Source organism: Amblyomma americanum, chromosome 4 (genome assembly GCF_052857255.1).
Source record: "Amblyomma americanum isolate KBUSLIRL-KWMA chromosome 4, ASM5285725v1, whole genome shotgun sequence".
NCBI lineage: Eukaryota > Metazoa > Arthropoda > Arachnida > Ixodida > Ixodidae > Amblyomma > Amblyomma americanum.
Window position 1 is genome coordinate 116,945,657 of NC_135500.1, and position 121,896 is coordinate 117,067,552.

The window sequence follows — 121,896 nt, forward strand, 5'->3', positions numbered from 1 at the left end:
GAGTCAGCTCACTCAAGGACCCCTCATCTCCAACAATTGGTTGGCAGCAGCTGGGACGGACCGTGCGACATCGTGCTTTCTCAGCCGGTAAGCGTTTCAGCATTTTGCTGTAGGATTCGCCAGGCTTCAGATTTTGAGAGAATTATCTAGATTCACTGGGAAGTGTATGTCAATTGAGAAAGTGTAATCTCACGACATTTTGCAGATAGCATTGTCAAAGCGGAGAAAGCGTTGTCATAAACCTTATGAAATTGTCAAAGTCGGACTTGCTGTTGTTATGCGAGGAACTGTCAACAGAAGTACAGGGCAAAATTACAAAACCTGAAATATGGAAGACAACTCAAAAACACATAGAGGACGATCAGCTGGTAGATACATGGAATTTGGTACAGGAGGAAAAAAGAAAAAAAGGAAGCGGAATGGGAAAAAGAGAAAGAACGGCAAAAGCGGGAAGCTGAAAAAGAAGAAAGAAATCTAAAGCGATTGCAGCTTGAAGGCGAAAATCGAAAAAAAGGCGACAGTACGACAGCCGCGTCTCCTGAAAGAGCAAGCGATGTACAATCATATTGAATGAACAGTTTCATGCCGCCCTATGAAAGTTGAAGGGACATAGGATTGTGCCTGGGAAACTTTGAGAGAACTTGCGAAAGGGAGAACTTTGCTCGCAGTACATGACCGCAACGGCTTCTGACACTCTTGCCATGTGAAGTAGCTGAAGTCATAGCGAGACTTAGCACACAAGACGCAGCTGACTATTAAAAAGTCAAAGCCATCCTCTTAAAAAGGTACCGGCTGTCAGTCAAAGCTTTCCGACAGCGCTTCAGGCACACAATGAAAAACGATAGCGAGGGCTATCCGGGTTTCGCGTATGGCCTAAAGACGAATCTGCTAGAGTGTCTAAAAAGAGCCGAGGTTTATGAAAGCCGAGACAAAATCAACGAGTGTTTTTGCCTTGAGCAATTTTACCGAAGCATTCCCCAAGTGGTGAAACTGTGGGTTCAAGACAGGGAAAAAGTCGACACAGTTGAAAGGGCCGCTGAGCTAGCAGAGGAGTACGTTTCGCGCAGAAGGTTCATCACTGAAGAGGGTGCGTCACACGCTCGAAGCGCGATGCGAGATAAAAGGCCTAGCAGAAAGACGCGAAGAGCTAGAAGTTCGGAGCAATCGGAAGCAACGAAGGTATCGCCAGAAAAGCGTGAAGAACAGGCAAAGAGACAGGGAGCAGACAAAGCCGCAAAAAAAGTTTGTGGCTAATAGGTCATTTCGTTGCTAGCTGCATTGGTGTCGGGCACTTTGCAGCCAAGTCTACAAAGCAACTTTTGGTGTTCTCGTGCGTCGAGGATAACGCCGAGAATCTAGAGCTCCTTAAGCCATACCTTCACGAGCTGCACGTTAACGGGAAACCGTGCAGGGTGCTTCGTGGTAGCGCCGCGACGAAGGACGTTGTCCATCCGTCTTACGTTTCCGCGGACGATTTTACGGGAGAAGTCTCGTGGATAAAACAGGCAGTAGAAGAACACAGTGTATGCCTTCCGATAGCTAGAGTGAAAATTTGTGGACCGTTTGGAGAGCTAATCACTGAGACCGCAGTTTCGAAGGTCGTGTCGCTTCAATATCCTTACCTCTTCTCGAATCGATCAGACCAATTGCTACGCAAGAGAAGCCAGAAGCTCGGAAGCGGGGGGATACAAGCTTTGACAAGGTCGAAAACTAGTCAGCTCGCATCTCAAATAAGTCAGATTCCCGAACCTCAGGTAGCCAGAGACACACCAGCCAGCATATCGTTGCAAAAAAATGAGGAGGGAAGGGAACCAACGAGAAATAAAAGCCAGACAGCTGACCGAGCAGATGAGGGACCAGGGACTTCAACCACTAAGTCGGTAGAGGAGGCAGAAAACGCTCAAGGATCCTTTCTATCTCCAACATCGCGTAGTTTTGATCGCCTTCTGCAGGTGAACAGGGAGTCCCTAACAAAAGAACAGAAGCAGGATCCCACTTTGGAAAGGCTGCACCTTACAGCTAAAGAGGGCATCGCGAGACGCAACATAACGATGCGTGAGAAGGGAGGCTTACTATACCGACACTACCAGGACAGAAAAGGCAAAACATTTGATCAGCTTGTCGTGCCCGAAAAATACAGAGCGGACATTCTGAGTCTCTGCCACGGAAATGGCTGGACAGGACATCTGGGAATCAATAAATCAAAGGAACGGCTATTAATGAAATATTATTGGCTGCGTTGTTTCAAAGATGCAGAACGCTACGTAAAATCATGCGATGCGTGCCAGCGCGTGGGTGAGCCGGGAAAGACATGGCAGGCTCCACTGAAAATTGTTCCATTGATCTCGGAACCCTTCCGCCGGCTTGTTATAGACGCAGTAGGCCCTTTGCCTAAAACTAAATCAGGCTAAAAGTACTTGCTTATTATGCTATGCCCGCCACAAAATTTCCCGAAGCAATTCTGTTGAAGGACTTGAGCTCCACAGAAATAGTTGACGCCCTTTTGTCAGTGTTCGCGAGAATAGGATTTCCGGCCAAAATCCAAGCCGATCAGGCGCCGGTGTTTACAAGTGCCTCGACGACCACATTCTTAGAAACATGCGGAATAAAACTGTTACACAGCTCGGTGTATCATCCGCAGTCCAACAGTGTAGAGAAATGGCATTCGGTGCTGAAGCGGGTGCTACGCGCTCTTTGTTATGAGCATAAAGCAGACTGGGAGGATTGTCTGCCGGCCACACTTTTCGCTTTACGAACAGTCCCCCACGAAGCTACGGGGTTTACACCAGCAGAACCGTATACGGAAGAGGCCTCCGCTTTCCCCTCCGAATGCTGAGAGAAATGTGAGAAGGGACAACAGAGAACCAGAGAGTGGTTGAGTACGTACTTCAGCTACTGGACCGCCTTAAAAACACGAGGGAATTGGTAAACTGAAATATGAAAGCTGCCCAGGAGGCCGCCAAGGTCTATTATGACAAAAACGCGCGCCTTCAAGGTTTCACCGCGGGCGATCGCGTGATGATCCTTCGGCCATCGAGAAAAAACAAGCTGGAAGTTCACTGGGAGGACCCAGTGGAAGTGTTGCAAAAACTTTCGGAGACGAATTACGCGCTAAGGGTTCCAGGCAGGGGAAAGCAGGTGAGAATCTATCATTGCAATCTGATGAAGCCGTTCGTGGAACGCAGCGGGATCGTCAATCTGACTCTAAATGAACCAGAAGAGCTGGACAGTGAGATTCCGGGTTGGATGGGAGGTGCGGACGCTAGTGACCACGTGGAGAACATTCTGGCTCTCTCCGTGAATGCAGATTTCCTAAGCGGGACCCAGAACGACACGCTAAAGCAGTTGTTGAGCGAATTCGCTGACCTATTTAGCTGTCGCCCGTAAAAGACACACCTCCTGACACACGAAATCGAGCTCACCTCTGATGAGCCGGTACGGTCGAAACCCTACAGGGTATCACCGCGGCAGAAAGAAATAATGGACGCGGATATTCAGCGCATGTTGGAGTTAGGGGTTGTGCAGCCAGCGGAAAGTGACTATACCTCACCGCTAATTCTTGTTGAGGCCCCAGGGAAAGATCCTCGTCTCTGCGTGGATTATAGAAAGCTTAATGCAATTACCAGGAATCAGCTATACCCGATTCCCAACATAGAGGAAAGGATAGAAAGGGTGTGCGGCGCGAAATTCATTTCCACCCTCGATCTCGTACGGGGATATTGGCAAGTTCCACTCTCAGAAAGCGCGAGCAGGTATGGAGCTTTCATCTCCCCAGCGGGCACCTTTCCACCTTTAATGCTTAGTTTTGGGTTGAAGAGTGCCCCCTACAGCTTCTCGAAACTCATGAACATCGTACTGAAGGACATGCAGTGCTTTGCACTCCCTTATTTACACGATGTGGCTATTTTTCGGAAACCTGGCAAGAGCATCTAGAACCCCTAAAGACCGTGTTTTCCAGTTTACGACAGGCTGGACTGACACTGAAGGCAGAAAAGTGTAGATTTGGTTGCGCTCAGGTGACGTACTTGGGCCACGTTGTAGGGCAGGAAACTAGGAGCCCATCCGAGTTAAAGATTGCCCCGATCGCAGCATTTCCGCAACCACGGACGAAAACGGACATTCACAACTTTTTGGGATTAGTTCGGTGCTACCAGCGATATATTCCTAGCTACTCACAGCGGCCTAGTCCCTTAACTCACGCCTTGCGAAAGGGACCACCTACTAACGTAAGTTGGGATAACCAAAAAGAAAACGCCTTCAAAAGCCTGAAGGAAGCACTCGTGTCCCGACCCTTGCTCAGGACCCCTTACTATGGGAAAGAGTTTATAGTCCAGTGTGATGCCAGCGATAGAGGGCTAGGTGCTGCCTTAAGCCAAGTTGGCTACGACCATGAAGAACACCCAGTTCTGCACATCAGCCGCAAACTGACCAGTAGAGAGGAAGTGTACAGCGCTTCCGAAAAAGAGTGCGCGTGTTTAGTTTCGGCAGCGCAGAAGTTGTCGTGTTACCTGTATGGAGCAAAGTTTGTATTTGAGACTGACCATTGTCCTTTATAGTGGCTGCCACAGACGTCCCCCAAAAATGGTCGCTTGCTCAGATGGAGTCTGGCTCTCCAACAGTACAATTTCTCGGTGCGTTATAAGAAGGGGAAACTACACGGAAATGCTGATGGCTTGAGCAGACTGATGTAAGCGGGAGACCTTAGAGGAATCTCCTCCTGTGTGAGTGTTTTTATTTACTTTGTTCCGAGTAATCCGGCTGTGGTAGTTTCAAAAGGGGATGTTTCGCGCTCAGTCGGCACAAAATTAGCCCAAATTTAAAAACAATTTTTTAAAAGTGTATTGTGATTCTTTGACGAATTCCGAGCGCTTGCGGGTGGGGCAGTGCTTTGCTGTTTGGAACGTCCCACCTGCGCTTTCCTTTGTTGGCGGTGCTTTGGGTTCTGCCTTGGGGGCGCTGATATTTCAATCCAGGGGACCAACACAGACGTGATCTCATCTCTTCCTGCCCAGCGGTCGTCAACGCTGGACATTCGAGATTTTTTGGGCCGCGGAGGAGCTGTAAGGATTCTGGCGACAGCCCGTCTGGTTCAGCTGCGTAGTCGGCCCGGGACACCTCCAGCCGGGGTCCCTGCACGGCGATAGGCATCTCAGTTCCCACGGCCTCTCCCCGCTTGGGTTATTGGATTCGAGACGGACGACTCTGCCGCCGTTTGTAAACAACATTGCTACGGAGGCAGTTAGCGACCGCCAAACCGAGCAGGAGTGACTCACCCCTTCAACTGTGCCGGCTCGCCGGCACCTCGCCCATTCGGACTTCCCGAAGACGTGTTCGGCTTGACAGCGTGAGAACTGTCGTCCGGACGCGAGGACAACGCTCTCTCTTGTGGGGGCGGTTGTCCAGCGGCACCCTCTCTCTCCGGCGAGGCATGTAACGGGGGCGTGTCCTTATGTGTGTGTGTACGACAGCGCAAGTTAGGCCACGCCCAACCTGGCGAAGACCTCCTCGAACCTGGGGGATCCTAGGGACCGGACCCTTTTAAAACCGGACGACGAGTGCCATGAGGAGGAATCCTCGACCATCCTCAGATCTTCTCAGATCCTTCGACCTTCCCCCATCACCCTCCAATGGGTTTCTAGATCTTGTAAATAATGTAAAATAAACTCCCTGTAGAGTTTCCTTCATAACCAAGTCCGACAACATCATTCGTAGAAGGGACCTGCGGCGCTAAAAAAGTGAGCTCACTCAAGGACCCCTCATCTCCAACAAGGGGAAGCAGTGTGCACACGGTGGTCGTACAACGAAGGCGATGCGTAACCACTGAAACCCAGAATCGCTGGCAAGGCATTGGTCTCCTGCAGCGACTTGGCCCACACCTGGAGCTTGTGCAAGCGAAGACAGCTTTTGAGCTCCCCCACTTTAGTGAACAGGCCTCTGCAGTTCCACTGTGGCGCACCAGAAAATCCGGAACGCACCATCTTGCGTTAGTGGTACGAGCGTTGCAAGAGAACAGGTGTCAGGTTGGATAACTGCATGGTTCATCATGAAGCGCAGCAGGGATGTTGTAGCGTTATCTGGCAATGCAGCAGATACTCTGGAAGGAGCGGTGAACGAAGCTGGTGGGCAGTTCATGGTCGGTGCTGATTCGTCATTTCTAGTGGCGGTGCCAGATCCCGCTCATGTCTACGGCGGGCAAGCAGTTCACGGTGTTGTCGGAGCCTTGAGACCTCTGCCAAAAGGCTCTCGATTTGGTCGTCAACGGTTATCATGTCGTCATTGGAAGGTTCCGAAATTCTACACTGTTTTGCAGCCCGCTGATGTCGGCGATCTTTACGCGCTTTAATGCTATAAGTCTGCTGGGTAGTAGTTTCATACGTGTGCGCCACTGGTAGTTCCCGCCGCTCGTCGTCATCCGACTGGAGAGCTGCAAACCGGTTGAAGGTATGCACAGGGGATGTGTTCACATTCTCAGGCATTTGCTTAGAGTACACACGACGAATATTTTCTGTTGCCTTCTGCTTTGTTGGGCAAGTGGGAGATGTGATGTTGTGGTTGTCAGTCTTGCAGAGGCCACATTTGTAAGCCGCTACGCCTCCAGGCGCCGGTTCCACTTGAGTTGTGAATGGGCAGGGTCTACGCATATGGCCAGGTCTGAACCAACTGTAGCAGTAGACGGTGGTTAGTTTGTATGACTGAGGCCGTAAAATGCACCCATAGCAGTACAAGCAGGCTGGCGGTGTTGGTGGGCCTTGCGGGGTGATGATGCAAGAGCGCCCTTTCGCATATAACGTGCTTGAATCCCTCGGTCGGTGGGACAGTAAAGCTCACGCTTAAGGGCCGCCTTGTCCTCGTTAACATCGACATTGTAAACAACGTCGCTCGACCTAAAATAACCGCTCACGACCAATCAATAATTTAAGAGCCACTTACCATGGTGCGTAGTTTGCTCACAATCTGGTCAGCAGATTGTGATGACGCCACAAAGTTGCGTGACCTATGTGACACACCTACCGCTAGGCTGCTTCCCTTGAAAGTTTTCGCGGATTTTCCTCTCACAATCAACTACGTCGACACCGACGACGACACCGGATTTTCTGTGACACGAGCTACTTAACGCTATTACGTTACAATAAGAAACGCGCACAGATTTCTGTGTAGAAAAAAGTGGTAGGAAAAGAGCTACATGGGTCGCACATTCCCTACCGGTGGCTGTGATAGAAACGGGCACTTGCCTGCCAGTGCAATGGCGTGTCACCTAACCGCCGCGCCTCTGCGCTGGTGGTGGTATGAGGACTCGCCACAATCTATGAATGTTAAGGAGAGAATGCCCAATTCTGTATGGGCGTTAATGCCACTAAAGCTATCGCATAATAGCCTTAAATCGTAGCATAAGTGTACCCTCCAATTGAGGAATGAACGCATGCTTTCGCACGTCTACTCGATGTAACTACGTTGAACCCCTTCTCATATTTTACCGTAGTCCCATACCTCCACAATGCAGGCGCCCTTGCGAACTGTCGAGACAGAATGATGCAGGTACCACGCCTTTCCTTTATTTATAACCTCCTGCTCATTCTTCGCCTTTGGTGGTTGGCGCGGCAATTGCTTCATAGTGCAGCGTGCGTAGCCTATGCTGCCCGCATTAAGTTTCATTTTTGCCTTCCGTGACGATATCAGGAAGATTTGGACGCACGCGTATTGATTAAGGCGTGTTGCTTGCTAACTATAATGATATATAAGACGCGCTGACAGAACCGTACGAATGAAGACCACAGACTACCTCTTGTCTGCTACTCTCATTACGCCATCTCTTTCTGAGCGCCTTATGTCAGACATGGTTTACTAACATCACCAGACCAATGCCTACTGCTTAATCTTATTTCTGCGGTTCTTTGTAAATTACCTGTGGTTCCATCTACGGCTTCTGAACTGGTGTGAATCAAAAGATTACCAAAAAAAGAATGGAAGAAAGGCAATAATCCGGAAAAGACTGCGCCAAGACGCTAATTGGGAAGAGAAAAAATCTTAAAATATGCTGTGAAAGTGCTGCGCATTCAAATGTTCCCAGCATGATAATAATCATTTGGCAATCTGTCAGACATAGTTGAAATTAATCGCAATAGCATGACAGAATGACGACCCTTCGGTCCATGACGAAGTTGTTCAAGCACACGAGGGGCGTTAATGAGAGTTCTAATCTTAGTTGAGAAGTAAGAACTGTAAAGCGTGGAATAAATTTTTGTATTCTTCAACTTGTCCGCTCTGAATTTCAGCGATCTTGGAGAATCGGTTTCCAATTCGTGATATTCCTGAAGCAAGGAAACTCGCGCCCTTGAAAAAAATGGTCACCCATTGCCTTAAGGTTATCATATTATCGAGGAACAGAAATACGCTTCAGATATCAGAATACAATTAAAGAAGCCACAGCAGGGAATGCGTGAAGAATGGATTGGGTGTTGGAGACTTGAAACCCGCAATATGTGTAGCACCTTGTGCAATGTAGTACGGGAGCATTGTTGCATTGTCAGGAAGCGGGAATATGATAATGTTCAAATTCGTCAGCGCTATTACTTCATGGCTTAAGCATGGCTTTTGCCGCTTGCAGTTATTCGCTAATGTCATTGCGGAGTATTCTTTGAGCGTTTCATTTCCAGTATCCATATCTCATCTGAAATATGTGGGCGGCGACCAGTACACTGCTGGCGCCTCTCACTGGCGTCAGGCATTCATCACATCGAATAGTCCAGCATTCTGTTTTTAATATTACGCAAGAAATAGCGCATAACGCAGACTCTTAGCAAAAAGAGTAGAATAAGGTAGTAAGTGGAGCAATTACTAACTCTTCCTACATTTTACTGTTTTTCTGCTATATATTAGCCCCACTCTTCAAGCTTGTTATTAAATGTCAGCCATTCCTGCCTTTTCACTACCTATAGGTATTAGTTAGTACCTGATTACCAACCTTTCCTTCAGCTATAAATAAAGTCGCTGAAGATAATTCATGACTGTTGTATGAATAATATGGTTTTCTGATTAAGGAGTTGGCGGAAAATCTTCAAGCGCCGACGAACCTTCCGTCGAACCCTGGATTTAATTAAGGAGTTCTGCCGCATCGCGTGATTAGGTAGGACACACCTGTTTCTAGAATCGCAACTTTATAATTAAGGCTGGTATCTTAGCTCAACAGACCAGAGTCACTAGCCCGTAACCAAGAGCGTGATTTACGGAGTATATAAGACTGAGAAATATTCAGCCCTGCAACGCGCAGTGCGCGTGTCACGCTTTTGTGAGCCTTCCTTATATGCGCTTTTCTTGCATTCTTAACCTTTGGGTGTGCCCGGCAGGGTTGTTTGATGCCGCCGGTCAGCTTGATTTGTACTCATAATGCCGCGTATGTCTTAGTCAGAGTGTGTGCTTTACGACCAGCACACACTCTCAGCTATCACTAGTGTTGGACACTGGTCGCATTGAACGTATAGCTTTTTTTATTTTTCTAGTGTCTGGAAAAATTTGACAAATCAAGCCAGCATCACCATACTAAAATCAAACAAGTAAAGCGAAAACGGTAAGAGTTACTGCCTTTTTGTTCGTGACTCTAGTGCCCTTTACTAGCTTCTTAAGGCAGCGGCATTCGCAAGCTCACTTTTACTGCTTCCAGATGCTACAAATGTGTGTGTAACAAGTATTTGGTTAGTAGTTACTTTATGAATTCTCTGACGTTTTTCTTAAGAGTGCATAAACACTCTTATATAGGCACCTTGGAAAGGACTTGTCAAACAGCTGGTCGATTTTTCTCATTAAGCGCCGCAACCTTTATTTTCAATAACATGGTTGTTCTAGTCACTTGGTTTTGCCTAAAAAGTTATTGCCGGTCGATACCCGACAAATCAGGCAAAAGGATTTTTTAACACGAAACCTATGATGAACGCAGTTTTTTCATATATTGTAAGATTTCACTGTAACAATCAATATAGCCGCATATCACCCAACGGCAGTCTTGAATTCTTTTTTATTAACGTTCTTGCTATTGTGAAAAACGTTCCTTATTCGTTTTCTTTGGGAGTCCGAACTGTTAGATGCGATCGACGGAAACACTATAAAGGAAAGATTTTGGTATATATCAAAGGAATGGACCAATGCATTCAATATATTCGTAAAAGTATTTTACAATTTCCTAATTTGAAAATTTTTTATCCGAAATATCCGGACATGTAAGCAAAAACAGGTGCTTAAGCTTTCCTGATGAGGTTAGATAAGGGCATTAGATTTTTTAACTTAATCACACTTACTTGCATGCTACTTCCTGCCTACAGTTACTCCGAACCTAGCCACATATGATACAAGCTGTTAGTAGGTAGAGAGAAGCAGGAATTTGGGATTCTTCACAAGACTAAATAAACTAAACAAGGGAGGAAAGAGCCTCACTTTTAACTTTGTGTTCTCTTGTCAAGCTGTTTATTGGCATGCCTTTGCAATTACCAAGACCTTTTTTTAGGACAGTACAATAGAAACAAACATGAGGCTTCACATTTATTCAAAGGAAATAAAGGTAAAATCAACCAGACGAGCAAAAATGTGTATCAAATATCCACGAAACATTACGATGTTATCTTTTCTAACGCCAACACTTATGACAAAGCTCTCAGCGCCCGACTCAATATCGCTCCCGGCGGTGATAATGTACAAGCCTTGGAATTTACGTAAAGTAGAGAGCTTCTTTCGAACGTCAGTTCTCCTCAGTCATGTTGCTAATGTGTGTACTATATGCACAAACTCAGATTGGAAATTGCTTGCCGCCTTTCACGGGATTCCGTTTAGGGTGAGGGCAATGCGGTCTTGGGATAAAGAAGCTTCGTGGCGTGGAAGAAGGCTATACATCTCAATACAGATCGACTAGTCGCAAGAAAACTCCCACAGCAAAATCCCCTGCTTGCGCCCTATCGTCAGGCGTCCAGCCCTGGTGATAAGGGCCCCCCACTAGTTGACACGGCTGGAAGGCGCAGGATGCGAAGAGCCGGGTGCTGCAGAAACGTCGGTCGCTTGAATCCTCCTACCCGTCGCTTCCTTTCGTGTGTACGAACTGCAGTTTCAGCAGGAGCCTATCCTTGTTTTGGGGTTTCTGTGTTCCCTCGTGGGCATTAGAGGGCATTTGCTAGAGTTAAATCTCCGCTTCCCAATATGACTTAATAGAGTTCTGTGTGGGCGAGCTGAAATCACAGCGAAAAGGTAGCGCGAGCTATCTATGGTTGTTCGCAACAGCCCAAAGGCCAAGGACCCGCCACGGGGACTCAGTAATTGTGGAGTGCGTACGCTGAGTCCTTGCTCGTGGGAGCGAATTCCGGCCACGGCGGGTGAATTGTGATAGTGTTTAAATGCAAAAACACGCATGTCTTGCGTTATGTGCTGTGTATGTTGACTTTGCACATTCAGAACACCGACGTGGTTCAAATTAATCTGGAGCCTTCCGCTATGGCATTTCTAGCAGCGCACTTGCAGCTTTGTGACGTTAAACGCCAGACAAAATTGCCAACAGCGCCGAAGAGCACGTGTTCTGACTCTTCTTATAAGAAGGTTCAAGGTCTGCAGTTAACATAAGTCTAGTAATTACACTTGCTGCTAAAATCATTAGCGCGATGTTTACCCCGGAGCTCTAATTAATAAGAGCCATTTAGCAATCGCGAAAGAACAAATTGTTTTTACCTGCCCTTTCTGCCTTCTTTTCCGAAAGCTTGGCATTCGAGAAAAATGGTTATGAAAAGAATATTGCAGACCGATTTGCGCTAATTATATCATAGCGTTTATACAAGCTCTTTATACAATTTAGTAAATACCTGCTGGATGGAAGGAAATTATAGTTCCAGGAAAGAATGACTAAAACTTCAAAATTTGCAGTTTTCTGAGATAGATGTTGAAAAAAATTTGTGAGTAGCTTCAACCAAATAATTAATTTCCCGCACACAACGTTTATTTAAGTGCTTTAGGAGGCTGCAAAAAGTTTCTCACTCGAGCTCGGTTTTATGTTGTAAAGAATGGGATTTACCGAAGAGCCAAAATTGAATTTAAGGTCTTTCCCGCCTGGGATATCAGATATTTGGTAGGAGAAATATCTAGAAGAGAAAACAGAGGCCATATAAAATGGCTCTTCTAAACTTTTGGAGTACGGCATATTGGTCGTCATTGGTTGGTAGGCAAGCATATTTCCTAACAGAACTGACTTGAAAGGACAACAGCACTTGCAACAATTTTCATGATGGAGATGACTCTTGCGTGTTACATTACGTACAACGCCCCGTGCGTCTGCTTTCACCTAAAAAACGGGTCCATCGCCGATAGCGGTCCTCGCAGGGGCACTCTGCATGCCGTGTTGACATTAAGAGCCCACCGACATCACTGTCGAAACGGGCCGCCAAGAAAAATCGATCGTTCCCTTTTCAAGTGTGGGGTCACCTATTCATCGCTTATCGCATCACAAGAGAAAAAGGGTGTTGCCGTTGCTTTTAAAATTGCATAAACGTGCCTATGAACATGCACTAAGAAAGCACTAACCCGAAATGCACATACTACATCAAAAATGAGGCGGGTTTTGTATACACGGAATTTTTTTGTATAACCGGAAGAAGACACATATAGCCTAGGGGAAAAGGCACATGAAAGCCCTGTCGGCTCAAGTCCATGTATACAATTCTGTTGGCCTGACCTTTGTTATTTCGTACAAAAGAATCGACTATCACAGAAGTTCACATTGCTAATTGAGCGATCTAAGTCTGCTACTTAAATCCCCTTCACTCAAGCTCACTGCGCGTGAAAATGTTTAACTTCATACTACTTACCTTTAGAGACGGTGCAAAACGGAAAAAAAAGATGCTCCGCACTTTCTCCCTATATCTAAGCTCTATAACTGAGTCAAGGTGCTGTTAGCTCAATAAATGTTTTTGGTTATTACGTACCCCGCCGCGGTGGCTCAGTGGTTAGGGCACTCGACTACTGATCCGGAGTTCCCGGGTTCGAACCCGACCGCGGCGGCTGCGTTTTTATGGAGGAAAAACGCTAAGGCGCCCGTCTGCTGTGCGATGTCAGTGCACGTTAAAGATCCCCAGGTGGTCGAAATTATTCCGGAGCCCTCCATTACGGCACCTCTTCTTCCTTTCTTCTTTCACTCCCTCCTTTATCTCTTCCCTTCCGGCGCGGGTCAGGTGTCCAACGATATATGAGACAGATACTGCGCCATTTCCTTTCCCCCCAAAACCAATTATTATTATTATTATTAAGTACCGCATCGCTCGTTCTTTCCAACTCAGATTCCAAGTTGCAACTTTTCGCTGACGAAAAGAAGTCAGCGAAACGAACAAAGCCAAGAAGAATGTTTCTGTTGTTTTCATTATTTGTGGTATTTATCAATAGATAATCAATAGTGAACTAGTATGCAGGATGAAGCTTAATTGATCAGGAAGTAGAAGAAAGAAATAACCACACGACACTGGCGGCAACCGAACCCATTACCTCCGAATTTCGTTTACAGTGCCCTGCCATCTGCGCTATGGCGGCGGATGTCGAATCTTATACATTTTGCGAGTATTAATGTTAAATGTAATTACGTGTAACCTGACCCCGATAGTATTCACCAACGCCACCCACATCCATAGCGGTAAACGCAGTAACACCTGCACTACCGCGAATGCGACGCGTAAGGTAATTAAACGGGGAAGATGGAAGCTTTGCGAAAACCCTCCCATGCTACTAGGGCCACAACCGAGGCCCTCGTTAAGCTACAAAGCAGAGAAGGTTAGGGAAATCAGAGGTTGTTGGATTAAAGAGGACTTGCTTAGAACTTTTAGGCCAAAAGTGTTTCCTATTTCCTTTGTTTGTGAAAACATACATAAAAAGATAAAATGGCATGCAGTGTAAGCAATATTCATGGTGTACTTGACCGGAAAGTTTACTATTAATTCAGTTTGACGCAAATTGAACAACCAGAGAAAATTAGCAGTGGTTTAACGACTGTTAAATTTGGGTACAGAGAAAAAGCTGTGGTGTATCGGGCAAGTAGACGTGGCTTGGCGCCAGTAACGCTTAGTGTGTTGACTGACAACTTCGCTACTCGTTGAATTGGAACATCTGTAGCTTACACGCTCAAACTTATACGCATGAAAGCCTCAGTACGGAATTCCAAGACGCGTTTCTAAGACATCTGTGCATTCCTTAGACACGCGCCATCTGCTGAACAATCGCCGTACATTGCGTGTTCGGGGATCAGTGGTTGCAGCATGATGACGCTACGATTGCACGCCATGCACGAAGGAAATTGATCGAAAACGTACTTCGCTAATTGCTTAATTGCGATATCTGAAATTTACTTGCTCATAGTTAAGCTAGTCAAGCAATCCTCAGTACATATTTCGAAGATACGTTTCTTAGACATCTTTGCACTCATTAGAAGCGCCTTCATTCATTTACAAAAGTCGAAAAGTCGTGGCGGTCTTAAAACAATGGCAAGAAAAGACAAGACATCAATAACGGGAACCAGTCCGGTTGATAGTCTCTGTCGTCGTAAATGTGTTTTAGCTGGTCCACCATCTGGCCGCAATGTGTTCTGTGGGAGATGGCAGGCTGAGCATTTCTCTGAATTATGCGCGTTTTCAACTGGCTATGCAGTCCCAGCAGGAAAGTCATGTCAAAGGATGCGTGAACATGTTGGGTGGCCATTATGTAAAGCACATTGTGAGAGTTCAAAAGAAAGTCTTTCTTTAGTGCCGTTTGTAGAATGTCCCAATATAATATCGCGTCTTTGCAGCCAATAAAGCAGTGTTTGGTTGTTTCAGGTGCATAACATAGGGGAAAATTAAAAGATGAAACAAGAATTTTTTTTTGTGAAGTCACATTCTAACAGGTATAACTTCGGCGTGAAGTTTAAAGAAAAGCGTTTTAGCACAAGGCGAAATAAGCATTTTATGTTCTTGTCTAAGCACATCATGACCAATATGATTAGAGTAGAGAGAACGGTACAATGGAGGCGGCAATAGCATATATATCAATCCTATGTAATAAGACGTGTGTTTTAATTGTGCGGTGTTGTTTCCTTCAACTTGCTCGGCTACTGGATGACTACTTTGTAAATAATGTATATAGCTCTTTCCTTCGCATAAGCGTGTGTAATAAATACCACGCTGAAAAAAAAAAAACTCGCAACCCGGCGGCCCGTTTCCGATTCACAATTTTGTTATATTTTTTATGAATTGAGACCGCTTCAAGGTCATATTTGCGCCGTAACATGACCTTCAAGATTTGCATGCGAGAAGTGGTGCATTCTTCCAAAATATCGCTGCAATTACGTTTCCCAATTACTGTGTTTAACCAACGGAGCTGTACTGTGGTTCATGCATGAAATTCTGCGCTGCGAATGAGTGAGAACTTATTACACATTATTTCCGATAATTGCCGCTGGTCTTCTTCCTGTGTGCCCAGTACAGCGGGATCCTGCCGGTGCCTGAGCTGCTTGTTTCAGCGCTTCTTTTGTCGCTACGTCGACATGCAACCTCTTGTTGCGCGTAGTGCACCGTTCCACATACCCCTCGCGGTGCTGCCGTCGGCCAGTCGCTGGAGGCGCCGGCACCGTAGCACTTACCCACCGCACTGTGCTAACGTAGCTTCTGCGTCACACTTTGGCTGAGAGCGCTCCAACAGTTGCAGGCTGCTGACGACGTCGCAGAGCGGGTAACAGAGTACCGCGGTCACAGGACTAGTGGTGACAACAACAAAAGACGGCGCTCCTTCTGCGACGGGCCATTAGCAGCTGCAATGAGAGAAGCCCAGGGCTGATAAGAAAGCTTTGATAAATAAGAGTGCTCAGAAAACCAGAATCTGACTGAGTGCTCTGTGACACAGTGAACGCTAGCTGCTAGACTTTTTTCCCCATATGTTACAGGTATACCGTACGAAATTTTGCCTCAACGTCGCTGTACGGAACTAAGTCCTCAGGCTGCAGAGAAGAGCACCCAAATTTCGGGCACTGAAGCAAGCAAATTCTCTCTGAAAAAAGAAAAACCGTCATCCCGTCTCACCCAACTACCTAAACACAAGTCCAAACACAACCCTAATTGAACTACTACCACGGATTGCTCGCTGCATGGCTGTAAGTATTCATAATGACAAAACAAAAAACATAAAACAACCTCTCCTCCGTTGTTCAATGGGATATTGTGTGAGTCCTCGGTTCTGTATTTTTGTTAGAGCCAACTTGAAAGCATATTTTGCTTTCTAGAGCTTTAGAATATGGAATGCCATGGCGTTTTCAGCAAGCTCTCGACTGAACTTTCGCTTTGTATTGTTTTGTGCGCTCCAAAATAACACTTCACATACTGCAGTTGTTGAGATCATATAGGCACATATTTTGCATTATATCAAGCTTATATTATGAAAATTAGGCAGATGTTATTGAGGTACAAAGTTGTCTAAGCTTGGTGGATGAAAAATGTTCAGCAAATCTTGAACACCGTCAACACTGATTCAATGCGGCTCTTCGGAGAGCAGTTTCTCCACTAGATGCTGTTGACAAAAACAAAAACGAAAACAACCTCTCCTCCGTTGTTCAATGGGATATCTTGTGTATCCTCGGCTCTGTTTTTTGTTAGAGTTTAGTTTAGTTTTCTTGAGTTTGAAAATATGGAATGCCATGGCGTCTTCAGCAAGCTCTCTACCGAAGTTTAGCTTTGTGTTGTTTTATGCGCTCCAGAATAGCACTTCGTATTCTGCAGTTGTTGAGCTTAGATAAGCACATATTTTGTACCCGCCGTTTCTCTGATTCAGGCCGTCATGCGGGTGGAACTCGCTAACCAGAACCTCCCTCCGGCAGTGTGCGCCATCAGAAGCCCGGACACCCCCAGCCCCCTCCCTCTGGTTTTCGTTGCACCTCTTATTCTCCGCCGCGTTACCGCAATCCCAATGAGTGGCGCACGGCAGACGACCGCCCCATCTGCTTCCGGTGCTCTCGCATTGGCCACATCGCACGACATTGCCGCAGTCCTTGGTCTTCATCACCCCGCAACGTCTTCCTCTCCTTCTACAGTCCCGCCTCGTACCGCAACTTCTCGCCCCGAGCCCCGTCCCAACCATCTAAAGCAGCCGTTCTCCCTCCACGCCGATTCTCCCGCTCTCCGTCGCCACACGGTCGCCGCTCTCGCTCTCCACAGTCGCCTTCCACCAGCCGCTCCCATTTTGAAAACTAAATGATGCAGCTCCCGGAGGTGACGCTGCATCAACGACCCGGACCACAAATCCTCTCTCGAACACTAGACCGAAACTCCTGGACGTCACTATCGACCGTGTTCCTATGGGCGCCCTGACTGACACCGGTGCTCATGTATCAGTGATGAGTGCTGCCCTCCGCCGTCGCCTCCCCAAAGTCCTCACTCCTGCCATGTCCCGTGTGCGTGTCGCGGATGATGGCACGCCTGCTGTCGACGGTATGTTTACCGCGCGCGTTACTATTGCCGGCAAGAGTATACCGGTTCAGTTCACCGGGCTGACCACCTGTGCCCATGACCTTATGCTCGGCTTGGATTTTTTGACTTAACATTCCGCTCTCATTGACTGCTCGGAGGGTGTCCTACACCTCGAACTTCCACTGCTGGATCCAGAACCAGTCGGTGTATCACTGCGACTGTTCAGTACCGAATATGCTCGCCTGACATCCCGAACCGCCTCTTTCGTTCCACTGCCCCCATCTCGCCCATTTCCCGATGGCGACTATCTCGTTACGCCCAATCTTCACCTCCTGCTGACCCGTAACGTTGCTCTACCTCATACCATACCATCGCCACCGTCCAAGCCAACGTCCTCTCTCTGCCTTTCCTCAAGTTCGGCGTCTCTTCTGAAGTGCTCCCATCCGGCATCTGCGTGGCTACGCTATCCCCTCTCGCTCCTTGTCACGTCGCTAAGTTGGCCGCCACACGCTGGCAGTCTCCACTGTCGACAGACGCCTTCACGACCATGACGGCCGCCGACCTCCGTCCCGAAAAAACTTTCCAGCTACGAGCCCCTATCGAATCTTTTTCGGATATTTTTGATGTGAACAACACCGAGCTGGGTGAAACTCGCCGTAAGGCACCGCATTGAAACCGGCGAAGCCCCTCCCATCCGCCGCCGCCCCTACCGGGTCTCTCACGCCGAGCGTCAGGTTATCAATGCAGTATTTACTAAAATGCTAGCAAAAATATTATCGAACCCTCACACAGACCCTGGGCGTCACCCGTCGTACATGTCAAGAAAAATGGTGGCTCCTGGCGTTTTTGCATTGATTGAATAAAATCACTAAAAAGACGACTACCCCCTGCTGCGTATCGATGATGCACATGACCTCTCCATGGTGCTAAATTCTTCTCATCCATAGATCTTCGCTCCGGCTACTGGCAAATTGCTGTAGATGACCAGGATCGTGAGAAGACCGCCTTTGTGCCCCTTGATGGCCTTTATCAGCATAAAGTTATGCCTTCGGATTATGAACGCGCCAGCAACATTCTAAAGCATGATGGATGCCCTTTTGCAAGGCTTTAAGTGGTCCACCTGCCTGTGCTATCTCGATAACGTCATTGTCTTTTGGCCCACGTTTTCCTCCCACCTCGCGGAACTTTCCCAGCTCCTTTCCTTCTTTCGTCATGCCGGCCTGCAGCTCAACTCGTCTATGTGCCGTTTCGTGCGCCGTCAGCTCACCATTTTGGGTCATGTTGTCGACAACAAAGGGGTGCACCCTGACCGTGATAAGATCCGAGCTGTCAAAGACTTTCCCCGGCCACGCTCTTGTAACAACGTCCGGAACTTCATAGGGCTGTGCTCCTACTTTGGTCGATGTGTTGAAGGCTTCGCCGACATCATCCGCCCCCTCATCGACCTCTTGAAAAAAGACGCCACCTTCATCTGGGGACACGACCAAGCACAAGTGTTTTCCAACCTGATATTAAAGCTTACTACCACACCAGTTCAGGCCCACTTCGATGTGACCGCTCCCACTGAAGTCCGCACTGACGCCAGTGGCTACGGCATCGGCGCTAGCCTCTCTCAGAGGCAATCCGGACAGCACCGTGTCATCGCCTACGCCAGCCGCCTCCTCTCTGCCCTCTAGCGTAATTACTCAATTACCGAACGTGAGGGCTTAGCCCATGTCTGGGGTGTTGGAAAATTCCGCCCATATTTATACGGCCGCCCTTTTACAGTTGTCAACTGACCACCATGCGTTGTGCTGGCTCTCTTCCTTGAAATACCCCACAGGACGGCTTGGTCGTTGGGCGTTGAGCCTGCGGCAGTACCATTACTCTGGACTCTACAAGTCTGGTCGCTTGCACGTCGATGCCGACTGCCTTTCCCGTTACCCTGTTCGCCCGTGTACAATCCTGGCACTGACAGCGAGGACGCCCTGTGCTCTCTCTCTGCCTTCGCTAACATGGCCGAAGAACAGCGCCACGATGCCGAGCAGCGCTCAATTATCGACCGCCTCCATACCGTCCCATTCGACCCTCCAATGCACCGCTTTGTGCTCCGTGATGGAGTTTTATACCGCAGGAGCCTTAACCAAGCTGGCCGAGATGTCCTCCTCATTGTGCCCAAGCACCTTCGCACTGCTGTCCTCCAAGAGCTGCATGATCTCCCCGCTGCTGGTCACTTGGGTGTCTCCGGTACTCACGACCGCGTGAGTCGTCGATTATTTTGGCCCCGCCTCTACCTCTGTGTATGCCGCTATGTTGCTGCCTGCGAGCAGTGCCAGCGCCGGAATCGCCCTACCCCTCTGCCAGCCGGTCTACTTGAGCCCTTTGACGTCCCTCCCGTACCATTCCATCGCGTCGCCTTAGACCTTTTGGAACCGTTTCTAGAATCCCCCTCGGGAAACAGATGGGTAGCTGTTACCACAGACTACGCTACTCGTTTCGCGATCACGTGGGCACTCCACATCAGTACAGCTACTGATATTGCAGATTTTCTTTTGACTGACCTCATCCTGCATAATGGCGCTCCTCGTCAACTTCTTACTGACCGCGGCAGATTTTTTTCTCTCCAGAGTTGTCGCTGACATTCTTCGGTCTGCTCTACAAAACATAAGCTTGCAACTGCCTACCACCCGCAGACAAACGGCCTCACAGAACGCCTCAACCTCACTCTCACAATATGCTGTCTATGTACGTTTCTCCGGACCATCGCGACTGGGATATCGCTCTCCCCTATGTGACCGTCGCCTACAACTCCTCCGCCATGACACTGCCGATTACTCCCCTTTTTATCATTTGTACGGTCGCGTGCCCCTGCTGCCTCTGGACACGCTGCTTCCCACTTCTAGCGCTCCGCCATCTGCATACGTCCATGACGCCATTGCTCACGCTGACCACGCCTGCCAACTTGCACGCTCCCGGCTACTGGCCTCTCACACCTCTCAGCAGGAATTCTACAACCGCCGCCACCGTATGGTCTCCTTCTCTCCTGGCTCCCTCGTCCAGCTTTGGTCGCCATCTCGCCGCGTGGGGCTCTCTGAAGAACTTCTGTCCCGCTATATCGGCCCGTACCGTGTCCTGCGCCAAGCCACCGCAGTCACCTATCAGATCACTCCGGCCTTCCCCGGTACCACGTCCTCTCACATCAGACTGATGTTGTGCACGTTTCTCGAGTCAAACCTTACGTATCGCAGTTCCCTGAACTGCCCTGATGTACACCGAGAGGGTGTCTTTTCGACCGGGGGGCCGTGCAACGGATACTCTCCGTAAAGACGACGTGGAGGAAGTGTCCGGTGTGTGCGCGCTATCCGCTCGGTGTTCGTTGTGATCTGTGCCCCGTGGTCCGGTCGTCCTTGTGCCTGCCCAGACTACTGGCTACGTAACAATAACAAGCTTATTAGGCGTATTAGGCAGACATTATTGAGGTACAAAGCAATCTAAGCTTGGTGGATGAAAAATATTCAGCAAAACATGAACCCCATCAAAACTGATTCAATGCGGCTCTTCGTAGAGCGATTTCTTCACCACATGCTGTTGAGTGGCGAAAGTTCATTCTTTACCTCTTTCGTGAAAACTACGAATTTCACCGAGTTGACTTACTATACGAACATTTGGATTGCCATAAATGTTATGTAGTACTGCTAGATGGTGGCAACGTTTTGACTTGAAATTAGTTCAATACCCACAACATTCCATTCACAGCGGAATCTATGATTTACGTAGGACTTTAGTTTAAAAAATATTGCAAAGCACGTGCAAATTTCCAATTTTTAAAAGTATTTAGATCTTTGGGAAGTGAACTTGCATATTCAGAAGTGTATCTCTATCATCATCATCATCATTAGCTTAGCTGCCTCCACTGCCCGCAAATGTGTCCTACAGTGACCTCCGAAGCCGAACTTGAAACTAGGCTATTGCACAGTCATGGAAAAAAGTTTGCGAGTGTTTGCGACAATGGCGATCAGCATATATATTATCCTTTTATCGCAGTACCAAAGAGACGATAACTTTAGGGCACGAATTATGAACCGTCTAACGGTCTTTGACAAAATTCCTGTAAGCCTCAGAGTCTCAAACAGATACCAGAGGCAGAGCCGATATGCGTACTACAAAAAGAATGAATTATTCGGCTGAAAACTTTTCCCGGGCGCAGCACTGTCCTTCGTGAATACTAGATACTTGATGCCTTCTTGGGCTCTTGATGAAAACTGAAGCAAGCAGTGTGTTCATTGCTTTATTTCTCACTTTATTAACTATTACAATACTTACAAAGTACACATATTTTTGTCTTCTTGGAATGCTCCTCTCATTGTGATCAGAAGCTCACTCTTTAAATAGGCTCGGCCTCCTCTTCTTTGCACCCATTCAATGTTCCTGTTTTGATGCTTTCTGATTTGAATCATACTGTGAACTGCGTGCTGTTGCAGCGCTGTGTTTTGCATTCCGTTCTTGTGCAATTCCTTCCCTCTGTAGAAAAGGGCTGCCGCCACCACTGTAAAGCAGCACAGTATTCTTGTGAGTTCATCTCAGTAAGAAATAATTTCGTGTGACTTACAAAAAAACAGAAAGCTTAATCTTTGCCTTAGTTATTTGGTTTGGTTTGGTTGTATGCGGCTTAACGTCCCAAAGCGACTCAGGCTATGAGGGAGCCTATGAGTTATTTATCATTTTTTCTGTCTTCACTTTTTGAAAGGGCGCAGTGGCCTTCAAAACACTCTGTCCGAAAAAACTGGTATTATAACGATGATTAATTATATTTTGATGACTTGGCGAAAAGGCGCCAAGATACAGTGAAAAAATAAGATCAGCGATGAATTTTATCATGCTATGCATCGCAAAGGGCTAGCTAATGACACAACTACATACACTTGCCTTCATCCGCAATCTGTCAACATGAGCAGCACTGGCTAATCTTAGCCTATAAAAGGCGTGAAAATCTCAGGTTTAACTACATATTAAATAAAAAACAAGCCGGTCACTTCAGTTGTACTTATCAAATCTACTTCATTTATTTCGTTTTTAAATATGCCGCTCACTTCATGCCACGAAGCAGTAACAGCATTTATTTGAAAAGCAATACCATCAGACTGGGCAAATCTTGCATCAGTTTTCCATCTCTTCTGTCATTTATGTTTGTCAGCGCTGTTTTTCTTTTCATTAAAAACTTCGTCCCACACAATCCACTTTATTCCAAGTCCGAAAGCACTTGAAGCCTGCCACGTACTGAAGCGCGTACGCTCGAAAAGTAGAGGGGAGTAAAACCGAAGATGAATATTGCGGATTTCCTTTTGTCTTTTTGTTACTCCTCGAAAGCACCTGCTGTAACAAATGAAACGCCAATCAAACAGCCACAAATTCATAGTTTTTTGTTAGCACGCTCCACTTCCCGATCAGTATTTGCAGGTCATCAGCATCATCATCAGCCTGACTACACCCACGGTAGGGCAAATGTCTCTCCCAAGTCTCTCAAATTAACACTATCCTTTGCCAGCTGCGCCCACCCTATGCCAGCAAACTTCTTAATCTCTTTCGCCCACCTAACTTTCTGCCCGCTCCTGCTATGCTTGCCTTCTCTTAGAATCCACTCTGTTACCGTTAAAGGGCAAATGCACCACTTTTTGAGAATTACGCGATATTCAGATTCAAGATATTCAATGATGCATTGTTTTCGCGCTAGCATTTAAAATAGTAATGCAATCGACGATTGAATGTTAGGTTTCTGCTCAAAGCCCAAGCAAAGTGCGGGAAAGTTTGATGTGACGTCACGGAAGGTAACATTTCAAATGATCGCTGCCGTCAACTAAACTTAGCCATGCCTCGTTTGATGCTGCCAAATAAGTCTCGGAGCGCTTTGCCTTCAACTGCGTTGGATTTTTTTCTTCAAAGCAAGCGTTTAGGCGTTTGAAATGTACAAGTACCTTCGATAACGTCATCACGTGCCGCCCACTTTGCACTGCGCTCTGCGGAAAAGCTTGACTAATAATAATAATAATAATAACAATAATAATAATTGGTTTTTTGTGAAAAGGAAATGGCGCAGTATCTGTCTCATATATCGTTGGACACCTGAACCGCGCCGTAAGGGAAGGGATAAAGGAGGGAGCGAAAGAAAAAGGAAGAGAGAGGTGCCGTTGTGGAGGGCTCCGGATTAATTTCGACCACCTGAGGATCTTTAACGTGCACTGACATCGCAGAGCACACGGGCGCATTAGCGTTTTTCCTACATAAAAATGCAGTCGCCGCGGTCGGGTTTGAACACGGGAAATCCAAAAGTGATTTTAATCGGCGACTGCATCACCATTTCAAATGCCAGCCCAAAAGGACTGCGCATGCTATTCGTGCAAGTCTTCCAGTATTTTCACAGCGGTGTTTCTTTTTTTTTCACGTGACGCCCGCTTATCAAACTTCTAGACCTTTTAAACTGGTCTGACACTTTGTTCCAGATTTACGTGAGCTTACAGAACCAATATGATGTCTTAGAGAGTTGGCAGGTGAATGCAGTCGCGGAATAGCAGAGACCGAGACACATTGAAATATTCCCCGTTCCCGAGAGCAGCGGGCTTGCTAGGGTCATATCTATACTTTTGTTATTTCTTGGTTGCCCTCTTATGCAATTTCTCTAGGTATGTTTTTGGAGGCTTGAGAAGTGCCCATTTCACACCAAAGATTACCAAGGTGAATAAGTGCAACGGCAAACGAAAATACCGGGATGAAGAAAACCAGCTTTACGTTCTTTTGTGATCTCGTTCGAGGCACGAGTATAGCTTCCGGTTGTTTCTAACAGCATTTAAAAGCAGAAGAAATATATCACTGTTAGTAAACACTGTAAGCTGTGAAGAAGGAAACCTAGAATCTTGACCTCGTAACCAAGGCACGTCCATATTATAGCAATTATTTTTTCTTTTTTCTCAATTATGAAAACATCAAAATCAAAGTACTAGTACCCACATGCAATAGCCAATATCATATTTTTATTACTGCATTTAAATGTTAAAATTTTAGAAGCTGCTAAGCCGGAAATTATCTATAATTAGTATTTTCTATACTGCTTGCAGCTAGACCCAGTATATTTAAATTATGTTCGATAATGTGCCGCCAGTCGAAAGCTAATATCAAAAATTTGTGTTATAGATGGCAAAATTTCAAATCAGTATGTCGCGCATTAGCTCTAAGCGTTTGTTCGATTTCGTGCAGCTAGTCGCAGTTGTGCTCAAGGCGACATTGAAGGTCTCGAACCAACTCGAGGCCCTGAGACAGGACAAATAGTGTTGTCTAGAAAATATGATTGCTATTTTCTCCGCAAATGTTGTCCGAAAATAATATGTGAGCAACTGCTGAGCGCATGCAGGAAGTCGCAATTTCATGCTGCCGTTTTCTACAAGCAGCATGGTCACAGTGACGCCAAATATTTTGCTCATATCGAAGTAGAACGCGTTGAACATGTTTACATCCAAGTTTGTATGCAAAATCTATGTAGTAATGTTTGCAGCGCCTTTAAAAGGCATGCTCTGAATTTACCGCAGTTGGAATTGAAGGTCAAATTATGTTCGCATAGAAATTGAAAGAAGCGCATTTGAATGTTATTTCTAAATCACGAGCAATTAATTGCAGTTGCTTTCATTTTCGGTGCATTTGTACATTTTCTTTTTAATTGTATTACCGCCCTGTTGAAATTCCTACGTGGGATTGCAATATAAATGGATAAAATAGAAGCGTGCGGTCCTATACCCTTGAAGAGGACAGTAAAGTAAGAATATTTATCGGGAGTAGTAAACAATGGCAGTGCAGCGATTAAGGATGTTGGAATGATAGGCGTGATATTAGGAGCAGCAAGAAAGCAGCCTGGAGTGGAGACAAAAAGAATAAAAAGAATACAGCAGGTCTTCGATCCCCTGAAGACTGCTGATGCAAAAATGACAGGTGATGACATCTTGAGTACGGCTGAATCCTTCTTTGATAAACGCTGCGCCTCGCGCGAAAGCTCCAGGAAAACAAACGGCAATTTCGCTCACCGCACCAAGCACCCTGACACATTATACAATATTTTTTGCATAGTTTATTGAAGTTTTGGCCCATTATTATGTTCTCTCTTCTAAGTGTGAACTATGATAAAAAAGAAAATGAGAGAATATGGCTCCTAAATTTTTACCTCGCCTAATGACGTTCACTTCTAATGCATCGGCATCCGTGCTGAGTGTTATGTTATTTGCGCCTGCGGTCAGCGCGTACTTAAAAATGGGCCCTGGCTGGAATGCCTCAAATAGCCGAGTTCTTTTCTCCACCTGCACAGTGGTTGTCCACTATTAATTGTCCACTGCAAACACAACCAACCGTTATAATTTTCTCCACAAAGAAAAATAACAAAAAATTCAATCGTTGTGAGCAATGCTGAAAAAGTTGTTATGCTGTGAGCTAGCAACCGACATGCAAACGTCTTTTTTAGCTGCATATTATTGCGTGATTTTTTTTCGAACGCAACGACAGCGTGCATGATTTTCACAGGCGCAAGAGAAAAAATATCAGCCTCTCGATGCGTTCATTTTCAACTCCTTCGCTCGGTTATGGGGCTTTAGCCTCCGAGCCGGGCGCATAGTTCATAAAAGGAGAAATCTGCTGCTTCTGTAATGGTCAATTTCATTCCCCAAGGTACGTTCAGGACCTCCGCAATTTTTCTCCCGAGGACTGCGGAATTTTCTCAATATCCGGATATTAGTGCCCTGGATGCTGTTAGGAGCCGTGGATGGTTTTACTACGCGTCGATTCTTGCGAAGCAGGAGCTGCGGCACGGATCCCTTATGCAGAAGGCCATCGTGTTTGGATTCATTGTGCTGAGTAAAATGCGAACGCACTCGGCTCCATCTTCAACGTTAATAAAAATCTATATAAAAACTTCGACACTATGGCCATTGGTACGGAGACAACGACGGCCAGGGTGAACGAAAATTGAGAATTGGTTGTTGGTGAAAGGAAATGGCGCAGTATCTGTCTCACATCACGGCGGACACGTGAACTGCGCCGTAAGGGTAAAGATAAGGGAGGGAGCGACAGGAGAAAGGAAGAAAGAGCTGCCGTGGTGGAGGGCTACGGAATAATTTAGGCCATCTGGGGATCTTTAACGTGCACTAACATCGCACACCAAAGTTCTTATTTTGTACTTAACACAACATACGTTGGCTTCAATTTGTTTTTCTTTTTAGGTAATGGACTGCAGGACTAATTAGACCTGAATCGTCAGCGGCTTATTTTATCTTGTTTATTTACAACTCGTGTTTTGCACTATGAGGTCTTGGTACCCACTGAGCATGTGTGCAGGACAAGACAGCAGGACAAGATAGGGCATTGGCAGGCGGAAACATCCCAGAGACACGTAAAAGCAAGGTAAAGCGAAAAGAACAACGAAAAGCACGCTACTGTGTAATGAACTGTCATCACAGCTTTATGGCACTTCGCTTTGTCTTTATTAAATCAGCAGCCATGTTTTCGAAGCTATTGAAAGCTTGTTTGCTTTCGCCGTCGCATAATCCTGTTTCGCCTTTTTTCTTGCACAGAGTGAAACGACGACATAACTAAATACGCACCGCCGTGCAGTTCTCACCACATGCTCACTATAGATCTCGTTCAACGTTGTCAACACGGCCTGCCGCTGACAGGCGGCATAATTAGAGAACTGTGAGAAACGTCACACTCAGCTTGTGGTGGCAACACGACGCACCGCTACCTGTTTACAGTCTTTGGCTGTTTGCGGAGTGTTTGGATAAATAAGAAGCTCTTGTGGGACTTTAGGGTGAGGTACAATACTTGCATTGTTTTTGCTAGGTCGCAGGCTGCTCGTAACTAGCGTGAAAACCAAGGAGAGTGTTATTTTCATTATTATTAATGTTTTTGGATTATCGTGAGGTGGTCCTGGAGAGTTCTTGGCTGATAAATAATCTATATTAATTTCCAATGACGCGGCTTGCGATGGAGGTGCTTCGGCAAAGAGAACACTTTTTGTTACCTTGCGGAATGAAAAATCTTGCTACAGCGACGTTATACGAAAAATATACTTCGTAGCCGAGAAAAAAAATTTGCACCATTGCCGAGTTTCCAACTGCTCATCATGCTTGGCATGCAAAATGTCGCGTTAGTTTGCTGTTCGTGTGCCTCTGTTTGTGAATCGTTATGTGAAAAAGAGTAACAACATTTGATATTTGATTCTTATTACCGGTATTTATATCGTGCTAGAGATCACTGTCACTCTCGAGGCAGTTTTACCTTTTAAACAATTTATAAATATAATTGGAACTTTCAGGAGAGAGCGGCTAAATTAATGATTCTTTGTTTTGTGGAGCGCTCTGTCTGAATCGCTTGATGGCCGCAGGTTTTCATTTCTCTCTATGAATTCCGCGACATTCATTTTTATCTTTGTTTTGCGAGCCCCTTTCCTACAGAAAGAATTGCATGACGATGAAATCCATACTTATAGACTATATTTAAGAGTGTACACGTACAATCTAAGTTCCAAGGTGCAAGTTAGGCGTGGTATATTTCTTTCTGATGTAAACATTGAAGCAAAACACTGAAAGCAAAATTTAATCGGTGTGTCTACTTCAACTAATTGGTTTCCCGCGTGGAACTGAGAAAAGCCTGTAATAAGTGTCAAGTCGTCGATGTTACTTAAAGAGATGAGGTCATTCGTGCCGTTCTCAAATCTAGTGAGCTGTTGCGAGCGTTGTTTTATTTTTGCTAGGAATTTTTTACATGCAGACGCGAACACATTTTTTTTATTCCAACAATTTAATTATGTAAAGTTGCATTACCTGCAAGAGGTAACGGCTTTGGGTTCTGCCTAAAACTGTCAACAGCATAGTGTTCATAAAGCGGTGGTCAGAGCATGCAATTTTGCGAGAAATTTGCAACGCATAAGCAGGCAAAGGTCCCTGCTTTGATAAGTTCGTGCAGGTTACTCAAACGTAAGCAGTTGTTATTTAGCCCAAAAATTCAATGCCCTGCGCCGCCGTTTAGCACTGTGAAAGAACTTGGCGATTTTCTTAGTGCCACGTCTTGTTAAGGCGATGTTCTGAACGCACACGCCGCGGCACGTTTATCTTGTTCATGCACTAAATCACACGCATGCACGTACTCACAAAATGACGCGCCATTGTGCGTCGTTCATTCGCAGTCCAGAATGTCCAATCATATAGGTGGCGCGGAAAAATGACTCGACTGCAAATTAGGACAATTTTTCATCGTGAGAACCATATCGGCCTCTTCTAAGTATAGCGTTGATGTTAGTGGGGCAAACCTCCTTTAGGCCGAGGCTCTTTCGTGCTTTTTTTGGTTTAGCTCTAAGGACTAAAGTCGATGTTTTTAACGCTTAGAGACGGTCTCAGCAAACTGCCTGGGTTTCTTGATTCTGGATCTACAAGGGCCTAAGGAAACCCTTATCACAAGGTTAGGTGCAGTGCCAATAAGCTTAGAGGAATTGAAGCCTGTGCGGTTGTTTTGCTTTCCGCAAAATTCTGCTAGCACACTCCGTTTAGTGCGACATAGTACATAGTATATTGAGGCATTAGACAACGTCAGCAGATCATTGAGAGCTGCCTGAGTTCGTTCAGTAAATGGCGTTCTCAAGATATCTTTAAATACAAGCAAACGCTGTTCTTTAAACTTTCAACCTCCAAAGCACATAAGCATCGATTTCTGAAGAAGAGGTACAATCAATCTCGAAACGTAGGTACTTCTACAGCAAGCACTTGTTACACAGTTGTTGCGCCGAATCGATAACTCTAGTCAGTCACTCCTCAAAGCGACGCAGAAAAAGGAAAACCTAATTAGCGAGAGGGATTCGAACTACAGCTGGCGCAAATAGACGAGCTTAGAGCAGCTACTTCCGCACCCGCTCTCACCGTCCAAATTACAAGAAATCTGTGCGTCAGTGCAGCAGAAGAGCAAAGAGAAAGATTGACAGCGCGTTCATTTTGAAGTGTTAAGTTCATTTCGTCTAATTATTATGTTCTTACAAAAATAGAAAACGAACACCGCATGCGTAGAAATTGTTCGTTTTTAAACTGAAGTTGGTCAGTCACCAGGTGCACTTAAGTAATAGATCGCGAAACTATCTGGAGTTTACTAAACCTTGCCCGGGCATAATACGAGAACGCTGACAAGATAAAGCCATGCGCGTAGTGTGCCGGGAATGTGATAGATTCTCTGGGCAACCGAACGCCAACAAGAAAATCTTGCTAAGTTACTCGAGTCAAGACACAAGCTCAACCGTCACAGTTTTTTCTTAGATATTTATATTACCGCTTTTCCTGCCCTTCACACGTACAGCAATACATTCGAGTATGATAAACCAAGTGTGAACAGAAAGGTTTATCCCATTTTATAAACGCTTCATAAATGTCTAAAACCAGATTTATGCTCGATTTCGAAACATGAGTTGTGATAAAAACAGAAAAAAACGACGGCTCTCATGTATATCGTCACCCAAGTTTTATTTTGATTAATCTAGAAGGAGATTAAGTGCAATACAAGTATTTATTCTAGATCCCAGTGTTACTATTAGGTGTACTGAGTTTGTCACACGGATTGAGCAAAATATACAGTGTCGCGTCGACACTGCTAATCATGTAAGAAAATAACGTAAGTTTGGAGAAATGGGCTTTCCAGGACCAGTTTGGCCAAGGTGTCATCAAAACTTCGAAAGCGTCCCTTCCTGAGAATGGTTGTTACAAGGGACATGAGCCCTGCCCAAAAATGCTGAAGCATTAATGCCCAGAACTTTGCAAACACAAACTGAGGACGGTAAAATACATGAGTGGTAGGGCGTGCCCGCAGAGGAGTCGTGCGAAACCGTTTTTCTTTTAATTCATTTACAAGGGCATACTTCCAGAGGCTATGCCTGAAAGCAGGCCCTATTTGGAATGAGCTTCCACATAATAATCAACCTTCAGGATAAGCTGGAAAGGTTTTCTCAAAGGGTATTTCATCTATGACTTTAAACAATATTAAAATGTTGGCTTTTTGAGCTGTAAGAGCGCTTTTTCGACGTAGCATTGCCAACGCTGCAGTACATCAGTATACAGCTAAGCTGTGCTAACTAGCAAGCTAATTAACTAATAAGAATAGTTAACTTTTTAACGAATATTGTTAGGCTCCTTAATTATTCAGAGGCGTGTAGCCCACCTTAAGCAATATCCATCCCAGTTTTTAGAATTTCGAAAACGCTCTTACCCCCTCCGCGCTGTGGCACAACAACTTTTGGCTATTTCGACGAGTTACTTGCACTGGAGAGGTTGTTTTGCGTGCAAGCTTCTCCAAGGTACATGCATTTTAGCACGATGTAGCCAAAATGTTTTGGGCCACAGCGCCCAATGTAATGACGCTTTAGAAATTCTAAAAACTGACATGGATATTACTTACGGTAGGCTACACGCTTCGCAATAATTAAGAGGCTTGACAATAGTAGTTACCAAGCATACTATTCAGTACTAGTTAACCAGAAAGCTAGTTAGCACGTTTTAGCTGCATTCTGATGTAGTGCACCGCTCATAATGTTATGCTGAAAAAGGCTATTGTAAAAAACTGTGTGAAATATTGGATGAAACACCTTGTATACATCTATGTATAACAATGTTGAAAACAAATCTTTCCTATTTATGTGTCGTTATACATGTTTCATCAATATCTCAATCTGGTATACGGTTCTGCTATTTTAAATTGAATTTTCTGTTAAAAACGTTTCCTTTAAAGTTCCAGCTACAATCTAGAACCTATGATGAATCAGGTTACAATTAATATCTTAGTTTCGGTCCCCAAGATGATCAAACCAGTTATTACTGTGCAGCGACTCGCTGACGCCTGAGAAACAAATGAGCGAGACAGGTGAGTCATTCGATATACAGCATATAACCTACCAACCGACTGTTTGAAGCCTTAAGAAAGAATGAAATTTCGAACTCATCAGGCTAAGGACGGCGAGTCTAGGCAGAATTCATTTGCCACAGCCAGTTCGCAGCTTAAATTTCTAACCTGTGAAAAGAGGCCATAAGGAATATTCGAATTCTGAAGCGAAATTTCGCAAATGACATCATTAGAGACCGCAGTATGTCCTCTAGCTCAGTGCACTGGTTTCTGTACATGTAACGCTGTTGTTCTTTGCTAAAATTTCAAAACTTGTAGCGCTTGAAGACATGAAGAGAACAAAGTTAGCAACACGCGATCTTCATTTTTTGTTATCTCCGTGTCTTGAAGCGCTACGGATTTGTTATAACAAACCAAGTGTCCTGAATAGCCACCGTGCCTAATTCCATCGCTTTTTAAAGGAAATTTCCTGTACAAAAAATAGGAGAGGTCTGAGAAACCCAGAGGATTTATTTTTTTACGAAAAACTTTTTTGTACCCGCCGCGGTGGTGCAGTGAATAGGGCGCTCGGCTACTGATCCGAAGTTCCCTGTTTCGGACCCGACCGCGGCGGCCCCGTTTCGACGGAGGTGAAGCGCAAAAGCGCACGTGTGCTGGGCGATGTCAGTGCACTTTCAAGATCCCCAGGTGGCCGAAATCATTCTTGAGCCCTCCACTACACCGCCTCTTTTTGCCTTTCATCTCTCAGTTCCTCCTTTGTCCCTTCCCATACGGCACGGTTCAGGTGTCCGCCGAGAAATGAGACAAAACTACGCTCAATTCCTCTCCCCAACAACTTAATTTCAATTTTCTTTTTTGCAGTCAGGTTTCCTCCGTTTCTATATTTCATTTCAGATTCGAAGGTAACTTCGAAACTCATGTTTCAAATAGCGTACATTCATGTATACTAGCGCTGTAATTAAGCTGACACCCCACATTACTGAAAGAGCAGAACTCGCGCCGGCAGCTGGATACAAAGGCTCTGAGTAAGCATATATGACGCTCGTTTTATTTCTCCTGGCAGCAGCCTGCTGTTCACAAAGCCAAGATTTTGCCAGCGATTTCAATCCACAGCAGGTTCCTCCATAAATGCGACACTAGACGGAATTACGCCTTGCATCCAGAAAGTTAGCGCTTAACAATAAAGGATAGATTTTAAATTTTCGTTTGAAAGACTAAACACCCACTGGATATCAGTCTAATGGTCCCAGCGTACTGCTAGAAGGCATTGCCAGGAAAATTAGCTCATTGCCTTCAGAGCTGAACATGCAGCACCTCTCAGTGATCTGACACCCTCTATGGTATACAGCGACAAATTTTTTGTCATCCATCCAGGCCACAAGAGTCACTCGCGATCCCTTCAATAGTTTTACCGATTTGAGATTTGAGCGAGTAATAAAATCTCTAAAGAAAGAGGAGACAAGACAATGTTTCTGTATATATTGAATTATATACACATTGTGAGTTCCTTTAAATTTCTCGTTTAATTCCATTGAGTTTACTGCGGTGGATAAAACTCTGATTGCACTCTTTCGAAGTTCAGTAGCTCTCGGAAGAAGACCTTCACTTCCAAGCCCCCCAGTGCTAAACCAGACTGCTGAAGTAGATTAGCTGCATCGCACATCCTTCAGAACAAAAACACCTGATTCTAAAGAAATTTGATGTGATTCACGAGAGAGCGCAGGACGGTGGGATTTCCTAATTTACAAAACAAAGTGAACTTAGATTGAGAGCGAGCCTCAGTCGGCTAGCCAATATTTTGAGAAAGAGCTGAAAAGTGGTCTTTACTGTCGGAGTTTAAATAGGGCCTGCGGTCTCAGGCCGAAGCCCGTATGAAGGGAAAGAGGGTGGGGTGGGATGAGAAACTGGCTCTTAGGAATCTGTTGTCCGGGTAGGATGGCTGCACGGTATTATATGCTAAAGAGGATTAGACCGGTTTGCCTGCAAAACCGTGATAAAGAAGCTGTTGAGCTCAACAGAAGGAATCCAGGGTGGGAAGAGATAGTGAACGTGAACTTCAAAGGCTGCGTGTCTAGACAACGGTACTGTGGCATTTGAAGGTGGAAAGAGAAAAATAGATGAAAAAAATAAGGGCAAGCCTTAGAAAGCACGGGAGTGAAGTTTCTCTGAGAAATGACACGAGGTGCGCAGGACAGGGTAAAAGTTGACAAAGCTAGTCGGAAATAAAAAAAAAGCAAAACGGTAGTCAGGATGAATGAAAATGTGACATGCGTCTTGAGGCGGCGAAAGCGGTTAATGTAGTTCACTGGAGATGAAGATGAAAGAGATAAAGCACTGCAAAGGCCAGCGTAGTATGTTTTTTCTCATGGGGTGTTATCTTTTTTGACCAGGTGCACGAACAACTTAAAGGACTACACCAGGGACAGAATATACCTGAGTTATTTATGGCTTCCTTTGGAGGCGCTTATCATGCTCGTTGTAAAGTACGTAAGGGGGGTTGTGGCTCAGCAGAACCTAGGGCGCTTTGCAACGCGCAACAAAGGTACAGGCCAAGCGCTCGAGCTGAGAGCGAATTTCAGACCTCCGGATCGTCTTCTTCCGCACACGGTTCACCACAGTGAGCGAGAGTAGCTGCTACGCAACAATTACCTCCCGGCGAAAAAGGAGGAATGCTGCCGGCTCAAGGAACACGCACGATAAGAGGATCGTAGCACGGCTTGAGGCAGTCGACGGGCATTGTTTCACGGCCACGATGGCACGCGTCTTGAGGCGGTGAAAGCGGGTTATGTAGTTCAGTGGAATGGTCTGGTCAGATATCCAGGTTCGGACCTTGGTACTTTGAAAGGAGTTTCGTGGGAGACCGGGACAGTTTAACGAAACCCAAAGCTCGATGAGCGAGTCTTCGGTATAGGACGGAAGAGGGATGGTAAGGGCGCGAAAGTGCTTCTGGAGATCTCTAGTCTTGCGTTGTAAAAGAGCAGGCAAGGGGGCGTCAGCATGCAGACAAGTCGCTGCTTGAGAAAGGGTGAGAGACTCGGACACATCAAGGCTATACGCAAGCACGGTATCCGTGGTACAGGTAGGCTCGAGGCCTTAAGAAGAAAGAAGGGAGAGAAACCAGTTGGTGCTCTTTGTGGCAGTGTTTCTAGCATATGTTACAAATTTGAGAATGCGGTCCGATTTGAGTGGTCAGAGGGAACATACATGGCAAACTTGTCGCTGAATGTGCGATTGAAACGTTTAGGCATGCCATTTGAGGGTGGTAGGCCGTTAGAGAGCGGTGAACAATGCGGAAATGGTGAACTAGCGCTTCGAAGGTGGCTGAGAGGAAGTCACGGACGCGGTCGCTAAGAAGTTACTTTATGGAACCATGGCACAGAACGAGATGATGCAGGATGAAATACGCAACGTTTTGCGCAGATGAGGATGAAAATTATGAGGTTTCGAAGTAGCGCGTGAGTGATCCATTGCCACTGTGACCCATCGGTGTCCATCTGGAGTAGTGGCCGGAAGGGGTCCGTAGAGATCGATGCCAACGCTGTCGAATGGGTGTGTGGGGCCGGGCAAGGGCTGCATTGGAGCGGTAGAACGATGAGGAGGAGTTTTGTGACGGTTGGCATTCGGGGAAGGAGCGAATGTACGTTTGTATAAAACGGTACATTCCCCGCGAGTACAAGCGGTGTGGAACGCGCGTGCAAGTTTTCACCACACTGGAGCGAGCACATTGGTTGTCGGCATGAAAAGATGCGCATATGTCGGTACGGAGGTTCCGAGGTATGACGGAGAGTCCGCCGCCGACACGCCCTCCGGGTGGGGGACACCGGCTGGGGGATCGGCAAATGGGAGAACTGGCAGAAGTTACGCCATCCGTGGAGAACCAGCCGGCTGTTTATCATTGCTAGTTTCCTCCGCTCGCTCCGTGCAGCGCTTTGGTGAACGATGGATCAAAGGAATCTTTTGTCAGTGCAGTTTGTTCTCTCCAGTTCAGCAGTAGTGTGAGAAAGAACTTCTGATGCAATGCAGCATGTCTAAACTGCCCCTACAGATTCTTATTGAAAACTAAACATTTTGACAGATTTACCGGTCTGGTTGGAGAGACCCGCATCCTCGGAACCGAAACAAATTACCACAAGAGGCTCCTTCTGGAATCCTGGCATATCCAAACCACCCCGAACAATATCAACCGCACAAAAGGAAACCTGCCCCCAGTATATGCCCAGGGACTTCGCTCTTCAACGCAACGAAAAAAAGTCGCCATTCAGCACCTCCCTGCAGTGCGCCAACGTGACTAACATCCTAAAACACCTCCCCCGCGCCTTGCGCGACACAGCTGTCGTTCTTTTCACCACCCCCCACTACCCTCTATACTTAAAAGACGCTAGCTACTGCCCTCAGTCACCCCTGATGAAGGAGCCGTGTCGGCTTCGAAACGTTGGGTTAAAGTTAACATTTTTGGTTGGAGATCTGCAGAATCTTATTGCATCAATATTTCTCCTCTGGTTCTATTATTACCTGACCTGTTTGTCTACTTTTCACCTTTTCCAGCTGGTTCACATCCTTGCTGAGCTAGAGCCGCTTCCGGCACTGCCTTACACCCTTTAGTGACACGGGCAGTCTAACCGCGATTATGCTTAATTCGCGGCTCGCCATTCCCGCGCAGCTCGCAACCGTTCTCGCTTACGGCAACTAACTTTCCATTGGGTAAACCAAGTAACGTGGTAATCGGCCGAACGGGGCTGTATTTTCAAATTTCTTAGGTATCTACAAGGCAGTGTACGACGCAGAGTGCCGTCCGACGGCGGCGTCCGGTAGTAGCCCTGCCTCAACTACCGTACGCCGTCGCGCCTCCCTCAAGCCATCCGCGCCGAGCGAACACCATATCTACGGCTTATCCCTGGCGCTAGCGTCAGAAAAGTGTGCTAAAAAGGTCTTTTGTCCTAAACAATAAGCCCTGAGGTAAAATAATGGGAAAAATGAATCCCTCTTGAGGATCGCGGACCTGTACCGAGTTGCTGGTAGGAGAGATAGCTGCGATGCAAGCAAATTTCTGTTCACAGCCGCATATAGCAACTCTCGCCGGCGCGGCTGACCGGGTCGCTTGCACTTCATCTATGAAGCTAAGGCGTCGCTAAAATCTGTCACATCTTTCTTCTAATATGATACGATGGCGTTGTCAGCAACGCAGAGCCACAAGCAGACCATTTACTACTGCGCTGATCAATTCCAAAGCGTTTGCTGGCGGCCCTTGCAGTATGCTCGAGGAATCCGATGCTCCGAGCGTTGGGAATTAGTCGCAACTTTCATGATGCGTCACGGGACGGACCTTTTTCGATGTGATTGGGGCTAACATACGTAGCTTAAGCACCGTGACACGGTGCTTCAATAGGCTGTTCCTGCGCAGTCCAGCCGTGAACGCTCTACAACTCACGCAGCTTAGCATTTTATTCATCAATATAAATACATGAACAAACACATAAGCTGCTTTACCTAGCACGAACGACGTAAATTCACTGCAAGCAGTCATAGCGGCCGGTTGTGTGTGATCTTAAGGCATGGGCTGTCGACGACTGCACGAAGTGAGCGGGTGGGCTTTGGCCTCCTCATATGTTAGTAGTCTCTTTATGTTGCGAAAATAGGATCGAGGACTAACGCTTGGTGCTGTGTGGCGAGAATTCCTGCAGGTGGGCTAAGAAAGTCTACAACTTTGAAACAGGCGTTTGATGCCGGATGATTCGATCAGAGTGAACACATATCTTCTGCCCTCCACGGGAAATACATCGTGGCAGACTAGCCAGTAGTCGACTGGTCCTTAACTTCAAAACAATCATAAATGCCACTTGGTTGAAAAATATTCTATGGCACGATATTCTCGGCACTAGTTCCGAATCAAAAGGATGCGTAGAGGAGCTCATCCGCACTTGATCTCTATCACACACATCGGAGAAAATTGTGCGCTGGGCACCTCTCGATGTATCGTTACGCACCTTCTGTGCGCCCGGCAGATGTTTTAGTCGCAATCTAAATAAACCGCATCTTAAATATACATATAGCACTTTCAATAAATTTTTGCAAATGATTGCAATTTATATTTACGACTCTCTTTTTTGGGGTAGATTGTGAAATTTGGTACCACGAACCAGTCAAAAAACACACCTGAAGCGTGGGATTCGCTCAGAGAGCTGCATTCTTAATTAGACAACTTGTAAATAAGCATTAAGTAACCTGGAGGCGTATACGCTCCCTGAATATCCTCATAGCAGTGATACTTTCAAAGATTATTTCTCCCCGCTTGTAACAAGAGATGACGTGTTGTGCCCATGGTAATGTTGATGATTTTCAACTACCATGTGTCTTTTCTTTTATTTTTAACATGTTTGTGCAAATCTCTCAACTTTTCAGTTTTTCTGGGCTATTAATTGTCTAGAGTATTGTTGTCATTTGTACAGCTGCTTTTAGAAAACTTTCCCATGATCAATGTAATGCCCACCTGCTAAGGTTTCAACCAGAGAATAGCAGAATTCCAAATAAATAAATAAAAATTCTTAAAAGAACTGTTAAGCTCACGTTGAAGTAAAGGAAGGGAACTAAAAGGTATATTATGGCCCTCTCAGAGCTCTTAGTTTACAGTTTACTGCTATAAACTCACTTGTAAAAATAAAAACATCCAATCGGTGTGGCTTTAATTCAAGAACGAAAATTTGGTTTCATTGTGATTTTATGGGGTGTAACGTAAAAAGGGACTCAGGCTGTGAGGGATCCCGTAGTGGAGCGCTCGGGGTTCTTTAAGGTGCACTGACACCAGACAGTACATAGGCCTCGAGAATTCCGCCTCCATCGAAATGCGACCGCAGCGGCCGGAATCGAACCCGCGTCTTTCGGTTCAGCAGCCGAGAGCCATAACCACTAAGCTACCGCGGCGGCTGAAACGTTAAGAGCTGAAACGTTAAAAGAAAGCATTCTTTTTTTTCTGTAAACGTTTTCTGTTTGCAACTAACCCATCACCTGCAGTCTGTTTGCGAATACGTATAATCCCACCTTACACAACAAAATTACTGCCCATTCTGTTCTTGTTTGCACCAAAGGAAACATCCGCAAAAACCTCCAGTATATTTAGCTCCTCTGAAAGACCTAAGAACTCCATTTTCAAGGTATCATTTAACCAGCCAGATTTGAAAAAAAAAGGAACTAAACGCGAAGTTGCGCATTTATATTTTAAAATTTCGTTTTGCAACGCGTGAGTAATAAATATTATAATGAAACTATATTTTGCCACTTTAAGAACTGATGTCTCATTCACTGCATTTAAATGCAAATGAAGTCGATTTTTAGCGATCTACGTGGACGCTATTCTACAAATTTTCAATCTCTAGATGCGATTCTTGCTCACCAAACGCTTCTATTTCTCCTGAATACAGTGTTTAAGCTCATGAAAAAGTTTCTTCTGCGAATTATTCCCTCCGCTTTGAAGACTAGCACTTATTTTTATTGCACCAAAACGAAAACCAATAACGCCGCCGAGGCCTCGCCAGAGCGAGAAAGACGAGCCCGCAGGTGATAGTCGGGAGACTCTTTCAGTGAAAGCCTCGTGCCCCCACTAGCGTTTCTGACACGCAGAGAATCGCGTGGCAGGGCATTAATTTAGTCTCTAAATTAATCTTCCCTACGCGGTTAGCTTGCCGTGCATTAACGAGCTAGCTGCGGGCGAAAAGGACTCAAATGCACCCCCATTTATTCTGATTCAGGAAACTTCCGCCGACGAAGCTCTCGTGTTTTCCAAAGCCGCTTTATTACAATTTTTTTTTTCTTTGCGCAGCGTACGAAGGTCCTCGCAGGCGCCGTAAATTAGCGTGAGAGGCTTACCTGTAGTCCGCTGCGAAAGAGCCGTTGCTAAGTGAAGTGCGGGCTTTACTTACTAGTTTCTTCTTTACATCGCTGTTACTTCAAAGTTCTGCCTCTCTTACTCGGCGCCTAAATGAAAAGCAATACCGATGCTGGCACTTGTGCAATAGGGAGCCTCGCTTGACCATTTCTTTCAGCGCGACGTGCGTCGGTGCACTCGAGCTCGACAACACCTTCAATGCCAAGTTTTCTGCCCGCATTTATTTATTGGAACTCGGTTTCTCGCTAGGCGTTGCATCTTGCCCCGAAACGTTTCTCAGAAATGTCAAGGAAAATTTGCATCGAAGGTAATTAAGTTGATCGCAGCATGAAACCAATAGTTCATAAAGGCTTTTCACCTGTGTCTCTTCTCCACGCCTTCGCGGTCAGTATTTAGTTCGCATGAAGCAAGCAAGAGTGCGGAGCACTCGTAATGGGCTATGTTTATCTGTGCGAAAAGGTTCGACGCATACTTTACGTAAGCGTACTCACCGACTGCAAAGGTTTTCGCATTCATCAATGAGTGCACGAAAACGTTATGCGCTAAAGTAGAAAAAAAGACTATGCAAAGGAACACTTACCACAAAGCCGCACTGCGTAATATGTGTAATGCGTACAGCGCTTTTGAAGCGCAATTTTCTTATGTCTTTGTAAGCAAAACTTAAGAACACACGAACTGACGCCTGTATTTACGAAATGATTGCGTGCACGGGCATTTTAATTTAGTTTATCTCGAAATGCGGCTGCCGCAACCCGGTTACGACTCCTTAACTCTTGTTCAGCGGTTGAACGTGGCAGATCTAAGCTCGCTCGGCATGTGAATGCACAGAAGAATTTGTGAAGGGGTACTTCTTAATGTGAATTCTGGAAGTATTTGCACTCCAGAAAATACGGATGACATATAACTACGTGTACAAGTGTCTATGAACGTGGGCCTCATTTCAGTCTAGTAAAATATGACCACATTGCTAAGACGACGAGAACTCCTTTGTCGAAACGTTGTCTAGACGACTTAGGCTGCCTCCCAACCTTTGTTCACATCAATTTCTGTTAGTTCATGTGATTATGCGCGGTATACATAATGTTTCTGTGGACGGCCTCAAAAATGAATGGCAGAAATTTGATGGGTAGCCTGCCCATCGATTAGTTTGCACGTCAGCCACGTGCAGTCCATAAAAGAATCCGTCGTTGTCACTGCAATGTGCGGTGTAATAATAGCTTATTTCAGCGCATTATGTCGGCTTAGTGGCCCTATGGAAACAGTGGTCACGCGAGCACCTGAACATGTTTTTTTAGCTTTTCTGTTGTGAATGAATGAATACATTTATTTTAGAGATGGATGGTCTATGTCAGGCTCGATTAAAAGAGAAGGTTAAGGATTTACAATGTGGCTTGTTATTTTCACTTGCCTGCGGTCGCAGTTCGAACACACCGGGAAAATGAGGAACTTCTGTGGGCAGAGCCGAAAAGATTGTCTACGCAATGTAGTCCTGCAACTGAATTTTTCTTATACTCCTACCTTGGAATTTCTAGTAGCCTACAGAACATGTATGGTTAGTTGAGTGTTAGTTGTGATATTAATGATTTCAAAAGTACTCTTGCTGCGCATTAGCGCCTAGTCACGCCTGGACACGTAACTTTTCAGTTTCACTGTAACGTTTTATAACTATATCAGGTATTGGGAACGTGAGTGACAGATGCAAAAGCCAAAGTTTTTGACTTGACCGCACACTATGTTCTACCAGTTGTCTAGCTAATAGAAGAAAGCAGTACAGCTATATGTTATGCTGGAACAAGCCTCTCATTTGAAGAGTAATGTTTACTTTTCATCAGGAATGATACCTGAACCAACGCTTGCGTACACGGCTGCCATAAAGTTTGTTGTAGAGTGCTGGTAAAACAAAAGGGAACAAGTATATATGGTTCTGACTTATTCAATAAACGGTCTTTTAGATTTCCTTAAGTTCCCAGAGCTGCAATCAGAAAAATTAGTTTCGTAAGGAAGCTACTTGTCCAAATTTTAGTCTTAAACAAGGATAAACTGAATGTATGAACTGCAAAAAGAATAGAAAATCGATATACATTACATACAGCGGAAAGGTTTTTATTGCTGTATCGCTGGTAGGCTACTACCAACGACGCCGATGAATTATGAATGCAGGCTCTGGGAATCAGTTTTTCTTTGCTAAAACCAGCACAAAAATTACACTGGAACGATGCAATATAGTTTTCCGTCAGCGCATTGAATATCGTGTTCCGCATTATACCAGGCTGTTCTTGGTCCCGCTTACATGTTGCGCGACGGCTGAAACAGCGGGTGAATCTGAAAGTTTTACTGCCATTGATTTCGGGATTCTCAGAAATGGGTTCAACCCTGGTCCCGAAGATGTTCCCGGTATAGTCTGAAGCACATGTTGCTGGGATAGAAGGTTTTTGTCAGATATCATGAAATCACAGCGCTTGCTGATGAAGACACAGAGAGGGCACACACAACTGCGCTGAACTGTCTTTATTCTGGACGTGTTTTGATCCGCGGCTTATATTTAACGCAAGGACATTGACGCACAATCACCCCTACAACACAGATATGAAGAGGATGATCTGTAGCATACACTTTTGACAGGACATTCACGGAGTTCTCAACGCCGACAAAAAGAGGAAAACCAGCACGAAAGCATTCGCAAGAAAAGTTGGCCAAGGCATGGTCACCAAATGCCAACACTGACGCAGCAAACACGGCAGCAAGACTAAAAGCTAGGCACAAAAACAGGTGAAAAGATGCCATAGATGAGGCAAGAATTAACATGGCAAAATTCGTGAAGCGGTAAAAACACAGATAAAATCAATGTGGGCCAACAAATAACAGCTAATTATTCAATCACGCGATAAAAGCAGGTAAAAAGATGACATAAGTGAGACAACAATTAACAGGAGAAAAATTGATAAGGTGAAAACTGAAAGTGGTAAGTAAAGGGTTGAGGGCGGGTTGGAATGCAGTGCAATCAAACTGACCCAGACAGGAATACAGTCTCTCGAGATTACAAAATCTAGCAACTTGGCCATTCACTGTCGTGACAAGTCACCCTGCAAGCGCCGCCCTCCAAAGTTGGGCCGACTCCTTTGTCGCAGCTCTGGTTAAAGTTCCCAGCATGAACCAACTAGCTTCCAATTCCGTGTTGCGTTGCTCCAAACTTTTCAAACACCAGAATCTTGGCAAAACACACGAGCCAGGTCACTCGGGTAATTATTGAAGTAGCAATCATTGACAAGCTAAAAACAGGCTGCGTTAGCATGCCATCAATGGCCCTCCTCAAAAAAAGGTATTACATTCCTCACTGGGTCAATATGTTTGCAATGCATCCCAAGCAACCTTTACCCCTTTCTTACCATTTACAGTTTTCATCTTATGTTTTTCGCCTGTTAACTATTGCCTCAATTATGCCATTCTTAAGCCACTTTTTGCGTCTCATTGAATTTTAGGCTGTTAATTATTACATGCCACACATTTACCTGCCTTTTGTGCCTCATATAATTTTTGGCTGTGAATATTGTTGGCCCCCATTCATTTTATTTGTGTTTTACCGCTTCATGAATTTTTTCCTTGATAATTTTTGCCTCCTCTAAAGCATTCTGAACCTGTTTTCGCGTCTCGTTTTTTATCCTTATTAACGTGTTTGCTTTGTTAGTGTTGGCATTTGTTGATCCAGCCTCGGTCAACTTTTCTCGCGATTGTTTTCGTGCTTGTTTTCTTCTTTTTGTCGGGATTGAGCACACCGTGAATTTTTTGCCAAAAGTGGCTGCGACAGATCGTCCTCTTCATATCTGTGTTGTAGATGCGCTTGCGCCTCAGCGCCTTTCCGGTAAAAAAAAAATAGCAGTGGCTTAGCTCGGCTATGCCAGGATATACGTAGCGTGAGCTTCGCTGAGCCGCTGAGCAGCAATTTCGCTCTCCTTCTCCATGGCTATACAACACTGGCAAGCGCCCCGCTATATGTATACCTCCACTGATACATCTGCGCATGCACACAAAATGAGAGGCGCTATCAAGCGGCTCCGGCGCAGCGTCAGACTTGGCTACTGCGCAACGGAGGCGCACAGCTGGGCACGCGCCAGTGCGTCCGCCGCGGCTATGACGGCACTCCTCTCGAATGCGCAGACCGGCGAGGCACGCCAGCTGTGTGCCCTGTGACGTCACTGCTGCTCGCGCATGCGCAGCACGGCTCTCCAGGAGCCACGCGAAACTGCTCGATCTCGGCCAGTGTAGCTCACGCTACAATTAGGCGGTGATCAAAACAAGCCCAAAGTAAAGTTGACAGTTAAGCGCAGTTGTCTGTGTGCGTCTTCTCTGTGTCCACGATCGCAACGACTGTGATTCCATGATACTGTTTATTAAGCAAAGTGCATCCGTGAAGCAAAATTTTTGAATCAACTCTGCTTGTTTAATGCGCATTGGTGTGCTTGTTCCCTCCTTTCAGTCCCAGTGTGTTGCTCTTTATGTCCCGCCCCTTTTACATGCATCAATGCTAACATGGATGATTTAGAAAGCACACAAATCAAATGCTCTTCTTTTCTTCAAAGCTAAAAATAGAACCTTCGAGGCTGCTTTATTGACGATGACAGCCTCTCTACGACAATGGATCTGCGTTTGATGGCCCTCTCCTTACGTGTTGAAAAAGCTGGTAAGGGGTCATTTATTCCCCCCAGTGATGCAGGAGGAATGGTATCCTACCTGCAAGCCTTTTCTTCTTTGTGTCAGTCATAAAAAAGCAACTGCACGCGCAAGAAAGCTTTTCTACAGAGGTTTGCAGGCTGAAGTGTCTCACCACGCATGCTAGATATTCGTGGCTTCTAGGGTTAGCAGTCTTGAACCAAGGGCTCATAGTTACAGAACTCTTAGTATTGTTTGACATGAATTCTGAAAAGTTGACCATTCTAAAAACACTGTAGGTCGTGTGGCAGTAAACATGCTTACGCTTGGTCTGTTGATTTCATAGCCCACACGGAAGTGCTAATGTTCATGGTCTCAGCTTTCGAGTGTAAAGCCAAGGTTATGCCAATGTTTTTGACCTTGCGGAAATATGATCGAGGACTGACGCTTGGTGCTGAATGGTGCGAACTCTTGAAGGTGTGCCAAGAAATTCTAGCATTGAAAAAGGAGTTCCATGCAGGAAGGTTCTGTCAGAGTGAATGCATATTTTTTGCCCTCTATGGGAAGCCAATCGTGGCAGAGTAGCAAGTAGTCTTCTATTCCTTAACTTCGAACGATCATGAATGCTGGTTGGCTTGAAAAATATGTTAACGCGCAATACCCTCGGCCTGTTTCCCTAGCAAAAGTGTATGTCTAAGCTCCCTGCCACAGTTGTTGCTCTCTGGCACACTCAGTGGAGCAAACTGTGCACTCGGCACTTCTCGCTTTAGCTTTATGCTCAGTGCATGCTTCATTCGCAATAGACACTTTTAGTTGCTGCGTACGTAGCGACATTGCGTACGCAACGCTCACTACGTTCCGTACGCTGTAAAGGACACCCCCGCCACACATTTAGTTGGCCGTACCGCCGCAGTGCAGCCGCGTAGTATTTGTTGATGATGACGTTTGTCTGGTAGCTGCTTTCGAATGCTTTTAGCGCCATCTATTGCCACGAGCAAAAACTGCAATGCGGATTCAATCCAAAGAAATATCCAAGCCAAGCCTCAGCCTTTCCGTTCTTGTAATCTTCAGGAGCCGGAGCGAGTTTTCTTCTTCCTTGATTGCCTTTATATTTTAACATGTCTCGAAGAAGTGTTCTTTCGAATGCTCATGTGATCTCTATGTTGTCATGGCAAGAGATCGACGACATCATCACCTGGCGAGCGGGGCAACGGCTATTTGGAGCTGCTACGCATCCGCACAACGGCGACGACTACGAGATGACCAGCAACTGGGATGAATTTTCCAACTACCGCTCACGATATGGGCTGCTCGACATTGATAACTTCGAGCCTACACTTTTCAGACACCAGTTCAGGTTTGCTAAGGAGGATTTTGGTGAACTGTGTAGCGCCCTTCGTATTCCGGACGCAATCACGACTGCGCAAAACGTCAGCATTCCTGGCCGAGAAGCCTTGTGCATTACGCTGCGAAGGCTCGCTTATCCAAACAGATGGTGTGACTTAGAAGCGATGTTTGGAAGGCATTCGTCTGTAATGTCGAGCACTGCAACAATGGTCATAGACCACATCGTCGCCGCTTTTGGGCACCTTATCACCGACTGCAACAACCATGACTGGTTATAGACTGCTGTCCTCCAAAAGTTTGCAAATGTAAGTCACAATTGCAAGTTGCGCGCCTAACGCTGTCATTACACAGCAGGACCTAAATGCTTGTCTCCTAATTTTTCGTTACAGGCTGTTGAAGCAAGAGGTGCAGCATTGCCTAACTGTTGGGCTTTTATTGATGGGACTGCCCGCCCTATATGTCGTCCCAAAAGGGATCAGAGGCTTTATTACTCGGGACACAAAAGAGTGCATTGCACAAAATATCAATCATTGATGTGCCCAAATTTATTTATTTATTTATTTATACATACTGCAGCGCAATTATATGCGCTATGGCAGGAGTGGGAAAACACAAAAATGCAAGGAAACAAAATGCAGCAAAATGTACAAAGTGAGCACCACAAAAAGTTAAAATCACAAATGAAATATCAAACAAGAAAGGAACTGTTAACGACAGGGTAAGAATACACAGCTATTATGCGTCTTCAACGGCAGTTACAAAGTTTTGAAATGGACAAGAACGAATGGACCCGGGTAGAGAATTCCAGGCTTCTATTGAACGGGGAAAAAAACTGAATTTGAACAAATTAGCATGCGCAAAATACGGTATCAAATTAAGCTCGTGATGACTTCTTGTAGATGATAATGGTGCAAAGTTAATGTAGTGGTTAGCTGACAGCCTTACTGAGGAATTGACGACACAATGTAAGAATTTTAATGATTCAGTGTGGCTACGGACAGACAGCGTGGTTAAATTCAATGAGAGAAGTGTAGAAGAGGGTGAGAAATCGCGATCATAACGATGACATATAAAACGCACAGCTTTCTTCTGGACTGCTTCTAACATGTTAATTTCGAATTGCTTGTACGGGTTCCACACTACAGCTGCGTAATCAAGAACAGGGCGGATTAGAGATTTATACAACAGTAGCTTTGTGTCTTTTGGTGAATTGGGTAGCGTGCGTCGTAGATAACCTAGTTTTTTTAGTGCTTTATTACATACGTAATCAATGTGTTTAGACCAAGACATGTTATGCGTGAATATGACACCAAGATATTTGTACTGCGAGACCCTATCCATCACACGGCCATTGAAAGAGTAACTAAAATGGGAAACGGAAGATTTGTTACAAAAAGACATGAGGACGGTTTTGTCGAAATTAATTCTCATTTGCCAGGTACTACACCAACTACAAAACATAGCAAATGACTCTTGGAGGTGACGATGATCATTAGGGCCATTAATTACTTCGTATAAAACGCAGTCATCAGCGTAAAGACGAATGTTAGAAGAAATGTTATGCGGCAAGTCATTTATATATATTAAAAAGAGTAGTGGTCCAAGGACGGAGCCTTGAGGCACACCTGACGTTACATCAACAGCACTAGAATGAGAAGAATTATAGGATACGAACTGGGAACGAGATGAGAGAAAGCTAGAAATCCAATCAACCAAGTGAGGATTGTTTAGTATAGCATTTAGTTTAGCAAGAAGCTTGGAATGTAGAACAGTATCGAATGCTTTCGAGAAGTCTATAAAAATGGCATCAGCTTGGTTACCGACATCGAGGTTATGTAATATATCATGAGCAAATTCTGTTAATTGTGTTACCGTACTAAAACCGCGCCTAAAAGAAAAAGCATGATGTGTTTATGAATGATGTGTTCAAACATTTTGCATGACTGTGATGTCAATGAAATCGGTCTGTAGTTCGACAAGCACTGTCTATCACCAGATTTGAAAAGAGGGAGCACTTTGGCTAATTTCCAAGAAGAAGGAACTGTAGCGGATGATAAGGACTTGTTGAATATGATGGTCAGATATTTCGAAGACTACATGGAGTAACGAACCAGGAACGCATTATGTATTCCATCTGGGCCGGTACATTTCTTAACGTCGAGGTTTAATACAAGATTTAGGATGCCATCAGTGTTTATGACAGCATCACTGATTGCAGGAGAAGAAATTATATTAGTGAGTGGCGGAATGACGTTGTTATCCGGAACGAACACCGAGTTAAAATATTTGTTGAAAGCATCAGATATTACAGCAGGCTCACTGATGACGTCATTATCTAGTCTGAACGAAGTGGATGAAGTGTCACGAGGTAAGATGGATGACCAAAATTTTCGGGGGTTAGTTCTTAACAGATCGCGCAGGTGGACACGAAAAAAGAAATCCTTGGCCATGCGCAACTTAAGATTAAGTTCTTTTTTTGCCTTGTGAAATCTGTCTAAGGTTATGGGATCGTTGCTTCTTCTCGAACGCCTTAGCCTACGAAGGCGACAAGATAAATGCAAAATGTCTCGAGTCATCCAAGGAACATTAGTATTTCTTTTCTTAGTTTTAATAGGAACAAAGCGTTGGACACAATCCTTGACAAGACATTCAAAGTAATTAGTAAGAAAATTTACGTCATGGCTTGCTGAGAAAGCAGAGAATGTATCGAAACGATCAGCTAAAACCTCAATAATGGAATGGTCGTCAGCACGAGTGAAGTCAGGAAAAGTAGTAAACAAATAGGGTGATTTGGAGACTGGACAAGAGAGTGAAACTAACACGCCTTTATGGTCTGAGAGCCCATCAATTACTTCACAAGAGAAATCATTTTGGGCCAAAGTAGAGTTTAGAAAAACTAAGTCGAGGATGGAATTCAACCTAGTAGCACTAGAAACAACCTGAGTTAGTCCAAACAATAAGGAAATGTTTATTAGTTCTTTACAAATTGTAATGTCACGACCAAATGCAGACAACGATGGCCAGTGGATGCCAGGAGTGTTGAAGTCTCCCAAACAGATAAATCTTGATGAAGTAATGTTGATCTTGGTCATGAAATTTGCGACAGCGTGAAGGACATCAACGGAAGAACCAGGTGGACGATAAATAACACTGATTAGAATACTATAATTGTTTAGATAAACTTTGCACCACAAGGATTCTATATCAGGGGGAGAAGGCAAAACTGAGAATCGTAAATCCGATCTGATAAGCAATGCCACACCGCCGCCGATACTGCAACTTCTGTCTAAGCGCACAGTAACAAAACCTTGTGGGGTGAATTCGGAGTCATAAATTCCACTATGCAGCCAAGTCTCCGTTATGCCAATAATATGGGGGGAGTGAACAGAAATAAGGAACAGTAAATCTGGAAGTTTTTTAACAATGCTGCGAGCGTTAATATTTAGAACAACTAGCTTATCAGGACGTCCAGAGCTAAGTCAGGGAGTCGATGATGCGGCAGTCAAGGACACAGGCGCAGAACAAGCAGGATCATTGTATGCTTTTACCAACGAGCTAGAACTTTCATCCCAATTGTAACGAACCTTGTCAATGAAGGCATGATCGAAACTTAACCTCACGATAGAACCGTTGTCACGAAAAGACACTGATGCGTCCCATATTTTTTTCCGAATGGACCTAACCCTTGCAGAAAAGTCTTCTGTAATGAAGAAGGCAGAGCCCTTGAGTTTAGAGACGTTTTTAAAAACCACACTTCTGTCGTTGAAGCTAGAAAGATTTAGGATAACTGGACGAGTATAACCTCTGCGAGCTGCACCGAGCCTGTGGAAGCGCTCAATACTGGGACAGCTAATCTTCAATTTATCAGTAAATACAGATGAGATGCTATCCAACAATGTGTCAGCGGTTTCATTCGGGTCTTCTGAAACGCCGTGTATTATAATGTTATTTCTTCGAGAGCGGTTTTCAAGGTCATCATTCTTTTGCACCAGCTGTGTTACTCTGGAATTTAAAGAGTTAATTTCAGCGTGTAAATCAGAAATTAGATTGCAATTTTCGGGCGGGGGCAAAGACTCTAAGGCAGCCACGCGTGACTCCAAAGCATCGAAGCGACAAGCAAAAGATTGCTTAATGTCGGCGATGTCACGGGCCAACTGATTCTGCCCTGCTAGTATTCTAGAAAACATGTCAGACACCGAAGGATTCGAAGAGATTTCGCTGTCAAGATTTACAGCGGAAGAACTCGCATCGTCAGCCTCCCCGAGAGTGAGACTGGAACCACTCACAGACCGGGTTAAAGGTCTGGTACCAGATGCATTGCATTTACTGGAGCTCGCTGACTTTGGTGGGGGGCCTGGATTGAGTTCCACGTCACCACTCAGGAGGAGATGACTTGCGCAATAAAACGCGTGTATGCAGCAGGACACAAGAGTACGTGGGCAAGGGTACAGCAGCAAGTATCGATCATCAGACCGGACGCACTCAGCGTCAGAATAGTAACATACCTGCATGAAGAGCAAGCATCGATTTAACATGACGCCGGTGCCGCTGCAGCCTAGCCCACTGAAGAGCCGATCCGCGCACATGGCCTTTATATCCTTGGCAGGTGACGTCATAGACCAGCAGTGCAACGAGATTGGCTGATCTAACGAGAAGTTGGCGAGATGACTGGCTTGCAGATATTGGAAGAAAGCGGGAAACCCGAAGCCATGTGTCAGCTGGATGGGCACTATCCAGGGAGCTACCATGATTCAAGTGAGCCCCTTATATCATTCTCCCTGATAGTTCGGTGTCTTGATTTCCTTCACTGTGTGCCACAAAGACTGGCACCGAAATGTCAGAAACATACTAGTGTGATTTACCTTCCGTAAACGGGCTTTTTTTTTGCAGGAATACTCCGAGAGAGTGGTCTGTATGCCAAGTTGGAGAAGCTGGTGAAGGGGAAGACTTGGTTATTTACGGGGACCCTGCATACCCGCTTCGGCCATTTCTGATGAAGCCGTATGGTGGTTGTCATATGACGCGTGGCCAGGTGGCTTTCAATTATGCAATGAGCGGAGTCCGCCAGGCGGTAGAATGGGGATTTGGCAAGGTTATTGGTGAATTTGCCTTCCTCGACTACAAGAAGAACTAAAAACTTCTGTGGCAACAAGTGGCAAAAATGTACAAGGTGGCCACAATCTTAACAAACTGTCACACAACTATTTATGGCAGCCAAGTGTCCACGTATTTTAACTTAGACCCACCTATCTTGCGTGAGTACCTGCGCCCACTCCCTGTGCAATTATCTCAGCTGAGATAAAGTCAAAAGAGCTACAACTGGGGCTAGTTGGAAATGCATTCTTGAAGGTAATGATGAGCGCTGTCAAAATACGAGAAGGGACGAGCACTTTGTCCTGTGTGCTCGTCCCTTCTCGTATTTTGACAGCGCTCATCATTACCTTCAAGAATGAGGTACAGCTTACTTCAGTGAAATGAAACGAGCTTGTGCTTGGGCAAATCCTAATTTATTTTTGCCGTGAGGCTTTGAACCAACTGTATCAGAGCATTGTCCCTTGCATCAGCACGTCTCTGCTCCTCAGCACGATGTCTCCTCTCCTCTTCTTTTTCTTCGGCGCGTTCTCTGCGTTCCAGAATTCTTTCTTCGTGCTCCATAATTTTCAACTCTTTCTCCCATTGGAGCTTGCTTTCTTCAAACGCCAATCGCCGCAATTCAACCTCACATTCTTTTTCTTTCATGATCATTTCATGCCTCATCCTTTTAAGCATGAAATCGTAGTCGGTGTTCTGATCTGATTTTCTTTTTCCTGTAGAAGACACAATTCTCAAGGATAAGCACGGAACATGTATGGCGCTTCATGTCTCAGGCACAATGTCTAGAATATGAACATCATTTTTGCTCACAGCGCAACAAGAACAGGACAAGAGACTAAAGACTATTACAGACAAGCGCTAACTAGCAGCTGGTTTTTTATTGAAGAACGAAAGGCATATAAATACACACAATGAACTACTTATCAAACAACAAAATTTATATGGAAGTCACATGAGAGGTCAGATAACCCAATTCCCTCTCGGATAATGCAATGGAAGGGCTCCTGATACACATTGTACTGTTGTGGTGAATATAGAAGGCCTCCATTACCTCGCGTGTCAGCTTATCGCTGTGTCGGAAAAGGATACGCGTGCTCTTGTAAACAGGAACGTATTTGCACCCCTTGCACTGAAAAGTCAACTGGCCAAGGCGGTCACCTTTTGCTCTCCTTTCTGCATAATCTTTCTCATGCTTGCATTGGCATTTCCTGCAGAGCCTGTGTGGGAAAGGGGATCATTTTTTCTTGAGTTCTCATGCTCCATCAGACGTTTGTTGACACACCTGCCAGTCTGGTCAATGTACATGGCACCGCATGAGAAGGGGACCTGATACACCCACCTCACACGGTATAGGTGGCGAAACATGACGCACATGACAAGCATCCCTCTTGCCGTCTTGCCTCTGACTGACCTGTTTGCACATTGTGCTAAGTTTTCTAGGCACAGAAAAGACATCAATGTCGTATCTGCCAGGAATTTTTTCAACCCATGTGACAAGCAGTGTGCATACGGGACCACAGCCGCCTTTTTCTTCTTTTTGCCTTCTTTCAGCTGAGCCCCATTCTTAAGCTGTCTAAGGAGTTTCTCCGCTGCCCTGGAAATGAGTTGATCAGGGTACCCATTCACATGTAACCGGCTTCCTTGCGGCAAAATGCTCTCCCCCGTCCTCTCATGGCAAGATTTCCTGAGAGCTGATTGCAAGCAAGAAACGGCAATACCCTGCTTTGAGCTTAGAATGGCCAGACCGAAAGTTTAGCAACGGTTTGGTAGTCCTCGGGCAATACCACCAGCACAAGTGTTTGTCCTCACCACACAATGCCAAATCCAAAAACTGCAGTTCTCTGTTGCTGGGAACCTCAGTTGTGAACTCTAGCCCACGTCCATATCCCTTAAAAATCTCCAGAACGTCGACAAGACTTCTATGCAAGCGGCCTGTTCGGGTGAACACCAAGTAGTCGTCGTAAACATACCGAAAAACCCTAATGACTTATTCATCCAATGCCTTTTCAATTGCCCTATCAATCCTGCTTAAAAAGATGTTGGCTAATACAGGTGCCACCCTGGAGCCTATGCTCCAGGGTCCAGGGTGGCACATGTGCATAAGCTCCAGGGTGGCACCAGGGTGCCCCACGTGCCTTCCACATAAATTTTATTGTTTGATAAGTAGTTCATTGTGTGTATTTATATGCCTCTTGTTCTTCAATAAAAAAACGGTTGATAGTCAGCGCTTGTCTGTGGTAGCCTTTCGTCTTGTCTCTCATTCTTGTTGCGCTGTGAGCAAAAATGAAGAACACTTACCAACTCTCCCAAATTTTCACCTTGCTGAATGCCAGAATATGAACGTTTTCAAATAACCTGCCTCGTCCTGGGTAACTCAAGGGCGTTTGCTGTTGCACTCGCTCAGAAGGCTGAGTGCTGGGAAGGCTCCTGGCATCAGGCACTACAGGAGTTGGGTCCATAGGAGGCCTGGCATCAGGCACTGCAGGAGTTTGGTCCATAGGAGGCGTGCTTGGGGCGCGCTCCTCGTCATCTGCCGTCGTTGCCAGCATGCCGTGCAATAACTCTCCCGGCGTGACCCCGCTGCTGCCTGTAAACGCAACATATGAAAATTTGCTTTCACCAACAAACCTGCATAATGCAAATTCAGCCTCTGTGATCGCAGCTGAATTATTGCCGTCTGCTGGAACGCTTACCGGCCATGTCGAGGTCGATACCAGCACTTTCTGGTGGTGTATCCCGGTATGCCGCCGCGTACCTCTCCATGTACAAATCCCTGGCAGCGGCCGTCTTCTTCCGCGCTGCGGTGTTGTTCATTGGCTGGGAAGCGGCTGCAAGGTCTTTCCTGCTCGCAGACCCACCATCTTTTCTTGAACGTTTAATCTTATAAGACGTCCCATCGATTAGACACAATATGTTCTGAAGGAGTTGGTCACGCTCGCTGTACTCTTCTTCTGTTCCCGATCTAAATGGAGTCAGGTACAGAAATTAACGCTTGCGCGCACACATAAAAATAATAGAAAACTTACTTTTTTTGATTCCTCCTATCGTTGGCGGCGTACCGCGTAATCAGGAGGTCGAACCGATCGCGCACGCTACGCGACGTGAATGGCTTTTTCAGCATCGCCTTCAGCCGAAGGGCGATGTCGTCCCATTGGTCGGGATTCCGAAATGGGTCACTTGTTTGTACTTCAAGAAGTAAAGCGACATCCAATTTCGGCGTATAAAATACTCTGCCTGCGTTGACAGCATCTCTTCCATTACTCGCGGCGGCTTGCATGTTCACCGTGGATGACAGCACGTGCACCAGTGTGGCGTCTGCATCTTTACGATGTAGTGGTTCCGTATCGTGCTGCCATCTAGTGACAAACACTGAAAGCGCTGGGCTGCACATCTTTTACTTTCTGACAATTGTAATAAATATATTACTGTTTCCAATGAAGAAAAAAAAGGTATAATGTTTAACGAAGTGCAAAAGCAGGCACATCACTAAAAAAGTATTCGACAAGTGCAGTTGCTATGGCGATAAACGTACACAACGTTACTTAGGCTTAAAAGGTCAAAAATCACTTCAGTATCTGAAAAACAAGGGACATTTGTCGCTAATATTTTGGCGTGTGCTTGAGAGTAGGCGAAATAAAAGCGAACCGCTACCATTTGAGCGAGCTATTGCGTAAGACAATCCAACGGCGACATGTATTTATTCCGAAGCGGGCGAGCTGGGCGCCGCCATCTTGTCAACGCAGCACGTAGCGTCCCACGTTGCGTACGCTGCGCTATGCTTTATAGCGGGCGTACGTCCGCAACGCCCGGCTAGATACGTTGCGTTCTGCGCATGCGCACTTGTTACCCGCAGTGTCGTTGCGTACGCAAGCTCACTGCGTACGTCCAACTAAAAGCGTCTAATATGAATGCACTATTCTTTAAACCGACATACTGCTACTTTTTATAAGTTTTGCAAATCGGTTAAATTTATTTGACTCTATTTCTTTGGAAGACTGCGAAACTTTGTATCACGAACCACATGGAAACGACCTATTTGAATCAAATTATCCTCTCAAAAAGCCGCCTTCCTAACCAGGTAACATGTAAATTCAAATTGTTCAAGATAAGGTTAAGTTGACTTTGAAGTGAAGCACAGAAACGAGAAGGTATATTACAGAGATATCAGTGTTTTCATTTCATTGTTTGTAACCGTAAACTCATTTTTACCGCACGCATTCATTATCCGTGGCTTAACTTCATATCAAGGCTTGATGTCCCAAAGCGACTCACGCTATCACCCTCCCCGTGTTGTGTAGCGCTCAGGATAGTTTCGACCACCTGGAGTTTTCTAGGCTGCACTCACATTTCACAGTACACGGGTCTTTAGCATTTCGCCTCCATCGAAATGCAACCGCCGCTGCCAGGACCGAACTCTCGTCTTACGGGTCAGCAGCCGAGCATCATAACTACTGTGCCAGCGCGGCAGCTGAGGTCAAAACTTTTCTCTGTGAAAAGACGCTCCAAAACAAACCTACCAATGTTTATTTCCGCCATCGTTCGCTTCACGGCCACTTGTCACCAGTGTGCCTTACCTGAGCGCGCTCCCAGGCACGCCTATAGCTCGTGGAGATAGCAGTTTCGGTCGCCGAGGATATGCCCTTGACTCAGTGTGTCAAGCTCAGCTAGAAACCAGCTACCAAGAGACAAAGAGGGTGCTCTTTTGGTGCCCAGCTTTCAGCGGTCACAAGGCAGAGAATGGGTCAGGCCAAGGTTCAAAAGTAAAACGCACTTTGTACAGCAAAGAAACGATACAGGCGAATTTCTAGTCACTCGTATCAACACGTACAAAGTGACCTACAACACAGTGCAACACTTGCAAAGTAACAATACTTAGAGGATACAATACAAGACATATCCTGCGCCCAAAGTGAACTAACACACGAGAGGGAACACGACGGGGCGGTCCCGAATATTGGCGTACCCTGCCTCATTGGTCCGTGGATGGGCGAGTGGTGTCGACCCGGGAGGCGTCCGGGAGCGCTTCGCCGAAGCTCAACTGCGGGCCTCAGGGTTGCCAGATACCTCCAACCACAGGTATCCAAATAGGCCTCCGTAGTAGCAAAAATGTAGCCAAAGGCGTAAATGCTAACCGGCTTAAAAGTAGCTAAAAAAGATTTTTTTGGTAAGGTAACTCTGTAGCCATATTAAATTACCTTCCGCAAGTATATCTACATGTTAGTATTAGGAGTGGAGCAAAGCTGGCATGCAAGCGAATTCGCGGTTAGGCAAATGCGGTGTTGATCCGGAACCTCTCGTTTCATTAATTTTTTCAAGGCCTAAAAATTTCAAAAAAGACAGAAATAGCACCGCGAAATAAACTCGCTGAGCAATGTATGCATTCGGCCACACAATACAGTTACACCTCCTAACAATTACGCTAAACATAACAAACTAAACTAAAGAATACAATAAATTAAAAGACAAATTCTAGTAGCACTTAAGCTAGCACAATAGAGATAAGAAAACAGGCTAGACGGGGATCTTAGGCATCATTAGCTGATTCTGAAGTAAAACTGCTTCGCTCATACAAAATGTTGGAGCTAAAACGGGACAAAAATTCTCGACCGGATTAACATCCCTGCAGCAGCGTCCACTCCAGGTCAGGTCAGATTTCACGTGGCGGAGTGCTTACAAAGCCTAGTTAGACATTCTATTTCGCAGGTCAGTTTTGGCGAGCGAGATTTGGCTGAACAATCAGATATCAGTGAGAATGTCGGCTTGCCGGCAGCATTTTTTTTTGTGTCTGTGTTGGTCACGCTTACCCAGAATTCATTTTGAACCGGGTATCCTCTGTCAGATCGTCGACTTTCGTTTCGAGCAAGCATTACTCAGGCTCTATTGCATAAATTGACTGTCGGTCTAAAAGCGCCGAATGAGCAATGGAAAAAAATTGAAGGGGTCATCAACATCATCATCTGCCTGACTAAGCCCCTTCAGCGCACTTTTAATACACGCAAAAATACAGTTGAAGCACCTATCGAACAGAAAACGTTTGTCAGAGGTGCTGAGGAAAGACATTTCGAGGCTGTCGAGAAAAAGAACGTACCGCAAGCCCTGAATTTTATTGCGTGCTGTTTCCATTCCAGTTGTTCTGCATGGCTGCAGGCATTACAACTCTTGCCATTAAAGTTTTCACAAAATAAAAATTATCATTTAGGCCGCCATGGACCGATGTTTCGCACTGAAGGAGTTTGTTCATTCGCTCAAATTCACCAATAAGTGAGCTTACAAATTCAACAAGAAGTAAATTTCGCTTATCAGTGTATATTCATTGCACAATTCATCGCAAAGCAGATGGCAATGCTGAGCCATTTTCCCACGGAGAAGCTGTTAGGCGCCTGTGCGACGAGTTGGCCATCACAAAATGTCCAGCACTGCCGCCATCACCTCGGGCTATGCCCCGAATAATTATTAAGGACGTTGCACGAAGCGGCATACGTTTCCCTGTACTCTTGTTGCTTGTTTGGACAATGGGTGATCCACTTGAAACTTTCGCGTTCGAGATTTCCAGTATATATACTAGGCAGTCAATGTCAGCGTAGTCTAATCAGAGGTAGCTCTAGGGAATGGCGCACACACTTTATAGGCCCGCATGTTCTGCCTTAATTTATGTGTTAAAGGATGTTCGCCAGCTGCCGAGTCTGTCCCGGGCCCCGCACAATATTTCAAGTCAAATTTGCCATCAGCAAACGGCTTTTAAACAGAGAAAATAGGTTTCCACATCGATAACTGGCACAAAGCCGAGAAAGGTTGTAACAAAATCACTCAAAATATTCATTAGGGACATTGACTATGCTTAATTTTTTTTCACCAGCGCAGAGAAAAATGTAGCCCAAAAATAGTCAAACAGCCAAAAGAAAAACTTTGATGCCAACACTGAAAAAAGTAGCCAAATTTGGCTCTTAATAGCTCAATCTGGCAGCCACGAAGTAGCGGCCCGGGCTAGCTTACAGCGCTCAACGTCCCTCCAATATAGGGCGCACCGCGTCTGTTCGGTTCTTCGCGCCAATGCAGCTTTCACACACACCGCAGTGTTCCACCCCACAATTTCTCTCTCGCCGTCTCGCCGGCCGCTCATCGCCATTGGTCAGGCATGGAGAGAAACACAGTCTGAGTCGCGGCTTTCCCATCCGGTGCTGCCGGCGCTCGAGCGAAGTGGAGTGGGCATCACTCAGCGCTCTCAGGGCTACGTACGCTCTATCCGCCGGAAATGACTGAAGATTTCTCTACGCTTCTCGACCCGCCGATGCCTCGAGCGGGTGTGATTCCTTTCGCGCCGCGCTGGCTTTAAAAATGAGCGCCGAATTTTGAAGCGAATGCTGCGCTACGCTAGGTAAAGCCGATTTTGCCGTGCGTTGCCCGTTGACCTCTTAGTGAGCCAGAGGTCGATTGTGGCTATAAGCCTTACGATATGTGGTCCACCATGGTGTCGAACCAATAGTTCTTTAACATTTGACCTTTAACCTTTGACCTTTCGATTCGCCGGTAGAGGGCGGTAGAATAGAACGCAGCGTTCATTGTTTGACCAGCCTCTCGCAACGAACCATTAAATCAACTGCCACCTGCCAGGGTGGCAAGGTGGGCGTGCTACCTATCGAGTGTGCGGAACACACACAACGTTACAGATGTCAAACCATGTCTACTTGCCCGATGCACCGCACCTTTCGGTCTCTAACCTGATTCAGCAATATTTAAACCGCAGCTAATTTGTGATACCACTGCACGCTAACGGGGCGATGCGTTAATGTGGCCGGGTTTAAAAATGGAAGCTGTGACGATTACGAGATATTAAACACTGCGTGCAACGGTGTATCCACGGGTGCAGAAATACGAGGAAGCGGATGGCTGTGTACAGCAACATTCAAGCGCTAAACATTCAAAACTCATTTTGTTTGAGTCCTGGTCTCGTTTATTGACATTTAGCGGTGCACTGCGCAACCCCTACACTCGCAGTTAGGATGCGCTTGTCTCCTCTAGGCTGCGTATGAACACGGCGATAAAACAAAGTTTCTTCAGTACTATGGGGTACAACAAACATTTGACTGCTGAAGCATGTTACGAAAGAAATGTAAGCAATGAAAGAACTAATGGAAAACTTTTTTAACGCAACAGCGTTAAAGGTCCTGTTTATCAGAAAAGCAGCGTTGTCGCCTGCTGCCTTGTGAGCGAAAAATCTCTGGCAGGTGGTCTCCAGAGAGCAATCTAGGAGGCAGGTGCGCTTCCTAGGTCACCTGACCTTGTGGCGTCATCACAACCTGCCCACAGTGGCAGGTGGGAGTTGAATTAATGATTGGTCGCTCGGGAAGAGCAAGCTGGGCCGCACAAGGCCCACCGCTGGGCGCAGCTGCCGTCGCAAGGCAGAAGTGCATCGGTTAACCGCTGCACCACTGCGCCAGGAGGGGTAGGAGGACTCTCAGGGATCTATGAAATTAAAGTCGAGAATGACATTATGCATATATGAGAAAAAACGTATTACGTTGTCGCGTCATAACCATTAGGCAGAGCTTATGTGTCCATACCAAATTATTTTGTTTTCACTAAACGTTTTATGTTTTAAACTAAACTAGCACTTGGATAGCGTTAATTCTTCAATAGTGGAACACGACGGCATATTGCAGCACTGCCAGGGAGTCCACGGAGCGCCATCGCCCGTTGGGTGCGATGCCTTGCCCGTTGGACAGATCACTCGGAATCTCCAGGGGGCCTCTCAAAACAGCCCATCCGCCGCCCAAGGAGACCAATAACGGGCTGCAGTGACGCTGCTCCCGGAATTAGTCGTTGTGCGTCTGCGCTGGGATTGTGATGTTAGAGGAAAGGAAATACACAGTAACTGTCTCATACAACCACTCTACGATTTTTTAACGCAGCCCCCAAATTTAGGTCGCCGCTAGAAATCCCTGCCATGAACTGAGCTGTAACTTAACTACTAAGTTTATGCTGCACGAAACGATGAACCGTATGACACCATCCGGAACATTCTGCGGCAAACGGTTGGCATGATACGATTTTTTTTTAACGCAGTCCACTGATTATTTCCGACACGCGGTGTCTACTACGGCGACGGCTTTTCCGCCTAACGAGCTGTATACGCTGTCGCGTAAAAACGTTTAGAGCACTGCAGCGACCCGCACTGAAGAAATGCGAAAGCATGTGCTGCTGCAATAGGGGGAGAGCACCATTCAGCACATACGCAATGAACGTGGGCACTAGTTCGCGGCAAAGAAACGACTTATGGGGCCCGGAAGGCGCTTCTTGTATACTGTATGCAACCAGGTGACCGGCTATGTCGTCCATCGAACCATCTAGAATTCTGTGGTGTGAATTCAAAATTTCGCCAATCACTGCTACTAGTGTTTTGTCACGTAGCGTTTTTCTTTAGTTTAACTCATGTAACCTTTCTCACAAGTCCTTTCTGCAAGTCATATTGTGACGTGACTTCGGTATGACGTCATAACTTTGTCACGGGACTTTGGGTCGCGTCATCGACGTGTCACGTGAGTTGGGAGTTTTTGCGTCATCTTGTTACGTAATTTGGTATGACATAATAAACTTGTCACGTGACCTCAATTTCTGCAAGTAATTTTATCAAGTGACTTGGGTAGGACGTCATCACGTATCATCATCATCACTTCCATCATCGTTATTCTAAATCTTTTTTTCCTGTATTCATTTTTGTTAATTGCTATTAAAAATAAACAGCTAGCATTCACTAATTAACGTAATGACATCAATATACAGCACGACATAATACGCCACTCATTAGTTATTTACTCAATTAAATTACACTCGCACGCATTTACACATTCAAGTTGTGATGTCATAGAGCGGACATATTTTGCCTAGAGATTTTGTGGACAATTTTGCTGAGACGTTTTACGGAAATGACATTGACTGAGCCATCTGATGTTTTCGCATTAATATATGATATTCGTTGTTCCGCAACAGAATTTAGTGCGCTTTCTATTCTGTTTTGCACCAATCATAACATCCGGAAAAATCTCATTGTACGCGGAAGTGCCATGAACGATCCAATAAGTGGTAGATTTTCAACGCTCCGTTTAATGAGCCAGATTTGAAAAAGGAAAGGAACGGAACGAAAAAGGCCGCATCCTTATTTTGAAACTTGCCGCTTGCAAAGCGAGAGTAACAAGCATTATAATGAAACCACATTTTCCTACTTCATCAACCCGTGCTTTATTCACAGCATTCAAATACCAGTGCAATCGATTTCGACGAGGTGTTTATATGTGCGCTATGATACAAATTATAAAGCTCTAGATTAGATTCTTTTCAAGGCTAATAATATATCTTGTCACCAAAAAAGCCTACTTGCCCACCAAACGCATCTGTGTCTCCTAACTATAATGTCTGCGCTGATGATAAACTTTCTTTTGTGAATTATTTCCTCCGTTTGCAACACCAGCAGCCACCGGTACTGCACCGACACAAAAATCAAAAACACTTCCGAGACCATGCCGAAGCGAGAAAGACGATCCCGCAGGTGTTACATGGTAGCGCTTTTCATTAGAAGCCTCGTACGGACAGCAGCGTCTGTGGCACAGAGAGGAACGTGTTTCAGGCAGCTTATTTATTCTCTAAATTAATCTGCCCGGCGCGGTCAGCTGTCCGTGCATCAACAAACTAGCTGTGGACAAATACCGAGTAAATGCGCCCCCATTTATTCTCTTACAGGCAAGTTCCGCAGATAAAGCTTTCGTGTTTTCCTCAGCAGCGCTCTTCGCTGTGCTAGCCATTACAACCTCCTTTACTTCTTTGTACAGTGTCTCAAGTCCCTCGAGAGGGCCGTAAATTGCGTGACAGGCTTACCTCTAGTTCGCTGAGAAAGAGCCATGGCTAAGCGAAGTGCGGGCTTTACTAACTGCTTTCCTCTTTTCTTCGTTGTTTACTTGAAAGCTCTGTCTCTCTTAGTTGGCGCCAAAGGTAAAAGCCGTACCGATGCTTTTGCTGGTGCCTGAGGCAGCGCCGCATATCCATTTCTTTTTTCATACGCGACGTGCGTGGGTGCCCTCGAATGCGACATAAGCTTCAATGCCAAGTTTGTTGCCGGGATTCATCGGAACTCGATTTCTTGATACGCGCTGCATCTCGCCTTGGCGATTTTCTCTGAAACGTGACGAAAACTTTGCATGGAAGCTACGAGAATTATCGAAGCAATGACTGCTTATAAAGGCTTTTCAGCGGTTTCCCTTTCAGGTGCTCTTGCGGCCAGTGTTTAATTCGCATGGCGTAAACACGAATGATGATAGTGAATTATTTATGGCGCAAGGGCATCTGCGGCCAAAGAGCTCCATGGCTTAAGGTATTTTGGTTTGCTCAAGGCGGGGTCAGAGACTCATTTTCGAAGCATTCCATCTTGATTAAGCCGAGCACTAGGCCAGTGAAGCTTGTACCCATTGCATCACCGGTAGGTACCCGGCGGCACCTGGGATGAAACCCCGCGCCACCCGCATGCGAGGTGGATTTTCAACCACTAAGCCACCGCTGCGGTACGTGAACAAGGAAAGCCCTCGGAGCACTCGTAATGCGCAGTTTTTTTTTATTTTAAAGGTTGGGCGAACACGCTATGTAATCGTGCTCAGCGACTGAAAACTTTTTTGGGGTGTACAGAACCGTTATGCCAGAAAGCAAACGAAAGAGAACATACAAAGGAACGCTTCTCATGAAGCTCCGCTGTATATTACGTGTAAAGGGTACAGCGATATTGGCACAAAATTTTCTCGTGCATTTCTAACTCAAAGTTAAGAAACACAAACTGGCTTCTGTAATTACGAAATGCTTGCGTGCATGTGTGCGCTTTTTAGTTTAGTTTACCTGCATATGCGGCTGTCGCAGCTTAGTTATGTCGCGTAATCTCGTGTTTAGCGGCTTAACGTCGCAGCTCTAAACTCGCGCTGCACAGGACTACGCGGTAGCCGCAGTGGAAGGCTACTACATAATCTGAATTCCGAAAGGACCTAGGCTCCAGAGAATACCGAAGATGTTAACATTCAGCCTGATACTTGTGTGTATACGTCCGTGCATCTGCGCATGTGAATCAAAAAAGATTCTACGTGGGCTAGATGGCCAGAATCTTATGGTTAAGCGGTGCGCTGAACAGGTTTTTACGCCCCAAGAAGGCACATACTTTAAGAGATCAGACTGCACGCACAGCGCACATGTGTATGCACATGCGTGTGTGCGCACGTCTGCGTTCCTACAAAGAAAAATAAAAGGCGTTCATCGCGCTCAAACAATTCAATTCAATTAAATTTTTTTATTTACCAGAATACTGGACGGTCTCCAGGGCTAAAAGTTGCTGCCTACAACTGACAACTCCAGTATATTGCAGCGGCGAGGAGATTACATAAGTTGCCGGGTTAATGGTTCTTATATGTTTTCGTGAATTTCTGTGTGCTCTTGTTTATTTATTTATCTAGACAATTTATAGCACAGTAAACTGAAAAGGAGTTCATGCATTTGCACATGTAACTTTCAAAAAGACACATGTAACTTTGAAAAGAAACATTAACATGGACATAACGCAACGTCTACCCTTTCAAATAGAAAAAAATTAAGGAAAAGGTTTTCTAACAGCAACACTAGTTTTTAAAAAGTCGCTTGTAGTTCGAAACAAAAATTTGAAAGTGAATCAAAGTTAGTAATGAATGCGTCTATAGACTGTTCCATTCTCTTGTTACTAGAAAGAAGAAAGAATCTTTCAGAGTGTCACTGTGATTGCATATTCGGTTAGCGTATAGGCCTGCTGGTTTCTTAATGCTCATTTTTTGTGAAAGGGCAATGTACTTTGATGAATCACTCCTAAAGGTGTTTTTAAGAAGATAATAGCGGAATTAAAGTCGCGCGCGATTTGCCCTTGTTGATAGTGTTTCAAGCCCGGAGATTACAGCTTGTTCTGTTGGTAAGCCGGCTTTTTTTGCATACGTTGTGGATAAACCTTTCAAGTTTTTCATGTCATGAAATATTAGTTACAGACTGCGAAACCAAACAGTATTAGCATATCCTAGCACTGATCTAACAAAGGTTTTTTAGGCTGAAAGTTCACCTCCTGCTGGCGCAAGACGAAGACGCCTTTTTAAGAAAAACAGCTTTCGTAATGCAGCTGAAGTGGCGTTGTCGATGTGTTTACCCCATCTAAGATAGAAGGTTAATGTAACGCCGAACTATTTATGTTCATTGACTAAGGCCAGTGGAGTTCCATGGGTTTAAAAAATGTGACTTTTTTTCATAGTTACTCTAATTGCTAAAGATTCACCTTGTTAACTGACATTTGCCAGACATTACAGGAGTCCGACAAGTTTTTGTAATGATCTGTTAAGCATTGCGTGATCTAGATGGCTTCTGATTTCTCTGTAAATTGTTTCTCTGTAATCCTCCGTAGCCGTATGGCTGTGCTTGGGTGGATGCCAATTTGTTCTCTTCTTAAAACTTTACTCCACCTTGAGGGTTTCCCCTAAACATTTCACCAAATTATACAATCGATCGGAAAGTTTGGTGTTGTAGGTAATGTCGGAGGTAATGTCATTAATAAATATGACCGCTGGTTCACGTCCAGCATAGCAACAAGTTTGTTTTCCGTTGCTCGTGCGCTATAAAAAGTCACCTCTACTCTCGACTCGTGATACCATCGCTCGAAGGACATAAAACGAAAAATTGAACGTCCAAGAGTTTGGTGCATTTTATTATGTTTGCCTTCGGATTGAAAAGTCGGCACATTGGCATTTTATCCTTCCTCAAGGGTTCCGGACAAAGTCCTTTGAAGAACGTTTTCGCTCACAGTACTGTGCACTTAAAACAACATGAGCGCACCCATGGTCTTTCTTCGAATAATTTCACTGCGGACAACTTCTTTCTTTTCGGTATAGACATCAATTTACATCGTAATCACTGATTTAATGTCTCGCGATCACGTTGTGATCATAGTTTTTTGCTGTAGGAACGCCGCCATTGGCTACAGAAGTCGTTCTGGAGCTATTGATAGCATCTGGAGGTGTTTCTATGTTGCTATAATTAATGCTTGCCCTCGAAGAGTAAACCACGATTCTAGCAGTCTTTCGTTCAGTACGGCCGGATGTCAAAATGAAGGTGCACGCAGAAACGGGCCAACGTAATGGAGGACACGTATGGTGATGAGAAGATAAGAGGAGCAGGCATAGGTGGTGCATCAATAGGTTATGTTTGCAGGGCATATTATATATGTCTTATGTTTTCATACTCCCATCCCCACTCTCTACACGCGCCTCACACACTTCCTTTGTATCCGCTCCATTTCGCGACCTGCAGGCAGGCAGTTAGAAACTGCCCACGCATCATCCTCTGGTGCTACCTGCCTTTCTCGCTGTGGCAAAGCTATAGGAGGGCCTGTTATGGACGGAGAACGCACACATGCCAAGAATGTTCAAGCGAATGGGAGTCATCAATCGACAGATGCTTCAAAGGGCCGTCAGCGTGGCTGCAGCGCCACGAATGCAGGTGGCGGCGTCAACGAGGGACCCCCTGTTGTTTACGGGGTGAAATGGTCATCCGCTGCCTGGGAGCATTTGTCGGGACCATGGTTCTCATTAGTTCACGGCGCCGGGCCCACCTGGGACGTAAAGACCACGTTTTCCCCTAAGTGTGGGCGGAGGCGGCGGCCAGCGCGGTGCTGCAAGTGAGTCACGGCAGACGCGGCTGTGTTTGATTAAGACATCGACGACGGAATGCTCGTGCTTCGGAGAAGACCTCCTTTTCCCCTATCTTCTCCTAAGTGTCTTCCCCTAAGTGGAACCATCTGCGCAAGTGTAGCAGCGGCCTTTCGTTCCCACAGAGCGCTGTGCAGTGCAGGTGACTGACCTTCGACGCCGATTGGGCCTCCATTCATGCTTTTCATCACTGCTGCAGGGACAGCACGCACCATAACTTGCCAGATGTGGAGAGAGTGCGTTGTTGAGGACGTCCTGGTAGGCGGATCCTAAAGGCTGGACACGTCATCGACATCATAGTGATTGGACGCATTTCTAATGAACTAAATTCCCCAACTAGGGACCTGGAGACCGGGGACTTTATTTAAGCAACAATCTCACATGTGATTAACCAGCTCACATTTCACTCTTTTGAGCTCTGTAAAAATATAAATAAACCCCTTTAAGTCTCTCCTTCACCTCGAAGCCCATCTCGTCTCTTCGTCACCCCGTAGCAGCAGACTCCCGATCCGGAACCCGTGGACCTCGGCCTGGCGAGAGATGGCCCAGGCAAACCAGGGACCCACAACTAAGCACTGGTGGCAGCGGTGGGAATGAAGGCCCAAATCTAACAACTGGTGGCAGCATTGAGATAGAAGCTCCATCCTTAACAACTGGTACCATAGCGGTGATATTAAAACGCCAACGCTAACAGCTGGTTGGCAGCGGTTGGATCGACCATGCGGCGTGGTGTTGCTTCTGCGGGTGATTGCTTGAGCTTTGCTTGAGATTCGCCAGGCTTCAAATATTTGCGTTAATACATTGAACAGCTGGAAATCCAAGGAAGGTGATCAGTGAGACGAGTGTGTATAGCTATCGTCTATAGTTGTTCAGCAAAGTCAAGGCTCAGAGCAGCAAACATGGATCTAATGAAGTTGCTAAAATTTGAGTTTCCCCCTTCTGGTGGTTATGAGAGGAAACACCTTGTTGACGATGAAATCGGGGTTTCTTGATGACCCGGTGGTTCTAACTCGCAAACATTCACATTACTCGAAGCAAGGAGAAGGTTAACTATTTATTTACGACATAAATAAAACAAGAAGAAACAAAGCAGGGAGAAAACTATTTACATGATTAAACCGCTGATCAGACGAATTCAGCCCTCGTTCAACCCGGATCGCTTGTTTTTAAACCCTCTGTCTCCGCCCTTAGCGCGGATAGCCACCAATAAGATTACAAGCGACTCACCTCTTCAATCAGTGGTCAGGGAAAGGAAAATAAGGTTTCCGCCAACTAATCACAGATTGGGGAAAGAGTGCTGATTAAACATTTGGGAAAGGAGAGGTTGCAATCAAATACACAAACAGCACAAACGCGACAACCCTCTCCCACGGCACCCACGGCACAGCAGTTACCTGGGGACCACTTTCCTAACATATGTTTTCTCTTTCGCACACGCGACAAACATATGCCGACGAGACGATCAGTAAAGTTGTTTACAGAACACACCAGAAGAGAAGAAGACAGCTACGGGACTAGTGGGTTTCCGGCCACTCGGCTCCTACCCAGCCGTATCTCGTGCATTCCCGAAGCCTCAGCAAACCCTTCTCAACGCACACATGTCGACACCTGTACATGGTTAGGCTTCTTAAGACGGGCTATGCCCGTGACCGCGCGGAGTAAACATGGACGTCAGCCGCAAGCAGGGGAGGCCGAGACGGGACGGGTCCCTTTGTTAGCGACTTCCAACCCAACTGGAGCGGCCTTCCTTGCGTACACCAGACCAACGAGTTCACGGAAAGGTCAGCGAACTCCACACTAAGGCAGATTTGATGTCATTGTGCGAAGAGTTGTGTGTAGACGTAGACGAGAAGAAGAAAACGTCTGACATTTGCACATTGCTTTTGGAAACCTCCGAGCAAGGAACAGTTAGCGATACGTGGGAACTCCTCAAAGGGGAGCGAAATAAACAGGAAGATGATCGAAAGAAAGAGCAAAATGAGGGGAAAAAACTGAGGAGAAACGGCTAGCGGCCGAGCAAGAGGAGCGGGAGCTCAGAAGGTTTCAGCTTGCGCAAGACCAAAAGAAACTGGCATATGAAAGCTCGAGACAGCACGACTTTAGAGAGAGCGCATCAGGCCGAATTGTTTCATATGGACAGAGAGATGCAGCCGTATAAGATTGGCGAGGGTCTTGGTCATTACCTCGTGAATTTCGAGAGGACGTGTGAGAAACTGGGTTACGCTAATTAGACATGGCCACAAAAGCTACTAATGGTGTTGCCCTGTGAGGCGGCCACTACAGTCGCGAGGCTTAATGCGAGAGATGCCGATGACCACGAGAACGTGAAAGCGAGTCTGCTGAGAAAGTTCCGATGTTCGGCGGAAGAATTCCGACAACGGTTCAGAGCTGTGCCTGCCTTCAGGTGGAGTGCAGTCCAGGCTCCATATTATTATCAACCTCCCTGTGCATGGATCGCTTAATGCGCGTTGACAGACTCCTTAATCAAGGAACAGGGAAGAGACCCTAGCTTGTCATATTTACCCTTCACACCCAAGGAGGGTATTGCTAGGCGTAAGGTGACATGGCACCACAAAGGCGGATTGCTGTATCGTAATTACAGGAATAAAAAGGGAAAGACGCTTGATCAGCTGGTCGTGCCTGCAAATTACCGCTCTGACCTTTTAGGCCTCTCTTTCGGAAACAGTTGGTCAGGGCACTTAGGTGTCAACAAAACGAAGGAAAAGCTGCTTGGGGAATACTACTGGCCGGGATGTTTCCGAGATGATGAACGCTACGTGCAGTCATGCGACCCATGTCAGCGCACGGCGAAACTATGAGGTAAATGGAAGGCCCCGCTAAAACTGGTTCCGCTTATCTCGGAGCCTTTTCGACGCCTGGTCATTGATTGACACCTTCGGACCACTACCCAGAACTAAGTCAGGCTATAAGTATGTGCTCACTATGATATGCCCTGCTGCCAAGTTCCCGGAGGCGGTGCCTCTAAAGCAGCTGAGCTTGGCAGAGATAGTGGACGGTCTCCTGCCAGTTTTCGCCCGGATTGGCTTTCCTGCAGAAACTCAGGCTTATCAGGGGACAGCACTCACGAGTGCACTCACAACCACGTTGTTACAGTGGCGTAGGGTGAAGCTGATCCATAGTTCTGTTTACCACCCTTAGTGGAACAGCGTCGACAAGTGGCACTCGGTGCTCGAAGGAGTGCTACGCGCTTCATGTTGTGAGCACAAAGACGATTGGGAAAGTTGCCTGCCGGCTGTTCACCCTGAGAAAAGTTCTGCACGAAGCAACGGGCTTTACACCTTCAGAACTAGTGTACAGAAAGGCTCTTCGTTCCCCGCTAAGGATGCTTAGATAGCTGTGGGAGAGGACCGGAGAGAGTCTGTCAGTAGTGGAGTATGTATTGCAGTTACTAAACCGTCTGAGCGCCATGCGAGAACTACTGGACCGGAATCTTAAAACGGCTCAGGACACTGCGAAAAAGTACTACGACAAGAATGCTAGACTGAGAACCTTCAAGGTGGGGGTCGTGTGCTTATTCTGAGATCCGCACGCAAGAATAAGATGAAAGTTCACTGGGATGGACCAGTGGGAGTTTTGGATCAGATTTCAGAAACCAACTAAAATTTGAAAATTCTAGGGAGATGGCAGCAGATGAAGATCTATCACTGTTATTTAATTAAGCCCTTTGTGGAAAGGAGGGGGGTTGTAAACATTGCAGTAAATATCCCCGAACAGCTACTAACCGAAAACAATGAGTAGAAAGGCAGCATGAAAGAAAAGGCTACCAGCAGCATAGAGGAAATCGTGTCCCGTTCCGCGAGCACCATGGATTTAGAACAAAGCAACTCCAAGAATGAGGCAACTGCGGTGCGAATTCCAGGAGTGTTTTAGCGGCCGGCCAGGGAAGACAAATCTCATAACGCATGAGACAGAGCTAACTTCGACCGATCCAGTAAAATCGAAACCCTACAGAGTTTTTGCAAGGCAGAAAGAAATATTTGAAGCGGAGATAAAGCACATGCTAGAACTTGAAGTGATAGAGCCAGCAGAGAGCGACTACACTTTTCCGCTGATACTTGTAGAGGCACCAGGCAAAGATCCGCGACCTTGAATGAACTGCAAGACGCTGAACACCATAACAAAGGACCAGTTGCACCCAATACCGAACATCGAAGACAGGATCGAGAGAGCTAGCGCGGCACAGTACATCTCCACCCTTGATCTAGTGAAAGGGTACTGGCAGGTCCCCCTCTCGGAAAGCGCGAGCCGGTACGCAGCATTTATTTCTTCCAAGGGGGTATTCAGACCTTTGGTGCTCAGTTTTGGGGTCAAGAATTCACATTTTAGCTTTTCAAAGCTAATAGACATCATCCTCAAGGACATGCAGGATTTTGCGTTGTCTTACCTTGACGATGTTGCCATTTTTTCTGACTCGTGGGAAGATTATATATATATATATATATATATATATATATATATATATTTGGTTTTGGAAATGGCGCAGTATCTGTCACATACATCTTTGGACACCTGAACCGCGCCGTAAGGGAAGGGATAAAGGAGGGAGTGAAAGAAGAAAGGAAGAATAGGTGCCGTAGTGGAGGGCTCCGGAATAATTTCGACCACCTGGGAATTTTTAACGTGCACTGACGTCGCACAACACACGGGCGCCTTAGCGTTTTTCCTCCATAAAAACGCAGCCACCGCGGTCGGGTTCGAACCCGGGAACTCCGGATCAGTAGTCGAGCGCCCTAACCACTGAGCCACCGCGGCGGGGTATGTTTTCCATCTCAGGAGGGTACTGACGAGTTTGAGGGACGCTGGGCTAACTATTAAGGCTGAAAAATGTAGTTTTAGCTGCTCACATGTCACCTATCTTGGTCATGTTGTCGGTAGAGGGACGAGGAGGACGTCAGACCTCAAGATAGCCCCTATTGCTGAGTTTCCGCAGACCCGAACTAAGACGGATGCACGTTCATTTCTCGGTCTTGTGGGATACTACTAAAGGTACATACCCACCTATTCACAGGTACCATGTCCTTTGACCGATGCGCTTCGCAAAGAAAAGTCGAATAGCATTATCTGGGACGCAGCAAAAGAAAATTAGTTCCAAAGCTTGAAAAGCGTGCTGGTATTGCGGCCCGAGTTACGCGCATCGGACTACACAAAGGAATTCGTGCTCCACTGTGACTCTAGCGACAGGGAGATGGGGGTCCTAACAAGCCAAGTCGGAGACGACAATTAAACCCCCCCCCCCCCCCCCCATCTATGCCAGCAGGAAGTTAACCGTAAGAGAAGAAGCCTACAGCGCTTCGGAAAAGGAATGCGCTTGTCTGGTTTGGGCCGCACAAAAGCTAGCCTGTTATGATTATGGGGCGAAATTTACTTTCGAGACAGATAATTGTCCACTAACATGGCTGCGTCAAATGTCTCCCAAGAATGGCCGCTTGCTACAATGGAGTCTAGCCCTCCAGCAATATAACTTTTCTTTGCGGGTACAAAAAGGGCAGATGCCATGGCAATGCCGACAGATTGAGCAGGTTATTCCCGTAACTGAGGTATCCGTTCTGTGGCAACTCGGTGCCTTTTCGTATCTTTTTTTTTAGGTATCAGTTTGGTTGTTTTTTTTTGCGCAGGGTCGTCACTCTAATTCTCGTTTTGCTTCCAAATTTGCTACCCTCTTCAAATCATGTGCGGCGAATCGGGCTTTGGCAGCCGATTTGGCAGACTTGGAAGCTGATCTTAGTAGCCGAGATTATTACTGTCAGCTTCAAAATTTTGTGTCAGCGTTTACGTTACAATGAAGTCGTATTGCATAACAGCCTGGTGGCTTTAGGGTGAATTTCGTGCACTGCCTGGGGAGTGCGCTATGTTGAGTGGTTGATTTCGACTAATGCCTCCGTTGTGCGAGGTTTAGAACTGTTGTGTGCTCGCAGAGAAGATCAATAAGGATCTCCCACGTACAACTCAAGCCATCTCTCCTCGGCCAGTGATTGTGACCACTGGACGAACGAGATTCTCCTGGCCGTGGAAGAGTTTTTACGGACGGAGAACGCCAACATGCCAAGAATGTTCAAGCGACTGGGAGTCATCAATCGACAGGTGCTTTAAAGGGCCATCGGCACGGCTGCGGCGCCACGAATGCAGGTGGCAGCGTCAACGAGAGACCCCCCATGTTTTTTACGGAGTGAAATGGTCGTCCGCTTCCTGAGAACATTTCTCGGGACCATGGTTCTCATTAGTTCACGGTGCCGGGCCCACCCGGGACCTAAAGACCTCGTTTTCCCCTACGTGTGGGCGGAGCCCGCGGCCAGCGCGGTGCGGCGAGTCACGGCAGACGCGGCAGTGTTTGATTAAGCCAACAACGCCGGGATGCTCGTGCTTCGGAAAAGACCTCTTCTTCCCCTTTCTTACCCTGTCTTCCCCTAAGTGGAGGCGACTGACCTTCGACGCCGATTGGGCCTCCATTCGGGCTTTTCATCACTGCTGCAGGGACAGCACGGACCATAACTTGCCAGAAGTGGCGAGAGTGTGTTGTTGGGGGCGTCCTGGTAGGCGGATCCTAAAGGCTGGACACGTCATCTACATCATAGTGATTGGACGCATTTCTATGAACTAAATTTCCCAACTAGGGACCTGGAGACAGGGGACCCTATTCAAGCAGCAATCTGGCATGTGATTAACCAGCTTCCGTTTCACTCTTTTGAGCTCTGTAAAAATGTAAATAAACCCCTTTAAGTCTCTTCTCCACCTCGAAGCCCATCTCGTCTCTTCGTCACCCCGTAGCAGCAGACTCCCGATCCGGAACCCGTGGACCTCGGCCTGGCGAGAGACGGCCCAGGCAAACCAGGGGCTCAAATCAAACAGGCCGATTGTGCGACGAAATGCCAGGTGGTTTGATGCCGGCACAGCTTGGTCCCCGCAGAGGGCGTCAAAACGTGTTCTCGGAATTCTCAGAGTTATTGTGCGGTGTGCGGAACTGCAGATTTAAAGCACGAGCAGAAAGTTCAGTGTTTCTCGTTCTATCATCTCGCGCTGGTCTAATTCGGTACTCGTTGTCGGCTGCACAGTAATGCAGCCTCTCACCAATCAAGCCACTGAGAAAATTCGCAGGTGAACGTGTTTATATGCGCTATTATTTCGGTGAAAACATAAAAACGACTTGCCGTGAATAAGTGTCGGAAGCAGGGATCTGCGCCTTCTAGAAAAGCCGGTAGGGTATGCACACTGGCATCCCAACACTTCAGGCTCTTTGAAAAGACATTTTACTTTTCAAGCGATCTGGTGCGGCTAACACTGCGATCCTGACGTCTCCACACGCAGAGATGCACAGGGCTACAACTTAAGCATGATCATCAGCTTGGTTCTCCAATACGATAAAGAAGAGCGGGTTGGCGGTGGAGGTGATGGAAAAACTTCTGTTTCAGGTTAGTTACAGCCATTCACGATGGGCGCAGACCGCAGTCCGAGACAACGACCGTAGACGTGATCCACCGCGCCAGCTTGATCAGAGGTAGCTGGTAGCCCGGGTCCGAGCCGTGCAGGACAGCCTCGCAGGAGTAGAATGAAGGGGTATTTGATTCACTGATGGGATCGCGGACTGCCAGTGCCGGATAGTGATAGAATGATAGAGTGCACGGCTTAAATCTTTGCACTACGCACAGCCTTCAAGGTATTGCGTAGCGAAGAGAAAATGTTTGTGAAAAATGTCAGGGCACGTGAGAGCGTCGAGCTGGTGCAAGCCAATGGCGCCGGCTCTATTGAGGGTTTTTTGGGGTCACGGACGTCTTCTTTTCTGTGTTTTGTAGTATCGGTTATGTTCGTGTAAGTGATCGGTTCTGAGGTTGGCGGCCTCGCAAGGGAGTCTTGTGCCTCCCCATCGTTTCTTTTTTTTTTTTTTTAGTCGGTAGTCCGGGCTAGGCCTGGTGCTTTAGCCTCTCCTTTCGCTGGTGCCCGGCAGGTCAGATCTTGGGAGAGCGCGTGTGCTTGCCCATTGCCATGAAGAAATGCATGGCCTGGGGATCAGACAATGCGATTAAGGGAAGAGTTGCTGGTGTGGCAATGCTGCAGAATGCGTCTTACCTTTGCGGATAGGATGCTCGATGCGTTTGCTCGGCATGCTGGCTGCGAACCGGTGATGACGGTTTCGATGGCGTGGGATTCACTGCGTATTTCTTTCTCCCCTTCAGCTGCGTACTTATGGAGCAGGTGTTGTATCGCGACTGGAACGGCAGCCTCTTCCGCAGTATTGCACGAGATCACGTCCGTGATGGAGCCGGTGATTTGAATTCTGCCTGTTTTTTTCCGTGGCCACGATGCTCATAGCGTCCGTACATGCATAACCCGTTATATACCGCCTCCGTATACAAGGCGTGAGGGTTCACGCCGAATTCCTTGGTGAGTACTTGGTTATAAGATGAATATTATGTTCGATCACATTCCATTTTATAGCTCGAACAAAGCAGCCTTCCTTTGTTAATTACAAGCATTCACGGAGAGGCTTGTGTTTTGCAGTGGGCGTAGTAAGGCCGATGATAATTATGACACCAAAAAAGTAAAACCCAGCTACCTATAATAGCAACGAAGATGTGATAGATCAGACACACGCCTCCGCATCGTTGAAAGAATTACCATTTCGACGTGCTGGTTTAAGTCGCGACCCCAATTTTGGAGCTGTGCTTATGGACTTTACGAAGGTAGCGAAGATAGCCGTTTCTCCACCCTCTCGATCATGCCCCAAAATTCTGGACAAAGGCATTTTTGAACGGGAGCCATTTCATGTCCGCGATTTTTTACATATTGTAAGATTTCACTATAACAATCAATATATCAGCAGATCACCCGTTGGGAGGCTTGGATTTTTTTGCGATTAACGGTTTTGCTGTCTTCAAAAGCGTTTCCTATTGCTCTTCTTGAGCAGTATTAACTGCTCGATGCGAGTGATAGAAACACTCTAAAAGAAAAATTTGGCTACACGTCCGAAGATAGGGCTATTACCTTGAATATTTCGATAAACATACCTTCTAATATTTCAATATCAGAAATTTCTGTCCAAGAATTTGGACACAAATCTCCGCGGCTCATTATCACGGCGGGACAGCCTTGATATAGCAATCGCATATGGAAACTACCACTGAAAAATGGCCCGTGAACAAAAAGAAGGTTGGCTCTTATCGTTCGCTTGAAATCTGGAGCTTTTCTACCTTTCCGCCCTGAACGTCTTCGGAAAAGGCGCTCCGCCGAACCAAGGACCGGTTTTTTTCCTCCTTTATTACGACCAATTAGTCCTGTTGCGGGGTTCGTGCTTCAGCTTCCCGAAATCATGTTCAGCATGTCACGTGTCGTGGCACTCCGTGGTCTCTCAGGCGATCTTACTGGCTTTGTCTCAGGATGGCGCAGTCTTACCTCTCGCAGACGGACATACTTTGACGACCTTCGCGTTTGTTCTTCTTGGAAAATACGTTCCCTTTCCATTTCCCCCCCAACGTTGGGACCTTTCGCATGCATGACCTGATCACAAACTGCGTCCGCGAGTTTTTGGTGCGTGAAGTGGGAATATTCCGCAGGCCTCCTCTGTTTCCTGTTACTAGTGACCGCCAGTACTACAAAATCTTGAGCCTGATTTTTGACTTGGTTTCGACTAGCCTTCACCCATTTCTTTCTTCTAGCCTAGAGCATTCCGCGTGCGTCGCCTCATGAAAACCAGTTTCGTCCAGTTCTGGATTCGCACTGTGGCAACCTTCCTCGAATTGAAAACTGGCAGTCTTTTTACCCTCGCAGCCGATTTCCAGCACTCCAGAATCGACTGACTGGATTTTGACATCGGACGACAGCATTAGCACATTTCCCTTGTTGTGCCTTCTGTAATTCTTTCTCAGTCAGTTTTCTTCACAATGACCTGCTCCGGCCCGTATCGTTCAACTTCCATTTGTGTTTTCTGTTTATTTAGGACTCGGAAGCGAAACGCGATCAATGTCGACGTCCTTCAGAGGCTCACATTGCCGCCGTACCATTTTCGCCCATCTGATGTCCTTTCTGCCACTTCCTTTATGGTGACACTGGTCTACACTCTTTTCTTTACAGCTGTCAAGACTTTCTCTCATTTTCATTTTGGAGTTCTCATCCTTGAGGTGACTTTTCATTTTCCATTCATTCTCGTTCAATGCGTGAACAAACTTCTCACTCACCGCGCTGTGACTTTCCAACACCGCTACCGTCTTTGTTTCTCTTACGGCATTTATCTCCGGTATGTGCGCTTCTCTTTCATCTACACACTGGTTGGACTTATTCTCTGTTACTTCCCTCGTGGCAAAGCGATTTTCTATCTCTACTACGGTCTCAGTCTTTACGAGCCCTATGTTTGCAGAAGCAGTCTGACTCCTTCCCTTCCCCGCAATGTTGCCTTTTTCATTATGGGCTCTCATTCTGCTTCTCCGGTGCAATAGCCGTGTCAACAGCTGACCGAGCGAAGCGCCTAGACTAGTCATCGACACACTGCTGGTGGTGTCGTTCGCTGTAAGGTCGGCGCATTAAAAACACCTCTGCGAGAGCTCCAACATCCGAAAATAAAGCAAGTTTAGGTTCCGCGTATATGTAGGCACCATCGCCAGACAGGTGCGCTAATACACTGCCGGCATCACCTCGGAGGGCTGACAGCAACATCATCGACCAGTTGACCTAGTTAAGCTGCTCTACCGTAGAAACATCAAAATTTCCAAGATAGCTTCTAAAGTTTTCGCCTGATCTGAAACCCTTAAACGATAACGCGTTCTTTGCCATTAGCAAGTGAAGTTTACTCTTTAGTTCCTGCACCTCTCTTTTGCGTTCCTTTTCCCGTTCTTTGCGAGAATCTTTCAGACGTTCATATTCTTGATGTGGTTCTTTCTTCAGGAGCCCATGAATGTCTTCTTTGAAAAAAGAGCGCAAAAATTCGACGGATCTGGAAAGCATAGGCACCACCAACGCCGCGCTTCTGGCCTCTCTTCTTTCTGTGGCCCTTGTCTCTTTACGCTGTTTTTTCAAGATGCTATTATAACTAGCTCAAATATCGGCTATTGTCCTGAATGTCCTCCAACTTTCGGCTACCTCATTCGCGTCTGTTGTAAACTAGGAAGCGCAAAATACCGGACGACGGACATAGTAAGGGACACAAAAAACAGGTTCATTAGCGCTAATACCAACTGTTTATTCATGCTGTGGTACAGGGGTTATATAGGAACAGAATGTCGAGCATGCGGGTGGAAAATGCACAGAAACCGCACATCAGACATGCCCACAAGTTAATCAAAAAAAAAAGAATCTAAAAAGGCACATTCTGATGAATAAACGAGTACAGACATGTCACTGATACAACGATCGGACAGCTTTAGGATATAATAAGCCTCTAGAACGAGCCTAGCCTTATCATTGCCGCTCTTGCCTAGAACAGTGGCTTTCTCCAACCTTGCCCTACACGTGCACGAAGCAATGTGACGCACTAGATTAGCACTGGTGTCTTTGTTTTCTGTTTTTGGCATGCTCCCGTAGCCGGTCATTAATACAGCGGCAAGTTTGGCCAACGTATGAAGCCCCACATGAGAGGGGAATGCAGTATACCACTCCTATTGCACATTTGGTGCAGGCGATCCCATTTTTTTTTGTTGCAGCCCCTGCCGGCACAACCCGTGATGCGAGGGCATAGCTTAGATAGCTTGTTGGGTGCTGAGAACACCAAAGGCACACGGTGCCTGCCAGCCACTTTTTTTAGGTTGTGCGTGAGTTGGTGTACATAAGAGACCACCACCGGCTTCGAAGAAGGGGGAACAGATCTTCTTTGGGCGCCTTTGTGCTTCTGCAGGAGGGTTTCAGCGACAGCTGAAATGACCGGGCCAGGGAAGCCTGCTGATAAAAGTCCTGAACTTCATTTGTGTCTGCACCACTCGCCTCAATGAGCGCTCCATGAGAACAGGCTGGCTCATTTCCCTTTGCCGCCGCCGTTCTGTGCAGTGGACAAGAGGCGTTGTCGCCGCCCCTCACAAGCGACGTTATCCCGAGTGGCCATAACCTTGTATCCATCCTTTTTTCTCCCGAAATCAAACCGAAGACTCCGCCGCTTCCACCGCAATGTCTCTGTGCGCCGAATTTCGGCACCGGCAATGTCTGCTGCCTGACTCATCCGTCAGCTCACGGGAGCATCCGCGTAGAAATACAACTGGAGGTCCACGATCATAATGGTACACAGAAGGTCAGCGCTCGTGCTTGCCTCATCTCAAAACGTCAGTGGTGACCATCTGGTGCTGTCCCGAAAATTTATGATGGGCCGGCGGCCTGTGACATCCGCAGTGATGTCAACAGTGAGAAAAATCCCATTTACTGGAGGGGCGTGACTTCCCCAGACAGGAGAACGTATTTGCACCGAAAGAAGCCTTGAAGGTAAATAAATAAAATTAAATAGAGGAATATGATGTCACTGTACCGGAAGGGATTTTTATGGGGAGCCTCCCCCTACCTACCATGGAAGTTGGCAGGTGGTTTACGAGAAAATATCGGAAAAGCGAACTGGTTCTACCAACCCTCTGCAGTCCCTTCCCGCAAAGCCATCGGTAGCTTCCAGAGCTATCGAATTCACAGCACTGATTGCAATTAGGTTTCCCCGTTACCCCTAAGGGCCAGCGGTCCTTAAGGGTAACGGAGTGGATTGCAAGAGAAGGCAAGCGTAGCAGGGGCGGCAGAAGATTAGGTGGGCGGATGAGATTAGGAAGTTTGCAGGCATAGGGTGGGCGCAGCTCTCAAAGGAGAAGGTTAATTGGTGAGACATGGGCGAGGCATTTGCCCTGCAGTGGGTGTAGTCTAGCTGATTATGATTATGATGATAATGATGTGTTTTCTTAACCACACCTCCATTATTTGAACCGTGAACTAAAGCTGCGACTTGCAGCGTGTCAACCGCGACGTGAAGTATTTTTTCTCGTCGCGTGTGGCTCGGAGTTGCTTTCAGGAACAGCTGCTCATTGTTTATTGCTAAAGCAAAAAGCACTGCTTGTGCCATCGGTGGCTATGATGAGAAAGTAGGACATGCACTTTGTGAATGAGCTGGATGCCAAACGCTGCGCTATGCTGTACACTCGTTCCACATTCGCCCGCTGACGTAGACCAGTTTCCATGACTGTGGCGGACAACTGTCAATCCTGAAGGCATGCTAGACGCTGCTTTTGTCCCTGAGGATGTCATCCTGTTTGCAGGATAGGCTCTGACCGAGTCATGCGCACATATTCAGCGAAGTCCTTCCTCGTTAGGTCAGCACTGTTTTCCTCTTTTCTTTTGCCCTTTATATCCCCATTTCTCTTTCCCCTTTGCTGGTGAGCCAACCGTAACACACTTCTGGTTTACCTCCTTTACCTCAATTTTGCTCTTTCTTTTTGTAGCTTGCGAACGTAGTTCTGATTTCGCTGATTTAGGCCAAAATATGGAAACTAGGAACAATCTTGCCAATGATGTCGGAAATTTCTTAGCGGCTTATTATTTTCATTTAATAAGAATGATTTGCACAGGTGCAGTATTCGTGAGCAATCTCTTTTGTTAGAAGCCTATTTCAAGCGTAAAATATATGTTTAGCCTGCTTTTGTATGCTCGCAGGTTTGGTCAATCACGCTCTCAGGAAAAACCGGGCTGAGCGCCTGCGATGAAAAGTGCTTTCACTGGTCAGCATTTTTATAACGGGATGAAATTAAAAGGCCTGGAAAGCCCTGCATGCATGCTGGCCAAAGCTCATGTCGTCTACAGCTGTGCCACTGTGACTACCGTTGGCTAGTATCAAACTCAAAGCAAAGGCATGCCAGATTTTGCAGCGTTGTTTCAGTAGAAGGAAAGGTGAGCTGAAAACCTATGGCAAAATATTACGCAGATAAAAATAGTTGTAGTTTAATAGCTGAGAGCTGGCGATGTATCATTCTAAAACATACCAATTCGTAGTGCAAAATTAGCTGTCGGAGGTCCTTAACCAACTCTTGGAAAAGCCTGGTTAGCACTTAACATGCATGATAGTGAGGTGCGGTCGCAGTGCGCTTCCAACTTGTTCGACTCTAGATAAGGTTTTTCCTTCTCCACTGCTCCTGCCGCTCCAACAAACTCCTAATTTAGGACAGTATAATGCAGCTTCGTTTCTCTCAGCACTCGGCTGATGAATGATGCAGGTCTTATCTGGTCGAGGCCTCCCTGAGGAAGCACGACAGCAATACCTGTTGTGCTGGCGTTCGTTTCAACAAAGGGTCCAGAAGACTTGTCAAAACATCACAGGGCAAATATTCATTTGGCAAAGCAAATGCTTCCTCCTGATAGTTATTCCGCACCCAAAGCTGATTTTTCCTCAAGAGTGAAGTAAGGGGTTGGGCCTCAAATGAGAACTGAGGAATGAAGCTTCGCTACAAGCCCGCTAGTACCAGGAAAACTTGTAGCTGCTTGATTGTACTTTGCCGAGAGTAGTCCAGCATTGCCAGTACTTTTATTTCATCGGGCTAGCACTTCCCCGCGGTGATTACGTAGCCACTGGAATTGTAATTGACACCGAGCTTCAATTTTATCAAGCCTGCACAGCTGAGGCGTTGCAGCACTTCCTGGTCAAGTGTAATGTGGTTCTAGAGGGTGTTAGAATACTCAAGGACATTGTTCAATGAAATGGCGGATCTGTAGTTTAAGCCGTTAAAAACCTATTCAATAACGTTTGAAATGTGACTGGGCAACCTTTCACGCCCAAAGGCATTCTGATAAATTAAAGTGTTCCTCGATATAGTCTCTCACACGGACCGGTATCTGAAAAATTCTGGGAGACTAGGGGGGGGGGGGGGGGGGCACTTTGTTGCCCTAAAGTTTCGTGAGGCGAAAGCCTTTAGCGCGATGTTGCTGCTTGTGTCACTGGTGTGTGGTTAATATGTTGATTAAGTGCATCATTGTTTGTGGACTTTAAGTGCTGGAGACACCGGACGGCGTTTCGGTGGCATCCGTCTGATTCGATGCCTTTCCACAAACTATCCAGCGTCCTAGACAAGGAGAACTAGATGTGCGATGGCAGGAAGTAGCTTAGTCGCTAGGACGCTCGGCTGCGGAACCGAAGAATGGTGGTTCGAATCCCATCGTGCACAAAGATTAGTTTTCCTATCGAGTTGAAGAGCGTAACTGACCGACAGACTTACAGGGTCGCGAACATGAGCCATTAAAGACTTTCGCCTTTAAAATACCTTGAGAAAGGTTAGAGCTTGAGAACCACTAGGTCCAGCAGTTGTGCAAGATGTCAATCTGCCTGCACAATGTGGTAGGTACGCAATTTGGAGCTTGAGTTGAGTGGGAGGCAGTCGATACCCCCAGGCATTTTCGCCAAAAACACTGGCCCGCTTGCTGGTACTCCGGCGTATCAAGTCCTGTTTAAGCGCATATTCTATACCGCTGACAATTACCCGCTGCATCTTGCATTCACAAGTCTCATCTTAGAACGAGTAGGTAGCCTGTACCCTTGGCAACTGATTTTCAGCCAAATGGCTCAGCTATGCTCTTGGTCAAGATCGCTTTCAAGCCTCTAGCCCTTATTCCATGCCTTTGTGCAGTTACACTGTAATGTAACCTGTGTGGTTTTCATTTGTAACACCACATTTTCAGTGTGGGCAGCACAAGTTGTTTGATCTACAGAGGTGGTGCCGAAAAACTAAGGGTCCTTCAGGTAAAGGTTCCGTCACAACCACCTTATCAGTCTTTGCAAACGGCACAATACATTGGAGCTCCATGTGAACCGTTCAGCCTGTTAGACCATATATATGGAAATATCGGATACTGCCAAGTAGTACCTCTCTAACAACATGTCCCTGCACAGGTCGGACACAGAACAAGAACCATTGTCTGCGAGTGGTAACTGCTTTCTGAACCTCGCAACTGAGTGATGTGGTGGAGTAGGTCTAGCTGTTGTCGAACGAAGTGTTGCCGTCTATTTTGTGATTGGCCGCAGTGGCTTCCACTGCAGCTATCGCTTGTACGTGTGGAAACCGCGCTGTACTTAAACAAGCAAGACACACGTCTGCCGTCCTTATAGTGTCTTGCTTGTTGAAGTAGAGCGTGGTTTCCACGCGATGAAACACAAACTAGCCTCTGTAATTGCTCTCATCGCTTGTACCCCTAGCATATTAAGTCTGCAGCCCGTGTCCTACATTACCTGGAAAGTATTTCACCTGACCCTTCCTACTTGCATGCAGCTGCCAACTGCAATGCACTGTCTACAGACCCTCCAAGGTATCGACTACGTGCTCTCGCTTCGGTGGAACTGTACTTGCAAATGACCTCTCCGCTGGTAGCGGTAGCAGGTTGGTGGATCGGCCCACCGCGAATGGGCCGCATCCAACACAGCGGGGACAGCTGTAGCGTAGAACTGATTCTTGTAAAACGATAGCTGGGCGGCCATGAGGTCCACTGAAGGAGCCATCGGCACGCGGGCGACATAGAGATCGGCTGACATGCGCAGACAGCTCGCTGATATGCAGTCGTGATCGCGGCAGTCGAAGGAGGGTGGGGCGCTGAGATGCCAAGGACCCCCCAGGTGGTTCTGAAGGCTAGGTCTCTGGTCCCTTTGTTGCTAGGAGGACGGGATGCGATGTAGACGAACTGTGCTAGGAATGCGTCATGAGCCAGTTCCATGTAAAAAACCGTGCCACCGACCACCACCGCAGCTTCACGCTGCGAAAGTGCAAAAGTCATCACCTTGGTCAATCTTTTCCCGCGCCGTTCAAGACAATCTTCTAGCATCTGGAGGTCACTGGTTTCCATGAATTTAGGGAACATCGTGTTCTGCGGCACAGAATTGCTATGTGGATTTACCGCAGCCATTGCTGTCCTAGCTGCCACAGTCTCTTCTGAAGCGGACTGCACTGGAGCCGCCGTCGCGCACTCTTATAAAAAATGCAGCGCATTTTTTTCGCTACCGCGCATATCCGTCAGTCTGTCCCGCGACAGATTCTACTAGCACCTACACAGCGGCAATAAAGTTTACTTCGCGATTGGACAAAGAGTGAACTCAAAGTTTTAACATATCGGCAGAGACACAGCACGCCACTCCAACGCGCCTCGCTCCCGCGCAGTCACTCAATTCCACAGGGCGTCTATGCCGTCTCCTGTCCTCCCCAACACCGTTAAGCACTTTGCGCCCTCTCATGCTGAAACTCGTCAAAGGGTGAGTTGTAGCAGATGCTTTCGCCGGCACAGCGCCGTAAGAGCAGCACCCGCACACCATCTACGAGGAGTAAACGCGCGCGCTGCACGGTCTCCACGAATAATTGATTACTTTAAGTCGCCAACCAATACGTCTCCACCTCTCAAACCTCAGCCAATGTATTCAAAGTTATGCGGCGGTTTGTGCAGTCGTCGAAACTCTGTCAAACAGCCGTTCCTGATAATCGATTACTCAAACTGCAAGTTTCATTTCCAAAGCCTTGGAAGCCTTGAGGACAAAGTGTACGGGGTGGATTACTGATAGAGTGGCACTAGAATCCTACAGCTTTTTATAAGCCAGGGAGTGGTGAGCAGCAATAGCAAGAGAACCGCCGCGACGTTACCGCGTCGTCCGGCAGATCATTGTCCCACCTGTAACGGCTTTTCGACACGCTAACACAGACACGCCCTGAGCTCACGTATATACTGGCTTTACCTGCTGGCTAACCTCGCGCTAACCTAATCCCTTAGAGAGGAAATCTGACCTCCGCGCCTCTGCGTAATATAGCACGAACAACGGTTCCTAGTAGGCGAAGGGAGCCAGCGCCACTCTCCGGCTGAGATGGGTTTTTCCACGCGCCCGCAGAGGGAAAGAAAAGGAAGAAGACCAGCCAGAGAAGAAGAGCACGGAGGCGCGTGTTGCGCGAGCACGTGTCCGCAGAGGGAACGGAAAAGAAGAAGTACCGAGAACGTCTGTCGGCGATCGCGTTTCCGCTGTTCTCCCGCGCTGTCTGGGCAATATTATTTTTAATTCTTTTTATGGCCCACTATACTATACGTTCTCCCGCGCTCGCGCACCAGGCGCGTCCGTTCTATTCTTCTCTGGCTGGTCTTCTTCCTTCTCTTTCCCTCTGCGGGCGCGTGAAAAAATCAGTATCAGCCGAGGAGTGGCGCTGTTTCCCCACAGTAAGGTCGTATAACCATATATCAATTCCCTCAGAGGGGATTCGCGGCGTTAGACGAGACACGTGCTGTCCTGTTCTTTCTCGAGAAGCTCGGAAGGTGCTTTTGAGAGAATACAGTGAACAGTGGTAGTGTTCCTTTCCCGGAGTAATAATAATAATTGGTTTTTTCGGTAAAGGAAATGGTAATGTGCAACTAAGCCATTTCAGCCTGCGATGCCAGGCTTGCTAAACGCTTAGTTCTTGAACTCTTAGCTCCGGCCTTACTATTTGAAAAAAGCATTTGCCCAATGAAGAGACACATTTAGTGGGATAAGCGAAGATGACTTTTTTCCAGATTTGCGCTATAGTTCTTGGCTACCTGCCCAGCATTCCACAAATTTTTTCAAAGCCGGCTTTACCGCTCTTTAAATATAATTCCTGTTTTTGGGAACAGTGTACCAAGGTGATAGCTTTATTTTATTATCACCATGGCACTTTTCTTATACTTTACTTTGCTTGCCACTGTAAGTTTTTTTTTATTATCGCATGGTGTTATTAGCTTTCTTTGTTATGCTGGTGCTTAGAAAGCCCCAGGTGCTATCACCGGGTACAAGCAAATTGCAAATGGAAACCAAAATTTCACTCCAAACTTCCCAGTGCTTCACCACAAACCAATTCTACTTTCCGTTATTCAACAACTGCCGCTGCTCGAGGGATTGTCCTTCGGACACAGGCGCACACATATAGAGAAGAACGCACACACTCACCAAAATAAGAGCTCATTTTGGTACACAACAACCTCATTCCTTAAAAAAAAAGTCGAAAATGCGGGTTACAACAAAGCTATATGAGGGTCCTAGCAAGCAAACGCGTAAGAAAATGAATATCGCGAGCATGTTATTCGTCACGTATAGAATAAGAAACACTACTGTCCTAAGCTGGGTTCTGCTTATATGCAGTGGGCACCACCGCACAATACGCACTATTTGCCGCCATGATCGCGGCAAATTTCCACGTAGTGAAGCGCGAAACCTCTATCAGATATATGCAAATTAGCTGTGCTATTTGTCGCGAGTGACATTCTGTCCGGTGTTTTGGGGCATCCAAAGCCACCGGTTTACGAGTATCCGGGCAAACGGCATTATCACTGTTTCGCCTTATTCTGAACCAACTATGGACTTTGAGGAGAGGGGTATTAGCGCCTGATGACGCAGCCCTGACAAAATCTACCGTTACAAACCAATTTTTAAGCTCTGACCGCAACATATCTACTGCCACCCACGTAGAGTACATGCCAGAAGAACATCTGCTCTATCACTAATTATAATAATGAGGCGCCTTGTCGGTGACGGTGTGCGTATAATAACGTTGGTTAATTCGACGCTTAATTCAAGTAGTTTAGTTTTATTGTGGCGCAGTGAAACGTCTGTTGGACCACACATTTTTTGTATATATTTTGTTTTGATTACTTACCTTAAGGGCACATCTCAGCTTCAATTACCGAGCAGGTGTTTTCTTGTTTTTCTTTGGTTGATTTTTCTTAGATATCAGAGAGCTTGGATAAGCCTCGTAGATCGAGCGATTCAAGGCATACGTGCCGCTTTTGTGCACGACTTGTTGTAGCTCCGCAACGCACTAGGGGTAGGCACTTTTGTTGGGATTATTGCCGGCTTTATTATCGATGGTGTTCCTGACACAGCGTATAGGGAGCAAAGTTCCTGACTATAACTAACTATCTGGAGCTTTGGATCACAAGGAAAGTCGTAGATACAAATATTCGTTGACCTTCAACTTCTCTCGTTAATTAAAACCCGTCTCACAATGGACGGAGAAGCTTGCGAGCGTGGCTCCTTCAAATAAAAAAAGTGTCTTCAAAACAAGACATCTAACCATTCCTATAAATCGCGGACTTCGACAATTTGCGCCAATTAGCTTGCTCAGCACTCCATTTCATTTCAATGAACACCTAATTGTTCTTTTTTTTTTCGAAACACGGAATTGCGCTCACGCAATGGCAATAAAATGTGAAAAAGCGCTTCGGGTTCTCGTTTCAGAAAAATATTGACGGAGACATTGTGTTCCTCTGAGAATTCAGAGCCATTTTATCTTATGATGTGCGACAACGCACACTTGCTGAGTGACAAGCAGTATTCCTGTTGAGGTGCTCTAAAACGTAGTCTGATAAATTGTACGCAACATCTTGAGGAGAGGTCGAAGGAGGTTTATTCAATATTTCTGCGTCTGTCAACTCTTGTAATTATTTGCAAGTGCTGTAACGCTAACCCACACCGGTATGGGCGCAACAGAATTTGCGCGACAACCACCACCTTTTGCGGCTTGCAAACACAGCGGGAGAAGTTTATACGTGTAAAATCACATTTCCCGATCGTTTTAAATACCGAATAAAAAGCCTCAGAAACCACTCGGAGATTCGCTACCTACGCAACCTAGCTGAACCAGGTAAAAAGGCAAGGACGGATACTAGTTCGTTGTTCATTTTGCAGGGAACCACTCTCTTGTGCTAACCGCAAGATGAGAACATACACGAAACAAGGAATAGCAGCCAAAGTTTCTGTTCAATTGCTCGGAGGAGCTCCTTTTTACCCAGACAAAAATGTGAGAGCGAGACATGAGGTTAAGAGATGCAACAAAAACGATTCAAGCGAAAGAACAAAAGTTTATCCTTATGCAGTGATGAACATAATATTTCCAGACAGTAAGATTCGTCGCACAGCATTTAAATGAAATCACTAATGGCACAAATTTGTTTGCCGCTGGTCCTAACATCGTTCGTTCCGATCACATTTCTTTCAATTTTCGCTTTGTGAGCTAAGATGGTGGTGTCATGATCATAGCTCATGCAAAGACGGCAAATTAAATTACGGTGTTTGTGTTGATTTGCCTACAATGGGAGATAAGAGGATTGGTTGTCTAAAAGTATCTTAGGCAGAAAAAAAGGGCGGTTATTGAAAGGTAGTTTAGTTTATCTTGATTTTAAGGTTGTTCCAGCTACCCATGGTGACAAAGTAGAACGCTAGAGTCCAGAGAAAAGTACAAAGCGAAGAGAAAAAAAATGTAAAATGAAAGCTGGAAACTACCAGTCTGCATTAGCAGTTCCTGAGTGACGAGTAGCTTTACAGCAGTATGCAAAACAGCGATTGCGTCTTTGTATTCCGGCGGTGGGTTTCAAAACCCTACGCACGAAAACAAGCGTTTTTAGTGCTGGTTTCAAAGCCAGTTTCTCCTCGTTGCAATATTGTTGGTACGAGTAGCTTGCTTAACGACAGTATTCCTAGCAACCGCGAGGTAGCTCGAGCGGATTATGTCTAATAATCCTCAGCCTGTTTGACGAGCTATATCTTGGCAAATAATGACAGTACTATACGCTACAAAATATTTCAGGCAAAGCTGCCGCGGGCGCTGCCGCGGCTAAATGCCACTCAAGTGGTTTTCATACAAGAAACGCATAGTATTTCTGAAACTATAATGTTTATATTAGAAAAAATGTTTTCACATTACGTTTTATATTTTAAATAACACTTCTCGGCATCAGTACAACATTTGTCCTATATAGAAACGCTCGCAATGATTCCTACGCAAAGCTAAACGCGTGCTCTTAATTAGAAACTGGCTTTCTTTAGAGTGACTTCAAGGGACGAAAAGCGACAGGTTTTTTTGAACACTTATTCATTCGTAATTCAGTTTATATATAATTATTTGTTTATGTATTCATCTACTTAAAGGTACTCCGCGCCTCCCTGAGAGCCTCAGAAAGAACTGACTTTTAGAAGTTTAAGTTGAAGTTGAAAGTTTATTAATGCCTTCAAACAAAGTTACAAATGTATACAGCGAGAGGTACCGTGGTACAAGACCGCGGGCGGGACCTCTTATGATAAAAAATTTCAATAAGCAACAAAATAAGAAATACACAACACATTAGTTCGCGATGCAGTGGATGAATACATAGTGAAATATGAGTTACCAAAATATTTAAATACAAACGTTATAATGCAGGAGAATGCTCAATAAAACACTCACAGATGCCGCGATTCATAGGATAAATAACAAAAATGAAGGAAAAAATCACATATTGAGAAGGAAAAGCTTTAATTTGACCTTGAACAAAGAAAGCGTATTAGTTTGATAAAAAATATCAACGTAGAAGCTCAGTAATAGCAGAGTTGTAGCCACCGCAACCAAGGTTATTTTCCGGCAACCCTTTTACCCCCTGCGCCCTCTTCCAGCATGTCTCTCTCGCGAGCCATGTTGACTATCCTGTGCAAGAGAAACTTTCCAGTCGCCTCTTCTATCTGTGGAGGAAAACAACATTTACACAGGTCGCGTTGGCCTTAGTTTACATAGAGTTGGGGAGGAACAATGCTCCATCGGACACTGCACGTCATGCGCCTCGTTCGTGCCACGGTGGGCGAGAGGCCAGACCTGTCACCTGCACGCAGGGTATCAGAATAGCGCACCATGGACGCTGTGCTAAAACACGATTGTCGCTAGAGAGCTGCAATACGTGGCCACTCGTCATTGTTAGGTTTAGAATTTGTTCCTTGGAAGTGCAGAGTGCCTACAAGCCTGATAAATTTGCAATACAAAAAGAAGCAAGTAAACGAACAGTATTAAAATGGCGTTCACTGTATGGGCCTATAGAAAAGCAAACAAGAATTTGGTGCTTACGTGTAGAGGAAATAGAAAGTAAAGGCCTTACTCATGAAGGAAGCCTGAAACCCGCCTTCGGGTAAGGAATGCAAGAAGGGGCGAAGGGAAGAATATCGAAATAGTTGCCCTGCTGGAGAGCTTTCGAAAATTTCAAACTCGGATTCGATAACGTGCAACTGGCATCACGCAGCACACAGGTGCTTTCGCATTTCGGTAGCGACCAAATGCAAAAACTTACGCGTGCTGTGTAATTCATCTTCCTTAAGGAACTCGTGTCGCAGAAAAGCCGGTGTCGTCGTTGTGTGGCGATGTTGACGCTGTAACACGAAACAGGAAAATCTGTGAATAAAGAATTCTTGTGGAGATACGGGTAATCGAACGATGTCTTTCAGATTGCGAGGAAAGCACACGCATAACACGCTACCAGTTCTTTTTTTTATTCATTGCATGAAAGTACACGCACCCAGATAGACCACGCTGACAGGCTTCAAGTCCGACTTAACCAGGTCGCATCACGCAGCCCGTCATACACACTCCCATCAGCATCCATCTCTCGGTTTGCCTGCACATCAATATTCGTTGAGGCATACGCATGCGTCGAGTAAAGGGAGCCAGAAAGAAGGTCGATCCTGCGCAGCATATACCCCCGCATCACTGCACACTGCTCTCTGAACAGAGACTTCGGCGAATGTGGCGGCTCAGCGTGGCGATCTGTCATGCGGCTCTTCCGCACGCTAAACAGTCCCATGAGCACTGAAAGATCACACGGAATCTAAAACATTCCATTGTAGGCAAAAATCATAGTATAGGGTGTAATTTCATTGTCTTTTTTGGGAGTCCGTGTAAGAATGCCCCCCCCCCCTCAAAAAAAGAGGACGGCATCACGACAAAACACACAGCAATGATCAATAGTTTCTCGCTGCTGACACAAGCGACAGTTCACAGACCAAGGCACATAAGTGCCTTTTTCACAAAGCCGCGATTTGAGAGGTAAGGTTGAGGTGTCCAGCTTAAAAAAGAAAATCTCCGCTGCTTCAACACACATCCATTGCACCCGCTTTAATACACTGTTGTCTATAAAAGAGAGGAAAGGCTGCCAATACATCGATACAGGAGACAACGTCTCAATCACAACTTTTGTCATGTGTCTTCTGTGTAGACTGTATTGGAATTATAAGAAAAACAGTACAGTGACGAAATGGAATGTGCGAACTACTTCTTTAAGAAAGCCCTATAAAGGCCACTCACTCCTATGACCAGTGGGCACAAACAAAGTAGGCAAATGAGCACTTAATCATCTGTTCAACGCCGCTAAGAGTAAGACATGGTTTGCTGTTTTAAAAAATAAAATCCTTGCAACAAGCTGTTGAACAAACAAGTGTTGAAGACCAGCTCCACCAGAATCTAGACGCATAGCCTCCCATTGACAGCACCACACAAAAGTCGCAATAATTTTATGCGTTTTCTTTGCCTTTTTATTTGCACAATGCAACACCTGCGTGACGGAGATAACCTTCGAAACCAAGATGACATTGCGAACTTGTGCTTGTGCAAATAGAGACAGCTTCCTGCCCATCCAAGCCTGTGTTTTTCGCCTAACTATTGAGGTCTGAGAATCTCAGTGAAGTCCACTATTACGATACTGATGCAAGGCAATCCCCAAATAGTGTAAATCTTCTGAGTCCCACCTAATGGCACCAAAAAATCTTGGTTTTGTACCCCAGTGACCTACCCAGAACCCCTTTGATTTATCAAGGTTAAGAGACGCATCCAAACTACCACAAAATTAGTCAGCTTAGGGATAGTTTTTATCAGAACAAAAAAGGCAACGTCATCAGCGTTAACCAAAATCTTTATTTCACATTGCGGCAGTGAGAAGTCACGAATTGCTGCGTTCATGATGATAATACGACATGAGGGCTTAAGATATAAAGCAAGCAACAGACGCGCAAGTGGGCAGCACTGTCAAACAGATGTTTTAAGTGGAATAGGTTTGGTAAACTTTTGATTAACAATCAGTCTTGTAGTGGCCGCTTTTTAAAACAGTTCTGTGCCTTTAAGCAAGACATCACAAATATTTGCCCTCTCCAATATAGCAAACAAAAAAAATTATGACACACCTTATTAAAAGCTTTTGCCAGACCAATCTGAATAACAGCCACTCTACTGACCTCATCTGACACTATCTCTAACAAAGAACGTTCGATACGGATGTGGTTTTCAATACTATGGCCTTTGTTTCCGTGCACTTGGTGAGGCAGTAATAAGTTTAGTGCCACAAGCTGCAGTTAAGAAAGAATCTTCCCACATATCTTATAATCCACGTTGCATAAAGATATCGGACGATGCCCTTCAACAGTTTTCAACCGATCTACGTCTGTGCTTTTCGGGATAAGTATGGCGTGACCTGTGTTGAACTTGGGAGACAAAATGCCCATGTCATAAACTGCACTGAAAACTTCCGACAAGCAGGTGCTATGCTAGGCTTAAAGCTTTATATAATTCACTACTTAGACCGTCGGGGCCAGGGGACTTCTAACCCTGTAGAAAAGAACTGGTCGATTTCACGTCATCTAAAGTAATCGATGCCTCAATGACTGCACGCTGCTTATCTTGAAGACAAGGAAGTGCTTTTTTTAAGTTACTAAAGTTTGTTCCACTGCTCGGGTTACTATAACCATCAAAGAACCGCATATAATAGTTAAAGAAATCACCAGAATGCCTGGCATGGCAGTGAACGTTTCACCTCCGCAACGGACTTCTAAAACCTTCTTCAGAAGAGCAGCCTGCCTTTCTTAATTAAACGAGTGGCGAGACGGTTGTTCATTACAGAACCTCCGTGTTCGCGACCTAATCAAGGCACCCTGACAATTTTCAGCGCTAAACTATTGTAACTGCTCTTCAATATTTTTGACATCATCAAAATACGATCTCGGAGGCACTCTTTTTAAGTCAGGCAATTCGTTCAGGGTGCGCTTCAATTCAGGAGTGGGTTCGAAGTGAATGAAAATTTAACCTTGTGAATGCATTGTGGCCTTTGACTTCGTGAAGTGTCTGTGTACTGATGCGTGCATGAGGAAATATGGGTACGCAAATTTTGAAACGCGACTCGATAAGAATCGCGTTCTACTCTATAAAACATTTCAATTGACGGTCATGAGCTGTGGCAGAGCAGCGCCATGTATGTTGAAGGGAGATGATTGTAAATGCGAACAACTTGCCCTGAGGTACTTTAGGTGGTGTTATGACGGTGTTCGCTTTGAGTTAGGGCTTTTGTAGTTCTTCGTTCCAAAGCAACTCAGGCTATGAGGGTCGCCGTAGTGGAGGGCTCCGGAGATTTCGACGACGTAGGGTTCTTTCACGCGACTGACATCGCACAAGGATTGTGGTTTGAATTTGGAGGACCGGCAGCAGAAGAAACCTTTGAAGTTGTCAACTGGTCCGAACGCGGAGCCCGGTGGTAACACGATGGTTTCGCCCCTGCGGGCGCAAGCATGGGTGCAACCCTTGCCACCTCTTTGGGCTTCAGTCGGGCAGGCAGCGGGGACCGGACCTGTGTGCGTCATGTTTTGTGAGGGTGTCAACCATTGCGATGTTAAGGAACCCGTACTGCACGAGCGCCTGTGTGCTGTTGCAGTCAACAAATGCGACGCCAACGGAGACACAGACCCCCATTACTGCCTCTCTTTCTGCCTTTTCTCTTTCACTAGAAACTTCCTTCTTTCCCTCACGGCGTGGCTGACGTGTACACCCATTAGTGAGACAGTTACTGCGTCCTTCCTTTCCTCTAAAATCTCAATCACAACGGAGACCCACAAAGGCCAATTCAGGAAGTAGCGTCACTACAACCTATTCGTGAACTCTTGGGGTGGCAGATCGGCTGTTTTGAGACCTAGATATTCCGAGCGATTTGTCCAACAGGCAAGGCGTCGCGCCGAACGGGCGATGGCGTTCCGCGGACTCTCTCCTTGCAGCGGTGCAACACAATGTCGCGTCCCGCTCTTAAACGCGAAGCTTAAGCGTCCTCCATTTTTTTATTGCATGTACTTCGTGGCTCACAAGATGCGACGAGCACAGTTTGGTTCAAGCAAGCAAAGCGAGTGGACGTGTTTGAGCGTCTACCCACGTTTCGTCCCTGCCTCGAGGAAACCATGTAGCTTTCCCTTCAACTTAGTAAGTCGCATTGGCGTACATTCGACATGACCAACGCAGCATGCGGGAATGACGCTATGTCTAGCTAGCAAGTGTTCCATCCGCATAAATAATTTACCAACGACCGTGAAGACGTTCAGGACAACACAAACAACGTTACCGTCCGTAACCATCATCGACTTGCCCCCGCACGATTGCTTGTCGTGAACGTCTTCACGGCCGTTTGTAAATGCTTTGTGCCATTGGAATACTTGCGATTTCGACATTGCATCATTGCCACATGTGGTCTTGATCATGTGCAACGTATCGGTATGTGACTTAATGAGTTTAATTGAGAGCTTCATCGCGTACCTCTGTTCCAAAGTTCGCTCCGTGGTTTCCTCGACGCAGTGACGAAACAGGGGTGCAGGCTAAAACAAGTCCACTCACTTCGCCTGCTCGAAGCCGACTGAGCTTGTCGCATTGTGAAGCTGAAGGTTTGCCCTCCTTCCCCCAAAACCGGTTTCCCAATCTAGCACATGCGCGTGCCATGCCGCGACTTGCGTGATTACTTTCAGGACAGACCCTGCATGTGTCCCACATGGTTTCGGCCAATCTTTAAAAATATGCATTTCTGATACTGGATAAATGAGTTTAAAATTTTCTTTCTCCACTCATTAGAGCAATTGAAGGTATTTATTTTATCATTTAGGGTGAATAAATGGCTAATTTGACCTTGTAGTTTTTTGCATTTCAAGTAGAAATTCGAAAGACTGAGCGCCAGTGAATTACAAAAGGTACATTGGTCTCTGCTGCCTAATTGCTTTTGTGGCTTCAGTAACCAAGATGCAAAAATATTTCGCAACCGCTACTTAACTGACCTCAATTTTCGACGGCAAAAATTGACTTCTTATCAAGCAAGCACCTTCACTGCAGCCGTTTACTGACTGCATAAATTTATAGCGATTCTTTACAACATTTCATAGAGTTGTGCCAAAAATTAACTATTTAATCACGTATCAGCCAAGCAGCTTCTTTTTTGAGAAAAGCATGATATGAAGTCGGCGTTCAACGAATACGCGAATCATGGCACTGACGCGGACGAGACCAGGTACAGGCGTAAAATCGAAAGAAGAAAAAAATGCAAAGGTTGCTACTGCAAAGAGCGTTTCCTTCCGACGGCCTTCGAGTTTTTTTTTTCAAATTACAAACGCTGCTTCGACCGTTATTGCCGAAACACTTCACGAGCCACCCCTGTCCAAGAGAGTCATGCAAAACTGCCTGACAGTATCAATGGACAATGTCAATGGACCCAGGGCGCCGGTGTCACGAAATTCGCCGCATTTCCGCAAAAAAACCGGCGCTGCGCCTAAGCAATCCCGCCCGCACGTGGTAAAGTAAAACAAAAAAAAAACAGTGGGGAAGAACCCCGGACAGCGCGTAAACCATGTGTGGCCTTTTCACTCAGCTCGCCGGCGGGGCCCCAAAGTAAACATTGACACGCACGGCGTCGATTTTTCTCGAATGTCGAAGAAGTTTTTGCTCGTTGTCGACGGATAGGGGGTAACCTTGACCGCGCCAAAGTGATACCCTCTCCCCTTCGCTCCTGCACCGATGACTCCGCGTGCTGCGAATGACCTAGATTGTTCTAGGTGGTTTCCGCGCTCGACCAATGGGTATAGTGCCTAGAATGTACTAGGCACTATACCCAGTATATTCTAGGCACTATACAATGGGGTCGCGCGCCTGGCGCAAGGAGGAGGAGGAGTTTGTGCAGTTGAAGCTGCGTGTATGTGCGCGCCTGCCCTGGCGCCAACAAACAGACGCGGACAGCGCCTATAAATGAGGGGCTTCAACCGCTGTCTGTTAGCCCGAGCCGCCGTTTAAGCTTCCGAGAAGCGCGCCCGCTCGACTCCCGGGAGAACACTACTCGTACCAGCCACGGAAAGACCAGCGAGGTAACGTGCGCCAGTCTGCGGATCGGCCCCGTCGTGCTCCTCAGGTCGTCGGAGTGTCGCAGTGCCCGGTGAACAAATTGTGTTTTCATTATTTGTCTCTCTGTGTGTTAGTGAACTTTAGGTGCAGGTATTTCGTTAAATTGGAATCTCTCTCCATTGCTACTTTGCACGAGTTGAATTGTATTTGAAAATCACTTTGTATGTGCTCGCACGAGTGATTGTGAAAGCTCTGTATCGTCTCTCAGCTCTATAAACTTTGTTTTGTTTTGTGAACCTTTGGCTCCGACCCATTCTCTGGCTTGCGACCGGCGAAAGCTGGGCACCAAACGACCAACCCCCTTGTCACTTGGTAGCTCGTCTCCGGCTGAGCTTGCCACGCTGAGTCGCGGGCATCTCCTAATTGTGACCGAGACCGCTACCCCCACACGCTCTAAGGGTTTCCGGGAGTGCACGCAAAAGTGCGCGAAGCGGTGACAGCCGGCCTCACAAGACAACTGATGCTTGAAACGCCTTCTCTATTGGCTGCTCCGAGAGCAAACTCAGAATCATCGCAATAACTAGCCCTCTTGTGCTCGTCGATAAAGACAACAGTTTCCACATCCTCACGTTTCCCATCGATCTCACCGCCATAACAACAATTCACACTGTCATCCCCTCCGCAGTGCTTCGTCCTTGCGAAACTTAAGCCCTATTCAAGCTCTGCCAATAATGAACGCCTTGCTAAGGCGAAGACGACGTCATCTTATCGTAGTTTTAACTAACGGACTGATGGTCTTCCTCAATTCTGGATAAGTTTGTGTTGTGTTGTGAAAGCAGCCCTAGGGCACTCAACTGGATCGTCGACTCAGCTCTCCAGCGAGCCATGCGAACCGAGCATCAACGACCCTTCTCGGCATTATTTAAGCGAGTCGTCTTCAAACGAGCGGTAGTTCGATGCTTCCAACTAAGTCTGCAAGCCGCTTAGTTGGAGCTGTTTCGTTTGTATGCCATAATTTAATATTTCATTCAAATGGTTACGCTTATGGCGATTTTATCTTTTCTCGTGAGGGGCTCATTTTGCTAATGTACACAAAAGTCAAAGCAGTTTTATGGTTTTATGGGGTTTAATTAACGTCCAAAAGCGACTGAGGCTATCAGGGACACCATAGTGGAGGACTTCGGATGATTTGCAACACCTGGGGCTCTTTAAGGTGCACTGACATGACACAGTACACGGGTCTCCAGCATTTCACCTCCATCGAAATGCGACCACCCTGGCTTTGATCGAGCCAGCGTCTTTCGGGCTTTCGCGTCAGGAGCCGAGCACCATATCCACTGAGCCACGGCGGCGGCAAAGGCGTAAACTCGTAGCGGAGGGGCAATTGCGACTGCATAACGTTAAAACAATACTGATAATATTATGAGAAGCTCTATCTTCTTGATCTTCTGGGGAGAAAATTTATGTTAATAACTTCAGTATCTGCATTACTGAATTTTTTTTAAATTCGTTTTTGGGGAAAAGGAAATGGCGCAGTATCTGTCTCATATATCGTTGGACACCTGAACCGCGCCGTAAGGGAAGGGATAAAGGTGGGAGTGAAAGAAGAAAGGAAGTAGAGGTGCCGTAGCGGAGGGCTCCGGAATAATTTCGACCACCTGGGGATCTTTAACGTGCACTGACATCGCACAGCACACGGGCGCCTTAGCGTTTTTCCTCCATAAAAACGCAGCAGCCGCGGTCGGGTTCGAACCCGGGAACTCCGGGTTCGAATCCGACCGCGGCGGCTGCGTTTTTACTGAAGCAGAAACAAGAAAGCTACAAGAAAGAAAGATTGTTTCCTCTTGTTATTCTCTTCTTGAGTAACGCAAATACTGAAGTTATTAACATATATTATTTCACCAGAACCTCTATAAATAAAAGCCTCAAATATTGTTAGTTCTAGTGTTAACGTTAGGCTGCCGCAAATGCCCTACCTACTGCTTTTGAGCAGATGACCAAAATAAGGCTTGCACGAGAAAGGATGAAATTCTCAAGAGCAGCTAAGAAAAGGAATGGTCTTTTTGAACAGGGCATTAAAGATGACATTCTTTTCGCAACCGTCAGGAGGAAGCACAGAACGAAAGTAAACAAAAAAACCTCTCATGTCCTTACTACTGGTGAGGCCCGTGTTTGCGCGTGCCCTTTGAACCACCACTGGGATTGCGTAGCACTGCGAATACATGAAATAATGATTTTTGCTCATAAAAACAAAAATAAATGTCAGTTGCATACATTAATCATCTGCGTAAGTGATAGCTGATAACGTGAATGCACAATCCGTTCGAAAGCACCAAGGCGCTCTTTGCCGACGAGGAAAAGCAGTGTTAGGAGTTTCCTCTGCGAGCTGTTCCGCCACTGGCTTTGTTTACGTACAGACGGGATAGATGTTTAGAATCCCGAAATGCGGAAGTGGTTATTATGTTGACGCTGCATTCTATATTAACTAGGAGCGCCCATCGCGCCGCGCTCGGCTCACAGGTCATGGCACGCGGCGCCGGACACGGAAGAGGAAGTCGGACTAGGCCGGCGCAGCGCGAGCAGAGCAAGTAAACAGTTCGAGCCTAAACGCTGTCGGCGCTGGTTCTTCCTCGCCTTAGCTCCAACAAACTCGTTTGAAATTTCCTACCGGGTGTGCGACCAGTTCCTCTTCCCTGCTTGCCGGAACTATAACTTAAAACCGATGGCAGTTTTATGTGCCACCAAGTGCTGCTGTAAATATACCGTGCTATAGGCAGTCAAAATGAAACAAACTGTTTTTATCGCGAAAACCTTTCTTGGCTCATGAGTGTGCGCAAGACCTGTCCGCAGGAAACGTGTACAAGTGCCCGCTGCATTTGCCAAAGGAAATAAAAAAAAATAAAAGCAAAAGAGGAATAAGTAAAAAACATGAACAAAATAAAAGTGAAAATAAAAATAACATAAAGAAAAATAGAAACAAAGTAGAAACACGAAAATTAAAGCAAATAAAAAAAATGAAAAATTAAGGGAGAAAGAGAGAACAGGGAAAGACTCGCATTTCCGCTTGTAAGCAGACTTCAATAAATCAAAAATTTTAAACCGAGTCCACACCGAGAGAGAGAGAGCGAGAATAGACTATTTCTACGCTTTTGCTTCAGTGCTGTGTCTCATCTGCGCCTCCTGCATATTAGAGAGAACTTGGCAGTGACGGCTTTCCGGTGACGAGGTGCCGAGCACCTGCCGTCCTGATTTACATATCTCTAGATCCGAAGATTGAACCAAATGTCCGTCTCTTAATCTTGGAATCAATGTGGACCTAGTATTCAGGCAAGATAAGAATGAAGATGATAAGAACGGGGCAAGGATACATGCATACTGAAAAGGACACGTACAGGATGATTTTACGTCCTTTCGGGAGTAACGACGGCCATTGCAGTTGAGTTTCCCCCTTCTGGTGGTGATTAGAGGAAACACCTTGTTGATGATGAAATCGGGGTTTCTTGATGACCCGGTGGTTCTAGCTAGCAAACATTCACGTTAGTCGAGGAAAGGAGGTTAACTGTTTATTTACAACATAAATAATACATAGAAAAACAAATCAAGGAGAAAATTATTTCCAATATGACTAAACCGTTGATCAGACAAATTAAGCCCTTGTTCGACCAAGACCGCTCGTTTTTCAACCCTCCGTCTCCGCCCTTAGCGGGGACAGCAGCCAATAAGTTTACAAGCGACTCACCTCACCAATCAGTGGTTAGGGAAAGGAAAATAAGGTTTCCGCCAACTAATTACAGATTGTGGAAAGAGTACTGATTAAACATTTGGCAAAGGAGAGGTTGCAATCAAATGCAAAAACAGCACAAACGCGACCACCATTTCCCACGGTACCCACGCCACAGCGGTTACCGCTTTCCTAACATTCTCATTTGTTTTCTCTTTCGCACACGCGAAAACATATGGCGACGAAACGATCACTCAAGTTGTTTACAGAACATCGAAAAAGAAGACAGTCGTTACGGGAATAACGGATTTCATGGTCAATCGGCTCCTACCCAACCGTATCTCCTCCATTCCCGAAGCCTCGGCAACCCCTTGGAAACGCACACAAGTCAACAGCTCTATCTGGTTAGTGCTATTCCCGGCGGGTTATGCCCGCGACGGCGCGGAGTAGATAAGGACGTCCGCTGCAAGCAGGGGAGGCCGGGATGAGACGGGTCCCTTTGTTGGCGACTTCCGAGCGGCCTTCTTTGCAAACACAAGACCAACGAGTCTGCGGAAAGGTCAGCAAACTCCACACCTCCCAACCAAGATTGTCACGCAGACACTTGATGTCAGTGTGAGATTCCATTTCAGCCAGAAGGTTCCAAGCAGCACTGCGCACACGCACACACCGCCTCAATTCGTTCCGTGCACACATGGTTAGGACACCAATCTGCACGTTCCAGAACTTGTCATGTCCGTTCTCTGTATGCCAACTGCCAAGCTAGCCCCTAGCCTTCACTTTCCACGGTGACGACCGCAGCAAGCAAAATAGTAACACACAAAATTATATCTACAATTTGATCACTCGTTTGAGGCTATATAATAGGAAACAGACGCAAACACACAATAAAATTATCATATCAATGTCATTGCCCCTGGCATTCTAGACGAGAGAGTGCATCAGCGCACTTGTTTAGTGAACCTTTGATATGCACGACCTCTAGGTCATACTTTTGCAATCCAAGAGACCAATGCATCAACCGCGCACTAGTGGGCGCTGAATGCGTCAGGTAAGTGAAAATGTTGTGGTGTGTTGCGACCTTCACGTTAACCCCAAATAACCGGGTCTCCAGCTTCCCCAGTGCCCACACGTCTGCAAAAGCTTCTCTTTCGATTGCAGACCATTTGGTCTGAGCAGGGGTCAATTTCTTGCTCAGAAGTGCAATCGACTTCTGTTCCACTTCAACACTGTGGCAGACATACTCCTATCGCCGCCTCCGAGGCATCCGTTGTGAGAAGGAACTTCTGGTTGTGATCAGGTGCGATCAGCTCCGGCAACAACGCCAGTACCCTTTTCACCTCACAAAACGCTTCCACGGCCTTATCATTCCAGGGAATGATATTCGGGACCCGCCTGTTGGTGAGGTTCGTCAACGGGCGAACTACCTTTGAGCACTCCGGTAGATATTCTCGGTAGTAATTAAAGACGCTCAATACGCTTCGCAGCTGCTTCTTTGTTTTGGGTGCTTTCAGTTTTGTGATCGCGCTTACTCTCTCTCGGTCGGGAGCATGCTTGCCTGACCCTGCTACATGGCCTAGGCACTTTACCCTTCTCTGCGCGAACTGTAATTTCCCAGCGTTTGCCGTTAAGCCCACTTCTCTCAGAGTCTCAAGTACTGCCCGTAATTGTTTGATGTGCTCCTCCCAGGTTGCCGAAAAGATAGCGATATCGTCAATGTAGGCCATTGCATAAGAGGAATGTTCTTTTATGATTTCATTCATAATCCTCTGAAAAGTTGCTGCCGAGTTTTGCATCCCATACGGCATTACCTTCCACGCATAGAGGCCTTGAGTTGTTGCGAATGCGGTAAGACGCTGCGACTGTTGGTCTAATGCGATCTACCAGTATCCACGAGTCATATCCAATACCGATATGTAGCTGGCAGTTGCCACTTCATAGAGCATCTCGGTCATATTAGCCACAGGGAAGCTGTCTTGTTCAGTAACTGCATTCAATTTTCGAAAATCAATACACATACTTACTGACCCACCCTTTTTGGCCACGCATACAACTGGATGTGCGTCCGAGCGGTCAACTGGATAGACGAAGTCCAACTCTAGTAGTTGTGCTACCTGACGCTCTATCTCCTTTCTGAATGCAAAAGGTAGCTTATACAGGTGTGACTTTTCTTGCTTGGTGTTGAAAAGCAGCGTTATTTTGTCACAGCCAATTTTGCATTGACCTGGGCACTTGTAAAAATCTACAGATGCTCCAGTTTTCACTTCACAAAGCTCAAGTCTTTGTTGCGGCGTCAACGCTTCGTCTGAAAGCTCAAACTTCAGGGATTGGTTCTGCGTTGCTCGATGTGGAGTCTCGTACACCTCACCAAACTGGCTGTCCCATTCGAAGACAACTCCCACATTCTGGATTCGTGCTACGTACGGTCGCAGCCTATTCGCATGCACCCATCTGCTTCCCTCGTCAGTGTCAAGAATCTAGCTGTTATCTCTCTTTCTCTCTTTTATAACAGCTGGCCCGCGCCACTTCGGCTGTAGTTTACCCACCTGGCCGCTTTCTAGTATTAGGACTTTATCCCTTTCTCTGAACTCTTTTGGTCTGGCCCTAAGGTTGTATTTGGCTGCATACGACTTCTGTATGGCCTCTGCCCTTTCGTCAACCCTTTTCGCAGCGTCATTCATCCGTTCCCTCATCTCGAGCAGATATTGAGCGGCCGGTTTATTCAGTCCCGTCGGTGGAGTCCACTCACCCGTCCACGTTTTGTGGAGAATATTGAGCGGTCCGTGTGGCGCCCGCCCGAACATCAGTTCAAATGGTGGTGATCAGGTACGACATGTCGAAGCATAGCCTTAAACGTTCCGTTCCATTTCTTCATAATCACGTTATTGTGAGGGTGTTCCGGAGTGGAAAACCGCATCTGAACCCCCAGCCTCTGCATAAACTTTTGAGTTAATTTGAACACAAAGTTGGTTCCCTGGTCACAGCAAATTAGATCGGGAGTCCCATACCTAGTGAAAACCTCTATCAGAGCCTGAAATGTAGCTTTGGCTGTCACATTTTTGAGTGGTATCACTTCTGCCCATCTCGTACATAAATTAACGACGCTCAGCGCGTAGCGGTGCCCCCGTGCTGCCGCGGGCTCAAGTGGTCCTATACAATCAAGGAACACTACCTGAAAAGAGGTCTCTGTTCTAGTTAGCAGTGTTTTCGGCACGCGATCTCGAACAGTCGGACGTGAAAATATCTGGCACGTATGAGAGCTGCGGCAGTGCTTCTGCACGTCAAATACCATTGTTGGCCAAAAGAACGCCCTTCTAAGCCTCTGCTTGCTTTCCTTTTCTGAAAAATGCTCTCCACTTTGTATGTCATTCGCCAGTTCTAGCACTTCACGTCTTGGAGGTTCTGTCAGCACTAGTTGTTTGTATAACTTTCCATAAATCTTTTTTTTTTCATGGAAAATAGTTCCTCCTGCACAACCATCCCATGACTTTTTTCTCTTGCCTGTCTCCACGCTTCTCTCAACGATAGATCGTCTCGCTGCTCCACCTTGAAGTGTTGGGCCCTCGACGTAGTTTCTGCCACTACTTGTTCCTGACCTTCTACAAAAGCTGGGACAACTATTGGCCCCACATTATCGCTTTCCTCGAACTCAAATGTACTCTCTGTTTTGTCCTCTACTAATTCATGTGCAGTGCTCACCTCTCGTTCAAAAACAGCTCTTTGTTCTGCCACTTCCACCTGGTGCTTTTCGATTCCTTCTAGCAGTGCATGCGTTTCGGGTGTGAGCAACGCACCTACACCTTCGGCTAGGTCTGCTGTGACCGCAGAAAGTATTGGCAACTGCTGATTGACTGTTTCTCGTTTCGGTACTAAATAGATAGGCATATACATTAAGGCTGCATCCACGATCTGTCCAAAAGCACCCCTCAGTTTTATTTTACCGGCACAGTCATATCGACACTATACAGGCACCGTCTCTGCCTTCAACAATGTAATATCCGCCCCTGAATCTACACAAGCTTCTGCCTGGTTATCTCCGATTTGTAAGCTTACCCTGGTAAGGGAGGCATATTTACCCAATTTCTCGCGTTTAGCCGTCCTTTCCAGCTCAGATTATAGTTTATCAGGAACCAACATTTGAGCTCGCCCTACTAGTTTTCTCGCGTCCTTCTTGAGTCTGTTGGGTCCTGTCTTTGTTGTGCACTTGGACAATGTACAGAGATGTGCCCATATTTCTTGCAGCGAAAGCACTTCGCCCCTTCATGTCAAATTCTGCCTCCAGAGTTGGGGCTTTCGATTAGCATCTGCCTTTCTCGTTTCTCCCCACGTTGCTGTGGTGGCTTAAGACCTTCGAACCGCTCCCTCTGTTTGCCTACCCGTCGCCTTTCCTCGAACGTCTCCACGAATCCGGCAATCTCATCGGCCGTAAGCCAGTTCCGATTCTCATTCTGCATGACATATGTGCTCACTTTGTCTGGCAGCACTTGCTTGAAACGATCGGCTATCATTAAATCTTTCAGACCCTCCAGATTTCCTACCTCTCGGCTATTCACATAGTACATGAACATTGTCTCGAGCTTGATCGCTACTGATGCCACGGGTAACCTTGCCCTTTACGTACCGCCATGAACAACCGCTTGTACTGATTCGGAGTCATTCTGTGCTCTTTTAGGACTGTTTCTTTAAGCTCTTCGTATGGCATTACCCTTCCGTCGGATTTGCTAGCCCTAAATGCCCTCATTTTCTCATTCAGAAATGGCAATAGGATAGCCCCGCAACTTTCTTTAGGAATCTCAGGAGTCTATCATCGTGTCTACGCTTTTGAACCATGCGGGCACTAATGGGTCCTTTTCTGGCATTGGAGCCAGCACCGCTTTCAGTTCTTTTGCGTAATCGCCCAGCTTTGGACATGACCGCTGTGTATGCTGCGCCTCACTTTGCAGTGGAAGTTACCTTTGCATCAATTTTATTTTTCCAGCTCAATTTTGAGCCTCAATTTTTCAATTTAGAACATTTGAACCTTATGCTCTTTTTCTATCAGCAAACCTTGAGTCACATTTCCTAGTGCCTGCTCTGACGTCAGCACCGGCTCTGATAACACGATTTTCTCAACAGGCTCTAGACCATTCCCCCCTGCGGCATCGATCCCTGCATCAGTCATTTCAGCTCTTCACTATAGCGTACTACTAACTACACAGACGTGGCAATTTCGGAGAAAGCAGAAAAGTGTCCTACCTCTTTCGATGCGCCGACGACCGCAGCGCTGTCAATCTCAGCGTGATGACAGCGGGCTCCCGGGAAGGTAGACGCCCACGAGTTGATCCTGGTCCCTCAGCAGCTCACCGCTTCGGGCCTCGCTTCACTTGGTGGCCTGGTTACTTTACAGCAGCTCGCTGATTCGAACCCTTTCGAGGTGGACACCTGGTTCTTTTCAGCAGGTCGCTGACTCGAACCCTCGATGGCTTGTCGTTGCCCGGCTCCTTCAGCTCCTCGCAGACTTGAGCCTCCGACGTCGTCTTGAAGTCGACTCGTGATCCTGAAGCTCTCGACGTCAGACTTCCGACGCAGCCTCACGTTTTCTCCTTTAGGACAAACAGCTCTTTAGCTTGTCCACCGACTTGTTCTTGGCACCTTCCGTCCAATGCGTCGAATAGAAAGACATTGCGGTCCTGTCTCGACTGCGCTAATTCAGTTTCCCCCTTCAGGTGGTGACGAGAGGAAACACCTTGTTGATGATGAAATCGGGGTTTCTTGATGACCCGGTGGTTCTAGTTCGCAAACAATCACGTTACTAGAAGAAAGGACAAGGTTAACTATTTATTTACAACATAAAAAAACAAGAACAATCAATGCAAGGAGAAAACTATTTACAATATGACTAAACCGTTAATCAGACGAATTCAGCCCTCGTTCAAACCAGAGCGCTTGTTTTTAAACCCTCCGTCTCCGCCCTTAGCGGTGTTGTGATCGTTGGGTTGGGACGACCTCATCAGCGGTAGATGTGGCCGTGACGAATCCACAGGTGGAGGCGTGGAGGCACTGTCGTTCTCGGAAGATAATTTGCCAGCCCTTTGTCCTGAAAATCTTTTGCTGAAGTCAATTTGCCGGACCCTCCCTTTGTCGTCCTAATTGCCTCGTTCGGGCTTATTGCGGGCCTGTGGTGCGTGAACACTTCGTGGACGCTTTCGGGCCAAACCCACCTTCCCAGAACTGCAGCTGGGCGCGCTGGAACCGGCTGCTACCGAGCAGCTGATTGGAAGAGGAGGACCTGGGTGTCCCGGCTGCGAGGAGGATACCCGGCTCGTCTACTAAAACCCGAGAAGAGCGAAGTGCAGGTTGTGTTGTGGCCGCTCCGCCGGTCGGTCTGCGACTTTGTTTTTACGCTACCATCACCATGTAAATAGTGTACATAAAGTTTTCCCTTTTGTTCACCTTCAATCCGCCTCCGGACCGCTTCGTTCCTATTCTGCCGGAAAACACTTGCAGAGCGACGGCACGCTACCCGATCCACGACAGCGGAGACAGCAGCCAATAAGATTACAAGCGACTCACCTCACCAATCAGTGGTTAGGGAAAGAAAAATAAGGTTTCCGCAAACTAATCACAGATTGGGGAAAGAGTACTGATTAAACATTTAGGAAAGGAGAGGTTGAAATCAGATACACAAACAGCACAAACGCGACAACCCTTTCCCACAGTACCCACGCCACACCCATCACTACTTTCCTAACATTGTCATTTGTTTTCTCTTTCGCACACGTGACAAACATATGGTGACGAGACGATCACTCAAGCTGTTTCCAGAACATTGAAAGAGAAGACAGCCGTTACGGGAATAAAGGGTTTCATGGTCGCTCGGCTCCTCCCCAGCAGTATCTCCTTCATTCCCGAAGCCTCGGCAACCCCTTGGCAACGCACACATGTTAACAGCTGTATCTGGTTAGGGCTCTTCCTCGCGGGTTAAGCCCGTGAAGGCGCGGAGTAGAAGGACGTCCGCCGCAAGCAGGAGAGGCTGGGACGGGATGGGTCCCTTTGTTGGCGACTTCCGAGCGGCCTTCCTTGCAAACACAAGACCAAGTGCAAACAGAGTTCGTTTATCCCGTTTCAAGATTTCGATGGTGTCGAATCGGTTTTAGATTTTCCCTGATTTCCTCACGAACCTTCCTTCCTCGCACTCTCTGCTGAGAAACATATATGTGCAGAAGAAAATGTTAATATGCGATATATACGTTCACTTGAAAGCAAATCGCAGACCAACCCTACCTCATCCAGAGTGCATTTCCGTGTCGCTTCTAAGCATTATGTTTAAAAGCTGCGTAAATATGCACTCGTGGTGCCACTACCTTATTGTCTTCAGTTACCCGATGTGCGAGCGTTCTTAGTCTACCGCTACACTTTCTGACGACTTTCTTAATATTTTCGTTCAGAAGACTTGTCCAGGAGTCATCAGGGCAGAATGAATGAAGATATTTAATGCCGGCCCTGCGTCACACGCTTGTACTGCCACGATCACCGTCTGTCTCTTCAATGTCACGACGGATAATAAATTGTCTTCGTCATAAAACCTCCTTCCATCATATTCTCTCTTCGCCGATCTATCACCGATCTGACGCAATGCGGAGATGAGTTCGATCCGCTAGCATTGCAGACGAGCGGCAGCCGTCTACCTCATTGCCTTGATTAGCTTTCGCTCGTACTGCCCTCAGCAAAGAGCTGAAAGAAGGGCACAGAATAGCAGATGAAAAACTAAGCAGTTAAAAAGATGGCTGAAGCATAGACTGACCTTCTGAAGTGTATTCCTCTCTGAGCACCGCGACAGCATTTGCCAAACTTATATTTCGCCCGGAGCAAATACTAGATATTTACCCCAAAAGAACTGGACGCATAGAAGTGGAGAGATAACGCGAGCGGTCTTTCTGTCTGTCCTCTTCTGTACGTCCCGTTTTTAGCTCTATCACTGCAGTCATTGAGACACGAAATAGAGCAACTTGATGCACTAACAATATTACCCAGCATTCATCGGAGAAAGTTGTTTTTTATTTTATCATTTGCAACCAGCGACGACAAGCGCACTGGAAATCTGAGCTGTGGTGTTATTTCTGAGATCTTGAGGGTGATAACGCGAGCAAATGCCAATGCAGGACAGCTTCAGTGCTCACCGCCATATGGTACCGCGCCGGGACCTCCTCCTCTGGCTATGGATTTTGCGAGTTGATCGCGTGGGAGGATTTGTGTAGAAGTTCTGTGTGCAAGTTTCGTGCCATGCATGGACACGTTTTGAATTCCTTGAGCGTAGTGAAGTGAAGCTGAAGCACTTTTCGAAAAAATTGAGTTCCCTGCGGCAATTTATAGTTTTAGTCCACTGAAAATGAATATCTCATTCAAAAAGGGCGGAAATAAACGCAAAAAGCTGTTTCTTGGAAGAAAACGGGCAACAGCGCCTCAGGGCGCCGAGCGAACGCCGCGAACGCCCGCGATTGACCGGGGCCGTCATGACGTCATCTACGTGGATCTCCTGCCAGCACCGACTGTGTTGCTGCGTAGCCCGTTGCTTCAGCTGGCTTGAGAAGTGTGTTTTGCAAATTATGAATGATTCAAGATGCGTTGAGCAGTTTACTCTCTCACCAAACACGTTCTAGCCATCATCCTGTCAAGAAAACGGCGGAACCAACGACGCCGCGGAGTGCGCCGGCAGCGGAAGTGAAGTCGCGACATTTTCACGAGTTGGAAATCTCAACTGGTACTTATGTTTTGCGTGCGTGCGTACATAGCGTTTGCGTAGGTGCGTTTGCAGGTGGGAATAAAAAGAAAATGGCGTCAAAACGTTGTGTACTCGCTGCTGCATAAAAGCCGGACCACAACTCGTAACACGTGTAAATATGATCAAATTGAAATCGCTTGCTTGCTTACGCGAGTCTTGGGAGGTAAAGCATTTCGTTGTTCATTTATTTATAGTGAAGCGCCTAATTACACCCGAAGGTCTTTGAGAACTACAAAAGAATGCCAAACTGGATGAGTTGGAGCCGGTTCACTGCTGTACTGCAGCGCGAAGGGACGAGACAATACAGGAAGCTCTCGCGTGCGCTATTCCTTCTGTCGTATGTTCGCGCTACGGTTCAACCACAAATCTTCTGCACTTAACCCCGTACATTTTTTTTTCGCATGCTGAACACGCTTTTTCCGAACAATAATTATGGCTGCGTTTCGGAGATCACAGTGCTGCTTGTAAAACTAGTGTGCTGTGAGATATAGTTGCTCCAGTTGCACATCGAGGTAACCAGTACAAGTAAAATATATGCGTACCGCGACTCGGCGACTTTGCCGTTCTGACTCGAAAAAAAATTGCATGAATTCTGACGCCATTGTCGATCGTCAGCCATGAAGAAGCGTTCATGAATACAAATGTTTGCATTGCTTTGATATACTAGGTTGATATAATCGGCTTTTGTTCATTTAGGTGCAGCTGCATGTGCTGTGCGCTATGAAGGATGAAAAGCATTGCTTGTGCTGCCAGGAAGTGCAAGAAATCAGGAAGAACCAGAAAGGCACACAGTGCGTAACGAGCTCAAAAGAGTTCAAGACTGTGTGCCTCAGTAATGCAGTGCTGGAAGTGAGTTTAGATCAGCATGGTTGTAAACCAGTTGGAAAAGGCAAAAAATTTACGAACAGGTAAGAAAATGATACAACGAAAAGACAAATATTGATGCAATAACATATTCTGTGCAGGCAGTTTCGTCATGCTGCGTACCACCAGATTGTCTGGTTAATGTGGAAGAGGCTGGGGGAGAACAACCGATGGATTCTGCCAAGGAGTGTGCTGAGCTGAGTTCGAATGAAGTATCCGGCAAAAAATGCTATATATACAGGCTTCAAGCATTTCTGGGATTCCATTTAGGTAAGTGCAGAAACGTGGTTACGCATGTATTCAGCACAGAATGCATTAGTGGCTCAATTACAACTTTAAACAACTCTCGGTTTTGGCACACGCTTGTATTGAAATTTGTTTTCATTCAGTTGGCATTCATTACATTACGGCTTTACTTAACGCATAAACGTCGTGCAACAAGTTCACCGTAGAAACCTGAAATTTTTGTCAGTTGCACTTTGCAAGATGAGCAGGGTTTTTTTTGTAGGTTGCTTATGTCTTATTCTATGAAGGACATGTGGACTAATACTCTTATCTTGTACTAACAGCTTACACATTTTTGCTTTCAATGGAATGAAGATAAATAGGAAAATATGTCAGTATGCACCGCGAAACTCTATAGGCAGATTGTACAATAGAAGTGCAGCTCATAAAAAACTGGATTTTAATGATGTCTCTATTTTGCAACACATACCTGAAGGTGCCCTAAAATTAGTATTTTCCAGAAGTAAATAAATGAAGACAGCAACATAAGGACGCAAACACTGAAGTTCAGCATAATATTTGCCGGAAGCTCAGCAGAGGAACGTGCGGCACACGGAAATTTTTTTTTTTATTGCCCAGTGCTAACTCAGTGTTGCCGCTGAAGGCAGCATTCTGAGAGGCGTTGGTTGGAACACACATGAAGTTTATTGTGACATTCGAATGGCATGGCTGCTAGAGTGCGTCTGCTTAATGCATTCCTCACACGCTCTGATTCTTCATGCTTGTTGACGACAGCATCCATACGGATCGTGCACACAAGATCCAGGACTCGTACGACAATACGCACTGATAGGCGGACTTATTTCCTGCTCTCAACAAAGGAGGAGCCTATATTACTTATATAATCGTGTTTTTGTTTGCTTTACGGCATCTTCATTTGATGCCTTGAAAACTGACTGCTCAGCGGTGGTGGGGTATGCATGAGTGCAGTCTTCTTGGCCTCTGATGTCCTGCTTTCCTCCACGACGACCATGTTCAAGAGTGTCTGTCGTACCCTGAAAGAAATTTGAGAATTACATGAAGCAGTGCTGCTTTTATAACAAGTACGACCATTTGCACGTACTGTGTGTTAGTTGTTCCTTCAAAGGACAAGCAGTTGCTTGTCCTCCCGTGGCTTTTGGGTATTTCAAGTTCCAATGGGCTGCACCGTCTAGTCGGCAGACTTGGCTTCGTGCACTGTTCTCATTGTAATGCATGACGGCCAATTGGGTTCTGAAACAATCCTCCCTGATTTACAGTACATTAAAAACCAATACGTATGACAATGCTTGTCTCTTGCTCAGGTCATATATTACGGTCTGTACACTATCACCCCATAAGGTAACAATGTTTGTACAGTGTAGCAAACTATGGACATGAATGGAGTAGGAATTCTTGTGCATAGCTAGTGGCCACGACAAGTGGTTTGGTGTTTGAGAAACACTGTTATTCTAATAAGGATGTTAACATTTCGGTTATTTTTCAAAATTTTGACAAATTTTGGTGAATGTTTTTTTTTAAATACAGTTATCTTTTTTTTATTAGATCAAATAGAATTTCTTCTTTTTCCGTGGCATAATACAATACTCCAGCATGTTCACAAGTGGTTTGGAGTATATCTTGACCTATTGTTAAGCACGCACAGTCCATTCTGGTGCATTTAAAGGTACGGTTCTAGTCTCGCAACAAAAACAAAATAGGGCGCTGTCATTTTGAAATGCAAGCGGTTGTATATTTCTAAAAACCTGGTTGTTTAAACACTGTTTAGGTATGAATCTTGGCTAAAGAAATGGCTAAGAAATCATGCGGTTTCTGTGTTCCTTACAGTGGTGAAACTGCTGCTGACTCTCAGGCGTAGCCAAAACATATTTTCTTATCCACAGTCATGCATGCCTTCACGTCAGTGTGTGTACATGGATTTATGTAAACGCACAAGCAATGTAAACAGTCATTGAGATGTTGGGGCTTACCTTGCCCTCATACCAAAGTATGAGTACTGGTAGTTCTTTCGGGCAAAATGCAATAAAAGGCTATGAAACGTTCCAAGACAGTTGATCTGGTGCATAGTTAATAGCATTGGCATGTCTGCCAATAGGGACCTGTGAGGTAGCTATGTTATTTAGCTTTTCGAATGCATTCGATTCTAAAAAAAAAGGAGACAGAGTGAAACAATTCAAAGTTGAGTAAGGAAATTGTGTACTCTTAGTGAATTCGCACTGGGCAGACAAGTCTCACTTTGATCAAACAGTGAAGACTCGAAGGAAGATTGGAAAGGTTCTGCCTGAATTTCTGTTCTTGGCAAACAACTGCGTGTGAATAGAGCACGGATGGTACACTGGCATGATTTGATGGCATAGAAAGAGTGAAAAAACACACGTATGAAAAACATAACAGCATTATGTGAAAAATGCTGGGCTATTTATGTTAACGATCCTGTTTGAATCAGGGCTGTCACATACTGGTCAGAATAAATCAGTTCAACACTACAATTTCTGCTCAGACAGAAATAAGACTTTACATAAAGATTAATGAATTGAGCTAAGAACGTTTACGCTATCTGAGCAAACAGCAACACAGAACGAGTGAGTGGTTTTACAAACATTTCCTGGATTATTACATTTCACAAAAGGTTGAAATACTCAAACTTTGTTATCTTTTGATGAGATATGTCAGCTCACATTAAGGAACTCCAGGTGATCTCCACTATGGCCTTTCTCACGAATTGAGTTATTTAAAAACGTTACAACCCACAATTAACACTGTAAATATTTTCTTCGATGGACGAAATATTGAACGCGAATGAAACACGTGTACACGTTTTCATTTTACGTCGTGTATTTTTGCACATAATGAATATTACCACCTTTCCCAGCTTTAGATTCTAGCAAAGTGTTCAAGCAGAGTATTTCATTGCTTTTCAACGTGTTAAATTTTCCTCTATTTTTTATGCTAGGCCTCTACTTACCCTTTTTGAGCCACATCCGGTACTCAGGCTTGTCATGGAGGCAGGCTGGAAACAGTGCATCAATGTGCGCATGCACATCCCTAATGTGGTTGAGAAGCGATAATCATTTCGGAACGATGTGGTCACTGTGCCCGTGCCTGGATGCAGCTGACCAGTATAGATGGTTCAGAATGGACTTACCCCAAAGCTGCAGGTCCTTGCAATCACGCCTCTTGGATATGGCAGTCACTTTCTTGAAGACACTTAAAAGCATAATGCAAGAGCTGATAATCAGCGTTCACATTTTATTACAAAGCGCATTGAACAGAAAACATTGCACATTATTATATTTTCACCACAAAATGTGTTTCTTCAAAGTGCCTTTTGCAACATGCCAAACGTCAAACTTGTGCTCTATGCTTTCTCTTTCTCTTCGCATGTGCGCCTTGATCTGAACATGTCGGTCTGTCACAAGAGATTTCACTGGGATTCGTTGGTTTTCAACAAATTGCAGGCCAAGATTGAGGCCTTCTAGTTCCATCTAGCAACTGCCTTCGACTTCATTGACTCCAATATATGACATATAATTTTTTTTCTCATTATAGAAAATGGCAATATAGAGCAGAAACAAAAGTAGTCATAACTTCTGCAGCTGATGGCATTCAGCAGTATAGAGTTGCGAGGCCTTCCCAGAATGCTAAAGTGAAAATTAAAGCAAACCTAGACAAGCTCGAAGTGCAGCAGTTTGTTGTTTTCGACGTCCAACAAAGAATATGTGCCAAATTTAGCGCTGAAGCCAGGTGAATCGGCTCACCCATCCACGGCAAAGGCGACTTCTTTGCCCCTGGCATTCTCCAACAACTGCTGTTGCTGCTGCCTCCAAACCTTCCAAACCTTCCAAAGATTTTTGAAAGCAGTGAGCATTTGCCATGAAATCTTCCATATGCATAAATTTGTGAAAACAATTGCTTACTCTGTTCATTGCAGGCCAAACATGATTCCGCTGAATGTGGAAGAATTTTCTGTCGGTGACTACTTCAACACCAATTAACGACAACATTCTCAAAGGTGCAGTGGGGTTATTGCCCAAAAATAAAAGGGCAGCACGAATTTTCAAGTTTAATACTGGCTGTTGTCTCACAACATCCTAATTTTTCCAGCCCAGTTAGTGCCCCGAAGGGCACCAAGCATGTATTTTAATCAGCGTTCCATAACAGCGAATGCTGCATGTGCAAGGTGCAAGGCACATGTGTCACATTTCAAACAATACTTTCAGATGCTTTTTTTGAACTCAAACTATTGCTCTTTCAGAATTTCCTATGGCCGACTGCTGTTACGAATATAGGTGCCCATAACGTTTGTCAGGCCTGAACAAAAAAAGCAGGATTTTTGTAGTTGAACCTTTTGAAGCAGTGGCATGGAGTTTATACTATTTGTGCCATCCCATAAGCTGCATAAAATGGAACCTCAAGCTAAAAGGTATGAATCAGTAGGAATAGCAAAACATACTCTTGCCAGGAGTCACTGTCAGGCCTATAGTCGTCGTGATATTCGGGCTCGGGCTCACGATCAGTAAGGCTGTCATCCTTTTCGTATGGCTCTACCATAAAATTCACCTTAGTTGATGCATCAACCAGTAAGCTCCCAACTGGACACCTTAAAAGAAGAAAACATGTATTTAACTAAATATTTTAGAGCTCAGTGCCATAATTTTCATTAGGAATAAAGAAGAGATTCATTTGCTTTAAAATATTTTGAAGCTCACAACTACAACTAAAACATTACGGTGAACAGTCCATATGTGCTCGATATGATCACATGTACAAAAACATAAGATTATCCCACAGACTGAAACACCTTGAGGCTTTGTGTGCGTTTTTCGTGATGTTTTCGGTGCTTTCACATTTGCTTGCAATCCTCTGCACAGTGTTTGTGGCCGCACCACAACTTGGAAGCTTTGATCAGCAGTGTCAGGAACATTATTTGCGACATCATCTGCCTCTTCCACTCTTTCTGCTACAAGCGCTTCGCTTGGTGATGGTGGTAGTGTTGCGGCAGCCTCTTGAGGAGCTATGTTCTCGAGCATCTCTACAAGGTCCTGGAAGAGCATGAAATGCGGACAACACAAATGTATGTTTATTATGAACAGACACGCATGCATCAAAATGCATGAAAACCACAGACAAAAGCTTTTCTTTCTTCAGTATTGGTGACCTCATTGTCTTACACCACGTCCAAAAAATAGGAGCCTCGCTGAATTTACTGTACTCAGACATGCCCTTTTGTGCACTCTGCTCTTTTGCATCATGAAGGATGCAACACTATTTTCAAAAGAAGTTCCAACACTATGTTCAAAAGAAGTGAAATTTATACCGGTTGAACAGAACCAGCTAGAATTGCTCGAATACAAGCACACAGAAAACTACTCCCATTGCACCGATGTGGTGCGATTTAAAGTACTGGAACATGAACATTTCAATAGATATATGGTCAGAGGGTGAATCAAAAACTCCGACGAAAGGTGCCGGTTCTACGCTGCACAGCCCAAACCTTTTCGTAATAGTGTGCTGCTAGCACGCATTCCAAATAAAAAAAAATCGGTGGACTCCTAAGCTCCAAAAGTGGAACGCGACAGCGTGTTGCAGCGTTACCAAGGAGACCACTGAAAGCCATCACCCGTTCGGCGCGACGCCTTACCCGGTGGACAATTTAAGGAAAGGAAATGACGCCTGTCTCACATATCTCGGTGGACACCCGAAAGTAATAGAGAGTTTTAGCTGAGCGGGTTTGTGCGCCCGCTCCGCTCAGCGAGCTAGCGTTAGCGCTGCTGCGCATGGGCGAAACGCTCAGGCAGGAGCGCGCGAGCCGAACGGCTCCTCGGCCCCGCTCCCGCGCGAGCCGGAGCGGCGCGGAGAGCGGGCCTTGCGAAACAAAGCCTTCTGGGCTCGCTCTAGCCGAACCAAACGTACACATTCAACATGGCGTCCGCCAGCGCGAGTGCTCCAGACTCATGTGTAACCTCTTTCGCAGAACTTACGGGCCCCGTTTCGAATCGAAAAAATCGAAGGAGGTTTAGAATGAGTGAGGATATGTGCCTCTTGCGGGAGGTGGTGTCGGTAATGCCGTTTGAAAACCCGCTGAGGTCGCACAGGGTTCTGTAGAACTCAGCGGCTGCCCTGTAAAGCAAGCTCACAATCCGCGCCATGCGGGACAGAGTCGACCTGCTCATTGGATACTTCAGGCAGCAAGACCGAGCAAACCTACGAAAGTAAGTGGTCTTGATTTAATCTTGATTGGTTTTGAGGTATAACCAGAGTCCCTCAATGCTTTTACTGGTCATGAAACTCCCACGAAAGTTTGATATAGGGACAACAGTGCCCGCTAGGGGCGCCCTCGTCATACGGGGGGCATCGGAGGGAATCCGGGGCTGGCGCTCTGCGGCCTACGACGGAACCCAAAAATGCGAATACCATCTCTGGAGTGATACTACTGTGAGAAGGATGTGTGCCCGGGCAGATGAAGGCACAGACAGAAATAAAACTGTTTATCAGAGCACTGGGGCCGGCGAACCCGGTAACACTCAGCAAACTCGCACGCAACCGACTGCGCAGCAAGCCAGCGGGAATCGCTCGCGAAATGCGAGTCCCTATTTCAAAACCAAATAGGACAGGCGCCAGCATGGTTTATGCTGGCTAGTATTTAAGAGACAGAGATGATCACCTGCGGTCCGATGGAGCGGGGCTGGCGCGTCCGTTCGTCGTTCAAGGTACGAGGCGCAGCGCGCATGCACGCACCGGCAACGAGCGCTGCCGCCCTGGCTGTGCCTGGTCGCGTGGAAACAGGTATATGTCTGGTGGCAGTGCTCGCGCTACTTGAAAGAAATTTGGGTAAACGATGATTAAGGGGTCATAATATTAAATCTAGCTTTAGAACTAGAATTTCGATGGTAATGATACCATATTATTTATGCTATGCACATACAATGTTGATAAAACATGTTTTTTCCTAAAGCATTTAATGCAAATTTCAGTAGCCGATCCACGGCACTTTAAATACTCGGACCGGCCTAATGCCTCCCATAAAGCGCAATGGTTACGAACTCGCGACCACGCCTCGCTATTTCCTACATAGACGCTTAATTGTAAACTTTTCATTTTTCTTTTATTTAATTTATTTTCTTCTTAACTACAATCAGTATGAATGAATCAGTGACGCAAATTCTGGAATAAGCAATTAAGACCGGGTGCTGTTTCATATGGATTTCTTGCTTTTTGTTGTTTTTTAACTACAAACGCCTTCATTCCACATCTGCCTTTAAGGTTGCTTATACAGTACTTTGTAGTTTTCATTCTGCTTTTATTCTGGTTTTTATGGCAACTGATATTGATAATTTATCAATACAATCAAGTAATTCTTCTTCATGGCCGAGACCATCATTAATAAGGTAAACTAAGTCGGAACCGTTTCCAGCATCAAAGATGAAGAAAGTGGAGACAATAGTTTTATTCATGACAATAGGACAACTTCTAAAGCAGAAAATCACACCAATCTTTTTATTTTGCAGAGGCATGACAGAGCTAAATAACTCGGAACCGTTTAACAACGTTTAACACAACTTCTTCCCTCCACTTGCTGGACAAGACCGGCGCGATGATTCCCTGGACTTCTTTTTTCTCTGGTGAAGAAATGCAGCCGGCATCTCAGAAAGAAATGAACAACTTCTGCTGTGGTTTCCACAAAATGTGATGGACAGCCGACGCTAGCAGAGGGAATTCTATTGTCATGCAATATGCTTTCAATAATATTCATGTAGAGATTAGGGCATGCAATTTCCTGTACAGTGAACTCCTCCACATAGCCTTCTACTACTTTTAAAAGGCCAAGCAAGCGGTCTGAAGGCACCTGTAACTAGCCTTTTGATCTTATTGCTGTCAAATAATTTGGCTTCCGAGGTGAATTTTTTAAGGTTTGGACACAGCACGAGCAAGCCATCGTTGCAAACATCTTGACCACGTAGCCAGCAAGATTATCTAGAATGCTCTCCTTGGTTGACATGGGCTGCATTGTGCAACTGTTGCCTTCCATAACAGTCAGCAGGCTCTAAAAGAATATCATCGAAGAGCACAGCCAGTGCGTCGACCTGAAAAATACAAAACTTGCAGTATTGTTGCTTATATGCAATGAAAAATTGCATACAAGCTTGTCACGAAACAAAATTCGTAACTTACATGAGTTGCAGAAGGCACTTTTTTGCAGTCAATATCTTGCAACTTGAGGAGCAACTTTGATGCTTCACCTTCGACTGACGCTCTCTTCGGAGGCCGTACCAAGTTGTTGACACTCAGCGTAGGATAGATAAACAAGAACTGCTGGACAGTTGGTTGACCTCCATCTCCGGCCACATGGGTAGCTATGCCAAAAACTTGCTAGAAAAAGAGGACATAAACATGCATTCACTCGTCGCAAGACACTTTATAATCATCAAATATCTAATATATATAAGAATGTGGAAGCGAGCACTACAGGCAATTTAAATTGGCATTACGTTTTCTGCCAGGCAGACCTTTCTGGCTTACCTTTAAGGGGTCCTGTCCAATATTTTCTACAAGAACGTAATGGAAGCCAGAAGTGAGGAGACATTCTATAAGGGACACGGTGCCATGCAGTGTTATTCTGAGAGCCGCACAAGTTGGCTTGCTGAGGAAGGAAATTTATCGCTGTTTTGGCAAAGATTTGATATAAGCAGACCAACCATCGAGCCATGCAATGTTGCCTTTGAGAGTCTGAAAACAAAAAGTTTTTTTCTTTCCAAAATGCACAAATCTTTTCTAAATGTAGCCTATTACTAATAGCAAAGAACCCTAACTATACTACTCAATGCAATATGTCCAGTTTCTTTGAACAGAACCTGCTCTGTGCGTTTAGTGTTCAGGCAGTCAAATAAATTTTTCATGCGCCTTGTGAAATCAGCAGTTTCGGTGGATCCATGAAGGTTCCTGCAGTTCTCTAGTTTGCTGTATAATTCCATGGCTGAAGCTGCACTTTCACTCAGAAACTGAAAAGTAAGAAATATGCTATAAGGCTCATTAACCAAAAATGAAAGCATGCAGTAAGCATGCCTGCCCTGCAAGCTTCACGTTCATTTTCTGAATTGGATTTGGAAATATATGAGCTTTTGTGAGCTTTGGGACAGCACGTAGCCCAGTCTGCTGCTCCTCATATTCCAGCAAGGCCGAGTAGTAAAAATGAGACTTCTTTGTCACCAGGCAGCTGTTCAAAAAAAGAAGGTAAATGCATCAATAAACAATTAGCCTTTTTTTTCAATGCCTATAAGAGCTTACCAAAATTTTTTAAACTTTCACCAGATTTTTCCGTATGCACTTAAATCTGTGTGGCTGATCAATCACAGCATAAATGGTACTCCCGGGATCACATGGATGTTGAAAAGAGGTATGCAGTCCATTCATTTCTCCACTGACACCTAAAGAAAATTTCCATGGTATGTGTGACATACAATTCGCAAATTTAATACCACTAATACGTGCTATACAGGAAAATATTTACCTAGTAACTTCTAAGCTGACCTATTAGATGCGGAATTGTCACAATTGACTGCATCTGTAACGACTCCAGTGTTACAAAGGTGAACAATAGACTCCAACAAGAGTTTTGCAAGGACTGTGCCTGAAGCAGCACCAGACGCACAGAACACTCCTACGGTCTGTGACCAACCGCCCAGGAATGGCCGTAACAGAAACACCAAAACGTGATTGCCATCCTTCAAGTGATCAGATTCCCTGGTGTATTCACCGAAATCAACTTTACCCAGAAGCCTCATGTCACTTTCTCGTAGGTGAACACTCTTCCTCACGCTCATTTCATCAAACATCAAAACTCATGAAAGTGAAGAAAATATACAGAGTGAAGCGTCAGGAAATGCAAAATAGTCACCGTTTTAAACCTTAACTAATAAAAGCACACCTCGACGTTCCCTTTCAGGCAGACCTTGGAGCTTTTCCCTCAAAATATGAAACAAATTCTTGTCAAGTCCAAACTCTGCTTCTAGATTCTTCAAATAACTGTACAACGTGCGAGGATGTGGCAGGGGAAGAAACCCATTTTCATGAAGAAATGTGTACACCGATATCGATTTTATCTTCAGCAGCATGCAGTCATGAAGCCATTCCTTCTTGTACCTGTTGGCAAAGATTTTTTTTCGTAGCGAAGCAGGAAAAATGCGCAAATCTCAATAAATAAAACGCTGAGCAATGTGCATATCTATTTGAAGCTTACCGCACTGCATTCGGCGACTTCACGTTCACTTTCATTAAACGCTGATCAAAAATTAACTTTTCACGCTTTGACAGCTTGCCCAAATTTTGTTCAGTTTTTCAGTGTTTAGCCTCTTGAGGTGTCACCCTGGCGAGCTTCAGTTGGCAGCGCTGAAGTCGTTGCTCCAAGCAACGGATATGTGCCTTCAATTTTTTAAGCTGCGAGAAGTTTCATAATGCTCCCTCCATTTGACAGGCAGCATCTGCACGTCCGCTTCCGTTCACCTCAGTGCCTATACGTAAAAGAAAGAAGTGAAAATTTCGCTCATAGATAACTCGTGCGCCGTACATGCAATCAGCGCGCAAGCAACAAGGCACACGCATGTCTACTTTCATTACCTGCGCCAGTCTCCGTTGCATATCCCCCGTCGAACTCGAGCGCATCGTCGCTGCAGCGCCCGAGCTCTCCAGATCAGCTGACGGTTCCCGGCGACGCATGGTAACCTTGGGCTGTCGAGGCGAGTGAGTTCTGAGCTTTTTCGGATTTGACAAATACGCAGGGAGGCCTTCAAAAATCCTCGCTACAGCATCCGGCGAAAGTTTTGGCACATCGCGCTGCGACGTCACAACCACGCCATCAACTACCCATTGATCTGCACGCACAATGTCACTCGCATCGAAGTGCTTTGCACAGACGCCCATATGCGGGGAGTCGAAACTGAAGCCGGAAGTTTCTTGGCGTGGTATGGCGCGTTTACATTTTTCACGCCGGTCGCTGTCGCTGGGCAGACAGAACATCGACACATTTTATTCATTTCCCCTGTACCCGGAGCGTCATCCAGGTACACAACAAGTACGCGGCATCCTGGCCTGACTTTCAGGAACACCCAGGGCACATTTTCATGAGACACAGCACAGGGAGAACCCGAAAACTGTGAGCTCACATGCCACGCTATTCCGCACCGATAGCAAGCTGCCGCCTTCGGTCGCCTCCGTGATGCCCCTCCGCTACACGCCGCGCCGCACTGCGGCCACAGATGGCAGCGCACAAAGCTCTCCCATAGCGTGACGGCGAAATTTCATGACCAGTAAAAATATTGAGGGACTCCGGTATAACTTTGTGTTGCGTGGGAGTATTCTGTTAGTTTGTCACAGATCTCCCCGAAGAACACTCGGACCGAAAGAATGGACTAAGCGACAGGTGTACACACACAGACGCACATTTAATACAGCCTACGTGACACACACACAAGCACACAAACACAAAGACTATAAATACACACGACCCGGGAACACTGCTACGAGCGTCTACTACTAGCGTCCTACTGTTAGCGGTCGGCGTTCGTGCTCAAGGTTGGTTCGATGCGGCTGCGGCGTTGTATGGATCCAGCAGCCGGCGTCGAGACGGCGTTCGACGGGCTTGGGCTGGCGTCACTGGCGGCGTCGCTGCCTGCGTCGTATAAGCTCCCTGTCCAAGCGCCCGTGGAGGTGATGCCGGTGTTGTTGGCGTTGGGGGCACCACCCGGATGGGCGGCAACATCGCTGGAGACACCCCTGGCCATAGCAGATGGTAGCGTCCTCCGTTGACTCCCCGGAACGGGCTCAGGCGCGGCAGGAAGACCACAATGCGAAGCCGTAGAACGCGAGCTCACCGGAGCAGAAGCCGGCGTCGCTCTCTTCCAGCCGATGCGTCCCTGACCCGCCGGAGCCTCCCCTTCTCTGCTGTTCCCCCTGTGCCTCGCTCTCCCTCGCCAATTTAGAGCCTCGGCGTTAGTCCACGTAAGCGTCTTCTTCTTCTCTTCTCCACCAATCATCTCTCTCCACCTCACCGAATGCTTCTCCACCAATCATCTCTCTCCACCTCCCCGAATGCTTCTTCTTCCTCTTCTTTATTCCTCGGTTAATATACGTCGTCTTCATCACACCTGTCCTTTAAAATTTAAATTAGGCTCCTTAATATATGTGACAGCGTTACTTGCCTAGGTTTCTCGCAGCCGACTTTGTCGTTTCGGCGCACGAGGTGGCTACGACGCCCGTGTATTTTGGCTTTTCCTTTGATCTGTTTGTCCTTCTCTGTTCGCTTCTATTCGCATGCGGCAATAATAGTGATCGCGTTGATTGTAGTGGACTGGTTCGTGCGCATTCCTGTTCTTAGTGCACTTACTACTACTTCTAGTATCTGACCTGCATTAACACACAACCAATCTGGCGCTTCTCGTATTTCCTTCTCAGATCTGGCACTGAAGATGACTGTAATGAGCTGCAGCAGCTTCTTCAGGAAGTGTCCGATATGGCGCGCGAACTTGCTCATACGCCGAAAATTTGGCCAATGAAGAGCAACGCATCGGTACGTGTGAAGCGCAAAGCGCTCTCAACACCGATATCGGCCGCTGCTGAGATGAGGTTGGCCCAGGGAGTAAGAGACCCTGCTTTGTCTGTTGCGGAGCCCAGCCAGACTGACGACAGTCAGATGAACGGCAAGTGTAGTCGTACTCTCTCATATTTCTACGCGAATCCTCGAGTGCGAGGCTCTGGCTGTTGAGATGTTCCTTGGCATTCAATAGGGGTTTGTAGGACTGCAATGATTATTAAGTGCATACAAACACAAGACGAATTTCAATGTGGTCTAAATGTGCTGCCTAACGGTGTATGTGTACATAATGTACCACATTTACAAACTGTGAAATACTTTTATGCCTTACTATCCCATTTTATTACCTAAGCATCTTTGCTTTTTGAATCACACATTTACTTTTGGCACTATGCTTTTTTTACAGAGTGTGGGTTAACAGCCTCAGAGCTGCTCATGACCTTGTGTGAGTCTGAGCAGCGGCCACCACTCTCCCGAGAGAGCCCGTTGTCCCCACAAAGTGATCAGCAGGACAACACAGCTGGTGAAAATGGAGCTGCTGTCTCTATGGACAGCAGTGTTGCGTCTGGCACGCGCAATACACAAGAACCCCAACAGAAGGAGCTGTGCCGGTGGGGTGGATCCACAGGTAAGACAGCTCTGCACAGTGCTCTAAAGCAGTTTGCGGGCAGTATGTTTTGGTAGTAATCAAGTAGTTCTGCATATATTAACCTTGCAGGAGGCGCTTTCGACTGTGAGAAAGCTTGTATGCTGTGTGTTGCTGTGTGGGCTGTGTGTTGTATGCTTGCAAAACCTATGTCCTACACATTAAAACACTGAAACTTTTTCTTGCATGTGTAATAATTTTCTACGTAGACGTAATTCAATTATAAATGCCCACGAAAGAGCTGCTGCTGAATTGGTTAGGCAAAATTATAATGCTCACCTTGTCAAATTCGTTTTATTTGTCGAAACATCAACAAGGAAAAGAAGTCAACACACACACATACACACCCAAAAGTAGTAGACAAAATATGAAGCACAGTTACATGTACTACCATTTGTGCATTAATTGGTGTTAAGTGAACGCCGAGATAGACTACAAGTTAGTTTTTAGCGCACAAGATGGGCACAATAAATCATCGAAAAAAGTCAGCAATTCATTACTCGAATATATAGCATTCGCTGAAAAATGAAAAGAAAGTTGTCACCTGAAATAAATACTGAAATAAGTAAGAATATTTGTAACATAAAAATTGATGTCCAAACCCTATGCATAAACATCCACACAGCACTTTGACAAAGGGTCTACACCCCTCCGTCAGAAGTATACAGGCCAAGGGGTGGTGTACAAATGTATGTATGCAGCTTATTTTGTTTTTGGTATGTTTACAGTTCCCTGTTGTACATGCATCCTTTAGTTGGAGAAGGCGAGTACATTACAAGTCACAGAGGACTTTTGAGCACTAAATTATGGTGTTTTACCGCATGCTGATGTGTTTTCAAACAACAACATTACTAAGATTTTCTTTTTGTTATCCCGGCGGGTGTCCGAGGGCTACAAGCAATGGGCTTGGAGCTCCTGGCCCACCGTGAGAACTACGAATATCAGATGAGGAGAGAAGAGCTTGCGCTATCAAGACAGCGGCTAGCTTTCGACGAGAGGAAAGTGGCTTTTGAAGAAGAGAGGCACCGCCTTGAAGTACAAAGCCGGGCAGAGGAGCACAGTCGCCTGCTTGCCACCTGCACCGGCAGGAGCAACTTTTGGAAGAAGATAGTACCTCAGGGGCTTGAATAATAAATAGCGGGGTCATGTCCATTTTGCGTGAAGTTATCAAGAGCACCTGCAATAT

General features: G+C 46.1%; 2 pseudogenes; both read right to left on the bottom strand.

The window, feature by feature from the left end:
• Positions 1-72,469: 72,469 nt before the first annotated feature.
• Positions 72,470-116,450, bottom strand: LOC144129780 (uncharacterized; annotated as a pseudogene).
• A 516-nt stretch (positions 116,451-116,966) lies between these two features.
• On the bottom strand, positions 116,967-118,191 carry LOC144129781 (uncharacterized; annotated as a pseudogene).
• Between the last annotated feature and the right edge of the window lie 3,705 nt (positions 118,192-121,896).